The sequence below is a fragment of the Chiroxiphia lanceolata genome, chromosome 12 (genome assembly GCF_009829145.1).
Source record: "Chiroxiphia lanceolata isolate bChiLan1 chromosome 12, bChiLan1.pri, whole genome shotgun sequence".
Classification (NCBI taxonomy): domain Eukaryota; kingdom Metazoa; phylum Chordata; class Aves; order Passeriformes; family Pipridae; genus Chiroxiphia; species Chiroxiphia lanceolata.
Window position 1 is genome coordinate 4,968,077 of NC_045648.1, and position 144,179 is coordinate 5,112,255.

Sequence of the window (144,179 nt, forward strand, 5' to 3'; positions counted from 1 at the left end):
GTCTCTTGTGTGCATATTGAATTGCAGGTGACTGGGCGGAATGTTATTTCACTCGAGTCTCTCATTTTTACATTTACGCACACACAAAAAAACCTCCTCAACAACAACAACAAAACCCCACGACCCAGCGCCACCCCCCCGGCCGCAGATAAGGTGTATTGTGAATATCGATAGAAAGGCGATAGTCGCGATCCATGGGTTACCAGGCAGCCGTCACGCATCACGATCAACCCCACGGCCAGCCCGCTACTTCACTTAATATAATTAAGATTAAAACTGAAGTGGTGGCGGAGGGAGCGGGTGTCACTGGGTCGCCAGGACAGCAGCGGGATCTGCTGCCCCGGCTCAGGCGCGCAGAGGTCACTTACATATATAGTGATTTCCACCTTATATCCTATATACAGGTCCTTAGGTGCGGGCTACGCATATGCGGAGTGGTGCGCGTAGGTTCCGCTCTGGCAATGGGAAGAAAGCTCACCCAGATGACTTTTTTTTTTTTTTTTTTTTTTCTCTCTTAAAAGCAGAGAAAGATGATCTCCACGCCGTTATTTACAGGCACGTAATTAAGTCAATATGATGGTTTCGAATCAGAATCCCAGTCCCACTCGCGGTGGAGCGAGAGGGGCTGAAGCCCAGTTTATTGTCTATCATTTCAAGGGATGGGGGGGTAATTTAAGTGCTGTTACTATTATTTCTCTGCGTCCGAGGCCACGAGTAAAGCATGAACCGAGGTGCTGGGTGTTTATTCCAGGCGATGTGACAGTCTGGATACGAGGCAAGGAGGGACTGTGGGAGAGTTCAGGCGAGGGCTGAACCAGCCTCGCAAGCAGGGCTGAAACCGATGTTTTCTTTTTCTTCCAGGCTTACATGAGGGCTTATCATTCGTTTCTTTTTCTTTACTGATTTTTTTTCTCTGATTTTTTTTTTTTTTTAACAAACAGATACGCTTTGTTCATTTTTATTTCCCGACACCATATTCAGCCTCTGCGCCTTAAAGTCCTTTAAGCGATAGGTCCGCGTTTACCTCCTCTGGAGCAAATGCAAAACACAGTTCAGCTTAAGGGTTGGAGAGAAATCTTCTCCGCAAGCAGAAGCTCTGCTGAGCAGCCTGGTGCTGCTGATTATACAGCGCAACTTGAAATGATCTCAGCCGGTGGAATATTAATCAAATCAATCAGGGTTGACAAATGAGAAATATTTGAGGGAAGGTGGTAATTTACAACTTTGTTATTAGTTAAGAATCTCCCGCCTTGTAAGAGTAATTAATAACTCTTGGATGGGAACAATTTGGAGACGGAAGGAAGACAGCGTCTTGAAATAAAACAGGATAAAGAGAGGGGTTGAGAAGTGAACTGCGCCTCCGTGAAAGAGAAATTGCAAATGATTTTTTAAAAGATGTCTACAGGGGCAATATATATATAATATGTATATAATATATAAACAAGTATAAATATGGCATAATCAGGCGAGAGAGGGAGGGAGACTAGACAGGAAATAAATACTGAAAAAATAAATCAAAACATTGATTCTTGTGGTCACATCTCCCATCCAAAGATTAGACGCAACGCTGAATTTCAAAGTACTTCAAAGAAATGATCCCCAGTATGCAAAAGTGCAAGTCAGAAACCAAAGGAGTGAGTCCAAACTGATTTCAGAAATGTGTTTTCCCCCTGCCTTTCGTTCACCCACACCCCTCCCTCTTCAATGCCTGATAAAAGTGAAGACCCCTTTTCTCCCCAACTCCCGCTCAGATGGGAAAACTCAATTGTCTGCAATGTTTATAGTGTTAACCCTACTTATCTACAGAACCCTCCCCTCCCCACCCCTCCCTTTTCACTTTCCATAGACACACATTGATTATTAGACTGTATGGACCCCCCTCCTTTTCCACAACCCCACCCTCGACAACTGACCAAAATAATGACTTGTTGGAAAACTATAAATCATTTTCGTGTTTCAATCCCTGAAGACTCTATTTAAGTAAATAGGCTTACTGTGAAACAATGCATAGATCCAAGTCCTTCTCCGGATTGCTTCCAAACGCTGCCATCTCCAAAACTTTTATTTACAAGAGAAGAAGAGGAAGAAGAAGAAGGGGGAGGATAAAAAAAAAAAAAAAAAAGGCAACCCAAACTTTGGCAAACTTTATCTCTTCTTTATTATAAGCTTCAGCCTTGCCTTGGTAAGCCCCAGCCTGTTCTACAAAAGGTGGCTAGAGATTGAGATTTATTGGTTTCCAAATGAAAAGATTCATTCGATATAAGAGGTTAACTCAAAGTTCCTTAAACCGTGACTAGCATTGGCAAGGAGCTTTGCCTAGTCAGCACAAAGGCAGTTCAAAGAAACCTTTAAAAATACACACAGATATACATACACACAAACACACTCTCACACTTTAGCCTCAACTGCAATTTTCTTTTCATTTTTGTTTCTTTCTGCCATTACAAAGCCCTGAGCCCCTTTGTAGGTAGCTGGTGGTTTTTTTTTTTTTTTTCTCCAAGCTGAACTTTGCCATTTTGGTGTTGACCAACCCCCTTTTCTTTTGCAACCAGTGAATGAAAAGACTCGAGGAAAAAAAAAAAAAGATTAAGAAGTAAACGGGGTGAGCAAAAGAAAAAAAAATCCTTCTAATTTATAGCGAGCAGAACAACGTTTAAAAAATAATACAGCCGCAAAGAAAACCCCAAATCCGTACAAAGAGTGGGGGGGGGAGGGGGTCAGGCGGGGTGACACGGGAGAGAAAGGCAGCGAACGCGCCCCACGGTGCTGGGGGTGCTCGGAGCGGGGTGCTCGGGTTTGGGGTGCTGTCACGACACATGTCTGTGTGTCCGTCTGTCCGTGTGTGTGTCCGTGTGCGCGCCCTGAGCCGCACACAGCGGCTGCGGGGCTGGAGGGCTCCGTCCTGTGTGTGGAGCCTGAGCTATGGAAATGGTAATGAGGGAAAATTAACCCGGCCGTTTGTTACATTGCAGAGAGATCAATGCCTGACCCGGGGCTGAGGGATAGCTTACTGCTGGAGGAAAGATATGAGATAATCGCTCTGAAACACACTGGTGGCGGGGACAAACAGGCACCCATTTGAATATCGATGATGGTGATAATAATAATAATAATAATGATAATATTAATAATAATAATAATATCAACAACATTAATGCTCTCGCCAGAGAGTGCGAGCAGATACAGAGCGGAAGGTGCTGACAGCAGCCTGGCGGGGTGCGGGGGCTGCGGTCCGGGGTGTCCCGGGGGAGGATGCGGACCCCTCACCCCGGCCGCCCTGCGCCCCGGCCCCGCCGCTGCCCGGGGGCTCCCAAATCCCGCAGTCCCGCTCGTGACGGGACTACGGACAGAACCTCGGGGCTGCCGGAGGGTTGCGGGGATATTAGAGCCAGGAAAGGTTGATCTTTCTGGGATTTAATGGTTTTTGGGGGTTTTTTTTTGGTTTGGTTTTTTTTTTTTTTTTTGGTAAGACCTCGAAATAAAACATGAGAAGATGAAGGGATTCGACAAATTCAGCTGGAGGAGAGAGAGCGAGCTGCTGTCTTAAAAGCAGCCAGCGCAGGCTAATGAGACCTTTGGGGTAGGAAAAGTGTACTTTTTTTTTTTTTTTTTGTTTTTAAAGTAAGACATCAGTAAACCCACAAAACTGGAAATAGTGACAGTGCAAAATGAATCATCCTCCTATAAAGAGACTAGGAAATAGAAAACACGAGCGGGAAGGGGGTGTCTATCAGGCGTGGAGCACAGCAAAAATAATTTTTTAAAAAGGCAGCTGAAGGAGGTGGTAGGGTTCTCCCCATGTTTCAGAAGACAATATGGGCAGTGTGATGTGCTCTGACCTGCCTCCTATTGTACAAGTTCGCCATTGGCTTCAGCGAGGGAAAGATCGAGTTTTATCTGAATAAAGTCCAGCAAACTTTGCTGGATGGTAGCCCTTCCTCTCCCTCCTCCTTTGAGCCTCATTCAGTGTCAATGTAAAAACTAGGCTGGATGTCAAATATCTCATTTAAGGCTTTTCCCTCAAGATATATTGCATATGCTTCTGTCAGAGTAGTTATTATTATTATTGTTATTATTATTATTATTATTATTAACTTTCGTGAGATTCATTTTTTTTTTAGCTTCTTTTTAAGGCTCTGTGAAACTGTCCACCCAGAGGATGAAATTTTAGGTCGCTGTACAGTTAATTTCCGGGGGTCGTTCACTAGTAATGTTACAGGAGTTAAGGAAAAAGTTGTTGGCTGAGATCAGATTCTGTAGGAAGGAAAACCTGCGAGTGGAGTCCTTTACATCTGCAGCCGGGGACGACTTTCTTGTTCAGAAAAATAAACGTTGCAAAGAATAGGGAGAGACAATGATCTCCAAGGAAGAAGCAGAGGGCGGTGGGATGATTTGGGATGCCCGGAGCTGAGCCCCAGCCGCTGCGGCCCCAACGCCAGAGCTCTGCAGCGAGTGGGGAGCAGCCCCATTCCCACGGCGAACCTCAGCCAGGAGAAATGTGGTCTGGAAAAGGGTCTGGCTCAAGGAAAATAAAAAAAAATTGGAGAAGGATGGGAAGATATCACTTAAGATGACTAAACAGTTTGTGATCAAGGGAAGAGAGCGGCTGGTGAAGCCGCTTTCAAAATTGGGATTATCCTTAAACCTGGGAATTAAGAGTGGCTGAATCTGGCTTTGCCTGTGGCGCGGTAGTTTGTGGGTAGAGAAGGATAAAGTTTTAACCCTAGTACCTGACAAATAGAAATAATCACAGGAATGGTTAAAAAGACACTGGGAAGTATCCAAAGGGGGGAAAAAAAACCCAGACAAAGCAACACCAAATCGCGAAACTGCCCGGAAAGCTCGAAAGAGAACGAAAGGGGGACCGGACTAGGAGGAAAAAAAAAAAAAAAAAAAAAAAAAGAGGGGAGAGAAAAATGATTCTGGGATGCCTGGATATTCTGACAGGAATAAATGAAAAATGAGAAATCGGAGAAGCGAGTCTGTGCAGCCTGTCTGGTCTATATAGCAGGGGCTTAAATATTACATCTGGAGCAGAGCTGTCCTTGGCTGGTCGTTCTTGCTCTTTGGTATTTTGTATATATATACAATTTTTCTTTTTTGCAACAAGTATCCAAGGATCTTAACTAATTGATTCTGGAGTTTCTTGGAATTTGTCCAAAGAGCGATATAATTTTAATTGTATGTTGCTTAAAACTCCATTTCTCGAACAGTGTGAAACAAGTCATAAAAGTCATAAAGCGTATCACTGTTTTTTCCACCACACATAAATACTCGTTTGACACTCGTAATTCTCTCCTGATACTCCTAAGGGGTGCAAAAATAATTTCGAAGACATGTAACTACACCATAACATAAACTTGCAAACTGTTAATCCATTTTAACTGAATTAGAAGGCACTTCTAATTCTAACTTTTAGTGGAACAAGAAAAGAAAAAAAAATTAAGACACCTTCCCAACTATTTCTACTTACCCACGAGCAAGAAAGATGTTGAAATCTAATTTTAAACCTCAATACAAATGTTCCAGTTGGGCTAATGGGGTAGAACTGGGTTACTGTGTAAAGTATTGGGGTGGCGATAAAAAGGCCTTTAAAGTTTATATACATTTCTGTTTTCCTCATCCCTCACTTGGAAACACAGCCAGCAGCATCCCCAGCTAATCAGCCAGAACCAACCTCAGCAAGAGAACTTTTTTTTCAATTAACAACACTATATTTTCAGCATTAGAGGCCATGGCTATAAATATCTGACTATTTCTCTTAAAAAAAAAAAAAATTACGACAGCAGAGTGACTGCCTCCCCCCCCCCCCCCTTTTCCCTGCACACCCACACTTTTCGTGTCTAAAATTAGCAGGAAAACTATGCACTGGAGAGAAAGTGCGATGTAGCTAAAGGCAGGGAGGCTTCATTAGTCCCTGCAAAGGCTTGGGTTGGAGCTGGGGCCGGAGAGCCAGCCATCAAAGGAAGCCAACTGCATCTTTGCAGATCATTTTGGCGCTTCAGAGAGCGATTCAGGCTGGAAATCTGTAAAATCCACGCAAACCTTTCTCCTCTCGCTACTAGGCACCCTTTGACACAGTTGTATTGAAGTTGGGGCTGGAAGGTCCTTGGAGGTCTCCGAGTGTGACAGTACTTAGAATAGCGGGTAGATGGCACAATTTTCTAACATTTAGAGAGAAGAACCCACGCTGGGAGCAATAAGTCCATTTAAAAGCCCTTTATTTAAAAGGAACAAAGATAACTGACAAACAAAGTACAGAGACATCTCAATGAAATTTCTGGGGAAGAATAAAAAACTCTCTGCAAAGGAAAACACAAGTTCTCGGGTTTATTTATTGTTGTTTTAAGTACAATACCGAAATTAAATTAAATTAAAATATAGATGTATCTAACAAGCTCCTAGGACTGCGGATGTTTAAATCGGGGATCCAGGATAGAAAGATACGAGCAGCTATTTGAAAGGAAGGAAATTCAGAAAATAGGGTTAATGTTTCAGAGTGAATACAGCCTTCGCATGCCCGTTGTTTAAAGGGCTCCATCACATCAGCACATGCAATTTTTTTTCCAAGGCGAATCCGAGAAAGCTGTGGTCAAGGAGGAAGGGGGGGTGAGGGGAGAATAAAACCAGGGAAGGGGGGTGGGGGAGAAATCTGAGGTTAGGAGCTACTTTCTAGGAAAGGGAAATAATCTTAAGGGCGCTATGTGGCTGCATTTCAGTGATTTTTTTTTTTACAGTGCTTGAATTCAACAGTGAATGGTGGTTCTTTCTGCGTTCATTCCTTTTATTCGCATACAGGCTAATGGGTAGGGTTCAAAGCAAGGGCCAAGAAAAAGGAGAGAGAAATTTCAGCAGAGGTAGGTAGCATCTCTCCGAGGCGGTGTGGCTCCTAAGAGCCGCTCACAAGCATTTAGGAAGCGACACACAGATAATTCGGGGACAAATTCCCCCCTTTTATTATCCGTCTTGGACTCCGAAACTCGACGAGCCTTGATACCGAATACACATATCGTCGATATTTTGGGGCTGAAGGAAAACAAATACTTGGGGGGGGGGGGGGAGAGAGGGGGGAAGAAGAGAGATGGTGATGCCGAGAAATTAGGCATTGATTCGGGTTTGATTTAGTCTGGGAGCTTCCACTAGCAATAAGCAGGCAAATACTCCCAAAACAGAGACAGGCACATGCTCCCAGCTCCTCTGATTATGTTAAAAAGGGGGGAAATAAAAGGAGGACGGTGGGAAAAAAAGGAAAAGCGTAGAGGAAAAAAAAAAGGCAATAAGCTGTATGTTCCCTCGAATCTGTGGTGCTGTAAAGAAATCAGTTTCCGTATAAATGATTGTATTTGGGTGGGTGCTTTTCCGACTTATTTGTTGAGTAAATCTTTCTCACCGCGCTGAAGGCGAATCCCTGTTGATAAATCCATCATTACCGTTTGGATACAGGGAGACAGCAGCGCCACTAAATTTATCTTACATTTGTAGCGCTTTAATAGACATTTATTAAATGCTTTCAGAGAGAGACATGGGGCGCCTGATTACATCCTAGTTATAGACAGAACATAAAGACACACGTTAACAGCAATTTACAAGAAGGGGGGGGGGAAGGAATAAAGAAAAGAAAACAAAAGAAAAGGCAAAGTTTGGGAGTGAAGCTGCTGGGAACCAGGCAGTGTGCGCCTCTCCGTATGGCCGCTAAATACCAGCTTTTCCTCACGCATTTCTCAGAATATTAATCGTGGCCTATGTATGTGTGTGCATGTAGACATATAGAGTATGTGCCATGCACCCGCACACAGGCAGATGCGCGCCTGTGGATCAAACAAGGCGACGCAGATTTCTGTTCCGTTCCCCAACACGTAAGAATACAGGAGAGCATTTACAATAGATTCATCACCCTCTTCCACACTCGCCCTCCACCCCTTTGCCCCCCCGCCACCCCCACTCCCCCCCCCCCCCGCCAGCTTTTAACTCTAATTTCAATCTTCTTCAACTGAAGAACCTCCAGGGACATGGGTAAACTTGTGTAAAATAGTTAAACCAAGCGTGTTTCAAAGAGGATTGCTGAGTTCCTCTTCCTGCCTTAATAAACCGAAAGGCCCAGTTCAAAGAAAACACGCTGGAATCAAAATTCAAAATATCTCACGACTCGCACGGATGGAGCAGGCTCCGAGAGATGGATGCGGCTTCATGCGTTGGTGGGCACGTAGTGACAAACATTTCGCCCTCCTTTTTTTTTTGTGCGTGGAAATCCTTCCTTTGGGTTTTTCTCCCTTTCCTTTTATATATAAATACATATGCATACTTTAAACCTTTCTATTTTCTTTAAAACTCCTTTCTTCCACCGTCTCTCAGGTACGCGTTTAAAACCACATCTTGATTTTATAAAGTTAACCCGTTCCTGCAGAGATCTGATCAAATTCGGGTTCACGCCGCTCACCGACCTCCGCACTGCTCTGCTCCGCACGGCAGCGAGCCCGCACCGCGGAGCCTCTGCCTTAGGACCAATGATTTCTATATCTCTCTCTCTCTCTCCCCTTTTTTTTTTTTTCCGAGTGTCTTGCGAGGGATCACCTCCGCGTTACCTTCCCACCACGCGAGTCATGCCCAGGGCAGCATCGCCCGGATAACACATGCAGCTCGGAGCTTCTCCTCCTCTAACAACCCGTGGGTCGCCTTTCACCGGGGACGGGGACACACACACAGACACATCCGCACAAGCACAGAGCTGATCCCTGCACCTCCGGGAAAATAAATAAATAAATAGCCACCACGCGAAACCTTTCCTCCACCTCTGCCCTTTTGCGAGAACACTTCTTCTATCTAAAAGTTTCCAAAAGAAAATAAATACAAGTGACACTGTGCTGGGGGAAAGCTCATTAGTTCGTTGTCCAAGTCTAATAAAAGAACAGAAGTGCAAATTATAGAGTTCAGCTTCAACACACGCTCTGTCAACTAAAATCAACCGAGTGCAGCCTTGATTCAAATAGCTGCGAAGTTGGTCCGCAATTCAAAACCACCTTCCCCCTCCTCCTTTCCCCTGCCCACCTCCACCCTCCGCCCAGCCGCAGGGACATTTGGCTGGAAAAATATTGTTCCAAGGAAGGTAATGATAAAGCTTAACATTAGGAAGAGGAGTGCGCAAACTCATTTCCCCGTCGGTAATCCCAATAAAAGGAGCGTGGTGCTTCTCTGGGAAGGGCTGGGACAGGGGCTGCGTGTGTGTGGATGAGGAGCGGGGGGAGGAGGGACAGGACTCCTGAAATAACATCTTCTTTCCAGCAAGGTAGAAGAAGAAACGGCCCCTTTGTTTTGATAATTAGCTAAGCCCAAACTAGGAAAGCAGATGTGTTTGCTTAGCTAATCATAAGACAAGTTTCTTTCAAAGAACTTCATTGAGCGATGGCAATTCTGAAGGAGGGAGAAGGATTTCATTTTCCTCTCCCTTGCCTCCCACCCCCCTCTATTTTTATTATTATTTTTCCCTATACTTCTAATACGATAGAAAGGCTTCCGATTACCTAGATGGGAAGAAGGCAAACCCTCTTCATCATAGCACCGGGCTCGCCCCCGGAGCAGCGCAGCCACCTCGGGCTCTCCCTGCTGCACGTTACCAGCCAGATCTGTTGACATTTTACTTGGGGGGGGGGGGGGGGATGGGTAGAGAGAGGGGGGGAAAAAAGAGAAGTGGGAAAAATAAAGTTTTAATGACATGTATGACATATTAAATTAGGCAGTTTTACAATTGGGTTTGAATGCGATGCTAACTGATTACAACTGTGTTATCAAAAGGGTGATAAGATTTATAACTTCGTGAGCACAAGCCTCTCCTCTTAATGACAATAGATGTTCAATAGCAGAAATCTGGTTTCTATTTCCCAAGAAGAGACGCTGTGTGTCTCCGTTGCCCCTTTATTACCGCAGGATTCAAGATCCTCTCTAAAACAGCTTGGCACTTGGAAATCCACAGGCCAGGAATACCTTTATGGTCCCTATTAACTACTGTGTTATTTACACTTTCGCTGGTGCTTCTCACTCAATACCCGTATCACATACGAGGGATAACACAGCCTCTCTCCTTGCCTTTCGCTGGTTGTTTTGGGTTTATATTTTGCATTTCTTTGCTTTACAAAAGGAAAAAAAGAGGGGAAGGGGAAAGGAAAAATCCCCCACAGCTCTGTCCCTTACACCCCTCTCCTCCCCAGCTCCCTAAACCAACACATTAAGCAAACTTTAAAAACTGGGTTCCTATTACAAAGCAGCGCCCAGGACTAACTGCTTTAAAATTACTGCATAATTAGATTTAGTTGAATTTCACCATTAATTAGGCAGCCGCACTGCGGGGAGCCCTTGAAATCTGAGAAAATGGGAAAAATCATCTGAAGCACGTTTTTTAAACCCAACTTCAATAAATCCTGACAAGGCCTGCATTTCTCCGTGTATCTCTTTCCATTCTACAAAGCAAAGCGAAGCGAGTGCGATCCCCAGGACCCACTAAAGTTTTAATTAAAAAAAAAAAAAAAAAAAGAAGGGAGAGAGAGAGAGAAAGAAATAAAAATAAAACCCATCTCCATCCCCACACACACATCCCGCTCGTTATCAAGCGGCGGCTACGAAACATCCCGTTTTCTCATTCCCTTTCTCCTCGCTGTGCCTCCCTTTCCCCCCTTTTCCCCCCCATTTTAAATTTTTTTTTTTTTTTTTTTTTTTTTTTTTTTTTTAGCTCCACAGGCGCATCCCCGGGACGCCGCGGAGATCCCCCGCTATCCCGACCCGCGGGGGTCGGTGTGACCCCGCCGCACCGCACGGGGGGGAGATGCTTCCACAGGTCATTGACATGCGGATGGGGATACGGGATACGGGATACGGGCTGCGGGGGTGAAGCGCCGCCCGCGGCCCCGTCCCCATCGCCGTCCCCGTCCCCAGGCCGGCCGCGCTCCCCGCCCGGCGCCCCCCGAGCGCTGCCCCCGGCGCGGAGCGGGGCCGCGGGGCCCCCCCGGCGGCGCGGGGCGGGCGGCGGGGCCGGGGCCGCCATGTTGTTGGCTGAGCTCATCCCGGACCCGCCGCCGCCGCGGACTCTTTTTTTTTTTTTTTTTTTTTTTTTTTTCTCCCTTTTTTCCCACGCGTCGCCCCCGCGGCCCGCGCAGCGCTGCGCGCCCCCCCGCTCCTCCTCCTCCTCCTCCTCCTCCTCCTCTTCCTCCTCCTCCTGCTGCTGCTGCTCCTGCTGCTGAACCTCCCACCGCCCCCCGCCCCGCCGCGGCCGCCGGCGGAGCGGCCCCACGGGCGAGCCCCCGGCGCGGGCTGCGGCGCTGCCCGGCCCCGCACACACACACACACACACACACCCCCCACACACGCACATGCACACATATAGACACACATATACACACACAGCGCACACACGCGGGGCTGGCACCGCCCGCCCGGCGCCTCCTCCAGCCCCCGCTTTTGTCTGAACTTGGGGGAGCCGCCTCCTCCCGCGCCCCCTCCGCGCCCCGCGGGGCCGCCGCCCCCCCCGGCGGGGCCGGGGGAGGTTTTGGGATCGCGGCGGCGGGGAGGGGAGAGGAGCGGAGGAGGAGGAGGAAGGGGAAAGGGGGGGGGTGAAGAAGAACCTTTCCCGAGCTGTGGGTTGCACCGCGGGCGGCTCCGCAGCTCTCGCTGTCGTTCCGGGTCGCCTTTGGGTCTTTCCCCCGCCAGTCCCGGTGGCAAGGGTTGGGGGGGGGAAGGAACAGAGCGAGCTAAGATCAGATTAAAGCAGAAAATATAATAAAAGGGAGGGTTGGCAAGGGGGGAACCGCAAGGAAAAAAAATAAATTAGAGACTTAAAGGGAAAGAGTCGCCATGTTTAACAGCTCTTTTTTTTTTCCTTTTCTAAAAAAAAAAAAAAAAAAAAAAAAGGATCTCCTCAATTCCACATAGAACAAGCTTCTCGATCCCAACCCTCCTCTTTTGTCCAATTCAATCTTTGGATAGATCTTTTGTTCTAACTCAGCATGAAAAGAAAAACTTTCTTTAAATGCTATAAACTTAAAACTAACTGAAGTCCCTAAACAAATCCTCCTCTGAGCATTCCAAACATATATACATGGGGCTTGTGTGTGTGTGTGTGCGTGTGTGTGTGTGTGTGTGTGTGTTTTTATTTAACCCTGGTGCATTTTCTGTTTACTATTATTCTCTGTGAACCAAAGCTCGCTGCAAGAAACTTATAAATACAGAGATAGCTTACAGGCTTTAAAACATAAAAAGCAGAGAATGTTTTGGATTTGAAAATCATAAATTATAATTTAATGCCAATAACAATTTACAACAAATGGTTGTTTACAATAAACTAACACAAAACAAACAAGTCAAGATCCTGTGTTCTTAGTAAGCATAAAAACTTCACACACACACACTCACATGGATAGCACTTGCAATAGAAAAAGCTAAATCTAGAGGTCAGCAATCCCCTGCAATAATAGTATATTTATATATTTATATATATTTATATATTTATAGAAAAGGAGCCATGATTCAGATGTAAAACTCTGCTCAAATTCACAGTCATACGCCCCTCAGCCCCCAGTACAGATGTGCCTAACTGGAACACACTAAAGATCAGGGTTTAATCGACTTTACAGAATGATCTCTCTCCCTCCCTCTCTCTCTTTTTGTGAAACCACAACATGGTGTAGTTACGTGTGGTAAAAAGGGAGAGGGGGAAGCCTCAGACAAGAACAAAATTGCAAGCTTTCACATACAAAGCATCTGCTATAGACCAAGGGGAGGGCGGGCGGGGGGAGAGAGAAAGAAAAGAAAAAAAAAATAAATGACACGCACACACACAAAACAAAATATCAACCCCTTGCAAAACCACATCATCTTGCCTTCCTTCAGATTTGGGGTTTTGGGTGGGTTTTTTGTTTGTTTGTTTGTTTGTTTGTTGTTTTTTTGCCTGCACGGGATAGCACTCAATTCCCCAGTGGTGTGTCCCGTCCTGTGCCACCCGCCCAGGCAGGTCCCACTCCCGGTGGGAGCTGTGCCTGTGCCAGGGCTGCAGGACAGGGCCCTGTGCCTACACAGGGAAGATGCATGTACGCCCACGCGTGTATGGATGCCAGGATACACACAGACATGTAGCCCATATGTAAAATAGAGAGATGACCTGTGGTCATGCTTTCACAGTCTAAGGTAAAAAAAAAAAACAAAAAAAAAGGAAAAAAAAAAATCAAATCCACTTGAGAGTATATATACATTAAAAACCGACTCCTCAGTGCTAGAAGCTAAAGCCACTCCATTTGAAGACCTTTCAATGACAACGATAGATGGCAACTACGGAGTATTATAAAAAATCACACATACTTAAAGAAAACTCATTGCAAACAACTGACCTATATTTACAATACTGCTATTACCTTGCTTGAATGATCTTGTGCGCGTATGTCAGACATTTACAAAAGATTTTTCGCCCCATTCTGATCATAAAATAGATACTGATCTCCAGATTTCTAATACTTTTTCACAACAATACCTTTCCTACGCAGGCACTTAAGTGTGACAAAAATAAGGGCCTTTTTTTTTTTTTTTCCAGAAAATCCATTTTTAAATAACAGGAGGATTAGATGAATGGGGGTTGATGGTTTACCATTTCAGCATAGTACTTCCTAAAACCAGAGATAAACCAAGAACTTAAGTCCTCCACCCCCATCCCGGAATTAAACAGGTAAATACACTACAATACATCTGCTACAAACTTACTGTGACAAGTAAACAAATCAATCGCCTATGGACTTAAATGACTGCAAACTATAGAGAAGTAAGGTGGTTTCTGAAAGACATTTATGACAGCCAAACAAGTTTCAGATATCAAATAATATTTTAATTTCTGAATACTTTCAATTTTCCTTGGAATATAACACACAAAGACTCGACCAAACAGTTCAGTTATTATAACTTTTACAGTATACAGAAATGTTGCACTTAAAAAAAAAAAACCTTCAGTTTTTTTAAACACAAAACTGTAAACTCTAAGATACTGAATCAATCACGTTATCTATAAGTGCCAACAGTGTTATTTTGTCATGCTGATTTCAATGGTATTTTTTAAAAAGGGAAAATATCAACAATTATTATAATACAAAGGGCTTGCAAATATACAAACAGATAGAGGAGTTTAATAACAATTCATGATGAACTATGTGGAACCCAATTCAAATTACAAAAGTTCACTTTGCTTGTTTGCTTGTTTTTTTTTTTTTTAAATCAAAACCGTAGTGTGTCTTGGACACAAAATCCTTCTACCTATAATAAGTCCCCACAGTTCATTTTCTGTCCGAAATATCAAAAAAAACCTAGATTTGGGGGGAGTTATGTGACACGTGTGGTTCATTCGGGTCTATATAATTATAGCTCTCTCAGCTTCAAGCTAGATTTTGGGTCACCACCTTAAGTGCGCTTCCATCATTGTGTTGTTGAGGGTTCTTTTTTCTCTTTTCCTTTCTTCCTATGATACTTTCGTGGACTCAGTTTTAATTCTTTCAGAACATATATTTTAAGGATACACAGTTTATTTTTTTTTTTTTTAAAGAAGCCAAGGTTATATCAAAAATTATTATAGAACCACAGAATAAACTGGTTTGAAACCAGAAAAATACAAAAAAGAACAGCTATAGGTACATAGACACATAGGACAATTAATAATTTGGAAAAAAAAGACTTACTTTCTTCCGTTCTGCTAATTTTCTCCAAATTTCCTTTAAATGCACTTTAAGCGAGATTTTTTTAAAAAGTTTACCCCAAAAAAAGAAAAAAAAAGAAGAAAAAAAAAAAAAAAGAAAAAGCCCACCATCGTTTCTTTTCTTCTTCTTTCTTTTTTTCTTTCCCTCTTTTTTTATTTTTTACAAAAAAAATGATAAGTAGCAAGTTTTTTTTCTGAACGACACGGGAGTTTTTAATGCATTCTGTAAAAGTTCATTTGACAGTCTCTTTTTTTAATTCACAGTCCATTAATTTTTTCCTGTCTTCTCTTAGCAAACTTGTAACATCCTTTTACATCCTTTCTTAGCAGAAGGAAATTTAAGAAACAACCAGAACCCAAATGTCATTTGCTTTCCTTTCACTCTCATCTCCCTTCTCAAATTTTTAATTTTTTTTTTTTTTTTAAGATTCTTTTTTTTTTTTCTCTCTCTCTCTCTCTCTCTCTCGAATGTTTTATTGAATGGACATGTAAGGCCAGTTAAAACTGCTGCCAGACAGTAACATATCCCTGATTAGGGTTTCTATGGGGGTTTTACCTACCAAACGGACGAAAAACAATTGCTCTATGACAGAAGAGGAGACAGTGCGAAGGGAGGGGAGACGTAGTAATAGCTTCCCGAATCGTGTTGGCTGGTTGGGATACTGGCTCCTAACATACTCTTCCAAAGCACACTGTGACTTCTCCTGTAAACTTTCAACATGGGCTACATCAGAGAGACCACAGGCATCTAGAAGAAAGTGTATTAAAAAAAAAAAAAAAAAAAAAAAGAAAGAAAAGAAAAAAAAAAAAAGAAAGCAATCATCAGATTAAAAAGGTTTTGTTTTTGTTCTTTTTTTTTTAAATTTTTTAAATTTGATTTTCTTCTTAATTCCTAGAATTAAGTGTCGATCGTGTGCCATCACCTCGCCCCCCAGAGTTTAAGTGGGTTTTACCAAAAGGGACAATCTCTCTGTGCATGTGTATGTGTTTGTATTTCTCTCTCTTCTGGAGGGTCTCCTTTAGGATTGAGCACAGCTCCCAGAGTCGAGATTTCTAATGGCACAACAGACCTGAGGGGTTGGCAAGGAGGTGCTGGCCAAGCTTAATTTTGTATATCTATATTTTTCGGGGGAAAGGCTGGGGGGGCGGGGAAGGCTTTGAGTCGAAAGGGGGGAAAGGGAGCCACTATTTCTCCACACCCCCCCTCCTTGGAAAATAATTGGGGAGAGCCTAACCCTGCAATGAGAAGCGGTACTACTCATAGTGATAGAAATCATAATAATAATAAAAAACTGGCCCAGCCAAAGATAATGGCGCCCCGGATCCAGCAACAGATTCTCCCCCAAAGAAGACAACGCGTTTTTCTTCAGTCTTTGAAACTGATTTAAGTGGCCCTTTAAAACTGATCTTGTCAGTTTAGCCTATTCAGAGGCAGCCATGCAAACTGTGATCTCTCTGTTCATTTGAGCTGTTTCTTTTCCCCCCTCTTTTCTTTTCTCTTTCTTTCTTCCCCCCCCTCCACTCCCCCCTCTTTTTTTTTTTTTTCCCTCTTCTTCTTCTTTTTAAACCTAAAGGCCCTTACAAGAAGAAAACTCCCTGATAGGGTCTGGACATTTTTTTTTCTCTTTTTTTTTTTTTTTCCTGATACGCTAAAATACAATAAGTTCCCTTTAAATCAGAGACGTCTGTGCTGAAAGAGCACAGGTTGTGACCTGACCTCCCTGTGGCTTTCCTAGGCACAGGGCTAACACATGCATATTCTGCGAGTCATTAGAACCCAGATTTTTTTACCCCCCCTCTTAAAAGAGGCTGCAGCAAACATTATATGCATCTATGTGTGTCTGCTTTACATCAGGGGAGGTTATTGGGGTGCTGCAGAAGCTGCAAGCATCACCCTATATTTTTTTGCATGCGACTATCTTCCCCAGAATCAGATAACAAGAAATGTTTATCTAGTTGGGAGGCAATTTACACGCCAGGCCTCACATTTTGAAAATAGTCATAAATTAAACAGTTACGACAGGATCGGACGATTGTTTTCTCAGAAGGCTAAAAAAAAAAAAAAAAAAAAAAGGAAAAAAAAAAAAAGTGATTTGGGAGAAAAGGCAGGATTGGAAATAAACTCCTCGGTGTGGGTGTGAGCCGGGCAAGGGCTGGGGAGGGATGTGAGCGTGTGTGGGATCCTCGCTGAGCGAGGGAGAGGAAAATGCATCCTAGAAAAATGATAGAAAAATAAAAGAAGCACCCCACGGACACCCCTTCCCACTCGGGATCCCTGTCTCCCTGTGGCTAGATGCGCCCTGCTCATTGATCACCTAAGGATTTAGCACGAGTAATTTGGGGGGGAGGGAAAAAAAAAAAAAAGGAGAAGTTTTTTATGTGTAAAGCAATAATATATAAAAGGAAGTTTAGGTCACGACCCAGAACCTGGACAAAGTCCAGAAAATGACTTCGTTCCCCAGACCCCCTTTAACACAACAAGGAACGGATTGTGAGCCCTTCTTTTCCCACATAAACTACATTTTTTTCCTGTTTCCTGATATCAGGCTTTAAAAAACTCCGATGAGTAATTATTTTACAGGTCCTGCTTCCATTCATATGTTTATCGCGTGGCCACTTTCCCAAGCGTCCAAATGAGTTACAGACGAAATATATGTATTTTTAAACTTAATCCCCAAACTTTGAAGGCTCCAGCACACTGGGTTGCCGATTCAGCCTTAAAGTTAGCGATCTGAGATAACGTAGTGCACAAATTAGCGAGTAGATTTTTTTTTTTCCCCTCAGAAGAAAAAAAAAAAAAAATTTAGCCTCCAGAGTTAATATCAGGATTATTACTCACCCAGGTTAAACTCTAGTGCAAGCTAATTAGATTTCACAACGCACTCAATTATTGCTTTATAACTCATGCACTATTTCTAGGCAGCAAAAGTTGACACATATTTCCCCCCCCCTCCCCTCTTTGATTATCTAAGAAACACCTCGAGGTCTTTTCCTCGGGAGAGGTATGGCTGTGCCACCCCGGAATTACACTGCGGAGCGGCAGCTTCAGCCTCCTCTTACTTTTCCATACTATCCCTGTCTACTTATGGTAATGATCTTTTCGCACCCGCTACTCGCTTTGGACTATGCAGTTCCTGCTGGGTACAAATGCAAACTTTTCCCCTTAGCTTAAATGACACAGAACTGCTCACTGCCACATTCTGTTTAAATCAGAGACAGCTCTTTGGAAAGTTGATTTATTTTATTTTATGGAATGGCAGGGAACATATTTTAAACTCAGCTTTGTGCATTTCACTTTTTTTTTTTTTTTTAATTCAATTTTTAATCCTGCAGGGCTTTTTTCCCTTCCTGGCTGCCCATAAAATGATCCTCTTTTTAAAGTGGTTTCACTGATAGGATGACTTGTATTTAACAACATCAAACAGATTTTGCTGCTGTTCAGATGCGTGTCATTAAATGCAACAACCCAGAGCTATACTGTTAAATAAAATATTATTTTCAATGGGAAGAGCGCAGTCTCTCGTGGCGAATGGGTGCCTCTTCCCGGGCCCCTTCTTTCCCAGTCTCCAGCATTATTCAGCTAGGGTTGGGGTGCATTTTTGTATTTTGGTTGTCCTTTTTTTTTTTTTTTTTTTTTAAGTTTTTTGTGTGTGTGTATTTTCTTTTTATTTTATTTTTTTTTTCTAATTTGCACTCCCTGGAAGACGGGATGCTCGGATCCGAGGCCCTGAAGGGGAGACCACAGGGCACTGCTTCCTAAAAGGAAAGAGACCGCGCTGGTTTCTCGGGGGGCCAGGGAAGCAGTGATGGGGTGCAGGCAATAACACTTTGCAAGAGCAAACAGTTCTCAAGGGGGGCCCGGGGAAGGAAAAAAAAAAGGAGCAAAGAAATGCCGCCTACCTGAGGTGAAGAGGACTATGGCCTTTAAACAGCTATATTCTGCAGAGTCGACATGCAATGCTTTCAGTTTTTCTACTTGCTCTTGGAAGATTCGTATGTGGTCCATAAAGGCGACCACTCGGTCAGCAGACATTGGCGAAGCGTGGAGGCCAGCAGCTGCCAGGAGCGGAGCTACGTGGAGGGGCATGGAGCACTGGGCAGCGTTGAGGACAAACAACTCGCTCCAGGTCAGCCTCAGGAGGGCCACCTGGTCTGTGATCTGGAGGTCTGGGAAGAAGGGGATATTCCTGGCCCACTCCACCGCGCTGAAGAGCATCCTAGCTGCCAGTTCACAAATGTTCTCGATGCCCATGATGTTGTTGGGTTGCATGCACTGACTGCCAAAGCGGGAGGTGGGGTAGGGCTCTGCTCTCAGAAGAAGGGAGATATATCCGGATAGGTAGGAATGGCAGTTGAGAGGGTCCCCATTTGTCAAGGCGAACTGACCATGAGTTGGCTGTGTGGGTGGCATTCTGCCCCTCTGGACCGCTGCAGTAAATAGAGAAGAAACTACAGCTATTAATATCTGAATTGCAACCATCGGTTCAAATACAGCCTGCTTTGTGTGCTTCTGCGTGCCTGTGTGACCCCGGACCCGGCCAGCTTCAGGGGGAACATGCATTTTCCCAGCCAGAGTTCAGCCCCAGCCCCGGTTAAATGCTCCGCAGTTCTCGGGTCAAGTCAAAGCAACAATAAAAGCTGAGGAACGCTGTGAGCTCGGCCAGGGCTGCTGCGGGAGCCCAGCTTCTCACTTCCCAAAACACACCACAATCCAGTTATTTCCCCCCTCCCCTCCACCGCCACCCCCTCCTTCAAGAGATGCAGGATACGTCTTTGTGTGCCCGGGTGTTTTTTCTTCATTACACCTAAAACAGCCCATTGATTTGAGGCTGGGGGAGCGGGATGGGGAGGGAGGAGGGGAGAAGGAAGAAACACTTCAGTTCGAAATCCCCGGCTCTGGTCCCACACGCGTTTCTCGCCCACTGAATACATTGTTGCTGCTGTTATTATGTATCCCCCCCGCTCATAAAAAATACCAAAGGAGGCGAAATCACCCCACAACATCCCCGGCAGGTCCCCTGGTGAGGCTGAGGGCATTATCCAAAGGCACCTTCCCCCGCTGCCCATGGAAAGTGGGCCTTTCATTTTGTTAATAAATTTACACGGTGACAGCGAGAGAAAAAGGAGAGAGAAAAAGGGCTCAGAGGCAGAGAGACGACAAGAAGGGAGAACGCCTAAAAATGTGCTTGATTTATATTTGTTATCGCCCGTATTCCAAGGTTAGTTACTCTTGCAGAAACACAAAGAGAGGAGCCCAGCGAGTCCCAAGCCCCCTCACCCTTAACCTACATAGCAGCGTCCAGACACAGAGCACGCACTGGAAAACTGCAGGCTCACATTTCCCGTCTAATTTTATATCACAAAGACTCCACTTGCAGAGACCCGAGCACCCCACACTTACTTCTGGGCTGCTCCTTCCCCCCCACCCCATCCCTTCTACCCCCTCCTGCCTCTCCCGGAGGAACAAGAAAATAAGAGGAAGAAGAGAAAAGTGAGGTAATAACAACCACCAGGAAAGGCAGGCACACGGCAGTATGTATATACACACACACACACGCGGAGATGTGTGTGTATATATATTTTTAAAGGAGGAAAAATCCGGCTGGGAATCCACAGTGGAGTGCTGTAGAGCCTCGGTAGGGTGAGTCCCATTGTAATAGTAATTTGAACCGCCTGTGTAAAATTGCAATCTAAGGCAGGGTGCTGGAGGATATATATATATGTGTGTGTGTGTGCATCTCGGGAGGCTCCGTGTGTGTGTACGTACACACATGGACAGACACACACACAGAGCTGCTCGGGGGACAGGGGCTAAGGCTGAGCATGCAGGAGGAAACACGAAGGAAAAGTAACCACACGTCAGAATCATCATCTCGCTCCTAAGCAGCGTGAAACTAAAAATCCACTTTCAATAAACCTCCATCAGCAAAATCAAAACAAACACAAATCAATTACGAGTGCAGGAGAAAGCATGCGAGAGCCCCTGACTCCCTGCCCACCCTCCCCAACACCGCTTTCTTTCATTACGAGAAAGTTTCTGGCTGGTTTATTCGAGGGGGGTGGGTAAGGGGGAGGAAAGGTTCTGGTTGGGTTTGGGGTTTGGGTAGGGAGGTTAAAAATAATAATAATAATAATTATATATATTATTAAAAAAATTTTAAAAAAAAGAAAAAGCAAACAAACCCCAAAACGCAGCGAGTGAAAAAAAATTTGCAAAACAAATGAAATCCCAATACCTTCCCGTCTCATGCCAACTTTGAGGCATTTTTTGAGGCGGCAGTACTGACACTGATTGCGGTGGTGCTGGTCAATGGGACAGTTCCTGTTGGCACGACAAGTGTAGCTGAGATTCCTCCTTACACTCCGCTTGAAGAAACTCTTGCAACCCTCGCAGGTAAACTGGCCATAATGTTTGCCACTAGACTTGTCCCCACAAACCACACATTCAATGTGCTGCTGCTGCTGCTGCTTGTCTCCTTGGTTCTGCTGGCTCGGCGGGTTGGTCTGGGCTGGCGTACTGGGAGGGCCCCCGGGCCCCGGGGTCTGTGGGGTGTGCGGGGTCCCGGCCGGGGGTCCCTGCACCGGCGGGGCTTGCGAAGGCTGCGTTCCCTGAGCTCCGGGCACATCGTCCTGGGGGTCTCGCCACGCACCGACTACCATTGCCATATCTATTGGACACCGTTGCCAAACTTCCTGTTCCCCCTTTATTTTCAAAGTTTGTTTGCTTTGCTTTTCAGATCAGCTTTGCAGCAGTCTTTTTATTTTTTGTCCTCCCCTCTCTCTCTCTCTCTCTTTCCCCCTCTCTCTTTTGTTGTTTTGCCTCTTTTTTTTTTTTTTTTTTTTTCAGGAGGGTCGGGGTGGGGGGATCTCCCGGTACCGGCGAAGGTGTAGAAGCACGGGGCGATGGAGGTGTGTGTGCGGGGGGGCGAGGTGCGAGTCGATTGTCTGGGCTCCAGGAGAGCAAAGTAAAGGGGTGGTGGGGGTGGGGGAGAGAGGGGGAGAGAGAGAGAGAGAGAGAGGAGAAAAAAAAAAATCTCTTCAAAGATCTCCCTCTCTCTCTCTTAGAGCTGATCTGCAGCAGAGTAGTTGAAGGAGGAGAGGCGGGTGTCTGGGGGCCAGGTCCAGGGAAGCTCGCAGTCAGCCATTCAGGAAAGCCATCAAAATAAGAATGAATAAAAGGTTAAAGATTACACACACAGCGGAAAAAAACACGCACAGCGGAGGAGACTCTTCTCGGCGCGGAGAGCGGTCGGTCTCGCCGTAGTTTTTGGAAGTCCAGCTTGCAGCAGCAACATCAACTGCGATCGCTTTGTTTTTGTGGGCTTTTTTTTTCCTCCTCCTCCTCCTCTTTCCTCCTCTCTCTCTCTCTCTGCTCTGTCTCTCCTCCCTCCTTCGCTCGCTTTAATTCTTCCTCTCCGCCGCTCCGCCCGGCCGCTGCGCTCTTGCTCTCTCTCGCTCCCTCTTTTGGGCTCGGGGGTGTGGGGGGGGCTGTTGGTCTTTTTTTTTTTTTTTTTTTTTTTCCTCCCCGCTTTTTTTTTTAATATAAAAAAAATTCTTATTCTCGCAATAATAATAATTATTATTATTATGAATTATTATTATTATTATTATGATTGTTTATTTGTTCCTCCTCGCCGCTCCCGCCGCCGCTCCCGCCGCCGCCGCTCCGCTCTGCCCCGCTCCGCCGGTTCGCCGCTCCCGCCGCGCCGCGTCCCCGCCGCCGCTCCCGCTCCCGCCGCCGCTCGGGTGCTGCCGCCGCCGCCGCCGCTCCCGCCGCCGCCGCTCCCGCCGCCGCTGCCGCCGCCGCGCTGCCTTATGCTGCTTCTGCCGCCTCGCAAGTGGGCTCTCGCCTCCGCGCCGCCGGTGCTCACGGCGCGGGCAGGGGGAGGGGGGCCGCGGGGCGGGGGGGAGGGAAGGAGTCAACTCGCCAGCGCAGCAGCGCCCAGCCAGCCAGGATGATAAAAGAGGGGAGCGGGAGGAGGAGGAGGAGGAGGAGGAGGAGGAGAGGAGGAGGAGGAGGAGGAGGAGGAGGGAGAGAGAGAGAGAGAGAGGGAAGGATCATAACCCAGCGCGCAGCATCGCTCCTCAGCCGGGCGAGGGGGGGGGGGAGGCGAAAAAACACCACCACGGGGAGAGCGCGCCAGCGCTTCTCCCCCCCACCCAAAAAAAAAAAAAAAAATTTAAAAAAAATAATAAAAAAAAAAAAAAAGAAGCGGGGGCTCCCCCCCGCTCCCCTCCCCTCGCTGTCGGCGGGGAAGGGGCGGGGCGGGGCGGGGCGGGCGGGCGGTGCGGGCGGCGTGTGGGCCGAGTGAGCGGCGGGCGCGCTCCCCGCCGGCCGCTCGCCCCGCTGGCGGGAGAGTGAACTTTGACACGGCTGCTGCAACTCGGCGCGCGTCGCCATGGCGACCGCGCGCCTTATAAGGCAACCGGGCCGGCGCCTGACTGGCCCCGCGCGCGCGCCCCGCCCACCGCCCCTCATTGGCCACCGCCGCCGCCGCTCCGAGCCCGCCATGGCCGCCGAGCGCCGGCCCTGCCGCCGGGTCCTAAAGCCCGCCCGGCCAGACCCTCCGCGCCCCGCACCGCGCCCCGCACCGCCCCGCCGGGGCACGGGGGTGACGGCGAGCCCGCCGCACCCGCCTCACTCCGCCTCACCCGCCTCACCCGCCTCACCTCACCTGGGGCTGCCCTCCCCGGGGGTCGGAGGGGGCGGCGGGGTGGGAAGCGGAAAGCGGGCGCTAAAGCGAGGTGAAACTCCACGGAATAAAGTAAAGCGGAGGGGCGGCCGCCGGTCCCTGGAAAGGGGTCGGGGAGCGCAGTTCGGGTTCACGCCCCGCGGCGCGGGGGAGCCCCGGCCCCGCGGTCGCGCTGCGGGCACGGGGGCGGCGGCACCTGCGCTCGCCGAGCCCCGCGCTGAGCTGAGCCCCGTCCGCCCGCGGAGCCGAGCCGAGATGAGCCGAGCCGAGTTAAGCCGAGCCCGGCCGGGCGTGCTCGGGGCGCTCCGGCACCGGCCGCTCGCACAGCCCCGACCCCGGCGGGGCGCGGGGGATCCGCCGCTCCGCCCGCTCGCTCCTCATCCCCGCGGCTCCGCTCAAGGCACCATCGCGGCCGCTCCGGTGCGCGGCATCCCCGTATTCCCCGCTCGGCATCGCTGCTGCGGGGCTCGCCCCGACCCCTTTAACTTCATTTTGTGGATCTGGGAGTTTTATGACCACACGTACCCTGACACCGCAACACAAGCTCCGTGCTGCACCGCGAGCAGGCAACCGATCTAAGCGCGGGGACGCGGGTTTATCTCCCGCTGAATGGAACTACCGGGACTCCCAGTCAGTCTCCCGGTGCAAATGGCCAAAAGACACGCCAACAAGAGAAGGGACGGAGAGATAAAATAGGAAACATGTTAAAACAGACAGATAAACGCCCGAGAGGATCGTTCCTCCTCTGCGAACACACGCTTGTATGTGCGCTCACATGTGAGCCGGTCACCAAGCACGGCCGCGGGGACACAGACCTGGGCACAACTCTGCGAGGGATTAATTGCTCCTCACCTCCTCACATACACTTTTTCATGTTGCCACATGCCCACCCACTCCTGCCGCAGAAATAATAGATGTGGCTAAAGCCGCAGGTGTGGAGGTGATTGGAAAGTTGTAAAAAGCACCTCGACTTGACAGTGTCCTGCCTGGAAACCTGGTGTGTTCAGACCCCACGGACGAAGATGTTTTGCGGCTCAGTTTTAAAGACAAGGCTGCAGCGTTCCCATTGATCCTCACGGAGCGAAAAAATAACCTTTACCCGAAACAGGGACCAGGAGGGACTAGGAAGACAGAAGGGGAAAAGGATTCTTTCCCCTGTTAAAATGTGGGGAACTGTCTTATGATTTCCAAATAAACCAGAGCCGAGGAGGTCACCTTTCGGGGAGGGTGGGAGAAGATGGGGGTTCAAAATACAGAATAGTCACAGACTGTTGCTGATGTTGAGCTTCCTGAGGGGGGGAAAGAAAACCAACAAAAACCCAAACCACAACCCAACACCAACCTTTCCTGTCTCGAATCTGACAAAGTAAACAGGATTAATTCACCATATGAAAAAGCATTAACGCCGTCCTAACAAATGCAGAAATCATAAGAGAAAGCGGTTTTAACAGGACGCACAATATTACTAGTTTGAACGTATGATCGTAAAAATGAAAAGCCATTGATATAAGCTTAAAAGCCGCCGTATATGCTGATTGCTCAAGCATTAATGAAGAATGCCCCAGATTAACTATTTGCTCTTCGAGGGATGCAGCGATATAACTACCTATTAGCACCATTAGATGCTTTGCTATTTATTTGAAAACACCCCTGCGAGTGGGTTGAGACAGAACAGATGAATGTAAAAATGAACTGCAGCTAATTTCGCTAAATAATCCTCGAAACCTGAGCGCCTCGCAAGGAAGGGGGAGATTCTCCTCTGTCCTTCTCCGACGCTAATGACAATAGAAATGCTCTGGTTTAAAAGTGAGACCGTGTTGGTTTTCCAAATAAACAAACGCATCCCTCCTGCCATTTTACTGCAGATGTAAATTTATTTTAATGAGAGGGAGTGGAAGGATTTATTTTGCTAAAATAGAGTTGAGGATAGAGCCGGTGTAAATCTTTAGGTTTCAAAAAGAGAGGAGGAAGGAGGGGGAAGCTGCTTTCCTGGCAGAAAGCTGCCTAACAGTCCTCTAATTCTTTCTAGATTAAATCGCAATATGAATACAGCATCGAACAAATACCGAGTTTCGCTCTGAACTCAGTGGAAAGCAGTTACGTCTAACAGAATTCAATGAATTCCTCTTCTCCCTCAATGTAGTATGTGTGTGTTTTTCTCTTCCACCACACTGAAGTTCCATGAATAGGGAAAGTGGCTCCTATTGTGTGCCTCTGAACTTCCAAGTCAATGCAATTTTTAACCACTGGCTTGTGGTACTTTGAAAATCACCAGGGGCTGTCAGAGTTGGGTCCTCTGAAAAATTTACAGTGCTAAATCAGAGCATATGCTGTGAGAGAGGAAAAAAAATTGCTTAAGATTGGAGCAAGTACAGTATCTGGCTGCCCCCTAGTGTAAGTCTCTTATCTGCCTAAAATTCAACTTTAAAAGAAAAGGATCTCTTAAAGGGAAACGACTTTTGGCTCACGTATGCATACGAGAATGAAACTTCTGTACATTTTAATCTGATTAATTCCTAAGGATTTAAAATTAATTGGCTTGGGCACTCCTAGACCGGACTATAAGATTTCTGCATCAGGGTTTCTGCGAGAACTATACCGAATAGGTATTTTTAAGGGATAGTGGTAAGGGATTGGGGGGGGGGGGAGATCCTGTTTTGTGATTTTTTTTTTTTTTAACGAGGAACCGTGCCTCTCTTGCTGTTGTCAGAGCAAAACACTTTTGCTGCTTAAAGTCAGATCTACGTCTTTTGCAATAATACTTTAAAAAAAAAAAAAAAGGATAAATAATTGCCTTAAAGCCTCAGCCGATCTACCAACCGCACCTTCGGATGGTGAGTATATTCCAGCTTCTTTCCATTGTACTTGCTTAGCCAGGGAAGGGATCGGAGGGGGAGAGGGGATCTCGGCTCTATACCTTCACCACCGACCTTTTATTTTTTTTTTTTTTTTAATTTTTTTTTTTACCCCCAAATAAACGCTGCCAGCTGCACACGGCGACACGATCCCGGGCAGTTTAATACCTATCACTTAAGTTAAGAGCCTTGTCCTGCCCTCCCACCCTCCGGAGCAGGTCGGTCCGCGCTCCCCCCCGAGCAGCCCCGGCGCCGGGCAGGGGCGGCAGCGCCCGGGCGCTGCTCCTGGGGAAATGACTTGGAGGCGCTTTGCCTCGGACCTGGAAGCCGAGTCCGGTCGTTGGGTTTGTTCGCTTGTTTGTTTGTTTGCTGCTTTGCTTTATTTAGCTAAAGGACGTGCTAGCTGATGGTGCTGCAATTACACATACTTGGGTCTGCCCCCCTCCCCTCTTCCCCTCCTTAGAGCAACCCACGTAACCTTAGAAACGATCGTTTAAGACGCACGTTAGCTAACATTTGCTTTTTTGGATTTTTTGTTTTCCTTAAAAGAGAAACACAAGAATCACAACACATTGCCCGAAAAAAGTGTCAAAGAAGAAGAAAAAAAACTATAAGTAAACATACCAAAACCATATTTGCCTTGTTCAAGGTCCCAAATCGCTTGCATCTTCCTTTTTCTACCTCTCCTTTAGTTTGGCAGGTGAAAGAAACAAACAAACAAAAAAAAAATCAGACCGCTGTTTGCCCCCCAGAAAGATGTGCGTTGGGTAATTAAAGAGAAGTCTCCTTCTTGGTGTTTATCTAAGCGATTGTGCAAACTGATTAAAAAAAAAAAAAGAGAGAGAGAAAAAAAAAAAGTAAAGTTACAGCCTTCAGGGGGGAAAAAAAGGAGGCAAGGTGAAGGGAATAGATTTCCCACAACCTAAAGGGAAGTGCTTTCGATGTATTATTAGCGATCAGCCTTGGGAGAGAGAGGAAAAAAAAAAAAAAACCTGAACACACTCTAACTTTACACAGACAAGATTTCAGGGGGGGCTTTGTACACAGCTGCTTAGGAATGTGCGCCTTGCCTTTAAGAAAAAATCCCCAAGCCCAAGGTAGGAGATGTCTTTGAGTGATCCTTGTCTCATTTCATTCCTTAGAAGGAAGAGCGTCTCGCTACACCTTGTTTGGAGCTGGAAAGGCGAGACTTAGGGGAAAAAAAAAAAAAAAAGAAAAATATTCACAACCCACCCTTCCAATTGGGGAGAAAAAAAATAAGAGAGGGAAATCTCCTAAGTTAATGACTGTGGGGGTAGGATGGATGCGACCGATTTCAGCCCCCCCTCCCCCCCTTTTCCACCTCCCCCCTCCCCGGCAGGAAAAAAAAAAAAGGAAAAGGAAAAAAAAAAAAGCCAACCGCAAACAACTACAGGCTGAACTATCAACACATGCACCGAAGGGGAAAAAATATATAGTGTCCTGTGTAGGGTCGGCAGGGAACGCAAGCACACGCTAAAGCAAGTTGGGAAAGAATCCGAGCTAATCAGCAACCTCTTTCTCTCTCTCTCCTTCTCTCCCTCTCCCCCTCTCTCTCTCTCTCACTGCCCCTGAGATCCCGGCTCGAAAGAGGTACTCCACATTTTTTCATTACCAAAAATCCGTTGCAATAATCATTTGTTGCTAATTGAAACCCTTGGAGACATTTTTCCCCACCCCCTTCACAAACATGGCAACTTTTAGACATGGGAAGCACGTTTAGTTTTATTTTATTAAAAAAAAATACGGTTAGGAAAAGGCTAAATCTTTCGCCCACGAGAAATATCAGCGCGTCAGCCTCTTTCCCCTGGGTGGGGGGGGGAGGAGTGGGGGCAACGGGACCCCAGTACAGTGAGGGCTTGGGAAAATTTGGAATACATTATACCGCCTTTGGCAGGAGAATACTCTCCAACTAATGGATTCCTGCTCCTTTTTGTGTGTGTGTGTATCAGTGTGGGGGGTTTCTGGAAAGAGGGGTGGTGGTCGTGGTGGTGGGGAGCCGAGCTTTTATTTTAAGAAACTGTTAGGGTAGGGAGTGTGTCATACTTGACAAATGGAACAAACGCTCTTCCATTTCTTGCTTGTCCTTGCCTTAAAACAGGAATTAAGTTAACCACAGTGCTGCATGTTAATTGCATGTTTACTGGGCTAATGAAAATTACAAAAGGGTTTTGCCACCTCGATCGGTGATGAAAAAGTATGAAGGCGATTGTCATTGCAGCCTTCGGGGAGGGCCCGGGGGGTGGGGGGGAAGGACCGGGCACGAACAATATTGATCAGAAGAAGGATAAATCTTTTAACTGCTTGTTAATACCATAAATATGGTCTACACAAGTTTCCACTCTTGTTAAGTCTAATCAGTACATGGAAGATGGAGACATAGTCCACTTGAATGAATTTTTATTATTGCCAGAGGGGTACTTGCATCTGTGGGCTCCCTCCCCTCCTCACTTTGAGCCTCCCCCCCCCCCTTTCCAAAATCCTTCCTTGCAGAGGAGGATCATGAAGGTGTGCAGAAAGAACAGGAGACAAATCCAAGCTTTTCGTCCTTTCTTCATTTTTCCAAACTCTCCTTTTTTTGTGAAGCTGAACGGGTCATGGTGGAGAAAGTCTGAAGGGGGGAGCTCTCCCCGACACCCCCCCTCCTTTATTCTTGAGATCTGTGGATGAAAGACTGACCCAGTAATTTAGTTTGATGATAACCATTTTCATGCTTGAAAACAATCTGCCAAATTAAACCTAAATGGAAAGAGCAGTGGAAAAGGTAGTGAGAGCAGGGCATTTTGAAATCCCCCCCACCTCTCCGAAAGGGATTGTTTGGCCAAATGAGGAGGGAAAGGTAATTAAATAGACTAAAGATGATTTAAATCCCAACCAAAAATAATTCCAGGGAGAAGTTCCCCCCCTCCGGTGTTGCCCAGCCCTGGATTTGAAAACTTTGGCCCAACTTATGGCAATAGCTACAACTTTGCTCCGCAGGGGTCAGAGGTGAGGGCTATTTTAACCCTAAAAGCCTGCGAGTGACCAAGGTTGCGGTTGGGCTCGCAGCACTAATAGCCATAATTACCTCCTCCCCTTCCAGGGACATTCCTCGCAGCAGCAGTGTTAGACGCCGAATTGAAGAAAATCCTGGAGTTGAACATATCTTGAGGGGTAAATAACAGCAATATGAAGGAATTTCAGAGCTCTCCCTTTTGCTTGGGGGGATTGAAGCTTTTTTTCCTTTTTTTTTTTCCCCTTTTTTTTCCTCCTCCTCCCCCCCCACCCCCTTGCCAGCATTCCCAAGGCGCTGGGTCTTTGTCTTAGAAGGAATGGAGTGTCTGAATGGTGTGAAAGGGACAGAGAGGGTTGCTTCAAATCGATTTTACTTGTCCTCTCTGTCTTTTCGGATCAACGCCCTTCAATGGACACATAGGTGCTCTTTCAACCAAAAACTTGTGCAACATTTTCTGCCTGTATTGGTGCTAAATACAATAAATGCTGGGCAGATTTTTTTTCTCTTTCTTTCCAAAGCAGAAAGCACCCTAATTAAATTGTTTTATATGGACAGTCAAGACAGACCAATTAAGTATGCATTAGTATAAAGATATATTCGAGAGATAAGCGCTCTATAGGAGCCCTGTCTAGGCAAGGTGTGGAAAGTGTCCTCTCGAAGAGAGGCTATGAGCAAGGTTTCATATGGATTTTTCCCCTCCATTGCCTCCTATACTCGAGTAACGGGCTGAGTAAGTTAGCGAAAAGCCATTAGTGAAAGTGGTTTCTAAACAAAGTTAACAGGTGGATGTAGCTGGTTTTAGATTTGAATAACAGTCGCACATCTGTAATACACAGCCATGGATTTATGCAGCGCCTGTGCAGGCAATGTCCATTTACAGAGATAAACGCCTTCGACCTATAACTGAGGTGCAAACGCACAAACATGGGAATGAAATAAATATCTGGGCACCTCTGTGGGCTGCAGGACATGATGTGAGTGAGCACACACAGACGATACAGATATAACTGTGTAGCCATTGTGTACAGGCACCCAGCCTGCATCAAAGGCAGGCACCCGCACACCAGGCAGAGCTGTCTCAGACATCTCACCGGGCACAGCACAGTCCTGGGGTAATTACAAGGGGAAATATTTCCTATTCCAGCCATGGACTTCCCCAGGAGTGAAATAGCAGATCAAGATGAAACATACACATACACACGCGAACTTCTCTTTCTGCCCATTTTATCACCCTGGGAAAGCTCTCGTTATGGTTAACCACAGGAAACGGGCTTTAAGCTCTTCTCCATTTCCATTATTATTATTTTTTCCTCTTCACTGCAGATTTTCCATCTCGTTCAGAAAAAAAAAAAAACCAAAAACAAACCAAAAAACCAACCAAACCCTAAACAGACAAACAAACAAAAAAGCGCTCTGCCCCCAGCCCTGCCTCAGCCTGGTCCTGGGGCAGGCAGAGCTGCGGGATGCGATGAGGAGGAGGAGGGAGGTGGGCTGGAAGTTGCTGGGGCACCCTCCGTCCCTGGACACTTCGTTCCATCAGAGACTGTGGGAGCGTGCCCCGTGCCCGGAGATGCTGCAGGGTGCGACCGGGGTATCGCCCCTTTATCGTGACATTGCACCGCAGAGACAGGACGGGGTTTTGCTGGAGGGGTCGGGGAGAGGGAATGGAGGGGTTCTGGGATGCGGGGCAACAGTGCGGCGGCCGCCTGCTTTGATACCCATTTCCCAGCAGCGTTCTGGATGTGTCAGCCCATCCCAGGGATACGGGAGACGGGGGTGAATAAGCCATTCCTTGCTTAGGTGCTTTAATGGCACGGTAAACAGGTTAGAAACAGACGTTTTTAAAGACTCAATTTCTCTTTATTGGTTACCTTCGAAGATAAATCATAACAGACCGTATGGGGGGCAAAGAATTCATCTAAAGGAGATCTCAGCAAGTCACTACCCGGACAATAGTCCACCTCCTGTTGGGTTGCGTATTGATCAGGAGAGGAGCTGAGGATGTCGCCACACTAAATATTTACTGATCACACACAAATAGCCGCGACTCGAACGATTTTCTCCTGTGAGGAGAGCAGAGAGAGAAGGGTAAATCATTTTATTAGTGTGTATAAAGCAAAGAGCACACTCTGGCTTGGAGTGTTTTAAGATGTGTCTTCAGCTGGATGAAAAGAGTTAGGGAAATCGATATGGAGTGATTAGACGAGCCAGTCGTGTCAAAGAGAGAGGCTGTGAATTTCATGGATTTGGTTATACCGGGAGGGGGAAAATATACCGAGAGATTAAAGGGAGGAACCCATTGTAGCAGAGCCAATGAAAAAATAATATCTAATCAGACCCGGCAAAGGTAGGGACGGGATAAGACCCACATTTCTAAAGAATCACATCAGCTGGAGAGGGATCAGGGACACACATGAAAGAGGCAAACGGGGGGAGAGCTGGAGCGTAGGAGCCCAGAAATGCTACAGAGCAAATCCAGGAGTAGCAGAGAAAAGTCGCCTCTATGGAGCAAAACTGAGACACCACGAAAATGGGGACAAAAGACTCAGGAGCGAGGGAAAGGACAGGAGGGCTGGAGTAACCGGGTGCCTGCCTTGGAGATGATGTTGAGGGGTCCCCAGCCCCGTGTACCCACCAGGCAGGGAGGGCTCTAACAGGAGAAGCGAGGGCACATCCACCTCACATCCGAGAGGTTTAAATCCTTCTCCTACAAGTTTGTCGTCCCCTCTCCTTCTCCCCCTCTCCCCACAAGCAAATGTGGTGAGTAAAATGGATTTTAGCTTTTAACCACCTCATTTTAGCCACGTAATCACAAGGCTCGTAATATGTAATCTACAGATTACTGCCATTCGAGGGTGACCACAAGTGGCATAAGAAAAAATTTGAAAACCCCCAGCATTTCTGCAAATGACAAAATGGTTAAAACGAACCCCTACTTTAAGTATTGAAGTTGGGGAGTTGCTGCTGCAGGATTTTATCTGTCGTAGGGAGCAATTCAGCCGTGGATTAGGTACAGCCCTGGGGTGTCTCGGCAGATTAAAGAAAACTTCTCTGGAGACGAGCAAATGTCCGAGTGCCAAAGGGCAGAATGCTGGAAGTAGGGCAGGGCTCTGCCAAGCGACCTTAAAACACGTTCTGTAGGGATGCTGGGGATTATTATTATTTTTTTTTGCCTCGAATCCGTGATGTTTGGGCCGTGTTCACACATTACCTTCTCTCCGCGTGTTTTTCATAGCAGAAAATGGGATGCGACTGCAGAGAACCAAGTCACAGGAGCGACAGAAAGTTTGAGCCGCACTTTAAATGATGATGAATGCTGTGAGGGAGGAAAGGCATCTCAAACTAGGAACCGAGGAGTAAAACTGATGTGAAAACAGCTTTTCACTTCTTCTCCAAGTGCTAATTTTGCTACTGTAAACAAACACTGAAGTTAGAAACAGCTGCAAATAGCCTACCGGGCACCCAGGGCTCAGGGACTGGCAGGGGTGACTTTTGTTCATCCCTCGGGCTGAATTTCCCCCCAGCTTTGCTTTTTTTCCCCGAGGTCAGGGGCTGATGCTGATTTTGGTCGTGGAGAAGGGACAAAAAATATAGGCATATTAAGAGCATTTCATGTGAGCCTATAGAGTGCAGGCAGCTCGGCTGGATCACTAATGCAACAGGAAACCTCGGGACAGACTCAGCCTAATTAACAGTTTTCCATAGCTGAAGCGATTTTTAAGAATCCCAGTGGATTAGCCCAATATGTTCAGGTGTGAGGCTACGAGGGCCTATAACTCCTTTCACTATAATCTTATAACCTCCTTACCTAATTCCTTAGATTGCAGATAGGAAGAGTCTGACCCTGGAGGTCGTAAAGAGCTGGGTTTCATTAACCCTTCCCTCCCCGGCGCCGCTCCAAGGTTAACTGCGCCGGGCTGTGTGCTCGGGGGAGCGAGGGAGGGCGGGCAGGAGAAAGGGATTTGCGAGAGGGGTCGATCAGACGGGAGGGCCAAGCTTAAAATGATTTCTGCTCCCTTCTTTCCCTCCCTTGAGCCAAAGGAAAAATGGAAATAGGGAACTTTTCTCTTTCCCATGCGTCGGGAGGTGCATAATTGTGCGGATGTTTGTGAGACAATTCGTCCCCTTTAAACCATTTCATTATTGTTTATTGTTTTTAAATTTATATTTTTTTCCCAACCTCTGGGAAATGAAACATTCTAGAACCATCAGCAAAAAGCAAAGCAATCTCCATCTTTAGGACCAGTACCAATCGCTTGAGCTTCTTGTCCACAGTAGAGCTGTAATCTTTAAAGAAAAAAAAAAAATCTAGAAAAGCTTCTCAGACTGTATTTGCCTGGGAACACACCTGGTTTATATTTTAATAGGTAGTTACATTGTATTGATTCAGGGTACATCATTGATGTTGAAAGTTAATAACTCTCAAATTATATCTATCTGCCTACATACATAATTGCATACACAGTATAACACTGGAGGAATTTGCATTTTGCAGCACATTCTTTGTTCTTAAATCTTTTAACACATTGAATTGTTCCTTTGAAGAAAGTGTTATTGAACCACATGTTTAAGGAAAAGATGCTTCTAAACTATATGTTTAAGCAATGAAATTGTTGAGTGAAATATGGATTTCTTTGTATCTCACACAAACCCTGCCACACGCCAATCTTAACCTATACATCGAACTGCCTTTTTTTTTTTTCCCTCCCAGTCAGAAGGCAGAAATATGTGAACTGCTGAGAGAGGTGGGTACTTTTTGGTAAGTATGTTTAGATATGATCTTCAGATACATTTATTGTACTTTCAAATTCTTGGGATACTAATTGAGCTAGCAAACAATATTCCAGCTGAATGTCTCAGCTTCTTCCCTATTTAACAAGCTTTAATGCAGAAGTATATTGTAGCCATCCTTCTACTAAACAATATAGCTGAGGAGTCAGCAAAAAATGAAAAAAACATGTTAAAACCAAATTATAATTGCTGCCTTATATCTGACTCTTCTGCCTTTCTGCAGTCCTAATGAACCCTTTAAAGTTTTATTTATTTATTTTTTTTTATTTCTGAGTGACAGATCAAAAATAATTAGCAGAATCAGAAGCAGCCGGGAAGCTTGAAATAACGTGTCTAAATATTTCATATTGCTACTTATAATACCAACCCATCAGTTGTAAAAAAGAACCGTTCCCTGTTTATTCCTTGGTAGTTTATAAATGCAGAAAGATAGATTCCTTTTTTTCCCAGGGCCTGCTTCAGCAATGCCATAAATAGAGATTGAGCTATCAGGAAAAAACCCAAACCAGAATAAAATAAAAACAAAAGCCTGTGCAGGAATAGAGGCAGACAGATAAATGTATAACTGCATCTGAACGGTGTTACATAGCACATTCGGAGATGGTTAAAAAAAATTAAATCGATCGCATATTTATAACCTCATAATTAAAATACAGTCTTATCTCTCTCCTCTGAAAGGTTGCAGCTTTCTTGGAAGTATTTTGAGTGCATATTTTAAACTCCATGTCCCGAACTGAATTAAGATGAGCTGTTTTGCCCAAGAGTGAAACCCTTGTTTACAATTTAAGGTTTAAGTTTCAGCTGCCTACTCATCGCCATATCATTTTCTTTACATCTCACGTCCTTACATTTACAGGCTTTATCTAAATTTATGTTAGTTTATACCAAATTCTAATTTCTGTTTCTAAGAAATTAGTTGATATAATCCAAAACAGTCCCCCTTGCTTGATAGAGGTAAACTGGAAGAGAATCTTTCACATTCAAAGGGTTAAAGCTAAACCGAAAACTTTAAATTAGAGAGATACCAGCAAACGGTGAAAAATGACACGTTTGCTCTCTCTTGACAAGCTTGCACTATATCACATGTAAGGAAGCCCAAATTTTTGAATCTAAGACCAGTTTTAGTTTTTAATAGGAAATAATTACATGGAACTTTATTTCCAGAGAGAATGTCCCTTCCAGCTACAGTGTTTTGCTTTGATCTAAGCATTAACTGGTAATAAAATAACCATATTTTGGATCCTAAGCATATTGATGCTTAGAGGAATGTTATGCTTTCAATCAAATTTTAACTTTAGATTATCCAAAGGTATTCATCCTTCTTTTGTCCGAAACCAATTTGCTCTCTTACTCCTACAGCTACTCACATGCGGTTCAGTATACTTTGTTATTTTATAGCGGAATTTGCACTATTGAGGTGGAAAACTCTTAGATGGAGTGAGATCATGTTCCAATCTGGCAATTTGGGCTGTTTCTCATACAGGTCCCCAGTCCAGCCCTTCTTTACACTTGCTGTACACCACCACCATCGCTCACCTCCAAGGGCGACTACTGTGTCAGTATTTTGTTTTAAATATTCAGATTTTTTTATTTAATTTTTTTTTTTTAACCTGGAGAATCAATCATTTGGACCCATCCTGAACAATTAACCTCCCCTTTATATTACAGCCCCAAGTGCAGTACTTCATAAAGACATGAAAAGGACACCCAAGTCAGCAGGACCTGAGCCCAGGCTTGTCACAGATTATAAAAGGAGAGAGAAGGGGAGTTTTTATCTCTTTGCCCCACCAATTCTTAATAGCTCTAAGTTTCAGTGTGACAATAAAACAGTTTTGATAACATAGCTCATGGCTTTCTCTGCCACATAAAGTTTTCTTAATAATAAAAAAGAAGAAACTTTATCCCTGCTAAATTAAAATAGGGCAGATGTTGGATATGGTTCATATTAGCCAGCCTTTCACCCCTTTGCCCCTGGCACTAAAGTTCTGACTTTTTCTTTCTACTATGTCTGTTTCTAACTGAAAGGTATTATTCCTGCCCTCGCTCTCTTCTTCTATTTATTTTTTCAGTGTCTAAAATTAAACCTATTCATTTAGTAATATACATTCTATTTCACATTGCTAAACCTGGCCAGAGAGGGGAAACGTTTTCCAAAAAAGTGATGCACCACTGACCTTAAAAGAAAACATGGAGCAGGGAAAGCTGTTCTTAAAGGGTTTATTTCTAGAGAATTTTGTAGCTCTATTGACATTATAGGGATAATGGCTGTATTGCAATGGGCTTTCAAGGCCCAAGAGGTTTATGTTTTCTTCTGACCATAAGCCTAATAAAATTTTAAAGGTGCACCAAGTCTCATCACTTCAGATATTTAAAACTAGTTTGAAAAATCTCTTGGGAAACATATATTATAGTGGATAGCCCCACTGAGAAAGCGGGGGATAGGCAAAAAAAATACCCCAAGCCCAAATCCAAATAAACCCCCCCCCCCAGTTTTTTTCATCCTAGCTCTATGAAAATCCTGGCTATTAAACTCCCAAGGATAGTACAGCTCTTTTCTCCAGGGCTGTGAAGATAGAATTTATTGTCCATTTGGAATGATCAAGTTTAGGCTAATAAAAGGCCCTCTGTAAGCAGAAATGCCCAAGTTGACGTTTGGCAGAGTTTTCAGTGGTGGAGTTTATACAGGATGGGGGCTCTGCACTATTTGAAATTACTCATATCTCAGCAGCCGAAGATGATCTGACACACACGAGTAAACGTTCGTGGGGAATGGCTGGGGGTTAATCAGCGTTTCTTTCCCGAGCTGGGTGCTTGAAAGCAGGAAAAAGTGAAAGCTGCTCTCTCAGCCCTTCCCTTTGCTAAGGTGCTGCTAACTTTTATGATTTTTTTTTTCTTCCCCTTCCTCTTTTACTGTCTGTCTTTGTGCCTGAGGGCCAGTGAAAGAACACTGCAGATTCTAGATTGCTTTCAGAGTTTCCCTTTGCTGATGATGGATTACCATGTCAATTTAAACGGCATAGGATTAATTTGTTTCAATGATTTCTCTTTAGGCTGAATGCCAGTCTTTTTTTCTATCTCTCTCCTTGCTCTTCAGAAAAAAAATAATAACAATAATAATAACAAATCCTTAAAACCCCCAAACACTTTTGATATCCCACATCAAAAAGACAATAATAGAAATAGACAAGTTAGGTGTAATGTTGCAACGCAGTTGTAGGTTTGAGCGTTTTTATCTCATTCTAAGGGGCTGCAGCATACAGTCAGTCACATTAAAATGAAATTGGATCCAACGTTTATTCAATAAATACTTGTCTTGTAGGTAATCCAGAGCAGAGTGCTTTTGACACATAAGGACTTAATTTGTCTTGGATAACAAGTTATTAATATGGCACATTTAAACTTGCCACCTACAATAAGGTCATTTAGATCTATAATACGACTCACGAGAGAACTTCATAAAGCCAGAAACAAAGTTTGAAGCTGCCTCCGAGTCGCGGAGCAGACGCACGGCTCACGGTTTGCTCTTTTCAGAAGAAAGTTCAGAGCAAGTAGGAGCCACCCAAACCCAAATGGTGTGCATCTGCTCCGCTTTGAGAGGCGAACGTAAACGGAGTAAGGAGGGGAGGGGAAAAGGAAAAAAAAAAAAAAAAAAAGAGAACCCAAACACACATTTTTGAATGAGTAAGCTTTAAAGCTGCGCTGCGTCTGCTCGCAAACTCATCGCAGCTTTGAAAGTGAAAAAACAACATTTGGTTCCGAGTGCAAATTCGCCTGCATTTGCACCCTACCTCTTCCATGTGCTCCGCAATCGACTCGCTTTTAATAATAAGCGAGGAAGTTGGAGCATAATCCACCCATAAATGTTATTGCTGTAATTTGACTGCTCTGTGTTTGTTCATGCATTAAGCTGTACGTGTAAAGCGGAGTGGCGATGTATGGTGGGGATCCCCGTGCCGAGTGAACAAACAGAGGTGTTTTGGGTTTCAACGCCCAAGCGCTGTGCGGTTGTTTTGAATTTTTGGGGTGTTTGGTTTCAGACCTGCCCTAACTGAACGGTGCCTGCAAGAGGTGCATCAGGAGGGGAATATGATGGGAATGCTACGCAGGAGGTGTTTGGTGGATGGCGATTCCGTCTCCACGCTCTGTCAGTGAGCTTTATTATTCTGCTTTTACGTATTAAGATCTTGGTTGCTCTTGCCCTGGCAGATTCTGTCTCTTTAAGTAACTAAATCTCATTTTTAAGCTCTTCCTGGGAAAAGGATGTTACACATGAGTAGAAAAATGCAGGCAAGAAAGGCTAATTGAATGAAAAGAGAGAATTAGGTTAAAAATAGAGTACAATCTAGTATCACATTTTCACTGGTGTAACCTGAAATGAAGGTGTCTCCAAGTCCCCAGTGATGCCAGAGTGTTTAGATGTTGGGCACAGATGGAGACACCTATTGAAATGTGTCTGAAGAAGATTAATAGGACTTGTCAGTGTTGGGAAAGCACTGCTTTGCTGTAAATTTCTACTAGCACAAGATGAATTACCGATGAATGCTCAGTTATCAACCCCATCACTATCATTGGACACTAAATCAAATTGAGCAGTTATCTACAATCAGAAAATTTCTTTTAAAAATAGGCATACACCTTTAGGCTTAAACTCTTTAATAAGACAATATCCTCGATGGTATGTGTGTGTTCACGAAGGGATACGATTAAAAGTTTCTGTACAAAAAGCTTCTGTTCGGAAATGAACTCTAAGTTCAGTGTGAAATCAGGGTTGTCAAACAATAGAAGATATTCAGAAAATACTGGTTATATAACACAGTGTTCTGCTGGGGGCCTGATCCAAAATGGATTTTCATGCATGTCATTAGATTTTGGATCCATCCCTATTTATGAGAGGATTTTTAAATCTCTTCTCTCCCCTTATTTATGGTGATGATATAAACCCCATTCTCTCTACCCTAAAGACCGAGAATCCAAATCATGCATTCATGCAAAATAGCTATCAAGACTCAGGATGTATGTATAACAATAATACCACCCCACAACATATTTAGGAAATTACAGCTTAATATAATGAACTGTGTGAAGAAAGAATCAGTGAATAATATTTTAACTGAGAATATTTCTTTCTCTCCTTTATAAAAGGGGAAACTGCCACAAGGAAAGGTACCACAAGGGTTTACCAGCCCACTGCTGAAGCATATTACCTGTGTTTACCATCTGATGCTGCTAATAGCAATGATATTAAATAAGCATTTTATACTTTTAGTTTCTAGGATTTCTTTCCCTCTCACCCAGGCAGTGCACTATTTTATCCAAGGAGTTTTATCATGGTGTGTTTTCCAAAGTCAATTTTTCCCTTTTATTAGAGACAAGGGCAGTCATTTGTGTTTAGGGAGGGAGACAGGTACAGAGCCTTTATCTGATCTGTGTCCCCAGCCACCACTACCTTCTTAATCGATGTCAAATTCCCACTCTGGAGGATCAGGCCCTATCTGGGTTACTCCTTAGCCAAGGAATGTATCCTTCCCTTCATCTCCAGACTTCTCACCTGTGAGGTATGTTACTTTTTGTATGCTACTTTTTGTGAAGGGAATAATGTGCTGTTTACCACAAAGCCTTCGTGCGTTTCTCATCTCCTGCCAAAGCTTATTATTTACCACCTAAAAAATTTACCAGGGTAAGGGATAGCAGCAGTTGTTTTCTTCATTTTTACACCCTAATTTTCACGCAGCAAATGCCCTGCATTAGGACCAGATTCCACTCAGATGGAAGTTATTAACTTTGAGCAGAGTGGGCCGATTCCAGCCAGCCACAGCCTGCGCCCTTCGAACGCAGTCGCTTTACAGCATCACCATGTTTATTTTTTTTCTTTGGAGGGCATGATTCTTTAAACATATTTGTTTTACACAGAGCAGCAGTTGAATCCTAACTTCTTTTTTCCCCCCACGAACATGTAAAGAGAATATTAATAGGGAATATTAACAGAGGCGAGTGCAGCATGATGCTAGTTAGATTGTAGTAGCTGAGAAATATGAACTAGTGAACATAATCCATAAACTCCATTTGGTTACTATAATACTCCAATCTGTATTTATTACAACCCCACTCTGATGCTTATACAACTGCAATTGCTAGATTTATACACTCTAATGGTTTCACAATAGGAAAAACCTGTGTTCTTTATCTTTCTTTTCCTGTCCAAAATAACCCCTTCCACATATACTTCAGGCTTCTCTGGACCTTGTCTGGGTTTAATCACAGGCTCTGGGACAAAATGTGCATTATTAAGAAATATAAATATTTTCAGAAGCAATCAAAGGGTTGAAAGATTGATTCGGCATGTAGATTGGATTTAATTCGAAGCAGCTTTGTTCTAATGAGGACTACTGGGATACAAAGACGGCAGCCGCTTATGGCCACCAGTTGGGAACCTCGACTCGCTGCAGCAACCTGTCAAGAATTCCAAGAAACTGCCAGGTATTAAAGAGGGAAGTTGTGGGGAGGATGGTGGTCTATTGTTTGCAGCCTCCTTCCGAGGCTGGATTAGGATTTCTTAAGCCCCTGTTTTACCAAAATGAGTTTCTTGCTGCTCACGGGGCCAAATCCCGCAGTCCCTCACTCAGGGAAAACCCCTATGGGCTTTGTGGGCAGATTTGCCTAAGGGAAAGGTAGCAAAGCTTGGCTGAGCCTCCACTCTAGAAAATTTGGGAGCCCTGTAGCAATTTGTTCCGATTCCAGACCTGATTGTTTTCGCGGTGACTTTTTCCTTTAAATTTCGCTATCTGTGCTTCTAGGTGTGATGGGACCTTTTTGCACAGGGAGATGTTTTTCCCTATGGAGAAATACAGCTCTGTGATGGCTTGGAAACTCTTGTGTCCTTGTTGGGTGACCCAGAAGAACTGCTGGACCCGGCCTGTTTCCTGCCTGCAACAAAATATCCTCGGGATGATGCTGAACCGAAGGGGACCTTTGATTGCTTTCCCCTCAGACTGAAAAAACACCCAACAGTAAAATTTCAGTGTGGGCCGTGGGGGGGGCGTGTGTCACGTCACAGGTACTTGGGGAGCACACGTCCCTGGGAGCTTTCCTAAACACCGGGCGTACAGTCAGAATCACAGGATATACAGGATCAAACACTGACTAGTTTTGCTCTCCCCTTAGCCCCCCCTTGCCTACTTGTGTCCATAAAAGCAATAGAAAGAGAGAAAGCTTGAATTTTCTGAACTGTTTCACCCATCCACAGCTGGAATTCCAAAGCGAAATGAAAATGCCTTTAAAATCAACCCTACATGGGAGCCTGAGAGAACAAGTTTTCCTTTGTTGTAGGGTATAGTATTATTTGCTGTAGGTTTTTGATATACATTCTAAATTAGGCCTGCAAAGGAATGCTTCATCTTTAATTCATCACTCTCAGCTGAAAGAGATTAGCAATGTCTAGCACGCACCCTTCGTATGGTGCTGACCTCATCAAGTATGGCCTGAAATTAATTAGCCTCATTCATTCCAAATGGAAAAGGATAATGGAGCTGCATTTTAGAGATGACCATCACAAATTGTATGCAGCACATTTAAAATCCCTCCCCCCTCGCTCCCCTCCCCTTTAAAAAAAAAAAAACCTATGTAGATTAAAATTCTTTCCAGAACTTGCAATATGTCAGAGTTATCGAGGTATTAGGAGCAGAAACCACTCCGTTTTTATTTGTGGAACTGGGAGCCACATTTTGTATGTGTGGCTGTAAAAGCAGCAAGCCTGTCTTAATGGTAGAACACCTGGAATTAATTTGATATTTCCAGGTGCTCTGGCAAACTGGGACATCAAGCACTTGATGTTTAAACATTCTTCCACTGGCCTGCCTAAATCAATATGAAAGTGGTGTCCCTTTGTCATTCATACATGCAAAGTGCTAGCACAAACTCCAGCTTGGCTTCAGAGTCCTACATCACTCATAATCTAATTAGAAATCAGAGCAGAGCTGAAGCAGCATTCTTTGTGGATTCTTGGGCGGCAAATAGGGATACTTGTCTTTTGTTTCCCTCCTCGATTGCATCGTTCACAAGCTTTCACACCACATCTCTAAAGGTGGTTAGGTGCCTCAAGATGTTGACAGGCATGAAGGACAAGATTATTTAGGTGCCTAACCAGGGGTGATTTCAAATGGAATTAAGCAACTGGATGTTACTGGGTATGGGGGGGGGGAGCGGGTATGGGGAAGGGAAAAAAAAAGCTTCCAGTGCATATTAAATGCTCTAATTTGTTGTCCTAAACTCTAGCAACGTGTGTGATGTTTTTCCAGGGTAAAACTGCCTGCGGGGTAAATTTCCTGAAGCCTGCTAATTTTCCCTGAGGTCAGCGGGCACTTGGCTTTGGGCAGCACAGCCCTCCCTGGCTGGGCACGGGGGTGACGTGTGCTCCAGTTCCTTCCCAAGAGACAGGAGAAGTAATGAAGGATGCGGGATTTCCCACAGGAATTTGGAAGATGCCCATATCTAAGACAATGGTGAGGACTGGGCCAAAATGCAGATCCAGCCTCGATTCATCCATCGGATCCACCCTGTCTTGACCTACAGCTGCTGATGCATCGCAGCGACGTGGACCCTCCTCTCTCCACACTCCCCAGCATCAGAACACCAAGACGACCTGAGAGTACTGTGAGTAAGAGGTATGTTTTTTCTCACACCAAATAATTCATTGTGAAACTTCAGATTTTGAAATTACAAGGTCATAATGGTCCATGTTTGCAACCCCAGGGCTTGAGGAACATTCCTGCAGTTTGTATACCCAGGGCTGGATACATAGGGAAAATATTTTGTGATATGTGCTACAAGCACCTCATATCCCCTAAAATGGAGAATTGATTATTTCTCTTTAACACAAACAAACGTTTGTCTTCCAAAGACTCCATTCATTAAGACTGCCATTGAATCAAAGATTGAACCCATTGTTATTAATCCTAAATGAATTCAAGTTTGTCTACCATGAACAAAGCTGCTTGCCATCTGATAATCCAAATTTGCTCAGGAAAAAAGAATGAGCAAATGTTAGAAGCAGCAGGTGAAATCATACCACAGTTATTAAGCCTTCTTTCAGGGGAAGCACAGGATAGATTAAATTGTTATGTTAGGCCATGTTGTGAGTCCACGTCAATTTTGTCCGAGATCTTATCTTAGCTCAGAACTGTTTCCTCCTAAATTAAACTAAACGCTGAAGACATGAGAAGCATATTGACCCAAAGATTCAAAACTTTGGACTCAGCAGACTTCTGATCTTTTGTCCACAGAGTATCGAGTTGTAAAGCTGTGGAATATTAAATAATCATGATTATCTTCAACTTGCCTAAGTTCATTTGTCATGCTGGAGCACTAGCACGGATTTTCCTTGCTGGGTTTTTTCAGAGTCAGACATTAATTTTGCCTGCAAGCTGGTAATATTTTCCTCTGACCTTACAGACTCTGGTCCCATACTAAGTCTCGTGCACCAACTGTGTTCTGTAATTCTGTTTCTGGTGCTCTTAATCTTTCTTTTGTAAACACCATTGTCCAATAAAGCAGCAAACAAATATGTTGCAATTAAAATGACCAAACCATGCTGGTACTTTGATCAGCTGTTATCAGGCACAAGCACTTCTTGAGATTCAGAAATGCAGTGTAATTCACCTGGGATAAGAAATCAAATTTAAAAATGAGCTGAACAGACATTTTAAGGAATAAGTAAGTTTCTAAATAAACCGGCTTTTTAATTCCACATTTTCTATATTAGAACTGTAAATCAATATTGTCTGCACTTGGAGAAACCAGATGAGTTTTCATTGTCATAATTAAATATCATCCTGCTTCTTGCAGCACAGCCAAACAAGGACTTTTCCTCCTGAAACAAGAGTATTCTCAAGTAGGGACAATTTACCAACCTAACAGAGCAATGATTTAAGCTCCAAGTGGCTCCATCATTTTTTAGAAAACAAGTCTTCCAAAACATGTAGCACGACTCATCCCTGGAGCCAGAGACGGAGTAATAGAGGAAATAACGTAGTTTAGATGCTTTTAAATACAAATATAATGATGATACATTAAATAATGTGATCTACTCAGCCGGACTTCCAATTATCTACATGCAAAGCTCATGTTCATTCATCACTTCTTTCACTTCAGCTGTAATGTTGGTTTGTGGCAGACACCAACACTGAGCCATAAGTTTGAATGGGAAGAAAAACAAGGACGATCCAAGGCTGTAGATTAAATGTCATTGCTGGCCTGAATTTGTTGATGACACCAGGCATTAAACAAATAAATCTTTAGCCACTGAAGCACAAGTTCACTGACTTTCAGCAATGACACTCAGGAGGTAGATTTACACCAGTGAGTACCTGTGGCCACTTAGCCCTGACAGCAAAATAACAAGTCAAAATGGAGATTTACCTTTCCCCTGAAAGCAAAGGGCTTTTTTTTTCCTTATTTTGGTCTCATTTCAAATGTGCAAGAGTCTGGGTTTGATCTTTTCTACGATGGAGAAGGACTTCTGTCTATGAAGCGCTGAGCTCATGGAGTCACGTGGTCAATCTCCATTCTCACCCAGCAAAGACTATGGAGATGTTCAATGGCTACAAAAAGTCATCAGCTCCCAACTTGGGTTTGTGTGTGAGGCTGTGCCTTTCTGTGGGATGTGTTTTGTTTCCATTTGTACCAGACATTGGTGACCTATAGTGGTTTCATCTAAATCACTGGACATTTCAGGTCCGCACACACACAGGTGACCCCATGTGCTGAAAACAGGAGTGTGTTCAATAGCCATCAGTGTCCATCTTTGTCCCAGCTAAACTATTTGGCTCCCCTTCTGCAGTGTTTTCCTTCCACACATCCTAATTCTACCATCCCTTTCCCCTAATAACAACATAAACGAGTACTCTACCGGTGTAATTATGGTAATAGTTCTATTACTGCAAATACTAGAAGCCTGTAACCTGTAATTCGCTTTTTCTGATACTCTCCTATTTTAACACTAGACATGTTATTTTAAAATGTCTAGGACCTGAAAGCTAAATTTATAGTGATAGATAATAGCAATGGAAACTAAGCCTCCTCCTCAGCTGAGGCTTTAGAGCTATGTTGTATCTCTTGGCCAATTGTTGCCTTGTTCACCCATAAATATCATAATGATTCCAATATCAGAGTTAAACAGCAGGAAGCAAAAAAATCTCCATTTGTTTATTTTAAGGTAAGAACCTATGAAAACCCAAGACATATTAACTTGCAATGTCTTTGCTTGCATTAGTCCATGGCAAATTCAGGGGCAATTATGGTGAATCTGCCATATCTCTGGTAACACGATCTACCCTTCTTTTCTAGGGATGAACCATTACAAGACCATGATTGGAAAGGGTGGGGACCAAGCACACAGAGAAGTGGCTGATGCAGCTTGTTCCCTGTCTGTTTTTGGGTCATGGCACAAGACACCAGCGGCCAGAGAAACATCATGTGGACTGTTTCTGTCTTGGCTACTCCTCATCAGTGCTTTGAGCTGCAGGAAGTCATGAGAACCAAGGCAACACAGGTGCATCACCAGGGACTTGCTCTTCTCCTGGTCTACTGAAGCACAGCACAAAGTTTCATCCTTTGCTTCTGCAGGTAGGAGCCCATTCTAATTTACAGATTTAGTGCTAGTGATAAGCAAGACAATAATGCTAAAATAACTCGTGTGAACCTTTACCCTCTTCTAGAACTGACATTGTTTCATCATTTTCTCTTCATTTTGTGGATGAAGCAGCCAGCAAGGGGAGGGCATGCTGGCACACATCCCGCTTGATAGCTGAAAAGAACAAACTGACAAACATTTTTAATATGCTGCAGCTTATCAACATCCCAGTGAATAAAGGGCGAATGATATTTTCTATCGGTTATTCACAGATCTCATGGATGTGCCGATAAACTGCCATTTAGTCCCGAGGCTGGACAGAAATAAATCACCAGATAAAATACAATATTCCTAGTGAAAACCCTTATGGAATGCGTTCTTGCCCCTAACTCCTCCTGGAATAGGCACAGCAATGCTCCCTGAGACCTGGCAGCCCTTCTAAGTGAGCATATGGTCTGCTCAGCTCCTGCGGTACCAGTGCACGGTGAGTAAACACGCCGTAATGTCAGAGCAAACAGGGGGCTGCTTAACAGCATGAAATTCTGTGGCTACTTCAAAACTTCATCAGTACTTCAGAAATGGATTTCCCTTCTCTGCTGGAGCATGCACTGTTAGCAGGACAGGCAGGAAAACAGTGAGACAGTCCCCTTGGAGGCTGATGGTGTCTGTAACCATCTCCCATAAAGCTGATGCTGCTGTGGAAGGCTCCTGGCACATCAGAAGTTGCATTTTCTGGTGATGCTACATTGCCTTCTTTGTTTTTCTGTGATGTCCCCTGATGCCAGGCAACTTGCACAGCAATTGGAATAGAAAGAGGGACCTGAAGGTAAAAATCCCAATGTTAATCAGGGCTGCCAAAGGGCAAAACATTAGCTGCAGTAATTGTTTTTTTGAGGGAGTCACCAAGGCGGGCTCGTCAGCACTAGTAAACAGATCCAGTCCTGCCTTTGTGCTCCTTGCACTGGCAGAGCATTGCCCTGAAATCACTGGAGCAGGGATCGGGCCAGGAATGAGCAGCTAAGTTGCAAAGCAAATTAATTCCTGCCAAAAAAGTTCAGCTATGCTCAGAAGTATGTAAAGTGTCTGATTTGAGAAGTGTCAAGTAGCATTTGTGACCAATTATCCAAGATGAAGGGGGCAGAGCTATGTTTACATGTACTAATCTTCAGCCAAAGTTTGAAAACTCCAATTCATGGACACGCATCAAATTTCCTTTCCAGGCTTGGCATTTGCCTGTACGCACGCAGGCACATTGCTCGGGGATGACAGGAAAACATGATTATGACTTGCAAATAATACAAATAGAAAAAAGGAAAAGCGAGAGGAGCTGCCATGCAGCAGCAGCGTGGTAATTAAACTTATACTGTGATATGCAAAAAGAATAGTGGACCACTGCATGAGTAAAATAGCTTTATCAGCTGTGCTGAAATACGACGTGTTGTGTGTCTGTATTGTTGTTTTTCCACAACCTGTGAAGCCCTTGGAAATGCTCTATGTAAAAGAGCAAGAAGTAAAAGGTGCCTCTGCCATCTTCTGTTTAATTAACATAGATATACCAATTTAATGCAATTAATCAAGATAGGAGAGATTAAACAGTAACTCTCAGTTGACAATGACAATGTTGTCATTGTTGTGGCATAAGAAGGGCTACAAAATGATAGTGGTGACTGGGAACACTGTGAGTAAGAACAGGCTGGCTGGAGTCTTGGGAGGTTTATGTAGATGTATTGAAATTTAGGGACAGCTGATTTTTCATGTGGCCAAGTGTTTATCTGCCCCTGCCCTTCCCTTTACCCTCTCAGACCTTCCAGGGTAATCCCCAGAGTGGTAACAACTTTTAAAGCGATTCCTCTTTCTTCTAACAGGTTCCTGATGCCAAAGGTCTGACCTTAAAATGAGCAGTGCATAGGGCAAGAATGGGTACTGTAGAGAGCTTCTGGCCTCCAACCCTTCCAAATACAGCTATTTTGGTAACCAGAACAGTGTATTCATGATGAGTAAGGGAACAGAGCCTTCCAGTAAAGGGTTTCTCGGCACATTAACTCTATCAGTGCTGGATACTGTGTCCCAATTCAGGTTGCCTGTGACTATTTAAGACCATAAATGCAGATTTGCAGAAGTCTGTGGCATTGTGTAAGTTCATGGCTGTGCTTCAGTGCCTGCTGCCCCTGAAAACTGAACCAAATCCCATGGATTTCCGTGTAGATCTGGGAAAAATTGCAATCATGTGCCGCTCTGAGTAGTTCAGACTTGGATTTCTTATTGGCAGGAGAGGCACAGCCTGGTTTGCTACAATGCAACTGTCCTCATTAATGTTCTTCAAGCCCTGATGTCCTGGGACCGCCATGGTTGGGTCAGAAGATGGCTGAGTTTTCCAGGCTCATTCTCTTGTCTTCAGAATGTTAAATTGGGTGATAATGAGTAGTAACTGTGTCCCTTTTTATGGTGAAGTTGACACTTGCCTTCTAGTAAACAGACACAGAGATGACCCTCCTCATTTCGCACAGGTCACCAAACAGCCCTGGGATGGTAAGGGTTATTGGCCATTTACCAAACTCTGTTTGACTTGGGTTCATGGGTGAGAGATGAAAGGCTCTGTATTGCATTACCAGTCCCTGGGGCCAGCCGGTCTCCCTAAAGAGGCATTTCATTTAGCAAGGCAACTGCTGGCCCATGGGAATTGGAGAGCTGGGAAAAAGAGGACGCAGTTTCAATTGCGAATGTTTCCTTAGGGCAGATGTCTTAAAGCCACACAGGAACTCGCTGCTTCACTGTCACAATAGTTGCTCCAGGACACTTAATGACCATCAGGCTTTTCCCATTAATTAATCTCCTCTTTTTTTCCCAACAAAACATCCATTAAGTTACTTGGGTTGTTTCTGCTTCTGCCCTGCTCTGTTTTTCTCCATCTTCCTGAGGCAAGACCAATGCAGCAGTTATGAACTGATACCTTTTCCAAGAGCTCCAGATTTGAAATGGGTGAAACAAGGAGCCTGGTATCACAGTAAGAGCTGTTGGCTGCTTGGGAGGAGTTCTCCTGGACTACCCAAATATTTTCATTATTGTAGAGCAGAGATGCTGACTAATTTTCCTGGCTATAGTGGAGTGGTCCTTGGTATCGGGGTAGTCCAAGTGCTGACTTTTTACAGATGATAGATGAAGTGCTTGATGCTACAATGGCTACGGGAAGGAGAATACCTGTGATCAAGGATTCAACTCAGACCTGTCCTGAATTTCTTATGATCTGAAAATCCAGTGTTGTTCCAAATTCATTATCACTGGTCAAAATCCTCCTTCAGTTTCCTCACTTGCTGTTTGTGATGCGAATCCTGAGACATTCAGAAGTCGTATCTGTTGTTTGATAGTTCTACATCATGGCTGTAATAGTGCATCTGCCAAGTCAGCAGCTTTTTTCTGTGTTTGTTTATTTATTTACTACTCCATTTCCAGCAAGTTCTTGTTACCCAGTTCCCACTGACAATGAGGGAAGAGGCACAAGTCAGCTCAGAAAATGAACGACTAGAAGGTAAGTGAAAAGAATAGTAAATGCAGGCCATTCATGTGACAGGATTCGATTCATTTTTATGCCAGGGAGGTTTTTTAAATGGGACTTCTCCCGGTGGAGAGCTCACAATGCCCAAGGCCTGTTTCCCTATAAAGACAACACATAATTATTCTGAGCTTATTATTATTATTATTTTTTATCACTCATTTTCTAGTGGCAGGGAGTGAGGACAGAGGTGAGATCAGGACCCAGTTTATTGCCATACACTGTACAGACCCTACAGCACATGGGAGTGTAAGAGCCCCATAAACAGTGCTTACTATCTGCTTTATGGAGGCAGGTAAATGCACCCAGGCTGAGGGTTGAAGTGACTGGTCTAAGAGGGCAGAACCCATCAGCAGCAAAAAGGGGGGCTCAGCCCAAGACCCTCAATCCCTGGGTCCTTCTGCTTGTTATTTTCAGTATCTTTTCTTTTAACAATTATTTTGGATCACCAAAACTGAATGAATGAATGAGAATTGTTCTCTCAGGCTAGTGGAAATTAAGTGTGATAAACTCATCAGGAAAAAATGTAGGTTGGGTGTGACGGAGAAGCTCATGTTTTATACCGCGGTGACATCTTGATTTCTGTTTTTGGCATGACAGACTGCGTGGTCTCAGTGATACTGCACCATCCCGGTTCCTGCCTTCAGGCTGGAGTCACAAGTCGGACTTGGAAGAAGCAACTTTCGGGCAGAGATGTAACTGCAGAGTGAACACTATGCCAGGGTAAGAGAAATTTTGTTTAATTTGGGTTTTATGCAATGTATAAAGTCCATACAAAGTCAGTTGTTCATTCCAGCCTAGCAAAACTGCATTTGTTCCTCATTTGTTGAACTATTTGTCCAACCCAATAAAACCGATGTGGGTACTACAACAACACGTGCTCTGTTTATATATTCCAATATTATTTTACCAGGTCAGCTCTTTAGGACTTAGCATTTCATTCATAAAGGATTCTATAAAATACACCCAGTTGTGTTCTCTTTCTGCTTTCTAATTATTTGGGTAATTTCCTTAAGCCAATTTATACTTTAATTAGTTATAACACTTTACTTTCTTATTTGAACAACTGATACTTTGAAAAAATAAAAGCTAAAAACTAACTCTCAAAGACTGAGTGGATACTCATAATTTTCTCTTTAGTATTTGCAGGTCTTGGGTTATCTCATGCATCCTTTCTGTGTTGACTGCTCTGTGTTAGTTTTGCTCAGACAGAAGGTAGAGATAATCGATAATTTCTTTATGGATGAAAGCAACAGAGTTTCCTGACATCTAGTAACTACTCAATACCAGCAACTTACACATCCCTCTGTGCTACTACTATTGCTTTGAAGCAATTTATTTAATCACTTGGACTTTAACTACTCAGATGCATTCCTTCCTGCTGCAACAGCAGGGATACAGGAAGGGGTGTTTGAAGCCACGCGGTGATTTCCACCCTGGATTTCATGAGGGGTTATTCTTGTCTCAGAGATGACGCATTCAAATATCCTTCTACAGATTCCAGGTGAGTTAGTCACATTTAGATGCTTCCAAGTAATACACAGAAAGGTGCTGAGAAAATGACGAGTCCCTGCCTAGTCAGAAAAAAAAGCTCAGCAAAAGTAGATCAGAGCAAATTACATGGACCAGCCCTCAAATTTTTCTCAGAAAACCTGGGACCAAAGGGCTTTTATATTCAAAAATGTGTGGCCAACAGGGATGCACGGTATTTACTTTACTGACTGACCCATGAGCTGCTCTCTGTCCCCAGAAACAGTTCAGGAAATGACTGGAAGTATCTGAAGACATAAAAAGGATAATTAAGTTTCATTGTGGAAATAAGAGGGTAATCTGTCCAGACAAATCTAGGACCTAGTACTGAAAGCTATAGTATCTGAATATAAAAAATGAGTAATTTTGAATAAAGATGTCTATCAGGACTGTAAATTCAGAGAGTAAAAAAGTAGCTTTGCTTAATAGACCATCTCTCTCTCCATCTCCCTCTAACTCATTTTCTTATTCTCTTTCTTCCTTTTGTGTTATTGCAAAAAATGCGTGTAAAATCTGATATTGAGAATGCTTTAGCTTCATTTCAATCTTCTCAAAATGTTTAGTTCCACTGGGAAGATTCTCCCTGTGAGATAACCTCAGCCGTGACCACGCGAGGCTTGTGGGGTGATTTATTTGCAGAGGAACAACTGTATTTTGAGGTGTCTCTGAGGCAGCCAGGTCCCCCACTTTTCTGAGACTCTCAAAGATGTTTCTGAGCTGGCATGAGAAATCACCTGGGACTCTGAGCAGACCACAAGTGCTTAGGACAGTGTTTTCTCTGCACCTTTTTTAACCGAGCAGAATTGCAGCACTATAAACAAATGTGAGTTTTACCTCATTCTTAGGTGCTGTGAGTTATGAAAGCCCACTCCAGATGTAATGAATGTATAGATCATTTTGACCAGATCATAATCCATTAGTAAATAATGCTCCCTGAAAAGGTGTGGGTGAAATAAAGAACTTCTTGCTACTATTGCTGTATTGGTATCAAGGATTACCAAGGAGGCCAACACGATCCTGAAGCTTTGTGCTACTGATGTTTAAATACAATGCAGAATTAACTGCAGGGTTTGGTTAGCAAATTCCTTCCTGGATTAGGATATCCAGGATTTATACTGCTGGAAACAGAACCCAAAACTATACAAAGCTTACCTATCCCTTGGCTTTACCACAAGCCCCAACTTCAGCTCACCGACAGTCTCGTGTAGCATTTAAAAAACTTTCCCATTTGGTTCCCCTGATTTTGGTAGTGATATTAATAAGCAAATCAAACAGAAATTTTCAGAATGAGTTGATCCTGATAGAGCAAACCCCTATAACACCTGTGACTTTTCTTCACTGTCCCTGGAGGAACCCCAAGGATACCAGACTAAGACCTGAGGCCAATTGTCAGCACAGTCTATGGGCCATGGGAAGGTTAGGTTTAAAGATGACACTTAAGGGAAATCTATGTGACACATACTGTGGTGTCCAGAGATTGGAGACTATGTATTGTGCTCTAAATCTAGAGAGGAAGTCACTAGGAGGAAAAAAAAAAAAGAAAGAAGCACGGGGGAATAAAAGTACTTTTGAAAGAGAAGAAATCTACATTTCAATGAAAATCCTTTCAAGGCATTTCAAATAAGAGTCTGAGAGAAATAATTACAAAGTTTGGAGAGAAAGAATGTTAGCTTTGATATCTTTTTCTTCTATGAAGCAATTAAAATAAGCAATTTTTCAAATACTAAGCAGAAAATTACTAATGGCTGAACCCAAAAGCTTTCATTTCCTTTTTGGGGCCTTTATTCTTCTAAAAAAAGACAAAAAAAATGTGAAGGTGGTTTTCCAGATAGATTAATGCATAAAGCAGTCGCTAGTTGGATGTCATAAAAACTACAGCAGCATAGAATAGCTGAGATTAAGAGCTAGATTTAAATCATGCAACAGTCCAGTTAATATCAATGTCTAATTAAGAAATGCATAAGAAGTCTGTAATGTTGATTTGATGGAGAAAAACTCTAATAGGGTTTCTTTTGGAATTTTCCATTTCAATTGCTGTGTAGACTTTTAATGGATGTTCTATCCAGTCTTTGGTATTAGCAGGAATCATCCTCAAATTAAAACCAAGGCCTAAAATGGAACACAGGTAGACAAATTAGCTGGTCTGGGAAGCAGTCTGGGTACAATGACAATGTGAGCTCAAGCCGAAACTTTAGTACAAATAAAAGAGAACTAACGTCTCAAATCTGGTGTGGAAACCCTCTCTACTTATCGTTTTAAGCAATTTAAAACCCTGTAATTTGAAACAATGCAATGTTAACCCATTTCCCCACCTCCCTAAGCCTGCAGAAATCCAATTCATACTTAGGCATCCAGACCACTTGGCATTATTAATTAGTCTTTTTTTATTTAAAAGACTTCCCATAGTTATGCATATAAGTAATATGTAGAGGTGGGTTCCTCTTTGCATGCAATGGGATTCAGAGCTCACAGGTCCCTGTCATTACCAAAGAACACCATTAATCTCCCACCCCTCTATGGGTAACTAAAGCTCTTAAACCCTTTCAGCAAAACTAAACCTTCAGCATCCTCTGTGTCCCATGGATCATCCAGGACATTTGGGCTCTGGATATGAAAGAGGAACTGGTTTTGTGATGAACGTCACTAATACCCTAAAGTTGCTAAATTAGGAGCAGTGTAACTCTTGGTATACACAAATCCACTTTGCAAAGAGGGGGAAAGCACAGTGCTGGATTAAAGTAGAAGTGTATTTGTTATCAGTACTTTGTTGTTGACCCAACAAATCCAGAGGGAACTGTCTCAAGAATCCAGGAAGATGGCAAACTCAAAACAACCCCTCTGAACCAGGCAGCAAGCACACTGGGGAGTAATTGTTAAGTTCATTAGAACACATTAAAATACAGTACATTGGCCATGATAAAGAGAGCCATGTGATTCCACCTCTCTCCATGTTTCTTTCCAGTAGTAAATCCATCCAGAGACCTTTCAGAATTATATCATTAAGTCTTATCACTTCCACAGAGAGTGGAAAAGACCAGAGGTAAAAATCAGAGTAACAGTGAAATTTTGGCACTCCTGAGCCACTTCTTTTTTTTAGGTCATTGCCTGAAATGTCACGGTCCAAATTCATGCCTGACATTGCTCCATTGATCCGTGAGGCACAAATATGTCATGTTAAGCAGTGATACTGTGGCCCTAGGGGATGCCCCAAAGATTTTTCTCCTTGAAAGACATGGGAACTAGGATGTTCCCAGTGAGGCATCTGCCTTCTGAATGATAGAGAAAGTCTAATGTGAGGACATTCAGGTCATCACAAGAGTCTGATTTTTTACCCTGCTCCTGACTTTGTGACTGGGGAGGTACTGTGGGTAGGGATGCTGATAGATGATTGTTCAGGTGGAGCACTGCTCTAGCAGGATGATTTGTCTGCAACCTTTGTTAGATTTATGCAATACTTAAGAAAAGAACAAAAGTATGAAGCAGATTGGCTTTTGCAAAGGAATGCAACAGAAAAACAAGCAAACCTTAACTTGTCCAACACACTTGAGAACCACAAATTCTGTTACAGTTTTTCTAAATGAGAGGAATATTTCTCCTTTCCTCCGTAAAACCATCCTTTTAGACATTACTGCAGTTATGACCTCACTGCAGTTCCTGGATTCTTTCTGAAAAGGTTGAAATGAACTAATACACCAGTGATCTCATCACGGTGTAAAGGACATCTTACACAGGGGAAAAAATAATCAGGAGAACTTCAGTGCTTTGTTTGCAGCAAGAATAGAAAAAGCACTATAATATCACTGTGGAAAACACTAAAGATACAATGCCAGAGAGGCATTTTTCCATCTTCTTGTAAACCATTTGGATTTGTCCTACCTGATCCTGCCTGTCACACCTGTCATCCTTTTAGCTGTCTCCACATCAATCATCTTTCCTTTTTTCCTGCCTTAATCTAGACCTTCCCATGTCTTCTCTGTGCCCTTCCTACCTGTTTTACTGTACCTAATAACTCTGAATTGTATGTACTACTAGTCTCAACTGCTTCCAAAATGCATTTTGCAGGGTACACACATGCAGTCACGTTACACCAAAGCATCTACACATACTTAATCTGTAACCTGTGTTGTTCTGGGGAAGAACACCTTTCCTATGTGTACACACAGTTCTCAGGCCAAGGGGTCATGGTTGATGGCAGATCTCATCTGCTTTGGAGCTGTTGAATCTTCTAACAGAAATCAGAAAGATGAGTAGGGTCAGATGCTTTGCTTTCTTTGGTAGGAAAACCTATAAATTAATATTCCTGTAACTGAGAACCCTTCCACATTTTTAATATATCACATTTTGAGGTTGGAAACTAGAATATCCTCAGAACACGATGAGTATAGTCTCAATAATGTCATCTTATCTTATCTAGCCCACAGGTGCTCCTCAGCTCTGCCTTGGGATGACACCATGAAGCAATGAGGTGACAAACCGGTTTCCTTTCTCAAGCCAAATGTCACGTAACTGCCCAGGGACCTGTTTTGTTGGGGTTGCACCCCCTGACTTTTCAAGGAGAGATGTGCTGCTGTGACCCATCCCCACCCTGTACACCTTGCTGAAGGAGATAAAACTGCTCACTTCCACCTCTGACATTTCTCAGCCAGGAAGAAAGGCAGGAGGCATCAGGCTGTAGGGAGATATCCGAGCAGACACCTGACATGCTGACAAAGAAACCTCCAAAACCCATCAAGTGGAGATGAGTTCCCAGGGCTAGAGCAAGCTGATATAAAGGATGTTGGTACCCTTATACCCACCCAAAAAAGTTACTACTCCTAAACGGGGCAGCAGACAAATCTGTCCAACCCCAAATGCTCTGCAGTTGATAGATCTGCTTTAGTGAGGAGAGCCCCAGCCAGTGATGAGTGTTGTAGGAGAATGCATGCTGCAGCATCAGTAAAGTCCAAAAAGCCCAAGGAGCAGTGCAGAACATCTGTTGCCAACAAGAAAATAGTATGTGAAAAGCTGTTGTAATTCCTGGCCCCAGCAGCCTAACTGGAGGCACAGACTTCCCAAGGCAAAGAGGACTTGGAGAACTCGGGATGTTCAATGAGATCTCTCCCCGCTCCTGCAGATTTACCAGGTCAGCTCAGTCCAGGCCAAAGTTGCCGGGAAAGGTCCTGGGCTCTACTCCAAGTTCATTGCTCTATTGATTGTGAAGAGGTATTTATTGTAGATCAGGATCTTGAGCCAAGGCAGCTGAAGCCGCACGGACTAAATCGTCTATTCCCCACCTACAGATAAAACAAATGGCCAGTTTTGGCCTAATCATCACTTCTGCCAGAGGAAAGAGAAACTCTTTGAGGTAAGTTCTCTCGGACATAATTCTTTCTTTCTAGGCTAAAGGGCTGGAGCTAATATATATCCCGAATCGTAATGTGGATTTGCACCTTTCCTGTTAAATATAGCTGGTTTGTGTCCAAAGCATCGCTCCTATCCCTAATGCTCACTTATATTGTTACAACTTCTACATTAGTTGCAGGTGTGAAATGCCAACTGATCCACACTTCTCGTGCTGTCAGCAGGGGAGTAATGTATGTCAAAGGCCTGATCCTCAGAGGGGAGGTCACCTGGATCTCCATTTGCACATCTGCTTTGCTAAACACAAAACTCTGGAGGTTTGAAAAGCTCCAGTATTCACAAAATGGGATGAGTTCACTGGGGGCCATACATAAGAAACTGTTTGTGCTTGTCATTTAGTAGGCAGGTCACAGAATTTTCCCTCTGTACAAAATACTTGCTGTTTTACAACAGGCAATGTTTCACTAGTCCTCATATGTGGATACTTGTACGTTCTATATTAATAAGGAAAAAAGCTACATTTCTCCATGTTATAGGATATAAGAGAAGTCAGGATACCAACAGGATACCTACAGGCTAAAATAGAACCACATATATTAAACAGCTCCAGAAAGATGCTAATATTCAGCATGTTCCTGCTTGGAGTGTGCAGACATGAAGATCAGGAAACTGCCTGATCAGAGATCCTGGAGGGACAATGTCGCTCGAGCTTGTCTTAAAAGACATCCTGGTTTAGTTCTGAGGGTTTCAAGAGAAGCTTACAAATATTTCTATTTCTTCCTGCTATTGGGGGATTTTTTTCATACCTTGGAATAAATCTTCCAAAGGTAATGTGTTTGCACTGGATGCCTAGATAATGGTTCTTGCTCAGGGGACCTCTAATACACAGTAGTGCCTTCTACACTTTTTATAAGATCAAAGACTAAACCTACATATAGGCTTAACTCTTTCTTGATTTCTGCTAATCTAGAATATCCTTCAATATCTGCAATAAGGATTCCCACAAATAATCCATACAGAAGATCTTTTTGTCTTCACATTTTTGGCCTTTTAATGTCATCTGTTCATGACATCATGATTCTGGTTGCTCTGGACATATGGGAGATTTTAAATATATGCATGCAAGCATCATTCACCACTATGCACTATGTTTTTTCTCCCTCAGCTGACTACTTCTAAATATTTTGGATAGTAGAACCAAAATTGATCTTACTATCCAAAATGAGAAAATAGGGAATTAGTCATCAGCTTTATGTTTTGTTACGTGGAATTTAGACTTAACATCCCCATAGTGACTTAGCTGGAATTGAAAACAAGCTCAAAGTATATTGGGGAAAGCCATGAACTGAACACAGAGGTCAGAGCATGTTCCATGAACACCTCAAATTCCAACCCCGAGGAATTGTTCAAATATGTCACTTGAAAAGGACATCTCCTCAAGGAAGCTGTTAAAAATAATTTTCACAAGAATCAGGAGAGGTTCACTTTTAATATCAAGGAAGGGAAGCACTTGCTTTTTAAAGAAAAGTTTGATTCTGAAAAAATCTCATTGCATTGGTAAGTTAAAGGAGCTGTGCTGTAGCAGACAGAGTGGCTTGTTTGGCTCTTCATGGAAGTGGCTGTTGAATTCCCAGGTGGCCTTTCCCCCTGAAATTTACACCAGAAATTCAGGGCAAAAATTTCTTGTTTGATCAGAATGACTTCATTACCTTCCTGACTAATAGGATTTGCATATGTTTCCCTGGGCTGTAGATTGCAAAACTAATAGACCCATGAAAAGAAATGGAGAAAGAAATACTGATTTTCTTGGCATGAAATACAGAAAAATTGGGCCTGAAAAACGTTTGAGTATAATATGCTGAAAGTTTAAAGAAGCATTTTTAAAGAAACATTTTCCAAGAGCATGCCTGTTAGTTTTATCTCCATTTTTGCCACGTATAATTATGAGAAACACAGACAACTCATAAGATTTTTAGTTTCTGTTGAGAATTGTCTTTTCCAAGATAATTCTGTACACTATTACTTTAGCCCACCGGGTATCATGTAGGCAAGGTATAAGATTATGCACATGAATATTTCTGTCTACCACTTATGTGTGCTGAGACAATATCAACTTATACTTTCTCCTGTCATTGGTCCTTATTCCATAGAGGATATTCTTAATTACCAGCAAGACAATTTGGTAATATCATGTAAAGTGTAACAGCATAATTTCTGTGATGATTTACACCTGCTCAGGATCTGAACATTGGATTTTAAAACATATTTTAAGTTCAGAAGATCGAGGGTATTTTTTTCTATGAGCCACTTCTTCTATTTTTAATAGAAATACTCTCATTTATTTAATTTATTAGCATGGTTCTTCTAAGTGAAATGGAGCTTTTGTACACAAAGACACCATTTTTACACATTTGCACTGCCCTGAAAAATTTAGAGCACACTTCTGTACTGGGTTAAATCAACTCAAGCCTAAATGCCTAAACACTATTTTTGACAGCAGTGCATGAGGGACATACCTGTACAGGGATTCTAAAGAACAAAAACCCTAAAAATATCTCAGTTGCAAAGAAACTGTATTCCTTTTTCCACTTTGTAATTGTGGTTATATATATTCTTTTTAACCCTTGCGGGTTTATTCCTAAATCTGTTAGAAATGATTGAAATTATTCCATTAACTCCAACAGACTCTGCTTCCTGCTGGATTAAAGGAGACATTTGTGTATCAGATTTGCTGGTGATGTCCCACTAATGAAATGGGGAATTTTATAAACAGGTCAGGGAGGGTAAGTGCCCAATAAAAAGATGTCAGATAGAGATCCACAAATTACAGTCTATTTGTAACAGAAATAAAACAAGGAATGCTTACTAAAGAGTCATGAATTTCTTTATAATTGCTTCCACATTTGGGCCAACTTCTTCCTAAATCGTCTACAGAAACCCTGCAATTCATGGGACTTTTGATAGTGGTTATGATCACAACAATACATCTCATTTATGATAAAAATTACTTACTTTGGAAAGGATTGTTTTTTTCCTCAAATTGCTTTTCTCAGTCTTTATTTCAATCTCCAGCTATTTTCTTATCCTCCTCCTCATTTTCTATTTCTAATATAAAAACTGGAGTTCTTATCAATTTAGAAAAGAAATAAAACTAAAGAAAATTCAGAACTGTAAAGCATGGTCTATTTTAAAGTTCCAGCTCAGATAATAAGACTGTGGTTTGTGCTGTACCTCACTCATGAACTCAGTTTTCCATAGCGCATTCAGTGTTGTAATAATGCAAATCAAATACAATTTTAATAACTCCTTCCATTAAAATGATCTATTAATGTTTTAAGACTGCAACACTTATGAGCATGATTCTAATTGCATGATTTTGCTGCAGGCAAGTTTCATAGATCTGCCTGATCTTTGGATATTTGCACTGTTTGGATAATTTTAAATAATTAATTTTTGGAAGCGTTTCAGTCTCTGTAACAAGAGTTGGGTTTGATAGTGGTTGTCTTGTCAGTAATTGTATGTATCTGCTTCCATTCAAAGGAAAATGAGACAAATTTAGAACTCTTTGAAAGGAGATGACTGAGGTGTATACTGTGACAAACATTATGAAGAACACTCTAAAGAGGGGAATATTTATAGACTATGTTAATACAAGGAGCAAAAGAGGTTTAAAGTGAATAAAATTTTTTGTCATGCAGCATAATTAAATTGCAGGATTTTCTGCCACAGAATACCAAAAATATAATCAGGCTAGAATACCATTAAACATTCTTGGTTTATGCAACTTCAGTCTGTAATGCACTGAGTGATAGGAACAAGGTGAATACCTTATGAGAAGAATTAGTTTTGACTTCTGACATTTTTCCATGTATGTGCCGGGGTTTCTGCCAAGGAGATCATAGAGTCATAGAATCATGAAGGTTGGAAAACACCTCTAAGATCATCAAGTTTAACCATTAACCCAACATTCTAGGTCTGCCACTAAACCATGTTCCTAAGCACCACATCTACTTATTTTTTTAACACTTTCAGGGATGTTGACTGCACTACTTCACTGGGCAGCCTGTTCCAATGCTTGACCACCCTTTCAGTGATGAAATTTTCCCTAACATCCAACCTAAACCTCCCCTGGCGTGACTTGAAGCTGCTTCTTTTCGTCCTATTTCTTGCTACTTGGAAGAAGAGACCGACACACACCTCACTGCAAACTTGTCTCAGGGAGTTGTAGAGAGTGACAAGGTGCCCCCTGATCCTCCTTTCCTCCAAACACTCCCAGTTCCCTCAGCTGCTCCTCATAGGAGATGGTGAGGGGATTGCAGGACCTTTGGTCAAACACAGCTGCTCCTTCTAGGCAAGATAACCCTCTCTCCAGAAACGTGCAAAAACCCTCAGGTTTTCCTGTCGTTCTGCAAGGTGGGATGAGGAAAACGACCGCGGGAAGAAGGTAAGCAGGGCAGCAAGAGTCAGGAAGAAAACATTTCCTGAGTGGCTGGTGAGGGCCCTCACCTTGACACTGTCCCCAGGGTTTATCTCTAGTGGCAGGCTCTTGGCTCCCCTCCTTGTACGTGCTGTTCTTCCCCTTGAGCATCACTTGAGATCTACAGCAGAAGGTTCCCTCCTTCAAGACGAACAGAAACATCAACACAATCTTGCGCTCTTGATTCAACATTTCTTCCGCAGAGAATTTACTCCAACTTTTGCTCATGACAAAATCCTTACACGAGGCTTGAACAACTTAGCATTAAAAGTAGCAAGTGGTAATTTACTTTGGGGGTTAAAAACAGCTATGTACTAAAAGTTGCTAATTGTATGTTTAGAAGTGATCTATTGTCAGCAAAAAATAATGTGTTTTTTAGTAAATGGGGTTGAACCCACCCCAGTAGTGCAAGTTCTTCTGTCTATTTAGTGAATTCTGTGTCTGGCATGACAGAATACGAGGACATTTAAACTGAAATATCAAGTGTGCACTTTCCTTGCAGGACAAAGTTCTAACAGACTTGCTATGGAGTTCACACAGTGGCAAAAAGAAATAGTGTACAAGTTGTGCAAAAGCCATGATAAATTTTTACTTCAGCAGAAACACTTTAGATCAATTTTATTTGAGAGGAATGAAGGGGGCCACAGGCCCTAAGAAATGCAGGCTTTTCCATAAATGGATACTCAGAAGCATGAATAATTTCAGCAATATTTGAGAATTTCAGTACTGGATCAACTCAGAATGAAATTCTCAATTATTCCTCCTCAGAAGTCATCCCAAACAAGAACACCCTAATATACTGAATTGATCATAAAAGTGGATTATGTCTAGGGTTTTTCCTGAAAAATTTGTGCTGAAAAATGCCAGACAGGCAAAAAGATTTGGATTAAATAACGCAGCTTTCGTGAAGCTTCTCAACTGAAAAGAAGATGTTAAAGACTTTTCAAAATAATTGCAAGTGTCCAGATACATGTTTTTCTAAGTGAACATTTATTTGCTTTGAAATATATTTTAATTTTAATTTTTAATTTATAAGTGAAAGCAAAAAAAATTGAAATATTTTGAAACTACAGAAGCAAATGGATCAGTTATATTTTTTTACATTTTAGCAGCTTATTGGTTAGCCAAAGAATTAGCTGAAAAAAAATGAAATCTTGAAAACTCCCAAAGGACAGAAAAAAGCACTTCCCTGTCAGCTGTAAAATGAGAGAAAATTATAATGACATTTTCATTTAGCACAAAGATTTACTAAAACACCCACATTTTCATAGAAGTTGCAAAGACTTGAACTTGGATGCACTTTGGGTTTCTCCCCAGGTGTGATGCTTACTTATGGTAAATGATAAAGTTTTTGCTAGACCTGGTCACTCTCAGATAAACAGCTGGGGATATTCCAGCCTCTACAAGGGTAATAGCCTCTGTTTCACATGCTGGTACAAGAACGGGGGCAGGAAGCATGAGCAGGAAATGTCACGATCTTAGTCCAAATTAATGCTTTTAAATAGAAAATTATAATTCTTAAATAATTTAGAAGTGAGCTGTCCAAGGAGAAAGAGCCTTGGGTGCCAGGAAGGGTTAAGCTTTGTAGGGGAGAGAGAGAAGGCCAGTATAGCTTCACTGTGCTGGTGGTGTAGGGCAAGAACCTTCTGAGATGCCTGCTCAATTTGTCAGGAATTTATCTTCTGAACCATTACCTCCAGCTTTCCCCAGAACACCCTCCTCAGCCCTTTTATCTGCGAGCTATCTCCAAGTTAACTGTCTGCCTATTGCCTTGGCTGAACCACACTAATAGTCAGCTAATTACATATGAACACTCTAATTTGCTTTGTCTTTCTCAAAAAAACCCACTCCTGTGCGGGCATGCACGTGAGTGCACTTCTGCTCATGCCATGAAGTTGCACCAGCTGCAGCACGATAAAATTCGTTGCATGTTTGCTGCCCCCTCTGATGCTGCTTCCCCCCACCAGGCCACCACCAGTGCTTGTCATTCCTGATTTGCAACATCACCTGTTGCTCCAACACCAGGCTTCTGTAGAGCAGAAAACTGGAGCAAAGAAGAGAAATACGTGTTTGTCATTGAACTGAGCTGAGAAGGAAGAGGAGAATGATAAGATCATAGCCTGCAGCACTTTGTTTATGAGAACATCCTTCCAGTGATATATGTCTGCACCAGGTGAAAGTATTGTGTCACCCCTAACATATTTTAAATGCCAGGGCTGTCATGCAAGAAGACAATGATGAACAAGTTTAAACAGAATATGTTTTTGTAGCCATGTACAGAGTTACCCTTTGAAGGTTTGCACTGGTAGTGCTTCTCAGCAAAATGTTTCCAAGCTCTGTTATGTTCCCCTTCAGAACCTCTCTCACGCAGAATTTATACTAAATGGAAATATTTCTATTGCAGATAAACTGATGGGGTTATACAGAAAGCAGTGTGTTTCCTCAGGCAGGATTTTCAGGCCATTTCACATGTCCTCCTATCCGAGTTTCTTACAATTCCTTGGGTAGGAACCCTGCTCTGCTTAGCAAATAGGCAAATAAAGGTATGTTTACGCTGTGCACTGGAAATCAGGGACTGGCCCCAGGTTACTGCATGTCAGAGGTTTACTCAGACCAGTCCTAGCATGCTCCAGTGGACTGAATCCCCGTTAGCTGCTGGAGCTCCCAGACCACATCACCTGGTTTGATTTCACACAAAAGAATTCCGTTTGCGTGTTCCGAGGCTGCCTGGCCTGGTGGGACGGGGTAAGCAGGGTCATTTGGAGGGTTCACTTCAAAAGTGCACTCCTGGGCCAAAGTGAAAGGCTAATGTAGAAGCACCCTTCCTCGCAAAGCAGATATGCCCAGAGCTATCATCACATGGCAGTTTTCTTCCCAGATATTTATCTCGAGCTCAACTGCACGAACGCCGTCCCCGTGTTATAACACTATTGCACAACATGACTCATTTGCTCAGACTGACAGCTCAAATTGAGCCTTGGGAAAGCCAACATCCAACACATGATATTGAATATGGGCATGACCATATCCACCTTGGATTTAGGTGAAAGAGCTTTAGCCATGGATGTCACATGGGAATGAAGACAACTGTGACACTGCGGAGCTGTATGTCTTTGAGGTGAGTTAAGGTCAGAGGCACTGCATGACCCATACAGGACAGCATTAATAACTCTTTACAAGAGAGAGGAATGGGAGCTTCTCATTATCTGAAAAAACACTCAAGGAGGTAGGATTTCTTGAGCACTTTTTAAGGTCCTGTGTGGGCTTGTGTAACGTGTTCAGCGTCTCCCGCTCAGATTTCCTTTCTGTAAAATGGAGATTCTTTTTTTTCTCACAAGGTTATTAGGAGGATTTTCCGATTCAGGTTCATCAGAAACGAAAGTATCCTGCAAACATTATTTAATCACCTGACTAAAAATTGTCTCCAACTTCTTTGGGCAGAACATCAGTTTTTATAGGGACTAGTCACAGTGTCCAGCTTAACATAAGGCTATGAGATCACATGCTGCATCTTTAAGACAGAGTTTACTTCTGAATCAGTAAATGTACTAGACAAAGCAGCTATTATTTATGCATTCCTGCATACATGGCAAGGTGAAAATAATAGAATAAACATCATATACTTCATTATGATATCGGTTTACACTTCCAGGGTACACAAAAAGAGGCCATTTCATCAAGCTAATTGCCTGAAAGTAAAAGAGAGAGAACTTTAGCTATTAGTCTATTATGGGGCTTTTTTCTTAATCACAAATAGGGGCCGTGTGTCCCCAGGGGGATGTGTATTCTAATTTACAATTGAACTACAGATCAGAGCAATCAATCTTGTGCAGCACTTTTACAGTGTAATTGCTGCAACATAACAAATAAAAAAAAAAAAAAAGCAGCCTAAGTCGAGTTTCAGCTTGAGGTGGAGATATTTACCAGGCATTGGTTCGGGGTGGGAGGGAGGCAGAGAGAGGAGAGAGGCGCCAAATCCATGAATATGCAATGAGGGCTCATTAGTGCCCCAGTGTTGCCATGACGAATGGCATTATCCCCAGACTGGTGCAGCCTAAACATGAATTTTATAACGACCCATTTATCATGACTTGTCATGGGTTTCTTTACTGTACTTTCTACTGACTCTCACACCTTCCACCATTAGCACCTCAGAATCCCTTCCTTTTGTTCTTTTATCTTATTCCAGCTTAGTTTTTGGTAACGATTCTCCACCGATAAGGGGAGGAGGACTGCAAGCAGCAATATGCTGCTGTTCGAGTTTAGAGATTCCCAGGCTTAGGACCCACCGCCAAACATGTTGGTGGTCTTCAGTCCACTTACTAGTGGATAAGTGTCCTTCTTGTCACAAATATCTGCAATCTTGTCAGTTGACTCAGCAGAAAGGTCTCCGATTGACCGAGCATAGAGACAACTATCTTTCCATTCTGGCAGATGTGATGGATGAATCTGTTTTGTTGACCTAGGCCTGTCTAAAAGTGCTCTTCCTCAGCCCACTCCAGCTACATGCACAGTATAACAATCCACCCCTCATCTTCGCATTGAAAAAGGATAAATAAACAAAATCTGCTTTCTCCCCGGTTTCACTTACATTAAAAAAATTGTAGTAGGTGTAAAATCTAAGTGATAGGAAAAGCATTTACCTTGAAGGAGCAAGATATACTAGTCAACTCTACAGGAAAACAAAATTACTGTGAAGTAATTAGTGTCTGGCTTTAGCTCATTTTTTGTCACTGCACGTTGTCTCTCTCTTTCTGCTGTCCCTTTGGCCTACTGGATCCCACATTTAATATACCACTGCTTATAAAGAAATCCCTGTGGCTCAGAAGGCTGAATTGCCACTGCTGGGCTAGGGCCTGCTCTCTAGTATGTAGAGGCTTTCATTTCCCAAGTTATGAATCTGACATCTCATGGCCAAATCCATGCCAGTTAATTTCTGAGAGGTCTGTCCTCATTATTTACCCCAAATAGTTTCACTGTCAGTCTGTCTTTTTTTTCCCCACTGTGAAGTGACTGGAGTATCTGAAAGTATCAAGCCTCTCTTTGTTGGATTTTACACTTTTGCTATTACAAGAATTTGTCTTTGGGGATAGAAAAATCAAGCAACTTATTTCCAGCTATTACTCGGATAGGACTTCATGTTCTTAAACAAGTTGTGAGCTCCCATGATCTCTGAAAACAACTCTCCCGAGGTCTTACATCAGGGTAGTCCTACAGTTCTTTCATTACTCTACTGGATGTTTGAAAATATTAAAAGGCATCCAACATCCCAGTCCAGCAATTTATAGACTCGGAGTCTGGTGCCAGAGCCCTCAAAGCCTCTATTTCTTCCACAAAATCCGCACTTTGCTGTTATTGTCGCCAAGACAGGCACGTGTTTCACTAGGAGTAGTTTGTCAAAGCAAACAGTCCATTATCCAAAGATTCATCACAGGTTCCCACTTCAGCACACGATGGAAGAGAGAGGCTGGATGTCAGAAAGGGAGGTGAAAGGAAGGTTTCCTCTCAAAAAGGTGCATCTGGGAAATGACACACCTTCATTAAGCAGAGCATAGCTGATTAGGCCAGCAAATGCTGATGTGTTCTTGCCATTTCTTTTTTCAAACCCCTCTGTGTTCCTTTGGGATATATATATATATATATGTATACATGTGTATGTATATCTATGTACTTTTTAAAGTCCCAGACAGCATCTTGCACAAGTCCCTGACCTTTGATGGAGAATTCCAGCTCCCACTACAATACAAACGATGTTCTGTGAATTATCAGGAGACAAAAGAAGAATAAAAATCTCTTTTAAAGAAGCAAACCAGAGATGACTTCTAAAATTGCAGAAAATGTCCACTGCCTTCACAGGGACTTGGGACACAGCAATATTATCATTGTTCCTAAGAATAAATGTTTGCTCTATGACCCAGGTGATCTGATCATCTACTGAGTGGGCAGAATGGTGAGTTGTCACAAGCAACACGATATAACTAAATTATTTTCATTTAACTCCTATTAGGAGTATTAAAACTTACTGTAGTCAGTTTATAAAGTCAGATTGATACACCTGATTGCCATCTGTAGTTTATATGATAAAATAAGCAGATTCCTGTTTGAGTTGATTGTAGTAATGCACAGGTCCCATCTATGGAGCTTATTCCAGTATTTTATACCAATACTTTCTGGTTCTTTCGGGGAACAAGTTTATCATTCTTCCACTCACCCCATCAAAGACATGAACATTGAAACAAGGAATGTTAAGGGCCAGCTGATGCAGATGATATTGAGCTTGATGTCACTTTAATGTCCAGTATCACAGCAGTCATGAAATCACATCAGAGATTTCTAGTTTGAGATCAACAACCATATGGAAGGCAGCTGCCTAAGGCAGGAAAACGTTCGCTATTCCTCCGTCAATCCACAAATGGCAACTATTAAAATAAAATAATTGCAATCTTTAAAATATTAAGTCCTTGGTTCTAAACCAACAGGCCTCTAATGATAGGAAACACACAAATTTCAGGAAGAAAAAGACAGCTTTCATTGCTGTATGAATCCAGCTTCCAATAAAAATATCAGATGTGAGATTGTTTCATAGAGAAATTAAAAAATAAAAGCAGGATTTTCAAGAGGAGTAAAAATTCATGAGGTGGGACCAGTTGTTTATCCCAAATTCAGGGGAAGTTTAGTGACTGACTGCTCTAGGATCAGAAGTAGCCTGTCAGCAGACTCACACGAAAATTTTGCTTCAGGTATATATTTTAAAGTAATAAAATTCTGTCCAAATTGTAAAAATCTGCAAAATTATGTGCAGTAGTTTTCTATATTTACAAGTAGAATTCACAAACTCAGGATGAAAAAGAACCCGGAAAAAAACCACATCAGGTGTGATTACTATTTAGTGCTTTTCAATATCTGTTCAATTGCCATATTTACCAGAAAATGTAAAAAAACCCGAAGAGATTCTATTTCCCTTTGTAAAGAGACACACTTTTAAAGACACAGTAAAATGTTAACCCTGAACACAAAACTTATTCTGAGTGAATACTGAAGTGTCTGAAGACTGAGGGAGTGCCAGGGAGATCTCCTTCTGTGCTTGAGGGCTACTGATTGTGCTGCATAAACCTAACCAGATTTTCTGGCTATTTCATTTTGTTGTTTCTTTTCTGTGGAGAAATTCATCCCTCCTTCCTCAGTTGTGTTTCAAATATGGCCTAATATTTTTTCTCCCTTCAAAGCTTGGCTTCAGTCATCCTAATGAGCTAACAATCTTTTCCTCTGGATATCCTTCAGCATTGCCTTAAAGATTCCCCACCTTTCTCCAAGTGGAGCCAACGGCTTGCTGCTCCCCACTTTTAAACAAACAAACAAAATGTCCTTCTCCCCCCTCCCTCCCACTTTCTTTAATGACATCTTCAGTCATTAATGAGTTAATAAAAATCTCAAAGTCATCTGGGAATAGATAAGGGGGAAGAAAGAAGAGTATTGTACACATAATGACAGGCTCCCTGCTGGCCCTAAGATGTCATGGGTCAGCCATGTCAAGAATGTGTGTGCCCAATCATCTCCTGATTTTTATCAGCAAGGCCTGAAGCAGAATCTGACACGCCAGTTTGGGAGTTACAATGAATAAACAATGACTTCTTGGATTGTTGGCGGCTGTATGATAGAGTGAGAGGGTTTATATATACTAAAACATGATGACATTAGCAATCAATATACCAATTACTGGACAAGTTATTGGACGAAGAATGCACATGTCTTGAGCTTTGTGCACTTTGAGCATGCTACCAGCCACGGAGACCACAGAAATAATGTTATTTAACCCTTTCCAGACTGGGTATGCTAATACCTAATGATGCCTTAAAGTTTCTGAGAGCAGGAGATACAGGAAAACCTGGTCTGATACAGCACATTAGGCCTTTCAGACAGAAGGCGTAAGACTGACAAATTTATTTTTCATTACGACTTGAGGAAGAAAGGAATAGATTTTTTCAAGTGAGCAATTGATTCTAACAGATTTAAATTGTTCTCTATAAAATTTCACCCAAACACCCCCCAGCATATTACAGAAACTTCATCACTGAGAAATTACAACATATCTTTTATAGGTTGGTTAAGGAAATATCTCAACAGCTCTCACCTGCCTGTTCTTCAGTGGAGAAAAGAAGATAAAATTCTAAACTACTTTTCTTATTCCTGTGTGACTGGAAACACATTTCTGCATCTGATCAATGATCAGCCTCTTACATTCTTTATTCAGCTCAAAATATTCAGTGTTTATGAGTTTGTTCTCAGTTATTCTGGAAGTGATTGTGAAGATTCAATGCCAGTGTTTTAATTGAAGCCAGAATATAATGGGATTATATAAACCACCTAATTTCAAAGTACAATTTAGAAAACAAGTATGGTGGAGATCAACGCAGCAGGCAGATCTATTGGATCTGTGGGTACAGCAGAAATGTTGTCTGGGTTGAAGTTAAATGGTGTCAACTCTCCATTAAGATGGATAAGTCAATGATGTAATGTAAAGCTCATGGGTTTTGCCCTGAAAAGCATCGTTAAAATGATGTGGAAAGACAGGTTTTATGATGGTTCCCCATCCTTTTCTGTGTAGTCTCTGAATGACAACTTTTACTGCCATCTGGGAAGCAGCAGTGCCACATACCCTTTGACTTCTGCTCAGGTGGGAGCAAACAAGGCAGGGTGTAAATATAAGATTTAAGTTTGTCTGCCAGGGCATCACCCAACACAGTAGAAATTGTGCAAAAGTAGGGAGGAGAAGAGTTCAGACATCAGAGTGGCCCTGTGTATGTGCTGTGTATAAGGGGCTGAATAAAATCTGAAGATACATCTCTTACAGATCATTTTTGTGATGTAAGGGCTAAAGTGTTACTCTAAATTACAGTCAAATCTACTCCTGTTTCTCAGAGCACCAAGCACTTCTCAGAGTTGTGTTGAATGGTGATGGCAGAGGGACCAGTCTCAGACAAAGGGGGAAAATAGATGAGGCTGCATCTGGTTTTAACTGCAGCGCTTATGGAGTGTTCAGCTGGATCCTTTCAAATGGCTCTTCCCTTCCCACTGAGTAAGTTCTTGAAAAGTTTAAAAGTGAATTTGTCCAGTATGTGTGATAGGAATAACGAAATGCTTTTAAATGTAAATGTTTCATAAAATAACACCATTACCATACATTACAGTGAATACAGTTAAAAAAACAACTCAATAATCCCTCCTCTGTAATTTACAATTAACTTTTCGCCTCAAGGTAACAGCTACATTCACAAAAATAATGGTAATAGATTGACCTTGTTATGAATGGATAACAAGCTGGAAACAATATAGTTTGTCACAGAGCATTAACTGTTACTGTTGAAATTGTAAATAATGTGTATAGAACTTACAATGTAAATGGCTCCCCTTAAAAATATTAATTATGTCAATTAAACACTTGATGCATAATGGATTATTCTGAAACCTATTTAAGTCCATGTCAGACTGAGTACACCATTTTCTAAGATTCCATTCCCAGACTACTGGAAAATCTGTGGCTGTGCTTTGATTGCTCAAGGTGGACGAAGGAATATCGCCTTAAATTAAGGATATATGGCTGCTTCTTTTATTTGGATAGCTTGCATGCTTTCTCACTGAGTATATAGCATCAGCAGATCAGACTGTCTGCAGATACAAGGCTCTTCTGAGATGCTTTTAGGCTGCTTTGGAGATTAATGAAAAGCAAACCTCATCCAACAGAGCTGGTCATCACTTGAGGATGTCCATGGGATACAGAGCACGCCACTGGGTTTTATGCTAATTTGTAATCACTGATGATGGGACAGGGGAATAAAGATCAGTTCTGCTGGTTTCTCACACCAGAGTGATGTAACTCATCACTCACAGGCTGGTGGAAGCTGAGGGCTGATCTCCTTCTCCTTGTGTGTCCTTTGGAGCCCAGGCTGTGCTCATCCAGGAGGAGGAGATTGCTATCACATGGCTTTAGGGAGTGATCCAAACCTCGTACATAACACATGGAATATTAAAAATTAGAGATTTCTCCCATGCCTGAGGACCAGTAACTCATGAACAAGAGACTAAACCACATTTTTTGTGCTTCCCAGACACAATTAGTGCTCCTCAGCTGTGGCTCAAGACTGGACTTAACAGCACAATACTTCAGTGTTCTGGCCAATTACCATGTGTAGACTGTTGCCTTATAAAGGAGGGATTCCCACCAGATTATCTACACAGAGAAAGTGATACTAAAATGACAAGCCACCAAGAGGTCAAATAACCAGTTGCCAGAAGTTAAAATAACTAGACTGTGGAGCAGCAATATCTGAGGAGCTGGCATGTATCCCAGGATTGGTTGTCACACAAATGAAAAAAAAGACAGCTGGAATCTTTTTGGATTGACTGTGAATAGAATGGAAATCTACCACTTTGGTTTTTCAACCAAATGCCTGAACTGGGAGTTGAGGAACTGATTCAGTAAAATATAAGGTCTCTTTATACCTCGTTTTTCCATGTGTGAGCTTCAACTACTGTGTTTAGCTTTATCCTTTGGGATCAAGGACTGTTCAGACAGTCTAAGCATAAAGAGTCTGATTACAGTGCTTCTGTAATCCAAGCTAATACATTACATCCTCTCTTGCCAAAAGGTGTGTTCTCCCATCTGGGCAGAAATAAAGGCACTGCACATGTAAAACCGAGCAGGCACCTCTACCCCCACGATGGGGTCAAAATCCCAGCACGAGGCTGGGTAAGCAACACTCGGATTTCCCTCCTCCCACTGCTTTTCTCTGGGCAGCTCTTGTTTCACCTTCAGTTAAAGTTTAGCTCTTTGCTACACATTCAGTGCCATCTCTTTAAAGATGTACATCTGAATGGGCAAGAAAGTTAGGGATTAGCAATAGACAGAGGTCAAGTCCGTCAAGACTTTAAGCATGTTGCTGGTTGTAAAAAAGATTACATTACTGGCAGCCCTTTGCCAGATCAGTACATCGATGCCGAATGTTAATCCTTGCTGGGGACAAGATGGCTTGTAAATGTTACGGGAGAACATGGCTTTTCCTGTAGAAAACAGGCATTTATGGTTAAAACACAGATTGTTTTCTCATGCTTATGTTTGCATTTCATGCCAATTCACTCTTGCTAGCCATGAGCCTCGCTTCAGTACTTATATTTAATCACTTAAGATCTTTATTTGTATAGCTAAGGAGAGTATGGTTGAGTTCTTGAAGCACTGGGGAGCAGAAGAGCCAGAGCTCAGCCTCAGTCTTTGCCAGAAGAAAACTCTAAAACTGGGCAAAGCCTGTGTGCTTGCTGAACCTTAGTTTTCTCATCTGTAAAATGGAGCTCCATTTAAAAAGGATCCTGTAAAATTGTATTTATGACAGTCAGAAGTACAGTGTTTATTGGATTTATAAAGCAATCTACCTATTTTACTGTGGCTAACTATATATCTGTTACTAAGTAATGTCCTTTCCTACAGTCATAGAATCACTGAATGTTTTGAGTGGAAGGAACCTTCAAGATCATCCTATTCCAACTCCTTTGCTCTGGACAGGGAACCTTCCACCAGACCAAGCAGGATCCACCACTAGGGATGGGGCATCCACAGCTGGACAGTTTTGGGTGAGCTCAAGTTTCCAGGTCAGATGTTTGCACAAGGACAGCCAAGGCATAAGCCAATACTGGATTTTAAAATAACAGAAGACTCAGTTGGCCCAAAGTTTATTCTGCTGTGGACTGAGATCCTAACTGGATGTAAGCAGCAGCTGTTATTAAATCTGTGCAGGACACTGGATATGACTGAACACAGTCAAGAAAATTAATGTTGTACAGTAGATCTCCAGCAGCTGACAATGCTCATACAGCTATTCCAGTGACCAAACTCTAGTAAATCCTTTGGCTGTCTCACCTGAAAGGGAAAGAAACAGGTTTGGGTGCAAACTACTCTCACACCTGTTTTTGGCATCTAGAGATTCTCAGTGTCTCTTTGCCTCAGTTTTTCATCCTATTTTGGGAGGCAATGAAACTCTATGCTAAGGCAAAATCAATAAAGCTTCACTTTAAAGGGTCTGATGAGGTCAAGAAAACACTAGTGCCTAGTGCAAGTGAGTTCAACAGTAAAGGGAACCATGTAAGTTCCCAGGTAGATTTGATAACAGAGTTCATAAAATAAGAAAAGCAAATTCAATCTGGGGAAACCTGAGCTTCTAGGTTTCATGCCACGTACATTTAGTAGCTATAAAATTAGAATACTCTGGTGGAAGGGGATTCAACATTTTTTCTGGCAAGAAGTAAAAAATGATATGCAGCATACTAAGTATTAAATTGTGTTAGTTCAGTTTTGTTATGCAGATGGATTTTTTTCCCTTCTTCTCTACTCTTTAAAATGTTTTGAATTAAAATAGCTTACTCAAGGTCACCGAAGGCATATGGTCCTGCTCAAAACTTTAAACAAAACATTAGTTTTTACAACCTTTTGTAATTTGGTATTGTATACAACATGGTTATAGACGGAGTTTCTGTAATCTTTGCAGTGGGTGACAGAAATATGAGAGCCAAATTTATAAGCCATTTAGTGAAGCATTTAATCAATTTCATGCATAGGAAATAACTCCGATTGCTTTGCTTTATCAATCTTGCTTTCTCAGAGACCTGCAGTCACCCCAACCTCAAAACACTCCAGTGCGTGTGGGGGGAACCATATGCAAAACTCTAATGCTGGACACAGTGTCAGGGACTTCTGAGGACTGATTAAACTTGCCAGCATCAATAATCCCTCTTGAGGCTGTTCATATATATTTCAGAAGGAAGGCAGAAAGCCTAATATTTATAGGAAATTGCAAGGCCTCTTTTTACAGAGTTTTTTCATTAAACACTCTCTGTCTGGAATGAGTCTTTGACACTGTGTAGAGTTATGCAGATTGAGCTTGCCTCTAATACTGAAGTGTTTGTGAATGTTGCCTTTAATCACTTAGAAACACTTAAGCACCCTCACAAGTCCCTGTTTCCATAAACTATGACTAGCATATCATTTGACAAATTCAGAGACACTGCTTGAGATGAGGCTGCTCACTGTGGCCACAGTAAGAGAGACACAAGGTCTAGACTGTCTTGAAGCCCACATAAATGTCAGACCCACGACTGTAACTGTGGGATTTATGAGACACAGTTGAAGGATTGAAAGAGTTTTTCTTTTTCTGGTCTTCAACCCATGGCTCTGCATGGACCACCTGACCACTGGCACTGGACAAGAAGTTGGGAACAATGCTCCTCACCCCTTCCACAGGGCAACTGGTGGAACTGGAAGTTCCTGAGCTCTGTGCTGTATCTGGGTGTGTCTGTACTCACAAGGAGATGGGACAGGTCTGGTCATCCCAGCAAGAATTACTACTCTTTCTACAGAAGGCAAAGGAAAACATTGTTCAAACTAACCTCATTCCCTTCTCCTGTATCTAAAATCCCTGCCTGGAGTAAGAGATAAGGCTTAAGAGACTGTTTCAGAGCACACTTTCTTCTCATGTACTACAACAGCTTGTACAATACCCTAAGCAGAGTACTACTCAGTGACTTTTCTTCCTCAGTGAAAAATTCCTGAAGGAGCAAAAAGCCAATCTCTCTGATAATCATCAGCTGCTCAACTATATTAAATTTAGACAAGGCTACAATAGTGCCAGAGTTGTCCCCTGCCCTCTAAAATTAGAACTGAAAGAATGGTGGGCATAGTGCTAAATATATAACTCATTTAAAAATAATGTGCTCTCAGGCTTTCGTAATGCTTGAAAAACTGATCATCATAAATCCCTAAAGATCTGTTTGCACAGCCAGCCTGCCTCCACCAGCCCCAAACATGTTTCAGTAGGATATGTCCTTTCCAGAACATCCACTTTTCTTCGTGGTATATAGGAAAAAAAGCAGAAAAGTTTTGCTGCAGTTAAACAACAGTCAAACAATACACCTCCCAGTTATCTTTGAGGACAGAGGCTTAACCTGGCCTCTGCTTTCTCTGCAGAAGCAGAAAAATGCTCATAAGCACTAGTCCTGGAAGAGTTGATAGGGACCATCCATTTGAAGTGATCACAAGTGTGAGTTTTAGCCCTTCGAGTTGCAGAAAAACCTCAACAATCCTCTACATAATAAAAAAAGACCCCCAACAGATTAAGAAACCTCGTTTTTCTCCTTCTGTTTCTCAGCTCTAGCAAAACCTTGTGCTAACAATTTCAGTATCAATAAAATAAGTAAGGTGGATTAGGAACATTTTTTTCATAGAAAAGAGGGCATGGAAAACCTACATCTTTCCCAGTTTCAGGCTTAGAACAACTTCTACCTAGAAAAATCCCTCTCATTTCCTTTCCAGCTCCCTTCTAACAGCACACAGGATCCCTCAAGGGGAGGGGTTGCATTGAGGGGAGCAGCCCTGGGGCTGCACTGAATTTATAGCAAGTGGGGACCTGGCTGCAAATGGGACCAAAGGAATTCTGAGACCTTGCAGGATCTCCATCTCATGAGACAAAGGATGTCTTGGAAAATTTAGGCTTTTATTTCCCAGCTGTTTCTCTTTTTGTTTATTTGAATTATCAGAGCAACACATTGTGAGCCTTTGAGATAACAGGAAGGGATGGGAAATATTTGTTTGGGAGTACTGAAAGTACCAAAAAACCCACTCCTCTGCTTAGTGCAATTCCTCCTTGAGGTGGGAAGAACAAGTCTTGGCTTTATAAAAAGAGAAACCAAACTTAGCTGGAAAAATTAGAGATGGGGATTGTGTGTGAAGTTGGGGGCTGTGGTTAAAGGAGATAATGCTGCTTCACCACAAAATCTGGCTAAAAAGTAGTGATGTGGCGTTTTTCCTTCCACTTGAGCTACTCTACCCCCCCTCTGTGCTTATGGGATGCTGCAGAGAGCTTAGGTCTGTGCTCATGGTTTCTTGTAGGGCTGTGAGAGGTGCCTGGGCCACGAGAACTGGGTCTGGACTTGATCTGCTGCAAACATAAATGCTTGTTAGGGAAGCAAACAGGTCATATTACACTATTCTTGTACCTTAAATAAATCAAGAAAGGTGTAAATGTGCTAGTCATGAACTTATTTCTCCCCTGGGCTACTTTCATGAGATGTTTCTTTCTCTTCCTTCCCGCCCTCATTCTACCTTTGCTCTTTTGAATGCCATCAGCTTATTGGAGGGGTTTGCTGAAAATAGAAATATTAAAAAGGCATGTTTTCTGTTTGCTCATCTGGAACATTCTGGGGAGGATTAACTCTTTGAATTCTTCACCCCATAAATTTGGGGATCCCTTTCTAGTTTTGCCTTGCAGAAATACTAAGGCAATAGAAGTAAAAGTAACTGGAGGGGTTTTTTTTCCTACATAGATATACCTTTTGCAACCTTAATCACTGTTTGATTTCCTTTCTTTTCTTTCTTTTTAGATAGCAACTTGGATAAAAAATACTATACTCTTCTGCTGAAGGAAGTCAGATTCTTCCTGGAAAAGTTTATCACAATATGAATGCAGGTTTTTGTGGGGAGAAAAATAGTATCAGAAGTCAAGGTTAATTTTTTATTTTTATTTTTAAAAGGCACATAGTGATTAACAAGCAGGTGTCAATGGGCTGTTTGTGATGAAACTGGCATTTTTGATGACCTGAAAATTATCATTGTGCCACTACTGGGAACTATTTGCTACTCTGTAGAATTCTCTGAACTTGGTCTAGAGCTGCTCAGTGTTTCCTAATGAAAGTAAATGAGAATTAAAGAAATGCTCCTACCTGCTCAGTCACCAAAGGTGGTTTTCTTGAAGCAGAATAGGCACAATTTGAAAAGCTCAATCAAGTTTTTTTACTGTTTAAAAAACACAGTATTTTATGGATGTAATTTATAAGCAGAAAAGTAGAGGGCTATTCCCAATATTATCTTTATCTTCTAGACATAAATAACAAACAACTCCAGTAATCAAAATTTACTGCAATTGTAATAGGTTTTGGCATCGTTTATGTATTGCAGGGAATGTTAACATAATGTTGACTTTCAGGACTGAGGCCAATTTTTTTGGTTTTCCTCTCCCTCTTTTTTTTTTTTTTTTTTTTAGGCTAGGTTCATTATACATATATATATAAAACCCCAGTATATTTGTGACTTTTATGGCATTTGGGAGATTAATTCTCATAAATAACACTGTTTATATCTCCTAATCAGAAAGTTGAAATTATCTGTGACAATGTGAACACTAAAAAGTTGTATACTATGAAAGTATTTCAATAATTAATGCATGCACTATCTAGAGCAATTGACAGTGAGGTCATAAACATAATGGGCCATCTGTGTTTGATTTGTATCCGAAAATACTTAAAGGGAAAGGCAGGTAATTCAGGCTTCTCTTGCAAATGTAAACAGGTAAGATTTTTCATCTTCTCAAAAGGTTGTTGAACCATTTCATTACTTTAAAGAAGAAGGGTAAAAAAGGTTTTTCCAGGCTAAAGCCTTTTAACATACTTGCATTTTGCTCCTGTATTCTCTGACAGCAGCGCGCACCAGTGGGGCTTTTAGTTTTCTTTTAGAGTACACAGAGGGTTGTCATTCTCCTTTATTTACTTTATATTGTTTGCTCTATGAAAAAATGCCACTTCAGGCTCCTGAGCAATCCCACCAGCTCACTTTGCATTCTGGGACCTGGGTTTAAATAGTTTCCTTTGGACCTTTCCAAGTTCAAATCTGCGCTGGGCTGTTGAAAGACAGCAGAAGGTATACGCAGGGGTCTGGCTCGTTGTGCCTTTATGACCCTTCTCTGGATTTGTCCCAGCTTGTCTCATGAACCTTTTCTCCCTCGTGAAAGTCGAGGTTCAGGTTACCTGCATATCTGGGCTTGGATTTAATTTAGCCCTGGGTTTCTGTGCTGTAATGGGGGAGAAACGGATTGTCCTGCTATCATCAGGAATAACTCTTTATCTCTGAACTTATATGCATTGGCATAAAGCCAATATCGAGCTGGAATGACTCAATAAATAAACAACCAAATACCCCTCTTGTTTTCACTGGCTGATCCGATGACAGTCGGGCTCCTGCTCTTGGCACCGACTGAGGCTCTACTGAAGGAAATGCCATTATCTTCCCTGTGCCAGGCAGAGATTAATACATTCTTAGAAATTGAATCCAGACAGGACTTCTAAATGATTTCATGTGACCTCCTGTATATCAGGGCTATTAAATACTACAAATTACCTATGATAAGACCAGAGATTGCAACCTATTTAAAACTCTGTACATTTTTTTTCCCTTCTGCTCTGCCCTTTCTTGTTCCTCAAATATTAAGTGTAGGCACAGGGTGGGTCCAGCAAGGTAACACTAAAATCCAGAGAAACTGGCTGAAATACATCTGGGTAATCCCCAGAACTCCCTCACTGTCTCTGATAATCTGATCTGGGCTAATTTCCTCCTCAGATATGAAACTGGTGATCAGTGTGATCCTGAGCATGAAAAGGACACCAGCTACCACCTGTGAGATCTCTCCATTGCTCCCCACCCTGATTTTGATCATCTCTTCAACATTTCATATCTAGCAATGCAAAATCTTGATTGTAGCCAAGGGAAAAAGTACTGGAATGAAGCAAGGCCAGAAGCTGAGTTATATCACCAAGGTGTGAGAATTATTCTTGACATTGCAAGTACCTGTCTAAAGCTCAGAACTCTGAAGCATAAATATTTTTTTAATGTTGGACCACAAGGGTAATAAGAGGAGACAAAGCAAAGCCCCAGAGTGGTAAGAGAAAGACTCTGGTTTATGGATGTTGGACATATGCATTTCTCTCACCTGCTTAAGCATCCACCTTCTTTCCCTATATCCTCTCACATAAGAGTGTGTAGAAATTGCTGGGTGTTCCAAGTCAGACCATGAAGAAGATAAATTCTGTGTTTTCTCAACTGAAGTGGATAAACACCCTTCACCTCTGTTTACTCATGTTTATCTACTGTTGTATCCAGAGATTGAAGAATTTCTTCTAAGAGTTAAAGAAGAACCCTTTTTTTTTTTTCCTTTTTAAAGAGCAAATTTTACCTTAAACACTTCAAGCCCACCGGTCTCAAAGTTTAGCAGTTTGCAGCACTGGGAAACTGCATCTTACTTCAAAGCTTGGTTTCTGTAACTTCTGTTTCCATTTTTGCATCTTGTCATGTTGTTGGCAGTGAGGTCAAATGCCCCATGTTATCCAATATTCTCCCTGCGTACAGGTCCCACTGCTTAGAAATCAAGTCCTCTTCCTTCTTTTTGTTAAACTGAAGAGTCTGAGTCAATATGTTGCACAGAACCACTTGTTTCTAGCACCTAGATTATTTTATTCTCCTATGGTCTTACTTTAGTATGTCACCCTTTTGAAAATAGTGTTGGACCCAGCTGTCTAATGGTTTATATTACCAGTTGTTTTTGTCAGAACAAGACAGTTTCCTTGTTTCTACTTGAATCTCACCTTTTTTTTCATTCTAACTCTGGACTCCAGAGAGTTTTGACCTCGTTATGCCGTAGCACTGAGAGGAGGAGATTAAATCCTTCAGGTTCAACTGTTTTGAGATAGTTTCCTGCTCCATAAAAGTAGCCTTGTTCCCTGATTTTTGCTGTATTTACCTACATTGCAGTAAATACAGAATTGCTCTGTATCAGAATCTCATCCTTTACCACCACTTGCTGAAATAATAATTCTTCCTGTCATCTGGAGGTTTTATTAGCACAATTTTATGTACTTTGTGAAAATTTCATAATAAAGTTCATGATACTGTAAACTGTAAGTTGTGTCAAACCAAAGTAAAACCTGACCCAGCCATAGTCTGTCACAGATGCTTAGGGGAAGATTTTTAGAAGGAGAACTCTGAGCCTTCCTGATTTCATAATCAGCAGTTAAAAGACAGTCAAACCTGATGTTTAATATTACTCAGGAAAGTTTCATGTTTTTTAAAATCCACATATACTTTTGTTCTCTCTAGTATTTTTGAAAATGAGTTCCACCATTTAATTCACACTGAGGAGAGAAATACATAGCGGGTGCCCTACACTGTATTATGAAAAAGAGTGAATAATCATTTCCTACTTATCCTCTCTATTCCAGTTTTTATAGGTCAGGTATTGTGTCCTCTCTTTCTTTTTCAGGTATTCTGTACTTAAAAAAGGCAGGAAGGTGTTATAATTTTCTGCACCTATTTTGAGTCAGAATGACTAGAACCACCATGGTTTTATACATGGCATGAGGATATTTTCTTCATTTTCATTCTCTGCTCGTATTCTTGTATCTTATTTTCCCTTTTGTGGGGCATTGAATTGAGGCTTTACAGTGAATTATTCACAATCACTGAGATCTTTTTGGCATAGATGTGCCTACAGCCTGTGTGTGTGTCTGTATTGCACTTGTATTACTCTCCACCCAGTGACACTGAATTTATCCTGTTTTTCTAATACTCTGGCACTTAGTACAGTGAGACTTTTTAGCTTGGATAGTGTTGGATAATTCTTTATCATTTATCCATATATGACCAGCATAGTTGGTGACACAGACTCCTGGGAGGACCCTGCTCAATAACTGCCCCTAGTTTGAAAACTGGGTAATTTTTCTTGTAACCATCTCATTGTATAACAGCTCAGTTTAAGGCATTTTGCTGTGAAACCTCCTCAAAGCCTTTCTAAATATCTGTGTGCCCTTACTGGAGTGAAATTACTGATTCCTTCAATAGAACTTTATTATTGTGCAGAGCAAGGAAAGATTCTGAATATCACTTGGCATTAAAAACTGTGGTGGTTTTGCTTGGTTAAATTTAAGATAATTTCAAAAGGAGAATGTGTTTTTCTACATAGGACTGTGATCTGGCATTTGGGATATACAGGTTGTACCCTTTCTCTGCCAAAAATCTGTCTTACTGAGCACGTTGTTTCGTTTTCCTACAGTGCAGTTGCTCAGAGGTGCAATCATTACTTATTTCTTCCACCTCCTCTATTTAGCTTCTAAGCTTTCCAGCATAGGGGCAGCATATTTATATCTAGAATTTTCTTCAAAACATTTTTTTGGTAACTCTGGATGATGTCATAAGCCAAGCTGATAATGCTTTTGTTAAGGTCAAATAGTCTGATAAGGGCATTAAATCATTGTTTTTAATCAAGCTCCATTTCACTCTTTCAATTAATACATATTTTTTTAATTTTGGTGATACATTTTCTCAATGGGAATATTTGTTTTGGCCGCTAAATCAACCAGCATGCTGAAATAAAACATTCTGTGCTATTTCAAGCAAAATTAATTTGCTTTTATTCTGCTGTTTTAAAGAAGCTGGTTGGACTCTAGCAGTAATAATATCAGCAAAAAAAAAAAAAAAGCTAGGTGCTTTTTTCATGAGATTTCACTTAGGTGTGAAAATTAAGAAATGGGAAGAGGACAAAAAAAATCACGGTGCCTCTGCACTGAAGATGTTGTGCCTTAAGAGTCTGAGTAATAACTGTTGGGTCAGTGACCATAAACCAGTCCTATAAATGCAGAATATAAGATCTGAAGGGGGGCATTTCCTCACAACGAGAATGCCACCAGCTAATGGTAATATCCAGGGGGTCACCCGTCCTTCCTCCCTCCCCATTTAAAGTGACACCATCCCTGTTTTCACTCTGCATTTATCATAAAGACACATTGATTTCCTTTCGGAGGAAAACACATATTTCTTCCCTCCTGCTAAGAAGATAAATCTGACAGATTTTAATCAAATGTAGTTGTTCACAACTATAGAAATGTTTCCAGTGTCACAGATGAAAACCTTTTCTTTTTTTTTTTTCTTTTTTTTTTTTTTTTGGAAAAAGGAGGGGGTGGTTCTGGACGTCAAGTTTATTTGGAGAGTGCACCTGTGCTAAAAATCTTACTATATGCACCAGCAGTTAACATTTGGGAATGCCCTATGGGCAGGTTTAACTTTACTGCCCTCCAACATAATGCCTGTCTTGTAGTGGTAACCATGAATACTGCGACAGTTAAGGGTCTGTCAGTGGTTCTGTCATAAACTCCCCTGTTTCCAGGGTTTTTATAACTCAGTCATAAAAACTCTCTCCAAGCTAAAGCTTAGCTTACCAAGGCAGACCTGATTCTGATCTTGGAAAGGCAGATGATACATATCCCTCTCTCTCTTCTGAAATTAGCTATGATGCCCAAGGAAGGGCTCTCACAAACCATGGGTGCCACACATGTCCAGCAGTATATGATAGATGAAGGGAGAATTGTGTCTTAGAAAGGCTTTCATCCTCTTCAAATGGCAAATAAATTGGCCTTTTTGCTTTGAAGCAAGAGAAGTCAAACAACACAGTGCTTTCCAATTTAAATTGTATTTTTGCTTTAACCTTTTATTTCTTAAAGTAACTTTAGGAGTTCATTACTGCTTAGCCTGGGACGTAGGAAAATATCTGATGGCATTTAGAAATGTGGAAAATAATTCACTATTTAAGTATTAGCCTGGATTTAAATCAGTGGGAATGAATGTAGAAGTGGAAATCCTGAAGAAAATGATCACTCAAGTCTGAGTACAGCCAATGCTCAGAGCAACATAGGAACCATGGCTATTGTGACCCTGGAAGTGGTGTTAAAAATGTAAAATTACACTTTGAATTTCTGCTAATTTGTCTATAGACTTAACCCATCTTGTAGGCAAGGTTGGCTGCAACGAGCTCCAGAAGTAGAGCAAATATTGGTGCATAATAATAATATTCTGTAATGGCTGCTAGGGTAGATTTGTAAATAGGTTATTCATTCCTCAGTAAAATTAGAATGTGATAGATAGATGCTAACTGTACTACAGTTCTGATGCTATGTTAATGCCCACCAATTAAAAAAAGTGCTGCAAAATTTTGGATACTGGATATATTTGGGTTGTGTGTTTTTCTTTTCTCTTGGCAGCAAGAAGAAGTGTTAAACTCTGCCAGGGTATCCACAGGCTTTCCATTCTATGCTGGTAGTTATCTCCTGATGCTTGAGATGCTCCAATCCTCTTTATCCCATTCCTGAGTGCCCCAAACCTGAACACTCATTAAATCTTTTTGATTTGAACCTCTGTTTACATCTGATCAATGATGAAGAGAAAATAAAGGAAATACCTTGAATGTGACTATTTAAATCAAAGAACAGCAGGCCAGTGCTGAGTCCTGCTGAAGTGTTTGGCCAATATTGGCTAATAATCGACTAATAAAGCTCCACCCATGATCATTTTAAGCCTGTGCTCTATAATTTTAAGACAAGAGGTTCTTCAACATTCTGAATTTGGTGCAACAAGTCTTTCCACTCCTGAGTCTGATTTCAATCGCAGTCTCCAGCTGGGTAGTAGCCAGTGGGCTCAATGGCTGAGTTTGATGGGGGCAAGAGTTGCATTAGGCAACCTGCTACAAGAACTGGCACCTTCGCACACTTATTCCTAGTGCCAGCTTTTATCTCCAGTATTTGACATTTTTACTACATTAGAATTTGGGCTCCCAGGAGCAGGAAGATAATGACTCAAATCGTCGCCTCTCCTACAATGTTGTTATTTCTGGGTGCCACACGAGGCGTGTGGTGTCTAGGAAGGAGGGAAGTTTTACCTCAGATATTAGGAAGAAATTCTTTGCTGTGAGGGTGGTGAGGCTCTGGTACAGGTTGCCCGGAGAGGCTGTGGACTCCCCACACCTAGAGGTGTTCAAAACCAGGCTGGATGGGGCTCTGAGTAAACTGGTCTAGTGGAAGGTGTCCCTGCCCATGGCAGGGGGTTGGAATGAGACAAGCTTTAAGGTCCCTTCCAACCCAAACCATTCCAAGATGATTCCATTGCTACTCCTGTGCCTAAGTGAAGAATATTTTCTTTACCCCATCCTCTGGTTTTCATTTTGGTGAAGACCATTTGGCTTGACTGGTGGAATAATGTGGGCCATGACATGAGCTGGGAAAGGGGGAGAACAATGATTCAAAGTGTGGTTTGGTTCCTGTTCCTCCCATGTTCGGCTCCTGGGACAGTCAATCTGCTTGGTGCCTCTGACTGCTTCATGCTCCAACCCAGAGGGGCAAAGGAGAGGCAGGAAAATGCCAACCCATCTCTTCCAAAGAGCAGTTTATAACAGTCTAAGGAAAAACTATGGAAAATGAAAACAAATTAAGTAGGAAGGGGAAAAGCGCCTTTTATTTGCTATTTTACGCTGATAATGGAACATTAATTTAAACCAGGATCCTTTTTGGAAATGAGTCAGAAGTAAGTCCTGGATAAAGCCATTCTTATTTTTAAAGAGTATTTCTGCTTCTGTGTGGTGGGGAACCTTCATGGCTCTTATCCCAAGTCTGATCATTCAAGCATTACCCTTGCTTAGATCTAAGCCAACAAGGTGATGTTTCGGTGACCAAGGTTTCCTCTAACATTTCTGCCTTTATGAATCTTCTCTCTTCAAGATATCAAGGAAGTTTCTCATTTTAAGGAGTCTGGTCTCCCAGTGATCTTGGGGTGGATTTGCACATTTAAGTCCCATCAAATGCTAATAGGAATTCCTTGGTCAATCTCTCCGCCCTGTCCCTCTTCATGCCTCACTGGGAGAAAAGAACCATTAGTGTGTTTAAAAGTAAATTTCAAGGTTTCCTTTTTGTGTGTTCCAATGGCTGAGGTTTATTCCTCTCGTCCTTTTTTATTTTATTGTGAGGCACCTTGAGTTATTTGCATGATAAGACACCCTGTAAATGGATTATATTGTAATGCATTGTGTAGGTTTAATGCTGACAACAGCTTGGTTTGGAAGTAAGATAGCAACTTAGATTTTTAGTTTCTGATGTGCCGTGCAGAGAAATGCCTTTTGAGAAGCATGAGGCGAAGCAGGAGGGATGAGGAGGAGGCAGCCAGAGTTAAGTTGTATGAATAACACGAGGGAAGGCTGGCGTTAAAGAAGAGCTGAATACATTAACTTCTCAGCCTCCAAACTGGAGAGAATCCACAGCACAAATGCGAGTGGCTCCCCCTTCTCTGATCTAACATTTAATGTGTTTTTCCCCTTCATTTTTTTCCAAGGGTAGCAAAGGGATGGTGATGTTTTTTGCTAACAACCTTTCACATGTGATGGGTGTACCTTTGCAGTCACTGTGCCTAGAATGTAATGTCATTATATACTACCTGCTTATGAGCTGAAGTTGGTCCCCTGGAGAAGCCTTATGTTTCAGAAAAAGTGGTGAAATGAACAAAAAGTCTGTTTTTGGGGGGAAGTAGATTGCCCTTAAGTCTCACTGGACCATGTAATGGGTGCTGGTGCAGGACTTTTGGTAGTCTGAGCATAAAGCATGGAAAACATACATCTCCCTGGAACAGCATGTTTAAATCCTGCAGAAAGAGCTTGGATTTTCCTTACAAGGCAAATATGCAGCTTTCATTGAGTGGGTCTTTTAGGTAGCACCATAAAACTATAAACTTGGTGTGGAGACTAAAGTGCTTACCATCTCTGCTGAATTCCTGTGCATGACTGCATTTCTTGTTGCGTGCCTGAGATAATCTGTGCAAGTGGTAGAAATATTCCTCTTTCTCCCTTTCATTTGCAACAATAAAACTTTGAAGTTTTTTAAACTTTTGTTCCATACAACTTGAAGCTTGAATAAAACAGCCATTAAACCAAAGGTGATGACTCTGATTCACTTGTATCTTGTTGGCTGAATTCTTTGTGGTACCCAGCACCCTTGCGCTGGTTTAAAGATCTCAGGTATCTCTTCAGCTTTTGGGATGCACATGGTATTATTTCACACTAATAGAACTATTCACATATTAAATTGCAGTTTGATAGGTAATGGTAAATATTTTAACTAACTGTTTATTACCTATAGTGGTTGAAGCTGAGCAGTCATGCAAAATTTATGCATCACTTAAATTAAAATGAAATGCTGCTTGGAATCACTTTAGGTTTCATTTTTTAGCTTGAAGTAGTCATGAATAACATTTTGAAAAGCACTTTGATCATTGCACTCTTAAAAAAACAACAGAGCAGAGAGGGGAATATCTTTTGGGAAGAAGCCTTTGAAATCATAAAGTGTAACTAAACTTAGTCAGCATACTGTGACCTGTCAGGAAAGAGCTGATCCTATTAAAGCTCCACTGCATGCAGCCAAAATACTTTAAAGAGAGTTCTGTAGATTTCTGTGTTTCCTGACGTCAGCATGGCACAGAGGGAAGATTGGCTGCTTGTGGGTTTCTTTTTTTTATTATTTTAAGTGAAAAAGGACTGCTTAGAAGTCCCACCAAAGCCTTCCTGATTTATGCCACTGTATTGGTGACAATGCAGTTTCTGGGACACACTGTCACTTGATTCAGCTTTCTGAATCTGTGACAGAAAAAAGGCAGATTTTGATTTACCAACCCATTCTTTTCAATTAAAATATATAGAGCTGTTTGTCTTCCCTGTAGTTTGGATAGACTCCATGGTTATGAGGAAAGAATCAGGCACTAACCCTCCCTTATGGATGAGTGGTGTGTAAATCTGGATTAATTTCAGCAATGTAAGGGAAGTAATGTAAGGATATGCCTCACTTCAGTGCATGGTCTTTATGCCATTGCACTCCTACACTGATAAAGAGATGCTGTACAGTTGTATATCCAACAGCAGGCTCAGGGCAAGAAACTTTTAATATTAGTTTAAATTAAAACAACTGGTGCTTTGAAGAGAGGAAGAGGTTCTTTGTGAAGTGCAAATAAATCCTCCATCTCTCTCTGTGAAGACGTCACTAACAACTCATTTAAAATCTTTTCATAAAAAGAAGTTTTGCAATCTGGAACAAAATGTTACTGATTGGGGAATTTGGATCTCAGCTGCTCCTGAATGACTCCAGATTGAATTCCATGCATGTCAGTGCTATTATTCCAGACTTGCATAAGGGCAATAGACCATTTGTTAGAGAAATCAATGTTGCTGAATTATTATTTGATTAAAAAAAAGAAAGTGGAACCTTCTGTTGTCCCCAGAAGCAGTAATTTGATGGCCTTTTGCAGATGAAAATGTCTGATGAAAGGTAGGTGCAAACAAAGCTGTGCAACTGGTATTGCATTCCACAAAAATATGTCTTGTCATGTGCAGTGTCCTTTCCTTCCATGGGTTCACCTGTTTTTGTGGCTTCTGCTCTATGCTGGGTGAGAGCACTGGGTCTGAGACACCTTAGGATGCAGTAAAATACTGTAAAATAAATCAGCCAGCATTTGAAATCCGAAAGAAATTTTGCTTTGTATACAGGGATACAAAGGCTGATAGAACACTACTGTTATCCAGAAGAAAAACAGAGTGATCAAAATTGGTAATAAGTCTTCCATTAAGTGACAGATAAAACTTTAATTAAGACAGCCTTCTCGAAGCTCAGGATGCTTCATGTGTGACTAATTCTGACTGGCAAAAATATTAATTTTAACAAACATTAATTAACAAGTTCTTGTCTGTGGCTGAGGAGACAGTTGTTGCATGCCAGTGTACGTGCATGGGTACGTCCGGGCGTGCACGTTGGAGCGCGGGACACGCAGGGAAAAAGAGTGAGGGTTCTCACATGGCCCCCAGTATTTAATCCAAGGCTGTTTGGTGTCTAAGCAACGTGTCTAAAGACATGCACACATGAATTTATCTGTACAATAAGGTACATTTAGCAGTGGCCAACACTGGCTGTTTGCACATGGGGCTGCATCAGCACTTTCCTGTGGTTCATCAGGTGGGCACTGATTCGGGATTTCTTTATTTTCATGTGACTCAGCTGAGATAAACTGGGTGAACTCTTGTGAGACCTCAGCAGGAGTAGTGCCTCCAGAATATGAAGGTTGTGGACCTGTTGGAGCAAGTCCAGAGTTGTCCACGAAGATGATCCAAGATTTGGAACAGCTTTACTATGGAGACAGGCTGAGAGAATTAGGGTCATTCAGGTCTGGAGAAGAGACGGCTCTGGGGGCACCTTACAGCATCTTCCAGTGCCTAAAGGGGCTCCAAGAGAGCTGAGAGGGACTTTTGACAATGACATGTAGTTATAGGACAAGACACAATGGCTTTAAACTGAAAGAGGGCAGGTTTAATTTATACTTATGGAAAAAATTCTTTACTGTCAGGGTGGAACAGGTCGCTGGAAGTGTTCAAGACTAGGCTGGATGGGGCTTGGAGTGTCCAGGTCTAGTGGAAGGTGTCCTTGCTCATGGCAGGGGATGGAACGAGGTGATCTTTAAGGTCCCTTCCAACCCAAACCAGTCTATGAAGCTATGAAAGCCTGGCCCCACTGGTTCAGGCTCCTGGAAGCCATAGGGAGAGGTTACAGCTCTGACTTTCTCCTTCAGCTGAGGCCTCTGGGTCTGTTTTCATCTTCCAGACCCCTAGAGCTTCCCCATGGCTTGTGACCTCAAGGGACTGCACAGCTGCTTGTCCTCGAGCCTGATCAGACTGAGGTCAATGGCATAACTCGCCCTCCAATTTTTGGGGACTAAGGTTACACCACTGATGTTACAGGAGAAGTGCTAAATGGCAGAATCAGCTGGATGGAGTGGCTACTTTAGAGTAGTTTAGCCTTGTGGCTTGAGCATTTGGGTTATATTTTAGCAAGTGAGATGACCATTCTTTACAGATATTAAGAATGCAGAGCCTTGTGAATAGCGGAAAATCCAACATTTCATGGATATCACAACTCATGCTCTTTTTTCCGTAATACTAGTGTGTTGTAATTCTCTTTTGCCCTCTATTATCCTTTTACACTGCCACAGAATGTACTTTCATCTTTTGGAAATGACCCTTTAATGCAGTGGCTAAAATTTAATTTAGGATGTTTTGTTTTAAAAACTGTGCATTTTGTCGCACAGGAATAACAATGGAGCTTCCATGGTTTTTATTGGGACTGTTAGAGAAAATATGCATTTTTAAAATAAATTTATGAGGTTTTTTTCCTGACTGCTCAATCTGCAAACTGCGCAGCCTTTTAGACCAGGCTGTGTTCCTGCTGAGGTGTGAGCTCTTGCTCCCAACATGAATTCCGATATCACATCCTTCCAGTGATGGCTTTTTTTTCCTCCTTCATGCTAAAAGAAGCATAAAGTAATTAAAACTTAATTTTTTTTATAAGATATGAAAAGAAACATGATTTTAAAGTACCTTGTGATTTTTTTTGGAGAACCAAACATCTTTTTTGAATAGAATTGTTTCATTTTCCCCAGTGTAAAGCAGAACTTTGAATTTTGAATGAAGTTCCCCATCCTGTGTGGGCCCTAATATGAAAGTTGTTACCCACTCTCAACTCTTGGAAGCTTTCAAACGATGTTTAACTGGAACATCAGAGACAGTCCCTTCAGCTGGCCAGAATAATTTCAGTTCCAAATCTCTTTATAAAGAAATGAAAGAGCAGATGTTTGTATCTTTTTATTGTCCTGGTGCCTAATTTATTCAACTGCAGTAGCTACAGAGGGCCTTTTCCAGTATCACTGTAACTTTTAAAATTTTTTCTGTGTGGTTATCAAAGTTTTCTTCCATTCCAGCTACTGATTTTATTGCCTAATGCTGGCAATACTCCGTTATCTTTATCTCATCTTGATCTACGCTTTTTATTTGAGTTGCAAAAAGACCACAGCCACAATTCAGCCTAAGAAGATAAACTAAAGTAATTCAGGCCCAGTGAATGGTCTTATTCTCTTGTGTTCGTACTTTCATAACTTACTACTTGTCTGATCCATTTTCAGCTGTAATGTACATATAATCAACCTTTTCAGACTCCTCACAAGAAAAGCTTTTGTTCACTGGGCAGTAATCAGTATTAAAGGCCTTTAAAATGGGGAAAGTCAATGACACTGGCTCATTGTCCAGATACATTGTTGTTGATGAAGAGAACTGATATTACTGTGAAAGACCAATTTCATCTCAAAGTTTCTTCATCTGCCGTGATCACAACATTTTTCACATATTGTTCTTCACAATCATCTAAGTTGGTGTCCACCTCTGATATTTCATTCTGGCTTGGGTAATTTTTTCCCCAGAATAACTACAGAATGATTTGATAGCTTGGAATAAAGCATTGAATGGTCTCAGTCCATTAATGGAGCCTCTACAGACACCATTATATATGAGCTATATATATTACAGCATTTGAATCAGTGAAGAAAAAAATCTTACAGCAAGAAGACACTTGATCACAAATACAGTTGTGTCATTAGTAGATTTTAAACGTAAAAGAGCATCTCTTTAAAAAAAGAATAAGAGGAGTGAAACCATCAAATTTTTTCTGGGGGGGAACACTGTACTATAGGTCTAATTATAAACCTAAAACTGGTACCAGAGTTTTCAAATCCTTTAACATTAAGCTTGTGATTAGATGCATTGATGTTTGCAATTTTTTGGGAGATAATCAAGTATTCTTCTCTCAATTTTTAAATGTTTATTTTTGACCCATTACAAACCAGATTTCTACGGTGTCAGGGAGAAACACGGTCCTTTAAATTTTACAGTCAGCAGTTAAATGTGCAGTTTGTGATGGTCTCCACTGCTTTACATCCTGTTGACTCCAATTACAGTCAAGATTTGGATCTAACACAAAGGTGGGGAACTCCCTCATGTCACTCAGACCTGTCTCACGGAGGAAAAAAACACTCAGTGGAGTTTCTGGCTCTGATTGCTTTCTGTTTGCCTCAGGGTGTCCAGCTGCTGAAGTACAAGTTCTTATTTTTAGTTTTACAAGTCTGTGAAGCAGCTTCGAAGGTAGTTGATTTTGGAACACCTTTTTGACTGGAAGTCCTTCCAGGAGCTGACCTTCAAAATTAACTGTATCAGACACAGGTTTATACCTTGATGCTGCCCTAAATAATATTTAGATGCAAACATTACTATTTTTTAAACTAAACCAAAGGCTGTTAGGGGTGATGGCTTTTGTTAGATCCCATAGTAAAGCTGGAAAAACTACTGGACATTAGAAGCCTTCGTTACATCTGAAACACAGCAGCAGACTTGGCTAAATACAGTTGAAAATAGTTGCCACATGTTCAACTGTATTAGTCAATTAGACAGTTGCTGACAGGGGAATGGTTGGCATCCACAAGAAAAGAATAAAACAAAAGCTTCTTTTCAGATTTTCCTATTTCTGTCTTTTATTTGAAACAAATATTAAACACCTATTTCCCCATTTGCCCTTTTTTTTTTTTTCCCTCTAAGAGGATAACTAGTAGTTTGGATTTTCCCCTTTTTTTCTTTCCCCTCCTTTTGCACTCCTCATCCTTTTTCTCCCTATTTTTCTTATTTTCAAACTAACTCTTACAAATCTTGAATTCTGGAGAAGTTACAGAAGAGAACAAAGGAAAATTGAAACTCTCTAAAGTGGTTAAACTAGTTTCATTTTTCTTTCTGCTGTTATAACTTTTCCAAACCAAACTGAAATTTTGGATATCGTTCACTTATTCAACTAAAGTAACAAAAAGGAAAAATGAAAGGAAATGGACAGGGAACAAAAATAATCCCAGTGCTTACAAAAATATCATGTAAACAGTAGGAAAAAAAAATTATTACGTTTCGTACCTTGTCAAGGGGAAAACAATGGAACTTTGAATTTTTTAAAGGAAAGGTTCTTCCATTTTTCAGCTGTTCTGAGAAATCCAAAGACCTCAGCTGATTTCATCACTGGTGTTACTGCATTTCTACTTGTCTTGGATCTTGCTTTTACAAGATGCTATCACAGCTATGCTGTGTCTCTTCTGAATTAACTGAGCTTTTCAGCTGCATATTTTAAGTCTACATGAGTCAAATGTTCATTGGACTCATCAGTCATCAGCTCCATATATCACTAATGCCAACTTTGATACTAAGATGACTCATGTCCTAATTATTTTGAATAACAAGTGTGCTCTTGTGGTAGGACAATATGATTTTGCTTGCTACAAAATGGATCAGCAGAAAGTGGCCACATAACGCAGGCTTGCAAAACCATCATGAAACTACACGTTGGTACAAAATTGTTCACTCTTCTTTATTTTCACAAGGATGATTTTTACCCCCAATGGGTCTGTGAAGCAATTCAACAGGTAAAGTCTAATCTTGACAACACAGTTCATTATTTTAAGTTACTTTTATGCTGTAAAATTATTTCATCTGTAAAGTACCATGGAAAATACCTTGGCAAACGATCCACCAAAGAGGCTGTTGCTATGTTATGTTTTGGTGATTATAATTTCCTTTTTGATTGTTCAACCTCTGTAATTCAATAGAACACTGGCAGTACCACTGTATGCCCCCTGCACCTTCTATACCTGTTAACAAAAACGAGGAAAAGAAACCTCAGACAATCCTGGCAAGATGGAGAATATTAAGCCATCAACACTTATCATGCAGGAGAAATGTGGAGCCTGGGGGCACTGCTGAACTATGCTGGGCTGTGGATCATGGTGACTCCAGTGGTGGCACATCCTGTTCAGAGAGTGGCACAGAATGATGAGTGGAATGAAATGCTTTGGACTGTAGCAGCTTTCCCTGTCCCTGTTTAACGTAACACCTCAAAAATTTTCCAAGAAATAGGTGGTGCTGATCTTTGGTCTCCTTCAGTCTCATACCAATACCTGAGCAAGCTACTTTAGAGTCTCTCTCTCTCTGCTGTTCTTTGGTTCACTGAAGACCTTATCTGTACTTACAACATCAAACACAGGAAGCCATCTCTTATTTGCAATCTTTAGATGTTATCAAAGTGGTTGTTATGTTACAACAACGTCTTTCACATTCATTTGACCAGGAAGGCCGTTTTGCAGTTGTTACCCCCACCTCTGTATCCTGTAGCTACATGTTAATAGGTGGAATTATTCAGCAGTTTTACAACTGTTTTTACCATCGATTATATTACTACTTCAATGAGCAAAGTTTTACTTCCGAGTTAGTGTCTTTGGAAGTTTTTCTTTCGTTCTTTGAGATGTGAGGTTGTCCAGACTGCCCACGTTGTAGGCGGGAAACAACAAAACGCTTGGCAAAGTTATGCCCCAAATCCCCATCAGCTGAAAAAAAATTATTTCTGAGATGAAGTTGCCTATTTCAGCTCAGATGAAAAACTGGAGAAGGTAAAACGTAGAGGACCATGTGGACCACACAAAATGTAAACAGGCAGCTGATCTTTGGCCTGATCCAAACAAATGCTGTTGAAATAATTGAAAATATGCCAGTTGACTTCTGTGGGATTTGCAGCAGGTTCTAAGCTGGCAACTACCCTTTCTAGCAAACAAATCTTGTCTACTTTTAGGTTTCAGGCTTATAGTTAATCAAGTTACTGAGACAAAAATGTCTTTGGCACGAACATGTTTCTCTGTTTCTTTTCCCTGCAACTAATAATGTTTCTCCAGGAATTGCTTCCAAAAAACTCAAAGGCCAGTATTTAGATAAGCAATATCAAAATGCTTCAGCATTAAGCTGCGGTAAGTATTTCCTCCTGTTTGTTGTAATAAAGAAGGTTTTACACAAGCCATGTAGTCTTAACTTTCACCAAGTTAAATAAAGGTTTAGTAAAAGGATTTTGTGCCCTTTTAACCCCCAATAACCAGAGTGCATCCTGTGTGACCATTCATTACATATGAAATGGCTGTAATTTATACCAAATGGGGTAGGTGAATTCAAACAGAAAGATACCATCGATGATAAAAAGATAACACTTCTCTGTAACAGATGCTTCATTTTATGAGGGAAATGGGGAAGCTGAATGCTGCAGGTGCCGGGCTGACACTAGGCCTGTGGAGAATCATTAGAGCCTCCTCAGAGATCTAGGTTTACTCTGTGTTTAATCAGCCACAGTCAGAAGAAATGGCTTCATTTCAGCTTGATGAGAGCCAGATTACAAAAGGAAGATAGATGGCCAATAAGGTTCATCACTATAAGCATATTGTCTTAATTTGAAGAAACAAGCTGGCATTCTGTGCTGAGGAAAAGTGAAGTGCAATATGGCTAGTATCAAACCCTAGTTATTTCAAGTCTCTATGCTCCCCACAATGGAAATATTCTGGCTGCTCTTCCTTTGACTAAAATATTAAAAAAAATATTGCAAACACTGCAAATGACCACATTTACTCGTGATAGCACTGCTTTGGGTTCTGAAGCACTGAAACCTCTTGAAGTAGTTCTGCTCATCTTAACAATTCTCCAGCCACTTATTTATACATACATATGCTATAATCATAAATATATTTGAGTGTATCCATGAGTGAAAATGTTTGAATTGACTATTGATCAAAAAAGGTCTCTGAGTATAATATGAACACACAACTCCTAAAAGGGTCGTGGTTTAGCCATCTATCATGACTTCCCACGACAGCCATGGGGACAATGAGGCTGTCAGCTGGGGTGTGATGGGGGATGGGACTTTCAAAAAAAGATAGGAACCCAGGCCAGGGAACTTGTCCACACAAAAGATAAACAAAACTGGAGCTCTCTGCTTTCTGAATGAAATATATGATTCATTGCTGTTGCTTACCTTATCCTTAGTGCTGGCTTTTTTCCCCTTGTGCGCAGACAGAGTTTTTGAATAAGCTATTTCTTCAGGGCTCTCCAGAAGAAAGAGTGCTCCTTCAAACCAGGGAGTTCTCAGAATAAGAGTATGGGAGCCTAACATTAGGATGGGAACAGAATCCAGATGATTTTATTGAAGTCAGAACCATTCAGTATCAGGAAATCTTCGATATCCAAACTGACTTTTCAACTCATTTTGAACTGTGAATCCACAGGATTTTTGTGTTCTATGGCACATTTAAGCACTCTAACAAACAGGTTTACATATCTAAATTGCCTCCCACAGATCTCTTAAAGGGTGTTCTCTGCCACAAGACTAAACAGATCATTCATGCAGAACTTGAGATGCAAAACTGCTCAGTGTTATAGCTAAGGTAAATTTGGAATGGCTGCAAATGGATCCCTGCCCCAAAAGAAATTGTTAATTTGTGGAGTTTGAGACGTTTTGAAACTGCAACTGCTTGAGGGAGGTGTGTAGAGTCAGGTTTGATTGATTTGGGACAAAAACAGCTGAGAAGAGGGATATGGGGGATCTAACTTGTAAATATCTTGGTTTAAAACAAGAATTTTGTGCCTTAATGGAGTGGATGAAGAGGAAGCACTGATGGAAAAATATGAAGCAAAGGCATGATAAAGTCAGAAGAATTGGGCCAGAAGTCGGTCTTAAATAATATTTTAACAAAGTCCCAGAAGATATTATGCTTTGTGTGAGGCATGCACAGCCCAGAAGAGTCACCACAGCAGAGGAAATGGAAAAAAGATGAGCAGAGGACTTTTCAGATGCCAGAACCTGAATAAGTATTCTGAGATAAAGAGTATGTTATGCAGAATAGTAGTGTTCTTTTGCTTTTGTCCCTTACACCAAGAACATTACTGTTTCTTTTGGTCTTCCTTAAACTAACTTTATACAAAAAGCTTATTTATTTTTTTCCACCTTCCTTTGTTCTAACTTCACCCATCTTTGCATGTTAAGATGAAAGCGAAGCAACTCCCACTGACTTTACAGGTCTGAAGGGAATCAGGAATTTGACTCATCAAAATTATCTCTCCTCCCACGCTTTTTCCCCCCTGAAACACTGAAGGAACACACTCCTTTGTCCCTCACACATTTTCCTAATGTCTATTTGGACTCAAAGCAGAGAGCTCACAAGGAGGGAGACACTTTTAAAGCTCAGACCCGGCACATCTGTGTTTCTGCAGGACCTGCTACGCTGCCAGCCCGAGACAGCTTGAACGGCCGCCTCATTTTATGGTTGCACTGACACAACCCTGCAGTGAACCAGGCGACCCCTGAAGTGTTTAGAAAGGTGCATTTGTGTAAGGGAGACTTTTTTTCTCTGGAGTAAATCAGAGTCTCCAAGATAATCTGCACAAACGCATTATTGACTCGTCCCTTTTCCCCAAGCAAGGAAAGCTGCGTTTTTCAGAAACCGATCCGCTGAAGCATTTGCAAAGTGGAGACTTAGGAAGCTTAACAATTGGTAGAAATATTATCATCAGCTATCAGGGTAACATTATCCAGCCATTCCCACCCACAGATACACTCACACACGCTGGATTTCGGCTTAGAAAGCCCTGCAAATAACACACTGTAGGTGTGTGGTCCTCAAAGTGTTTAAATGTTTGAAGATGAAGTGAGCAGGAACATCTTGCGTGCACCAGCTGAAAGAGGGTTGGGAGGAGTGGGGGGTGGATTTCCCTGGACAGATGATAATTCTCCATCCTTCTATGTGCTGCCAAACTACCTCAACTGGTGGGGGTTTATAAAGTTTTTTCTGGTCTCTGAAGAGCAGCTCTTCTAGTGTTTTTTGGAACACATCAAATGCAGTACAATTAAACAGGAGAAAAAAAATATTCCCAGGGCCCTTCATTCCCTTCCTTTCCCCTGTCAAGATATTACTTAATTTAAATGCTGCCAAAGTTAATAATGAAAGACGACATCCTCCAGTGTGTCAGAGCTCAGTGCCCAAGCAGAAAAGCAAGAGTGCCTTTCTGCACTCCTGTCTTTGCTAAATTCAACCTGGAAAAAAACTAGAGCAAATTCAGGGATACTGTAATTAGCAGGATTTAAAATGGTCTCTGCAGGTCACTTTTCTTGGCCCAGAATTGCCCAAGAACTCAACACCCGAACCAAATATCTGATGTGCCTGTGCCATCACATGGTGCCTGCAGTGTAAGGCTGGAGGTGCCACCAGGTGTGTGTCACCCACAGGTACCCCATAAAAACAAACTGCCTCAGAACAACAGCTTTCCCTTACAAAAATGATGGAAAGTGGGCAGAGCACAGGTCAGAGACACATATCAGGATTTAGTGAATAAAACCACAGGGTTTTTTGAGGAGGAGGAAGAAAGGGAACTGGCTCTCTCTGAGGACCTGGGAGGCTTTGGGGTGAGGGAGATGACAGGAGTGAAGGTACCATCTATGTTTTCTCCCTCCTCCACTGTCTCACAAACCTAATACACCTCTGAGGTGATGAACAAGGCAGATGAACAGTCCCAAAGCTCACCTCACTGCTTTTTTTTTTTTTTTAAAGAGGAAACTTTTTCCCTTTTCTAAAAATAATTTGTATGTGAATCAAAGGGGGAAAAGAAAGGTAATGCACAAAGATACAGAGCAGCTTGTTAATTAGTGTGAGGTGCTCTCAGTGCTCCTGTATATATGGAAGGGCTAAAAACATAAGGTACTGAGGTGACATTTTTGCTGCTGCTGGGCCTGTGGAGCATTACTGTGACGTGCAGAGCTCCTTTGCCTGGGTAACTCCCTCCCAGGTCATCCCAGTTGGGGTCTTGAGAGTTGCACAGTAAGATTTGAGATTTTGATACTGAGGCTGGGGATTGGGATTTGTGCTGGATTTGTGCAAGAACGAATATTCTCCCACAGCATATCCACTCTGTGGAGGTGACATTTGGTGGGTTTGCACTCTCCTGTCCCTGTCCTTGGCAAAACCCTAAGCCAAAGCCTTCTTGTGAGGAATACTTCATGCTCTCTATCGTACAGCTTTCAGAGGTTTGTTGGTACAAAATGAAGGACCTCCCTAAGGTGGTCCCTCTTCTCTCTGATCTCTAACAAGGCCATCACAATCCCTACACCGGAGAGCAAAGTAGGAGTGTTTCAAACCATGGTATTCACCTGTTAAAGGTCAAGGTTAGAGCCTGCCTGGCTGTAGACCAGCATACCTTAATCACAGCAGCTTAATGGCCTGGTTCTGCAGCCAATGGAGCAGAACATCATGTGATGTCTATCACTGACTTCCCAGCTACCACCTACAGCTCAGTCATAGCTCTAAAGCAAAGCTTACACTCCTCCCTCTGGGTCTGCAAGAAGATGCTGTAACCACCTAGATCTTGTGTCTCTGAGATCAAAAAGTGGAGCAAGGAGTCCCTGCAACACCTTAAACTGAAAGGAGGAGGGAATTCACTTTAGCAACACCCAAAGGGAACTGCAGCAGTGTTTAAACCCATTGACTGTTCTGCAGGAGATGATGCTTGTGGGAATGGATATTCCTCTCCTACAGCTATGGCTGGAATTTCTGTCCTTTCATCTTTAGCTATGGAAGCTTACACTTTAAAAGAAAAAAAGCACGATAATAACCTAAGTTGTTAATCAAATTAACTGGGGGGTACTGCATATATATGATGAAACAAAAAAGTTGCCTTTGTCCTGCACAAGTAGCAAGAGTAGATTAAACTTCTCTCTTCAGTGAAGTAAATGACATTATATTTAGGATAGTACAACTTCTATCTGTACCCTTTCTTCCCTAAATAGCTACTGTTTATCAGCTACAGGTTTTGGGGAGTTAGTTGGTTGGTTAGATGAGAGATCATGACCAGTATGGTACCAAAGGGGACCAAACCAAAGGGAAAATTATTACAAGTTTTGAATGATTTGAGAAACTAGTTACTCCCTTAATACAATTAAATTGTGCACAGCTTCTAGAAAGCAATGAATGGCTGTGGCTGGATCCATCACCCAAATGCCATGTACCTGCTTTCCTGCTGTATGTCCCCTCATTTCCTTGCTAGGTAGAGGGAAGAAAAAAGGCTGGTAATTTATGACCCCTGTTAATACCGTAGGCTGGATGTGTTGACAATATATCAATAATTATTTCTGGCAAGACCTGAACAGCATAGTATGGGTCTCTGCAGGATGACTCATTTTACCAGAAGACAGATATGTGTGACCTGAGTTTTATGACAGATGTCAAATATATCGAAATGTGGTGTGAGGAAGATCATCTTATTGGCAAAGTAATGAGAAGCCAGTGGGAAGATTAATGTTAAAACCGAATTGTGTCGTGCCTCCTTCACTCTGTGATTTTGATAAGTGATGTTGAAGCAGAAGGGAAGGGGTTATCCTCAGCCCTGTGTGGGCCAGGAGTGGGAAAAGTTTGGAGGAGCAATAATATTAACCAATGTGATACCTTAACTTCCATGGGGAGATCAAAACCAAACAGCTTTTTGAAGGGAAATTGTTGGGAGGGTTGATAAATGTGGCGGTGAGGGGGGGCCAACCAGCAAACCAGACAGCGTGGCCTAAATCTTTCAAGGTGACTGCTGTCGTGACAACTTAAATGGGTCTTATTTTCAGCAAGTGTTAAACCTCCCACCTTCTGAAAATCAAGCCCTCGTGTTTCACACTGGCTGCCACCGAGTGGAGATCAGCTGCCACCTTGGGAAGTGTAGGCTCAGGAGCCTCTTCTCCAGCAAAGCCAGCACAGTGAGGATTCCTTTGTAGAACTGGGCTCTTTGCTGCTATATGAGAGGTCCCTGTCTCAGGCTCCCCCATAGATGCACATCTGTGATGCCTTTGGAGCCTTGGTATGGGCTCCTTCCAACCTCCCCGTCATGGGCAGAGATGCTACCCGTTAGTCCATGTTGCTCAAAGCTCCATCCAACCTGGCCTTGAACACTTCTAGGCATGGGGCATCCATAGCTTCTCTGGGCAACCTGTGCCAGTGCCTCACCATCCTCACAGTAAGGAATTTTTTCCTAATATCTAGTCTAAATCTACCCTCCTACAGCTTAAATCCATTACCCCTTGTCCTATCAAATTATTATGCCTCCATCCTTGCTCCTGATGGAAAGACAGTGGAGAGCTGTCTCCTTTGGCAGTGAGGAAAAAAGTTGGATTCATAGTGGAGGCAGGAAGAGAGACCCACTCTGTGACTTGATCATATTTGATTGTGCAGAATCATTCTATCACTCTTTGGGGAGGGAGTATTCTGTTTACCAAAACTGCCACGTTATCCAGGGAAAAAGGTTTTGGGGAAATCCTGTATTGTGATACGCAGATACTTTTTTCTTGTTTGTGCAAGAAGGCCCCTTTCAAGTGGCACGGGTGCTTCAATGTAATAACAAGGTCAAGCTTGAAAAAAAATTATATACTTTGAATAATTGAGCTGTATTTTTAGCCCTCATTTTGTGATCTGTGTCACATATATATATATATGTGTGTGTGTGTGTGTCTCATTTCCCTGTTCACCAGAGACACTTTTGCCATATTCAGGTTTGCTACCTAGAGAAGAGGCACATGGGCACTTGGTGAGCTAAAGGCACCTCTTGACTTCTTTCAACACAAAAAAGTGTTGCAGGACTTTTCTTGCTTTTTCTTTTTCTTGGAAAGGTCATGATTATAATTTCACTACAAATAGGACAACTTTCTTTCATTCAGCTCTAATAGTGGCACAAATTTAAATATATTGTGCTAGCAGGCACTGATATATTAATTAAAATATAGACTAATTATTTACCCTAGTTAGTTCATACAAATCTCAGTAGTGTAATCAGTGGACTCCCTTAAGGATTTTTGTCATATTCAGCAATAGAAATGGTTTCTCTTTTTTACTCTACTCAGGAACAGTTAGTTTGGGGTTTTTACTTTCAGGTTGGTGGTTCAGTGGCTGCCATGGACTTGGTCCCTGCAGAGGGATTTTGCAGCCACAGCCAGACTGATTGGTGCTAATAGGTGGATAAAACCTATCAAAAAGTTACTGTAGGAACTATGGCATTGAGGTGAAATGACTCTTCCCAGCCCAAACTCTGAGGAAATTCCTGACCTCGCTCTGGTTGCTCTGCGGTACATTTGGTCACACATAGCCAGAATGGTTTCTGGGAAATGGTGCTCTGATGTCCTTCAGCATGAACAGATGTGGAACAATGTTTACACAGGGAAAATGTTCAGCCTGCTTCGTAAGGAAGAGAAAGGAATGCCTCCTGGCAAAACAGAGGCAGAGCTCCAAGACAATAGGGATCTGAGCATTTGTTAAAAGGACAAGAGACGCTGACAGTCTGGAGCTGCAACACAACTTGGGATGCCCAACTTGTGTATACTTAGGGCTTATTTGCTGTCAGGTGTTTATTTTAAACACAGGTGCTATGAAAGTTGCAGATGGCCTTGTTGAAAGGGAAGAAAAAAAACGTTCAAAGCAAAGAGGTGCAGGAGAGGAAGTATGAGGTGAGGCTGAGGAGGACTGAGACTGACCCAACCTTTAACTTCCAACCCTGGCAATCTCATAAACACCTTTTGTTCCTCCAGCATATAGCCATCATCTTCAAATCCTGTCTCCAGAGCATGCAAAACTGAAAAGAGTAGGTCAAGATTTCCTAGTTTTTTTCTCTTTATGCTTTTCTTTCGGTGCCAATCCCTACTGTCTCATTTTCCCTTCACTTTTCTCTTTTTTTCAACAAGAAGAGTGACCAGCATTGAAGAGAAGAAAATGCATCATCTAAGCTGCTGGAAGAAACAGTGATGAAGGTCTGTACAGCCCTTCATGCATGCACTGTAATTAAAAAGTGTGTCCTTCCCCCTGTTGAAGAGAGGGGCTTGACAGATACAATTTGGGGTTTCCAATACTAAACCCAAGTTGAACTGTTGGTATCAGTAGCGTGGGTAGCACCTGGGAACCAAGTTCTCTGCAACAATGGGAACTACAGCCTTCTTTAAATATATATTTCCTGGAAAGAGGCAGTAAAAAGATCAATCAGAAATTAACAGATAGGCTGAAAATGAGACTTTCCCAGTGAGACAGTGCAAGACTATATAAAAACCTGCCTTAAACAGCAGAGTCATCAGTGTTCCTGGTAGTGCAGCCTGAGCAACTTTGAAAATCAGGTACCCTTTAAGCACATTTTCATCACAATATAACCAATATACATATTATTATGTTTCCTTTCCCTGTTCTACTTCTGGTTTAACCATCTGTGAACCAAGTTAACATGATTAGACACCTTGTTTTTCACCACTCATTTCTGTTTGCAGTCTTCCATAAAATGCTTGAAGTGAATTTTAATATGTTGATGGTACTTACCGGAGAGATTAATATTCATAATAAATACCCCTTAGAAATAATCTTCAGCAAATCCTTTTGACAGAGGAGTCAGGGCTGCTAATGACAATAACTACTACAAAATGCAATTTGGTCAATTACTTTAATTAAATTTCACTCTGTAATGTCTTCTCATTTATATAGTAAACTAATAGGGGAAAAGTACATCATCCTTATTTGCCTCCCCTTAAATGCCCAAAACTGTTTCCTTACGTTTTGTTTTACCATTTGCAGCTCTCTCAGCTTCTCGGAACATTTGAGATAATTATGGGTTTTACAAATAAAGCTTATTCTTCACCCAGAAAAGTTGAGACTTTCTTTTGAGTATGCTTTCCTAGAATAAAAACCTTGGCTGCACAGATCCTAATCTGGTATTTACAGACTGGCTGATTTTGGATGGTGCCAGCATTCCAGTGTAAATGGTAAAAGTGTCTACATTTCATCAAATGCTTTTTTAATTATATTGTTTGAAACTGGAGTAAAAAGGAACACAGCTGTCTGGAGATTTCGGTAGGATACAGGTTATAATGAACTCATGAGAAATAACATAGCTGTCTTTTTAATGCACTTCACTGCACTGAACAAGGAATTTTACACTGTGGGCAACATTCTCAGCTGGAGTAAATTGCCATATCTCTGATTTCCTCACTGTACAATGGCCTAGTTCTGAGCCCCTAGCTTAAAGAAATGTAACTCTTATTTTCAACAGTTCATATAACAGGAGAGGATTTGGCTTGGGTTTATTATGGTGCAATTGTGTGTAAATATTAAGGTCATCTGTTATCTGGAAAAATGCATGAATTAAGTTAAAATCAGTAACTCTGAGCCCACACTGTATCAGTAAAATCAATAAAGCTGTTTCTGTGAGCACTGTGAATATTCATGTCAACAATCATAATAAGGCTTACGGGAATGTAAAGCATGCACGTATGACAATTTAGTGATAATTTTAGGGGCAGCATTGTTTTGGGGAGCTGGTGCTGCAATTCCTCTGCTACAGCATTAGCAGCAAGTAAAGCTTCAAGAGGGAGAAACAACTCATTTTTATTACAGGGTGAACTGAGGAGGGGCAGCAGAGGGAACCCCTCTTAGACGCTGAAGTAGAAACCACAGTTTTTTCCCCTGTGGCTTCACAGAACTCCTGTAAACTGCAGCAGTTCCTTCAGTGGGCTTCCAATTTCTCTGCCCATGCTATAAATTTTGTTGGGAAGATGAAGTCCTACAGCGCAATTAACTCCAAAAGTGGTACAAAGCAACGGCGCGCAGATACCGGGCTGCAGTACTTAGCACTTAACTCTGAAATTCTGATAAGCCCTATCAACTCAGGGTTGTGTTTAATGTTCACTCCTGCTTATATACTGAAGATACAACCTAGCGGTCACAGTGTTAACACTCCCCAATATCTATTACAATTAGTTTTTGATTAAGAAGCCTAGCATGGCTTTTGAAGCCTTTTATGTTGTGTCAAATGGCTAGTGATGGAGTGAGATGCACAGACACCTCCCAGTAACAAAGCATCTTGTAAAAGGTTTCAAGTGAACTATTTTATCATCCTAATGGAAACCAGATGACTCTAACTCCCCCTTTAATTTCAACTATTTACTGAAGAGTCCTTGTTTTGAATTACTTAAAGATTTATTCCAAACCACTATCTCATGCATTAAGAATCACTAATAACAAAGCCATTCCGAGCGGAGCAAAGCTTTTAAAGAATGTGACTATGCCATTGCATTTATTCTTAAGTTTAAACCTCATTTTTTAATGGCTTTCACATTTTTATATCTCAGTTTATTTTTTTTTCTTCATTTTATTTTTATTTTTTTTCCTTGAAATTCCAAACACATTTTTCTCCATTCATTTCCAGCCTGTGCTGCAGTTTCCTACCCTGCTGACAGAGATCGCAGGCTGGAGCTTGGATGGTGGAACTGAACCTGTGCACGTGCTCCTTCCTCCCATCCTCTGGAGAGCCTCTATTTTGGGTCTCCTGGGTGAGTTTAGAACAGGAAGGAGTGCCAAATTAAGGCTCTGGGGGGGAAATTGTGTCCACCCTGCACAGCTTTGTGATTTCTGCTGAGCAGTAAAATTTTCAGGGGACAAAAGTGTCGCTTCACATTAAATGTTGTGGCCTGATGGCTGGATACGCCCCAGCTTGGCCACTCTCCCTTGGAAAAACAGGAGGACCAGGGGGAAATCTGCTGCTTTGCCCTTGCCCACTATCTCTGCCAGGCTCATCCCTTCCTCCCAGCCACATCTCTCCCTGCATTGCTGTAGAAGGAACCCTGAAATCACCGGGATTAACTGGATTAGCGGTGCAAAGCGAGTCTCCTTTCTCTGCTGCTGCAGTATCTGCTGCCTGGGGTACAGACCTCCCCATTTCCGTGGAGCCTTGCAGAGACACAGAAATTGCTCTTAATGAGCACAGCCATGAGCTGGTTTTCATCCCAAAATGTGACACTGTTATTTACATCTGCCAGTATTTCACTGAGCTCTCCTGCTCCCTGTGGACATTGTCTTCTAAGATGTTTCAGGCGACGCAGCTGCAATGCTCTTTTGCCAAAATGCCCTTTTGACTCAGACTGTAAAGTTTTTCAGAATATATTTTAGTGGTATTAAAAGGATTAAAGAATGGCATAGTTAATTAAAGATAGATTTTTTTTTTTCTAGTAAATTTATGAGAAAAATGTTAAGGAAGAGGAAGGTGGAGAAATACAGCTGTCCAAAAATAAGAATAGTCTGTATAATAAAGTGTAGCCATTAAGTGTCTTGAGAATCTTAGCTGTATTGAATAAGGAATTTGGACAAATAGAAGATGGCCTATTTTAAAAACATTAAACAGGCTTTTGTTGCAATGAACATCAATAACTATTGACCTTTTATGATCATGAGTCTTCTGAGCCCCCAAAACAGTTAACAAATCAGACACCCACTCCAAATGGAGAGCTTTTTTATCCTTCACAGAGATTTCTACTGTGTGAACATGTATTTTCAAATCTAGATCGAATCTAGAGGTCTTTAGTACCAGCTTTGCATGTGCTGGTCTTTGGACAGAACTAGAGTTCTTGGGATGAGGAGAGGGAGGGAGTGAAGTGCTTTAGGTGGGGTTGAACCTCAGGTCATACAAGGGCATGCAGTGATAGGACAAAGGGGAATGGGTTTAAACTCGGACAGGACAGGTTTAGATTAGATATTAGGAAGCAATTCTTCACTATGAGAGTGGTGAGGCCCTGGCACAGATTGCCCAGAGAGGCTGTAAACAATCCATCCCTGGAAATGTTGGACGGGGCTTAGAGCAACTTGGTTTAGTGGAAGGTGTCCTTGCCCATGTCAGTGGGGTTGGAACCAGATAATCTTTAAGATCCCTTCTAACCCAAACCAATCTATTATTCTATGATACCAAACAGGATGCTGAAAGGCGAGGCATATCTGACATATAATTGTCTGAATCCTAAAAACATCAAGGACAAGGATGTATCTACAGCTTGTCTACCTCTTATTCTACCCTAACAAAAAAATTTTTACAGTGGTGGATAAAACAGGTATTAGTTAATAACTCACTAACATTAACTAGATTTCAGAATAACAAAGTATATTTCATTTGAGGAACAGGGAACAGGAACCACAAAATAAAATGGTCATATGTTGATGAGATGATAGAAAAGTTGTTAATTCTCAGTTCTTCAGCCAAGTTATTAGGCTGAGTTGCATTGTAAAACTGAGACTGCCTATAAACTGTATGAACACATAAATACTTCTGTGTTTGTAAAATCTGTATGCTGGCACACAGAGATGGTGACTTCTGCATATCATTAAGAACACTTTAATAAATTATACTTTGATAGAAGTCAGGGAGAAAGCCTCTTGTCCTCCCAGCATAGTATGAATTTTGTGTTATGTCTGCAGGCCCACAGTGGACTCCTGGTTCTCCAAGTCCATCATCAGAAACCCTTTCCCATGAAGTATTCCATCAATTTTCTTTGGCAGGCCTGAAATGTCCTCTGCTTTCTGACTGTACCTTTTAGATGTTTCTGCAGTTTTACTCAATGTTCAGATAACATTGTTTTACTTAATATTCAAAAGCAGCATTGTTTGTAAATACTAGAGAAATGTAATATTTATCCATAGAAATATTTTTCTACAGTTCCTCATAGTGTGAGTACTGTGATGATTATTGTTGAAGAACTGGAAATTCCACTACTTTCTAACATACAGTTCTATATGCTTTGAATAATTTTTAGTTAAAATAATAGTTAAAAGTAAGAAGCCAATCGATTTGTGTCCACTGAAGTTTGCATGATGAAAACATGACAGGAGAGATGCAATTAGTCTCAGACCTGGCTGCCTTTATTTCCCAGCCTGAACAACCAGGGACCTGTTTACAGCCAAGTTAACTAGGACTAATTGTGGACCTAAAAGCAAGGCCTGGCTTCATGGTAATTTTGGTATTGGTCTGGGATAAAGAGATAGGGCTGCACAGGGAAGCTGCTGCTGAACTGACAAGCCAAAAAGAATTGAGAAAAAAAAACCCTTAGTTTTTAGGATGTGGGAGAGAAATGCCAAGGATTTATATTTCAGGAAAAAAAAATGTTGGGAAAACTTTTACCTTTGGCAATTTAAACAGCTCTAGTGATTGCTGATGGAATATTTAATCCAAATATTCATATGTTTTAATGTCTTTCCATAATGAACAAAAGCAATGTATTTGAGGATGAAACCAATTCTTTAAATATTTCATTTTCTACAGGGTTGTCAACAGGACAGCATCAGTCTGAGAATCAATTGCAGGATGAACAGCTGTGCAATACTTTTTTCAGTGATTCAAATAAATTTGATCTCCATGAATTAAAAAATAGTTTGTTCATAAATTGAGAGAGAGAAGAAAAAATGAGAAACGAATGTCTTAAAATTCAGGCTCCTCTGGGTTTAATTTTTAGATGATTTTAAAATATTGGTCCTTGCCCTTTCCAAAGTTATTTCTATTAGCTATTTTCCTAAGCTTGCTATAAACTGCCAGTTTTCTTCTCTGTTAATTATTAATATGACCTGTTTATGTACCAGTTATCCAGCTAACCATTAATGTCTGTTTACTCATTGATGACCTTTGCAACTACATGCCAGGCACTTGGCTAGTAAATGTCAACATTTTTTAATAACCTAAAAAATACTCTTCATAGCTTATCTACCTAAAATTTTTTGACATGAAAAACAAAAATTAAACACTACTTACAATACACAGGCATTCATATAAGGCTCTTTCAGCCAAATGGCACAGTAAATGTAAAAGAAAAAAGAAATTACTGATATTCTCTGCTTATGGTTTTGTTTTAAAATACATAACAACAGGAAAAAGTATAGGTACAGCATGCAAGCATAATAAAATGCTTTTCAAAAAGAATTACTGCAGGTAAATCTTCATTTTTTTTTCCTCAGAATTTCAGTATTAACCTGAACACAAGTAGAATATCTCTTCCATGTGTTCTGGTAATAGCCAAAGGCTACACTGAGGACACAATTGCATTAAACCTGAAAGTGGTGACACTAATTTTTACCCATGATAACAACAAATTCTATCTATACTTTTGCTCACTAAATGTACCTAATTTAAAAAGACAAGCAGTAGCCCAGGATGAAAAAGAACATAAGGGCACTTCCCACCCAAATTGATGTGTAGGATGGCCTCATCCAATCTGCAATGGAGATAAGTGGAACAGGCAGGTTTCTTTTTCCTTGGTCCACTAACACCCTTTTCTCACAAAAAGCCTTGAAATATTGTCTCTGTGATTACAATTTGCAGGTTAAAAATTGGCTTCCTATTGAAATATTTTCAAATATTAGCATCATCCCAACCATAAGTAATGGCGATGGCATTTACAGAGATTGCAGCTTTGATATATACATAGGTATATGTTCACATTTTCTCGTTCATTGGAGTTCTAACTTCAGTAAAAATTAGGTTTCTTTTTTTCTTTTAGTTACAGCCTTGAACACTTGCTGTGACTGTCACTTTATGTTGAATTTATTGTTCAGCATGTAAGTTGTGAGGCTGAGGAGCAATCTGTCATAAGCCATTGTATCAATAATCTCTGAAAGGGTTTGTTTTGGTCTGGGGTGGGAGGTAAGCTTTCTAGATTTGTACCCTCAGTTACAGAGACAATTTGGGCTCAATAGTATTGTTTCAAAGGGATTTGTCTGGGCTGTAACACATTTACTTAAGCACTGTGCTTCTGTACAGGATGGTTATACAGTACTTCAAGCATATAAATGCCTTTCAGGTTTTCTGTACTGAATGATAACTCACCTTGTCTTTCTCGGTGAGGTAGGTAATAAATAGAAATCTGGACTGTAACTGAGACATTCTGACTTAGTTAGATCTTCTGGTGTCCTGAAAAAGACAAGTAGACTCAATTACCATGCCAGAAACTACATAAAGATTGTCAAATTAAATCCAAAAACCTATGTTTAAATAACCGTATGACAAAACCTGAAAAAAGACAAGAATATCAAGCTCTTCTGACATTTTGACCTGAAGTTACAGCACTGTGGAAACAAAGAAAAATATTCTTTAAAATGTGCATTATTGGCTTGAAAGACTGAGGGGCAGGACTTGGTCAAATCCATCTTAAGCCTAGAGATATGGACAAGTGGAGCTGCAGCCATTAATCCATGCTGTGTTGCTGCTTTTTGTTGTGATAATCCCATGGTTTGTTTGTTAAGCATGTAAAATACAGAACTAAAAGGGAAAAATGATGCTATGCTGCACTTTCTCGAGAGTGTTTTCCACCAGCACCTTGATTAAGTCACCAAAAGCCTTGTGAGTTGGATAAGTGTTATACTGAATTAGCGTCACCCGCGGCTGGTGGGGAGTCATCCCCAGGTTCAGGTACAACAGCTGTCTAATGGTGTACAGTGACACCACACACCAGGGTGGAAACTGAGGAAGCAATCCACATCCGATTGGAACTGCGGGGAGACCTGGGAGAGAATTCAATTATTTCTGTTGGAACTTCTTCAGAACATTGGCTCGGCACCCCAGCCTTGCAGAGCGCGGCGCGGAGGCTTTAATGAGCTGCAGTTGTGGAGGGGAGGCTTTCTTTTAGATACCATTGAAAGACAACAACTCAGCACACCTCAGCACCAAGCTGGAAAATGAATCCAGTGCTGACTCAGAGGACAGTGCACGAACCAGAATTGTCAGCACTGTTCCTTGCAATAGTGTGGGCTTCCTTGGAGGTGTCTCATCCAAGGCTGACCTAACTTGACGCATTTTAGCTCGTGAGACAAGGGACAAGGCTCAAATGCAATATTCCTCTGGGGAGTGGTGCTCTCCGTTCATCTGCTTTATGCAAAATGCAATGACGTATTTAATCAGGGCTTCCACCTCCCCACACTAAGATGCTTATTATTTATAAGGAGCTGCTTAAATTTTCCAGATAAATATGTATTCAGAGTCTTTCCAAACTATATAATGTGCTCTATAGATCATAGCAACTCCATTTGAAATTGTTTTTTAAAAACACGAGTTATAATTTGATAGACTGGAACAGCTCTATTGGTTTCAGAGATAGCTGGGCATTTATTTTCCACTATAAAGATCATAATATTTACCCAATGGACCAGAACAGCTCCTTCTTAGCCTTTACTCCCTCTATTATGCCACAATTATTTAAATACAGATTCTGCTTGCATTAGTTATTTTGTACCCAAGTGGATGAGGATCACCTGGGTGAGTGAGTAAAAGAGGCAGGGGTTGTCTCATACAACCCATCATCTTCTGAAACACTGGCTGCAGATCTAGAGATAATAGGAAGAGATTAAGAACCAATTGCTGTTTTTATTTATAATGCATCGTTCGATTCTCCATCCAGTTCAGTGTGAGAGCAGGTTATTCAGCCATGAGTTCTGTGCATTGCAGGTGGGAGATATTTTAAATGCCTACATGCTGACAAGGTGAGTGGTTGGGTCATGATTTTGTTATATACATATAAGTGTGTGTATATACGAAAGCACAAGAATAATTTCTTATTATTATTACTTTCCTGCTTTATTTTTGTATGACCTCAGAAGGCAGGAGCATAAATCCATACTGCAGGCATATGCACTATTTTGTTATTTATTTTTGGAGAGCCAGCAGAGTGCTTGATACCATAAGGACTTCAGCAGAGGAGATACATGTTCAGAAGCACTTCCCAATGGTATAACTAGAAGGACTTCCAAGTGGTATAAAGTAGATGTTACTGCTGCAGTGGTTTCCTCATGTGTGGGCAGTGCTACCTTAGACTTTCAAAAACCTGCGGATTGATTTACCCACCAAGGAAAATTAGCAGCTGTCAGTGTCATCTGTGGGCATTGGCCTGGGGTTCCCTGATGTTAAACAATGGCCATTTACATACATTTTACATGTCCTTTTATATCACTTAATTTATGTCCTTAATTCCCATATTTAAAAGAAACATTTTGTCTGCATCATATTCCCTTATTTTTCATCAGGCCTTATTCTTCCTCTCATTCCTTTTCACATTTTTGTTTCATAATGAATTAATACAGAGAGTCAAATGTAGTTATTATGGAACTCAGAACAATACATATCCAAGCCATTTTAACTTGTGCTGAAAGATATGATCCATCAGGGAACACCCTTCTCTAATTTATTTTTCCAGACTTTGTGTCTCCCTAGGCCAGTATGTCCTCACAGCTCTCAATATATAGCCAGAGAAGCAGAGGTAGACACCATATTTGGTGTGTATGGTTTTCTTTGTTTAAGAGGTTCACCAAAGGTGGTGCACGTTATGATTGTATTTTCACCTACACACGATGATGGCTGAATTGCAGGATGACTAAACTGTTGAATTTCTTTTTTTTTTTCCACATTTTATGTTTTATCCAGCTCTGTGATTCCTTTCTCTCACTGTCCCTTTCTTCAAAGAAAATGTCCTGTCAGCAAGTTCTCAGTCCTCTGTCATGTTCTGCTCATGCCTCCCCATAGTCAGCTGGTTCAGTTCCAGCTCCACTACAGGCCTCCAAAAACACAAAATATTTTCTTTCTTCCAGAAAGCTAATTCTGATTTATATCCCAGATGAGCAATTCAAAATGCATATGAACAGTGAAACATAGTTTGGGTTTTGGAAGTTATGCTGAGTTACAAGAACTGAAATCTCCTGAAGTTCTGTGACTGTCTAGTGTGGGGTTTGAGCCAAAGGTGTTCTCTGAACTAAACTACTTAAACAAAATTTTTTTCTGATTGAAAAGGGAATGGATGAACGTCAAATGTCTGAGCTGCAGAGGTGTGCAGATAGTTACAGGGTGGTTACATGGTTAATCTGTCCATAGGCTGCTCATAAAAGGCAGTTCTGGCCTTAGTTACATACTCTTGCAATTTAATTCATATTTACAACCGGCATCTGGCCAGGTTAACCTGACTGAGAGCTACTGTCTTTTCTACCCCTCAGTAAGGTTAGTTTTCAGATTGTTCAGTGACCCGGCCCTGCTGGGTGTGCATTCACACAACTGCCAGCACCCGGACAATGGGGATTTCAGGGACATGCAGCCCACAGTGAAGATGAAGATGAGACTGGCAGTAGCTTGGGCACCAGCAAAAAGCCTCTGTCTGGGCTGTTTTGACCAGGACAGCACTACAGCCATGGAAGTTAGGCCCATCCATTAACGTCTGTCTAAACAGGGTCATTGCAGGGTCTGTTGGAGGGATCTAATTAGAGGTCTGTTTTTTCTTTAAAAGTCCTTGCCTAGTATTTCCCTTACTTTTCCAAACACCCTGAAGTAGACAATACATCACAATGAGGTCAAAGCAGAGGAAAGGGGAAAAAAATGATTCCCAGCAGCCTCAGAACAATGACAGTTTTCATTTATTATCTAGAAGTCATGTGAGTTTTAAAGTCACCAATCATCATCAAGAAAAGAATGGAGGTAGATGCTTGACAAGGAAGATGCTGTCTGCAGCAGCATAATATTCAATTTACTGCCAAGGCTGCTGACTTCTGAAGCAATAGGAGGATAAGTGAAATAATTGATTTCTTACCTCAAAGGTAACATGGCATAGAATTACTCTAGCTATGTTCATTCTCTTTTGTTTTAAGCAACTTTCCAGATTGTATTTTAGTCCTTGAGAAAGTAGAAATTCTTAAGGCTGTCTTGGAGCCATACCATGGAAAAAAATCTTTCTTAGTATGTCAAGGTGCAAAGAAAAACCTGAAATACATGCCTACCAAAACCCAGGTTATGTTGTCTGCCTGACAATGCAAACAGCCTGCAACAAAATCTAAACTGCCCCTTTGCCATTAATCGTATTCTGCCCTGAGAGCAGCGTGTTCTTGTTGAAGCTTTGGGTGGAGGCTCTTGCAGAATGAGCTGAGGGCATCGGATTTCCTTAACATGACCCTGCCCCATTCCTATGCCTATATATTGTCTATTTAGGGAAACATTCCACTGTCCTTGCTCATACTGAGCAGCCCCGTAGATATAAATCATCCTGCTGTGGAAGCAGGCACAATTCAGCGTGACTAACGGGCCCTTCTGTGCTGATGAACATTAATGGATGTGGCATCATACATCCTTGTAGAGCTGAAATCAGTGGGACTGCTCACAGAGTAAAGTGTTACTCACTGTGAGTAAATGCAGCAACAAGTCACCTATGGATAAGTAAACTATTTGGGATAGGAATCTGCCAAATGATAGAAAAGCACTTTACTGAGCTTAATTAAGTCTTAACTTAGATGTTTCTGTCAGTAATCATGCTTCGCTGTTGGAAAGAGCTGTAAGAATGGTAAGCCAACAAAATACATAGGTACAATTGTATAATCTTACAGTGTGGGACTGTGTCTCTTGAAGTAATTCTCAAACATGTTCAATAAGGGGTAGTTTTTAATGCTCAGCAAGTGGTTAAATTTGACAAACTTAAATATTTTCCAAAACAATTTATATTTATTAATGGCTACTACAAAATCCATTTACCCATAATCAAGTGAAACTTGAAGGTGCTGCCTTTCTTAAGTGCCAACAGTCAACAATATTAAAGCAAATAGTGGAGGACATTCCAAGATAGTATTAACATAATTGATTTATTGATGATTGCACAATGGGAGGTTATCTTTTGTTAATTGACTCTGTAAATAAGCTCATAGACGTCTCAAGCGAAGAAAAAAAATCTATTGCTACCAGAAAGTCAACAGGGTGAGTTGCCTGTGCCACTCCATAAAGTGTCTGCTCTGCTGTAAAACTCCGTGTGTCTGGGTAGTGGCTGAGAGGCATTTCTGGCAACAAAACCCAGCAGGTGCTCGTGCAGACATGGTAAGGGACACTCAAAATGTTGTTAGCTTGGACCATCCTGGCTGTGAAGAAGACAAGCATGGAAAAAGGAGGGACTATCCTGGAGCTCACAGATATATTTGCAATCAGATGTCCAGATCTGATCTTACTTGTACCACTTGATTTTTCCAGGTGGTATATGGAGAGTCTGTTTCTTCACTCTGACCCATCTCTATCCCCTCAGACCTAAGGCCAAATCACTGCTGGATCATCGAAGCTTTGCTGTTAGATACCTCTCCATAAAATGCTTTACACATGCTTAGGTCTTATTATTGCTTCCCTTTATAGTTCCTGATCTCCACCATATTCTCTTCTGGTTTGAGCAGGGCATTGCCCAAGTTGTGTAACATATTTGCCATCTCCTTTTTGCTGTTTCTTGCTTCTGTACATTTAAAGTGAATAGTAGGGACACCACTTCCCTAGTGGCTGTGGACTATCTTGTTCGGTAATGTCTCGTCTTCTTGCCCCAGCAGCCCAGTGGAGACTTTTGGTAGGACTAAGTAGCCTGATTTTTCTAACTTTTGTTTTCATTTTCCCCCAACAATATTTCTTTCTCTCTTTTTAATCCCTCTCTGTTCTTGTTCCCTCTAGTAATCTCATTCTCATCCTGCTCTGACCCCATCTTGATACTGGGAAAGAGCCACAATCAGTCTGAATCTCCTACTTCACTTGGCATAAAACCCAAGCAGAAAAGTCCTTTGCTCCTAATTTAACAGCCCTGAAATGTGAGCAAACATAATTTGTACTTTTGGCAGACAACAGCAGTACATGGGTGGAACAGGAGCTCTGTGGTCACAGAGCTACTGTGCAGGGACAACCCAGTAGAATATTTTTATTCCTGATTTGTGAATTGTCATGAGATTTCAAAGAAACTGGCTTGTAGTCAGCGACCCTTATGAATCACCTGCACTGAGTCATGTTCCTTTCCCTGTCCTATCAACAACCTCAATATACAAAAACCAAACAACCTCTGCCACTTCTCCAGAAGAGCACCCAGGCTGTAGGAACAAAGGCCCTGCTGTTTCCTAATCTCAGAAACAATTAAGACATCAGATTAATAGAATCTTTAAATGCTTTGGCGGATGCAGGTGGAAAGCTCTCTATTTGCAGGACTATAAACCCTATCAGTTCCCTTAGCACTAAAGGGCACAAGGGAACATAAAGTATCAGGCTTGCTACAAGACCAAGCATGAAGTCTTGCACTAAAAAAATAAAAAGAGAATAAAAAAAAATAACATGTGTCAGTTCTTGTACATCTTGCTTCTGAAACTTCTAGACGTCACCGAAGCCCAAAATTTACCTCTGAGAGGACAGGGAATTCCCTTCCCTCATGAGATGTACTTTCCTTTTTTATCTCCTTCCCCTTGTTCCTCAACACAAAATTGCATTCAGTGCTTCACTTAATGACTGTAATGCCCTTGGTTAATAGGATTTCACTTCAATTCCTATCCTTCAGCTTGACACTGGAGCTTGGTGTGCATCTAGTCTTAGCTGAGTATTTTAAAGTGCTATCTGCATGGAAACAGCATGACAGTCGATTCTCCCAATATTCTGAGCAGTAATCCTTGGAATTACCCTGGATCAGGCAGAAGTGAAGATTTCATCTAGAGGACTCAGATTTCTCTGCTGGGATTGCAGCTCATGCAAAGATTAAAGGCCATAACCACAAAGATATTTAGGCACTTCAGTAGGAGTGAGATGCCTGGATACCTCTTGTGGGACTGGCCTTAGCCCCATTTAGCACACCTGCCTGACATCCAGGAGTCAGAGCACTGACCCCCAAAACTGGTGGGAAATGTTCACTGATACCCTTTAAAACAGCTGCAGGATTTTTTGTGGGGACTTGAATATTCTGGACAGAAGCCCTGACTAAAGGGAAGCCATTTTGGATCATTCAGTTAGGAAGAGAGAGGTGAACTTTCTTTCCCACCTCTCCCTCCCCATTTTTACAGTTCAGGAGAAGATGAATTTCTTATTTTTCTTTTCAATCATCTGATCTGTTGTGACCCCTCCTGTGCACTTTGTGACACCAAAGCGCTTTTCCATTCTTCATTCCATTGCTTTGGGATCTATAAAAAGAGCGACAGTGTTGAGGGATTTCTGAACAGACTGTTTCGTTCCTGTCACTGTCCCAGGAGGATCAGAGTTGTGGAAGCTTAGAGTTAGGCTCATACTTCCCTCTATCCAAATACCTGGCTCAGAGATAATGGCCTTTGTTTAGGAGGTCTTAATATTCCTGAGGCAGTACCAGAGATGATGTGTTTTCCCATTGCCTCTCTCCCTCAAACTGTTTGATACACCCTTGCTCGTATGGATTCAGTAATCCAAGCCATTCTCTGGAAGCATCAGTGACTCCCATTTACGTCTTTGCCACCTTTTCTAAGAATGTGTTCATTTCATTGATCCCATGTTTCAACGCAGCAGTTGTCCCTGCCATTATCCTTGACCTAATCATAGCATTTCAGGATCTGCCTGTCTCATGGTCACAGATGAGCACATGGACAGAAACTGCCTTACAGACCTACCCATATAGCTCGCTTTAGATCCACGGGAATGGCGTGCGAAATTCCTGCCAGGTCCAGTTTCTTCTGAGCAGCGAGGGCCAAGATAGTTGTACTTCATAATCTGCTGGAATGCTTCTTAGCTGGCTTGGCATAGCCAGTCCCACAGAGGGAAGAGGGGGGAGAGGATGTGCTCCAGCCCTAAGATCAGATGTCGGGCACAGGTGCTGGCAGCGGAGCAGCGCCGCAGCCCCCGGTATGAAATCGCAAGCTGGCCTCGTTCTACGGACCTTCAGAAAGCAGCCCAAGATTGTGTATCATGAGTTATGATGGCAATATAAAACGGAAAGCTTGACTGCATCTGTTAGTTAAAAATTGCTGTGAGAGCTTGGGAGGCTGCAAGCTCAGTATATTAGTGAAATCTCAAACAGGGTGGCTGCACTTTACCATCCTAATTAAACTCCCTCTTAGTTTTTGTTGCCCAGGTTAATTTTTATTTCCCCTTTTTCTCGCAAGCTGACTCAGATTAGCACCGTTGATGGAGACATCTATTCACCATGTAAGCTTTGAATCTGGATTTGTATCTTACTCTCTTCTTCAACTGTTGTAATGTCCTTTGACATGGAGCTGCTGTTTGCTGTCCCAGGGGCCACATGTCTGGGGAAGAGATCTCCTCTCACAGTGAACAAAGTTTTAGTTGAATAGAGACGTGTTGAAGAAAAGTTGGTGCTTTATTCTCAAATGGGCCAAGAGCATATGTAAATACTGGACCAGCAAATCCAGTTTTGCACTTTTCAAGCCAAGAAGGAGTTTTGCAGACTGATACAGAGCACGTGCAATCTTTTACACCTTCCTTTTTATAGATGTATATGATTTTTTTTTCTAGGGGTCATAGAGGTTCTGCTGTGTGTTATTTTCTCATCTTGTATCACAAGTGAATTATCTGGTCCTGTTCCCATGCAAATGAATGTTAGACATCTCCTTGGCTTCCAAAGGGCAATGTCAAACCTAAATGAGGGAGAGGTAGGACAGTGCTGGCACAAGGCACTCCTAAAAGCCTCTTGAGTGATCCAGGAAGCAGCATTCATAAGTGCTCCTCTTTCCTTTAAGACACTAATGAGTCTGTCCTTAATCACAAACGGCCTATGCAGAGCACTACCCTCCTGACACAAGGGCAAGCTTCACCTCTGCAGACCTTTAAAATGAGCCCTCTAGGCTTTCCTTCTTTTACAGGAGATAGCTGACCCCAGTGACCTTGCTCCTCTCCAAATCATGAGCTCATCCTATAGATGCGAGGGTATATAGTACTCCTTTCACTTCCTGTCTTAAACCCTGGTCTTAGCCTTAGCACAGGCTGCCCAGGAGATGGCCGTGTGCCCCATCCCTCTCCCAGCACTGGTAATGCTCCTGTCATGGGTGAAACAATACTTCTACATAGGTTGTACATAATTTTTTTGGGGGTGTGAAGCACTGTGGGTCATTTTGATATAAAGGGGACTATATGAATGGAAGTCCTTATTGTTAAATCAATAAATAATATCAAAGTTAGCTCCTTGCTGTTGGACATGCTAATTTTCACCTTGGTTGCCACAAGCACATCACGGCATGATTTTTCCATTGCCTTTATGCCCGTGATGGCTGAACAAACTATCAAAAACGATTCTTGTAGAGATTTTTATGTTGGACAAATGTTTTCGGTGCAAGAGGGGCCTTGCAGAGTTGAAAAGGGAAACTTGCCTTCCTAATAACTCGTGGCTGTTGTGGCTACTATGCAAATCTCTTTATCCAATCAATCAGACATGAAATAAAATACACTGACCTGATGCTTGGCTAGCATGTAAATTCCAAGTCACATGAGGCTTGGGGAGTTACAGTGCAGAAGAAGGAGTTTTCATTCCCCATTTGTAAGATGATATCTACTGGGCTCATTAAGCGAAAATATTTTGGGGCCTGTGTCTTGCAAGGTAAACTTGCTCTATTGTGCAGAAGAACATTCACTGAAATAGCTAACATGGATCATCTGATGACATTAGCTTCGTAAGTAATTTCCATGATGTCAAGGGTACACTGGAGATTAAAGGCGGATTAAGGCCTACTTGCACAGTCAAAGCAGCACAGTAAATTGACTTGACTTGGCAGGCTGCACCTAAAAGTTGGCAAGTTTTCACTGACTAATCATATAAAATCCAGGTTTGTGGTGTTAGTTGGACTACACTTTCACAGCGGCCAGGAAACGTTAAGCTTTCAAGGTGGGAGGTTTCAGGAGGAAAAAGGAGGGGAGACTGATGAGGAGACTTTTGCAATGTCAAGGTGCCAAAAGGTGCTAAGTAAAATAATGACCCAGTTTTACTGGAGAAGCCTCTGCCTTTCAGGAGCAAGCTGGTTGGATTTCTACCCAAAGGGCTTTTCCTCCAGCAACATTTATTTTTTCCCTCCCACTTGCTGTCACAAAATGCAATCTCCTCTTAAAGGATCAGACCCTGCACAGGAACTTCACTGAATAAAGATGAGTTTATATTTTAAAAAGGAAACAGCTGGATTGCAAGAGCAAGGGAGGTAGGCAGCTCTAGTTTCATTAGCTAAGGGAAACTCAGGGCCCCAGAGGAGAACAACTGGGAGAGCAGCCATGACAGAGAAAAAAAAAAAAAAAGGAAACAGAAGATCATAAAGAACTAATAATGAAAAATGGAAAGTGAGAATGAGCCAAGAAAAACACACAATAAATAGATTTAAAAAAAATAAAAAGTTGTGGAGGGAATAGAAATGTAAAGCGATGAAACAGGAAAAGAGCAGGGCAGAGAGTATGGATTTTCTGGAAATAAAATAAATAATTCTGAGAATTCTCAAGAACTTGATGAAAACCTGGAAGTGTCTCACGACTGATCTTTTGGTCTCCAAACTGGTGGCCCCTTCAATATGAAAAAGAAGGAGGAGCACCACATAAAATTGCCCAGCAATTTGTTTGCTGTTTCCGCTGGGAAAAACAGAGTGAATTTGGCTGGGCAAGAGAGTCCAGTCTCCATCCATGCTGATGAATTAGGGTCCTCTAAGAGCAGCTTATAAAAAAATGTATCTCATGATTGTTTAGAAGGATCCAGTCAACTGTTTATCTGTGCAGTAATCACTGGATGATGAGTTGGAGGTAACCTGGGTGTGGGACTGTGCACAGTGGGAGCCTCTGAATGGTTTCAGATGAAGAAAGAGTAGAGACTGAAGGAAGAGGGGGCTAAGAAATAAAACAGATACTAGTCTGTCCTTCGTCTTGAAATCTGTTCATTGTGATAAAATATATAAACATGGCCAGGACTTCATAGTCCAAGAGAGAACAGATTTTTTTTTCAGCTGCCCTTCAATTAGATCCATAATAATCCCGCAGCTTTATATGGTTTACAGACGACACTTTGCCCAACAGAAATGGTGCTATTCTTTAAATTGTGCTGTGCTCATTAGGTTTTAATAGGAGCAGTTGTTTAAGGGGTGGGTGGGGGCGGGAGGGGGAATGCACTTGGTGATGCATAGTGGAATGTACATTAATCTTGTTAATGACAACACAGTTAATGGCTGGCAAAACATTACTTTTGAATTAACCTTTCTCTTGTGCAGGCTATACTTGAGAAACAGAGCCAGGACACTGAAGATACAAGGAAAGTGCATGAAGACAGGGATACAGGATTTCCTATGATTTTATGTTGTTCTTAATTAGGAAGCATATTGGCAGCAAATGCTAACATGTGTTGGGATGTTTAGCTGTAGCCAAATAAATGTTTTCTATTACAACTCTGAATTCTTTGCCTAGCCAGAGCCCATGCTGTTCTGTTCATGTCTTACAAAATCCCTTTATAAGTCATTTTGGGGGCCAATTTTCTGTTGGCTTATGCAGCACAGTTACTTTGAACATATGTACTCAGACTCCAGAAGGGTCGTTGTCCTCACTTTTTTTTTTTTTTTTTAAATTCTAATATTTTTTTGAGTGATAAATGGGGAAACCCTTCTTATGAAATGCTTCTGTAACCCAACTAAAACAATAGCCTAATCCGAGCATGCTCATTTAAAGCAAAAAAACTAGGGAATGGATATAGCTGGTTTTCTCTGGTCACATGTTCACACATAGACTGAATGAAAAATCCATAATGAATTGTTTATCTGACATTTAATCTCTTTCTCCTGTTTATGAATGGTCTGCAAATACTCTGCTGGGTTTTTGGTTTAGGTTTTTTTTTGGTTCTGTTTATAATTTCAAGTTATTAGTTAAATAATTTCTGATCCGGCTTGTAGGTTATTTGAGAACACTTTGCTATGAATATTCACAATTTATAACTCTAGTTATTTCACTGAAGTAAACAGAACACCAGAGTCTGACTCAAGCGGTGCAAGTCATTTTTGTGCAAATGGAAATTTAGAGGTTTTCCTTTGCAAGTGTACTGCTACATTTACTTTAATTATTATGTGATTTTTTTCTTAGTTGATCTCTAGGTAGGAAATCTGATTCATGCCTCCCACCTCTGTGTTTCAGTCTTGTATGGTCAACTTATTCTGGTTGTGGTAGAAAATTTCTGAAACCCCTTGTTGCTAGAGGGGGAAAGAAGGTGCTTGGGGACTGCCTGTATTCTGGCATGTATGAAAGACAATGAACAATGGAGCTAAAAATATCTCCCAGCCATATAAGTATAGCAGTTGTTCTGTGCTGCTGCAAATATCAATTTATGGTGAAAAAGAAGGAAGAAAAGCTGCAGGATTTAATTACTTGTGAATGTGATTAGTTGCTTGAAAACTTAAGGGCCATATCATATCAATATCCCTTAGCATAAAAAGAAACTTACTCTTAAATTTCTTCTCAAATTGGACCCCATTAATCACTGTAAAAGTTTCAAGACCACTTGGCTGAAGAACTGGGATAACAGGAGGTTTTCAGGAGGTCATACTCTCTGACTGGCATTCCTGACCCTCTGTTGTCTCAGTTTCCCATCTTCTGTCTTCACCCTGTCTGTGGTAACCTGGCTGTCTCTGGGCTGGGTTGCTGTTACCAGTTTGAAATCCTCCCTGGGCTCATGTTCAATTGGACTGGGATGCTCAGGAGAGCATGGAGGAGAGCGAAGTGGCACCAGCAGCTCAGCCCTGCCTTAGAGCTCAGCTTCAAAGAGAGGAAGGGCTGCTGCAGCGGGCTGGTTGTGAACCAGCAGAGATTATAACTAGACCTTTGGAGTCCAGGCTGACATTTAAAGGCTTGAGGCCTGATGTAGAGCAAAGTAATGTCAATCTTTAAAAGAGCGGCCTGGGCTGGTTAGTGGGAAGGAATGTCAAAAGACAGTTTATACGAGTCTCTTAAAGTTGAAGTAAATGTATTTCTTTCCTTTGATACGAGCACGTTTCTTCTTAACTTACCTGTAAACCAACGTCACAAGAGCTAGAGCTGGTTAACAGATGCTTGGAATGACAGGGAGGGAAGCACAGAGGCTGGGAGGCTGGTTAACATTAGACTGAGGGCACATAACATGTAAGCCTGCCTTATACTGGAGTTAAATCATCCCATCTGATGTGCTGGGAGCTGGATCTCCACGCTCGTTCTTGTGGCTCAGAGAACCATTGAGTGGTTATTCACACCTAACCCTTTTTAGGATCACCCATTACTCTTATTAACAGCAGCGAGCGCCACCAAGAAGGAAAAAAATAATATTCTTTCCACAAAAAGGTAAAAACATAATAGTGAATTAAAGTTCTAAATGATAGGACTGTTAACATAATGCCTTTTGTCTAGAATGAACTATAAAACACACATATATACAACGAAGAAAACCCTGTAAATGTGTAATGGACAAAAAAATATATATATAATAAAACTGTTGAAAGAATGCATTTTCTCAGCACCAAGGCTATCCATAAAATTTTTACAGTTTTTCACTATATAACATTATCCTTCATAAAAAATGATATTTTAAAGCAAAAAGGTTGGCAAAAGAAACAATTGGTAGTTAACGGAAGGACGGGATTACAGCACTATGCCTTTGCTGTGAACGGTGGAATAGAAAATGAAAAACATTTGGGGCATTATATGAAGCCCAGCAGTCATGCTCCATATGGTTTGAAGAGTTGAGCAATGCTTGACAAAGATTTTATGACTTCATTTTCTTAACATTGAATATTATTTCTTCAATCTAGTCCTCCTACCCCATCCCTTGCCTTAAATTTCTCCTGTTTTTCAGACAAAGAAATCTGTTTTATTAGTATGTATCATTTATATTGAGTTTAATCACATCTGGTTTAATACAGTGTTTTGTTGCCAGCAAGGCCTTTCTGAGGAATGCTCTGTAATGAAGGTATTGAGGCAAAATTGAGGTAATCTGGTCCCCAGACCCTCTAACAACTTCTTATGTGACTTGATGTAAGTAATTTTATCACTTTCTATTTCAGTTGCCCACCTGTAGATTGGAAAAATAGTACTTCAGTAGTGTAGTAAACAGACAATATTGTGATAAGTTTTAGGATAAATAGCCAGATTCATCTGTATAAGAGGACAGGTCAACATTTCTGGATAATTAGTTTCAGGGCACAGAACTTCCTGTCTCCAAAACCTGTGCTCAGACAGATCAGACTACAGTTTTATACCTGTTAGCCCATATAATTACTTTCAAAAACAAATATTGCTCCCCTCTGTCATGAAAAACATAAAAAAATTAGTCATTCTTCAGTCTACGATCTACTGCCATGTGTGCTGCCATTGGTGGAAGGAAGTCCATAACCTTTCCCAGGAATACCTTTGGATTATCCTTATTTTGGTTTGACATTTAAATCATTAGGCACAGCTGGGGATTGGGCCAAGTTGTGCATTTGCAATCGTAAAATGAGAATTCCTGCTGCCAAATGCACACTGTAAAAGAAAGGATATTTGTGTCTTGCCTTCAAAAAAATCTTAGGAGATTCGTGGAGATCTCAACATTAGTACACAATCCTCTATGTAAGAGAGAAGCAGCATGTTTACTGCTACTACAGATGACCTAAGCTGAAGAATTCAAACCTAGAACCAAACTTTGTGGAAGTCTGGGTATTTGGATCTGCAGTCTTAGCCTGGAAGAATCTTTAAAACAGAATTACTGTTATCATTTATTACATCAATTCAAAAACTGTGCTATACAAAATAGATCTTTCCTGAAACATCACTTTTCATTTCATTTCATTTCTTTTACTTCACAGTGAAAGGCAGCACTCCCCTAACCCTTCTCCTGCTGCAGCTGAGTGCGTGCCCTCACATGTGGATCACACATGCAGTGGTATTTTGGATGGCATGTTGTGAATTAGGTGGATAGAGTATCACTGGTGGTATGTTTTATCCCACAGACTCAGTCCACTGGAGAGCACTCAGCTGGTTAATATTTCATATGGATTCTTTGCTCTTTTCTTTCCAACCATCTATGTAAACTTTAAGACAGCCGGTCTGGTTTTAGGAGGTGATTTCCTCGCTGTGGATTAAGGATCCATTTGTGAGTCACTCTTCAGGCACTTCAGAAGAGTAGATTTCAGACCTGAAAGAATGTATTGTAAACAGAATAATGTGCTTTCAAAATTAGCTCCCGTACCAAATTATGTATTTACTTAATACACCTTAATGGCTTTTGAAGAAGCCATTAGGCTTGATTGCGTAAATAGTACATATACCAAAATATGTATTTAACCTAGATAGGGCAGTTTCCCATTGTTGGTTTTCCTTCCTTCTTTACAAAGTTTTATCTTCATGGCCTTTTGAAAGTCTATTATTCTTGAAGAATTTATCCTCCAGGAGGTTGTTTCAGACAGTGGCAGCTGAGGGGGCAGGGAAGAGAGAGCGTTCCTGAGTCTTAAGGTGTAGGAAGGAGGAATAGCTGTCAGAGGGGCTGCAGGACCTTCCACACTTTGGGGTGAGGAAGGGAGAAATTCAAGTATTATTGGGCAAACCAATTCTCTTTAAAGGCAGAATCCTAGAGATCTCTGTGTCCTGAGCCCAAATAAGGGAATAGGAGTGAGTTTATGCATCAGTCAACTTCATGTTTTTGCATTGGTCTGGAAGCAAACAGCCCTACAACTCCATGAAAAAGATGGGTAGAAAAGAAAGGCCCTCTTCTCTTTTCCCGCCTGTGAGATGCAGGACCTGCCCATGCTGGAGGCACCCTGCCATGGTGGGACCCTCAGAGGGCTCCCTGGGAAGCTCTTTGGGGATGCCTTAGGGTCAGGACACTGTTTGACACAGCCAGCCTGGTATTTCAAAGTGCCTTATATGCTGGGAATTCAGACAAAGAACCTAAGATTTCTATTTGGTTCTCCATCTGTATATAAATATGAAGAACTGGGATAATGATCCTTGACAGTGGCTTTTTAAGGATAACTTAATGGAATGGAATTCATTTTGAGAATATTAAATGTGAGAGGACCACTACACCTGTTGGGACTGGTGGAAAATAAGTGGGGAAATAAGTACAAACAAGCTAAACCTGCTGTGTTTCACTGTTTAACTGCTACCTCCTGTAACTGGCACAGCAAGTAAACCATATATCTGCTAATGCTGCAGGTGTACTCTCAGCCAGCTCATAATGGAAAAAATATCTGTAAATAACTGCTCAGTTACAGCAAATGCCAAAAATTACACTCCCTGCTATCCACAGGTGATTCCACCAATCCTAGCCACGTTCATCAGTTTAGAAATAATAACAATCTCACATGAAAACTCCAGAAAAAGATGTTATCTTGCTCTGAAAATGTGATGAGAACCAGCAGCTAGGTGCTAAAAATAGAAGTGTTGTATGAGGCCTTGTAACTTTGGCACATAGTCATGAAATGCAGAGTGAGAGAGGGCAGGGAAGGCATTGCCAGTGCTGGGTAAGAAAGCAATGAATGATGGACACACAGGGGTAACGAGTATAAGGGGAGAGAAGAAAAGTTTCTCAAGTTTTAATGGAATTTGCTATAGACTTGTGTGTTTTTGTGGGCTCTGGAAAGTTCCTGTCTATATTAATCAGTCTATTAAACAAATACTTCTGCAAACAGTCTGTGCAAACTTCTCAAGTTGGTTCACCTGGGTCAACTTGTAGGATGGAAGGTGGTAAGGAGACTTATTGGTTCTCTTAAGAAATTAGTTAACTACAAGTATAATCAACATCATGAAAATGAATTCAGTGTTATGAATCTCTGACATAAATGGCTCTCCTGTTAAAAAATCCTGTTTTTAACAATCCTCTTGCCTATGTAACTTCAGACAGGTATCTCCAGTTAAAGTGGATTTTGGATATGCTTTAAATTTCCCTAGCTTTATTTCTAAAAAAAAGCTAAATTAATTCCAAATTTAAATGAGGAAAGATAATAAAATAATAATAATAATAATAATCATGAAGAACTGGACTGTTGCTAGTAAATCCATTAAAGATGAAGTTTTTCATCATTAACTCGAGTGCAAGCGTGACCGGAGAAGTATACCAGAAATAATTTTGTGCAAATATATTCAAGCAATGTTATCAACTGCAGGCCAAAAATGCACTTGGAGCTGTATTGTTCTTTTTCATTGACTTTTTGTTGACCACAGGAAAAACAGGTTTTAAAGTACAACACAGTAACACAGTCTAAAGGAGTGAAAAACTTGTAGAGCCAGTTTGTAAAGGTGTGCTAACTTGTGACCCAGACAGGATGGTGTTTTTAAAATAAAATTAAAACAAAGGAGTTCTGTTGTGCTTTTTCTGTATTCCCTGTAGGAAATCATACTCTGTCTCCTCCGCTCCTGTCCCCCAGACCTTCTTCCTATCTCTCTTCTCATTTACTGTGCCCTGCTTTCTCCTCTCGTATCTATGATCTTTGTACTTTGTTGCTTCCCTGGCCATCCCATCCCTCCTGAAATACCTCAGGCTGTTTATTTTTTCCCGTTTAATTTATTCTTACTCTGTTTATTAAAAATCCTAATTTTTTTCCTCCTCAGTTTTTTACTTTAATAAATATTTTGGATTTTTTTTTTGTGCCAAATGACTTCTTTTTCTTGGTGAAAGAGTGAAAAACTGCCCTATAGAAGACTAATTGTACATACATATAATGTTTTCTGATTTATATGGTTATTATCCTGAAAGATTTTTAGATATATTTCTTGATGATATAAGGTTTCTAAATAACCTTATGTTGTAAGATTTTTTTTGAAAAGTGAAGTTAAAAATGTTTCCTAAAGTTATTTTTTAAAGTTTGATTGGAACTTAAAATATGGCTCTACCCCTTTGTCCCCTGTGAAATGGTATTTTTATTTTCAGTGTTGAGGGAAGAAAGAGAAAACTGAGCTGCTCCATGGTTTACATGAAACACTATTTATAGGGTAGAATTTTGGTACTTCCTAAATTGTCCATCACAATGACACACTTATCTTTATTAATCTGTAGCTATTCCCTTAAAAACAGGCACTTTGCCCCTCTTCTTCTTTTTTTTTTTTTTCCTCAGGTACTGGGAAATTGTTCATTCCTGGTGTTTCATCAGGCATGTCAAAGACAAATATTTCTATGTGCATCTGTATTTGGGCCACCCATCCTGAATCTGTAGCTGAGCTTTTCATGCCAAAAGTCTCCTGCATTAAATTTCATGCTGCGTTTTCTCTGGGTTACTTACAGGTGCTATTTTTCTTGTTTTCATTAAAAAGCTCAAACTGAACTGTATTCTTAATCTAAAGCATTTTTTTTATGACCTGTTGGCCAGTCTAAGTCCATCATGTGAGAGAAATGCAGTTTTACCTTCACTGAAGGATTGTGGCTTCAATTGTAAGAAACTTGCCTACAGAGCTTCTAGCAGTTTATTGATTGATAACTGGACATATATTTGTGTGTTTACAGGTTTCTACAATTCTGCTCACATGAGCATTTAGAGACATCATCAAAGACCTCTTTTCATACATGTTCAAAGACATTAGCTGGCTTCCAATCCTATGCATGTGAATATGCATAATTTAAGAAAAAACTGAGTACTGTTTGTAAGTATTGTTCCTCAAAAATTCATAAAGATGTCCTGAAATGCTTAGACTGTATAACTTTAATTGAAAGTATTTATCCAGCTCTGATTTCAACAGATGCCTGAACAACAGGGGAAAAATAACCCCCACCCTATAACAAAACATCAGTCTGCTTCCAGATTTCCCATGCTAAATTTTTTATGGCGGTCATTGGTAACACAAGTGTATTTTTCTCTCATGCTTTTATTAAAACTTCTCACCTTTTTTTAAAAGACTTCTTTTTCCCTTGTGCAGAGATACCCTCTCTGTACTGTCTGATTTTCAGTTGAAGGTTGAAGACCTTTTCACACCAAGGACAGGTGTTTTTGAACTCCCATTTTTAGGAGATATGGGGAAAAAAATGCAGTGAAACATTTGGATCCATCTGGATAGATGTGGGAATGTTATGATGGTCTGAACATCTGGATGAGATGGTAACCATCGTCAAGCAGTTTGGCAAATAGTAGATTTGCTCCTGCTCTAGCTTTCTCTGCATGGTCCAGAGGGGTTTTTTGCCTAATTATATGTTTGGTCATCCTTCTCCAGTTCTTTCTGACCCCATTCTTCATCATCACCATATTCCTCTCCTCCAGCCACAGAAACTCCTCCGCTGCTGTCACTGCCCTCCAGGCTCTCCTCAAACACTGTTTTTCCATAGGATATGAACAACTCCTGTTGTTTTACATCATATTGTCGCTGCAGCCACAGGCATGTGCCTGCACTTGTCCCTGAGCAAGAGGGAGAAATGTGTTTCCTCGTGCCTGTGCTTGTAGCATGTGCAATCCAGCCTCTCCCAGCACTCATCCTGCCTGCTGGGATTCAAACCTCAGCAGTCAGTGTGCAGAGGAGATGGGATTGTGCAACTGGGGAGCTGAGCCTCCCCGGGGGGATCCAAGAGTTACTGGGTGTTAAACTTTGCCTCTTCATCCACATTGATGCTGCTTTTGAGCTGAGCATGGCCTGATGTGCAAATATTCCCTTAGCAAAGGGACTGAGCTGTCTCTGTGGCCACTGGTGTTGAAAACACTACGTATTAGGTCTATAACAAAAATATTGCCTTAGGCTCCATTTCCCAGTCAAAACTTATTTAGTAGAGCATGGAGAGCATCCCATGGCCAGATGAAGGAAGGTACCAAAGCTGTGGTTGGTGTATTGTGCCCCATGTCTGCTGGGCAATACCTGGAAACCTGCTCAGTGCCACTGTGTCATTTGATGCTCCAGTGCCTGTATCTGGCCCATAAGCACATGCTGAAATTCCTGAGCATGTGCGTAAAGTTAAGTACTTAAATGCTTTGCTGAATAGGAATTGACTGAACATGTGCTTAAGTATCCTGCTGAATTACAGCATTAATCATTTTTACAGCTGACAAAATCACTGCCCCAGAAAAATATTCTCCAATTAGAATGAGCAGGATTATTTCTTTCGTTTGTGTGGAATAAGTGTGTTCCCAGTTGTACTGAACGTGTTCTGTTTTCTGTGATATTAGAAATCTTTTTCCATAAGATTTCATATTACTCAAGAGAAAACTTGAGAAACTTTGGAGTTGATCAGGTCCCTGGATTTGGATTTATATTAAGAAAACATTGTAAGAAAAGACATAATGGGCCAAAAATATGCACTTACTTCTTTTCATTGACTTCACCTAAGGGCACAAATCGGGCCAGTGTGTGTGTTCATTAATTCTCTCTTGTGGAAGCTACTTTTTCCATATGTGATTTTAATTTGTTTGTAGATGCTGAATGCAGCTTTTCTATGGTAGAGTGCTCCTTTTTTCCCCCTTATTTCCTTCACAGTCTTTTCATAATAGAGTTCAAAATCAGAAAAAACCCAACAACAAACCAAACCCAAATCAACAAACCAAACTCCTTTGTGTGTGCAGCCAGTTAAATAGATAATAATGGTAATTTTTCTGCTCTGCTAATGATGATAATATTGATATTTATCAATAACAAATAGCATGCAAGTGCCTCGGTGAATAAAGTATTTTGCACAGTGGGGTTTTATATCTATATATGAAACATGGAGCAGTGAAAGCTGCTACAGGCAGGTGAGGGAAGCTGAGCAGAGAATTGCCTCACAGCAGAGAGCCCAGGAACAGCAGAGGGGGAATTTAGTGCTGCCCAAGAGCAGAAATAATCCCTGTCGTAAAAAAGCTGCGGAATCTGTAATCTCAGTATCCAGCCCAACAAAGACCGTGGATCTTGGGGCTCAGCTAAGTGAGTTCTCACTGGAAACGGTGTGGGACTGACTCAGGGTAATTTGGGAGTGGGAAGGTCCAAGGAAAACCTGAAGGTTGGCAGAGCTAAGCCCGGACAGCCTGGATTTTTCCAACCTGCTGCTTAGACAGCTATGCTGTCCTTTTGGTGTTCAGCCTGTTTTGTTTTATTTTTTTAAGTCTGCAAAGGGGACTTTGAGAGGCATTATCTTCAAGAGATAAATTTACAGCTGCTTTGCTTCCTATATTGTGTTTACATTTTGAACCTGTGTGCCTGAATATTACCTGTTGGTAAAGCTGACTCTGTAATTATTGATTTTGAGGCTTATGATTGTTCGCTAGACAAGGGGAAGGGGGAGAGGGAAGGTTGATCACAGAACAACCAGCTGTTCCAAGACCTTCGGAGGTGACTCAAACAGAAGCAGCCCAAACACTCTGCTGGAGCCAAGTATTGTATCTTCTTGTTTACTGAGGCCAATTTAGGATGCGATCTTTGAGTTTTGTTGTAGCAAATGGCTCAAGGTATACCTAGAAATATTTTTAAGGTGTGTCATGTTCACTTTCAGAGGCCCTGGTTGGAATAGGGACCTGGTTGCGGGCTGATCATATGAACATTTTAGGTGCTAAATCTAGGCATGAGGGTGGCTAGAGAGAGCTTAGTTGCTTGCTGTCATTGCCCGTGGTTCTGACTCATAGCATGGCACCAAAACAATTGTAAGTATGGGCAAGTTCAGGGTTGTCCCTCCCTAGATGCCACATACATCCGCTGCTCTACTCACAGGATCACAGCCTGTTATGCTTATAGTCACTACCAGATCCAAAGGAGACAAGATTACCTTTTTAAACAAAACAATAAAGCAATAAACAAACCATAAACCCAACACTCCAGATGTCTTTCCTATGTTAGATAACACAAAACCAAAGAGCAGCCGCAAACACACACATTTTTCTATTTATTGTTTTAGTGTCAGCTAGAAAATGTTTCCATAGGAGCGTCCACACTAGAAAAATCCCAACTGTTTGAATCACAACCATGTGGATATTTTATTTTCTTAGGGCTGAATGTATTTCCTAAATAAGACAAAAAATTTTAAGTTTGCATTACTTTTTACTTGAGTTTTCAGCAGCAGCACCAACATGTGCAATCCCCTCCCTACTTGTCTCGCTTGACATGTTTCATGTTACAGAGTCTGTGTGAGAGACTTTGAGAGGTGTTATCTTTGATACAGGAATTTATGGCCATTTTCCTATCTACCGTATGTTTACATTTGGAATCTGTGTTGAACATTTGTTATACTCACTTGTTGTGTCTTGTCTTAAATGAGATCATAAACATTTTGAGGCAGGGATCATGTCTTCCTGTATATTGCTGCTCTATTTAGGCCTTACTGTTATGGATGTGGAACTGTTACAACAAAAATAATTCTGCTAGGAATTCTTTTGTCCCAATAAAGAAACGTGCAACTCTTCTTATCAGAACATATCAGAGAGCAGGGTGCTTAAAAGTGATTGTAGAGTAGTAATCACCTTTGCAAATGCTTTGAACCTTGGTGTTGAGAAAAGGGAAAGGACACGAGTTATATTTTGATTTATAGAGAGTCCTGACAAAAGCATCCCCAAAGTTGCCAATATCCAAATATTACCTACAGACTTGCACGTGCACCTAACAAAGGTTTTGAACAATTACCCCTAATTGCCCTCTTCTAATATTCTGGGGAACAGAAAAATCTTCATTATAAGAACACACGGCTTGTAAATGAAAGGGATGAAAGCTCATGAAAGGACGGAGGCAGACCATACGTCATCCCACACCTAGGCACAACGGGATGCATTAAGGAAGCATTTATGGAGAGGCATTCCATCAAGTCAAGGTGTCAGAGGACATATGGTCTCTTTCACCATTAACTCTGAATTTCCATACCTTTCCACTGGTCCGTATTAATCTCACTTTGTGACGCTCAGCTTTGTTTGATGCCGTTCGGGTTTTGCTCTGAAAATGCCCAACATGCCCACGCAAGATTTGTGAAAGATGATGACTGAAAAAAAAAATCGTCTTTTTGCAGGAAGAAAAATTAGAAAAAAAAAAAATTGGGTATAACAGAAAAATTTTCAGCAATCAAGACAGAAATTAGTAAATATAGGTGTGAAAACACAGGTTTATCAGTATAGAAACCTACTTGACCCTGTTTCCTGGCTAGAAAAAATTGTTAGTAGATGTCTTCGAAATAGAGTGTAGCATATTGATACCAATTTGTTTGGCATGTGAAGACCCATCTTAGTCACTAGTTGTGATCCCAAAGATATCACTGGGATGGTGGCAATTGCTGAGAAAATACACATGTGGGGATGCTTATGACAAATATTATGGCAGGAGATGGTGCTACCTCACCAGGAGGTAAAGGTAACAAAATGAAATCTTACTTTTACTCCTTCTTCTAAAACCATAATGTTACAGGATATCCTGAGTTGGTAGGGACCCACAAGGATCATCAAGTCCAACTCTTGATATGACTCCAACCAGACATGCTTCCATCTTTTAACTCCTCAGTTGGCTTTGGGGACCTGCTACAGAGGCTCCTCCTTTTTGAGGAGGCTTTTCTGCACTCTTCTGTGCAGATCTGTCTGTAGAATGTCTAAATTTAGGGAGAGGATTGTGTGCTAATCCTAAAAGCGAAGCTAAGTTTCCCTCTCTGTGGATCGATTGTCATCTCAGAAGATATCACACAGACATCTTCATCATCAAAAAGATGCTGAAAAATAGTTCCTACACATGTGATCAGACTAACTAGAAGTTTTCATTATTATTTTTTAAGATGGACTGTTTTTATTTTTGGCATTTCTACAGCTAAGCAATGATTGTAGCCCAAAATGTAATGACATCGTGTTTTTCTTGCAAATAATTGAAATAATGCTAAAAATTCCAAGAAGCCCTAATGCTGGGGAAGGGGGAGAAGGAAGGAATTTGTGAAAGTGCTAGGTGGGAATAAGAAAGCTTTTAAGACAATCATTATAATAATACCATCATAATAATGGCTTTATCTTGAGGAAAAAAAAAAGTAAAAAATCATCAACCAAGCAGCCACCACTGAACCTGGGACTAAAACAATCTCTCTGAATTTTCAATTGTCTTAAAGCACTGGTGTTTTGTAAGGTAAAAAAAAGAAAAAGATAATAAGAATACTTGTCTTGGTTTTATCATAACATCTTGTTTTTCGTGTTACCTTTCTTCTGTTCTTGAGACTTCACCCAGGATCCCTGAAAAGTCTCACTCCTCAGTCAAAGTGGGTTGAACACACATTTGGGTTGAGGAAAATGTTGCTGTGGTTAAGGAGTTTAAAATCAGAGGTCTTTTCATCAATATTTAGAAGCGCTGATATATACAGAAGAGTGGGAACACTCCCTGTGTACACCTATTCTCTTACATTTCCCTGGCAGAGAAAATGTTGGCATGTCATTCCCTGCATGCTCAGGTATAAATAACACTTACATGTTTAATACATGTAAAATTCCCAAAATATTTCTGCAAAGAATATTGTTATTCCCTGTACATTTTATCTGATGCTCACCAGGAAGAAAAAAACCAAAATAGTGGACTGAGATTTGGAATGAAAAGTCAAACGACTGTAGCTGCTTCACACAGCCTGATTCCTAATGACACATTGTCCAGTGGTTTAGAATATATGCATTCAGAGGATCAAGCTATTAGAGAAAAATTCTCCATCCTGAAAAACAGGCTTATCACTGAATCAAGAGTTACCAGTAATGTCTCCTCTGGGATGCTTGTTTTTAAATTGCCTTTTGGGAGGCTTTTATGGCTGCATCCACATGAGTGCTGTGATTCAGAGCAGTGATGCTGTTTTGAAGCACATCCCCCAGACTGTCCCGTTTACTGTGCAGTGGTTCACTTCCCAGAGTGGTTTTGCAGCACATAAGGTGGATTCTGTTTGGAGAAAACTAAACTGGAAGCTTTGATCCAGGCGTGTGCCAAATGTTCTCCAACTCCTATTACAGGAATAAGAGGCCAAACCAATGACTAGACCTCCAGAAAGCTTGGAATCACACTCTGGGATATTTCCATTCAGGGATTTGGGTTAAATCAAGTTTAAAGCAATCTTGTCTCTCTATCTCCCCCAGAGTGCAGATAAAGAACCCTCAGCACCAACTGCTCCAATCTATTGATCTGCTCCTGTGGCCACAGCTGCCTTGAGAAAGTAGATGTAGCCTATGACATCTTGAAAGTATTCCAGATTTTAGAAATGTTTTCCGTGTTATGTTAGTTGTTTTCCTCTTCTCTGTTCCTTGGATCTGGTGCAAATATTCTTAAATGAATTTTAAATGATCTGAGCTTGTGCCCATTTTTTTGTTGCAAAATTTAAGATCAACCTAGTTTTTTTTCCCCCTCAAAGATAATACTGCACTGTAAAGCATTTGGGTGATTTTTTTTTTCATTTTCATTGAAATTTCTCTTTATGAAGGCATTTAAGAAGATGATATATGTTTCTGCTTTCAAAAGGATGAAAGGAAATTGTGAGAACTCTAAGAAGCTTCTCACAACACTTTTGGCCTTGGATTTTCAAAACTGTCTAATATTGAAAAAAGTCAGCTCCCAAGTCTACATTATGCCAGTGGGCACCAAAGTTTATGAGAAGTATAAGCAACTTGTGATATTTCTATCTTTTGGTAGACCATGTTTGCATTACAGGTTACTTAAATTGCGATTTTTAATTTAGATATTCATCTCTTTTGTATGTTTTTCCTTATGTGCTCAGCCTCATTAACCCATCCTGTTGACCTGCATCATTCTCGTGTTGACAAAGATAGGTGGTATGAACCTTAGAATGTCATAAACACCTCTAAAATGTGACCCTACTTGCATGCAGTGGGGAAGGTTTGACAGCATTACACCAGTCATCTGATAAGCTCAGGTCAAAAGTCTCCCAATTGCTTGCCTTTTGTTTGGGTGTCAAGGAGGCAAAAGCTTTTCATGTTTTTAATAAGCAAATTAATGAAATACTTACAGTATGTTGCATACATTAACTCTTAGGTAGCTGGTTTTCTTCTGGGGCCATCGTCCCAAAGGTCAGAGGCCATAAATGGAGCCTCAGTTTTCCAGGAAACAAAGAGGACAGTATATTTCAGTAATCCTTTCCTGCATGTAGTTAAGATTCTCTTTTTTTTTTTTTTTTTCACTTTGGCTTACTTTCTAGAGGCACAGTAACACTTGCCAGCTAAGCCAGATGTAGCATTTCAACCAAAAAAATGCACCGGATGCACGTTCCAAGTTTGCCAATGGCTATGCATGAGGCTGGAATGTCAGAGCAGGAGCGGTGGATTAGGAAGATTGTGTTCATGTTACTCAAAGCAGAAGGAGCCCAGAAAACGTCTCTGGAAGTTCACTGCTCCAGTCACTTTTTCTTCTTAGATATAACACATTTGTTTGGTAACATTTTCGTGCTCCTTACAGTCACTCATTATGGAGTTGCTTACACTTTCAGGATATTAACCAATTAGACTCATATGTGTGCTCCACAGTAGTTTAGAAGGTCTGATTTTAATTTCTCTAATAAAAAGAAAATGAAGAGACTTTTGCCTGCCTAAAGTGACATTAAAACCATGACAAAATATCTTGACAATGTTTTCTGCTTTCCTCTCTCCTCCAGACAAATTTATGATTTCTTAATTTTTCCAAGCAAAAACTAATTTAATGCATAATCAGCATTAATAATGCACCTTTGGCTGGGATTTATCATCTACCTATTCCTTTTCTGTGGGGTCAAATGACCTGGTATAATTTAAGCCATTCTGTGGTGTCTACTATCTACCACTTCCCATTCTTCATCCTCAGTCACAAAACCATGGTGCACAAATGGGTGAGCACCTTCCAACTCCCTTTGTAGACAGAGAAACCAAAGAAAAAAGTTAACTGAAAAGCCAGGGGCATACAAATCCTGATGACAGCTTTAGCAGGGGGACTTCCACTGACTTCCAGACTAGACATAGACACCTGAACTTCTGTCTCCAAAGGCAATTCACAGTCTCTGTGCCAGCAGGACACCGGTAGATGTAGCATTTACTGGATGCCTTCCTCAATCAGGTAGTTTGAGTGGACAAACAAACCCTTGTCATTTTAAGTTCACATTTTTGCCTGTCTGAATATGTTTCTTAGATAGCCTCTGGTGCTTTAAATCTAGAATCAGATTGTTGCATGCTATAAATGCAGTTCAAGATGTGCTTCACTCAAATTCATTGGATGCTGCGAATTTCGATGAGGAAGGTTGATGGAAGTAATCAAAGCTACTGAAACAAATTGACTTCTCAGACCTGTGGTCGGGGTAGAAAATCAGCTCTTCTATTAAGTACCCTACTGACATGAGAAAAAGGGCCAAGTCAACAGAATATTCAAGGAGAAGAGGAAGGATACTCTTTCTTTCATGTAACTGAAAGTCTGTAAGCATCTTTAAGTGATGTTTATCATCTCATTTCATACAGATTTCACTCTTGACATCCAAACCAACAGCCACAGACTGTTTCTCTTGCAGACTTAAGTAACTAGTGTCTGGAACATTAAACATTCAGCAAAATCCCATAAAATGAGACAAGAAGCTGTAAAACACTGGCTAGAGTAAGCTCTCCCTGCAACAGGCCATGCAATCTGGGCTAAACCAAAGCCTGCATTTTGGGAAGCATCTTCCTTTATCCCAGGTCACGCTAAAGCACTTCATTCTCTATGGTTCCATCTACAGCTCCACGCACAAATGTTCCACAATTTACTACTGAACGGATATCTAAGTTACATAAAAGGCATAAGAGATACAACCATGAGATGATTTTATCCCCTCTGCACTGGTTGGACTGCTTTCATTCTAAAATGAAATAAAAAAAAACGAAGGGAAAACTGCCTTATTAACAAAAGCTATTAAAGTAATCTAAGCATCACATTAAGCTTTGCTTGCGCAGCAGTAGACACAATAAGAAAGACATATTACAGTCATTTAGATGCAAGATAATTTACTATTTTTAAGATCTTATAGCATCCTTCTCCCAAGTTTTTTTCTTTTACTCTTTGCTGTTCCTGAATATTTCACCCCTTCCCCAGCTCTGGTTGCCGAGGAGCACGACCACTTTTTAGCTGGAAAACCTTATCGGAGTACACGTCAATTCTTTGCTATCAAACTGGGTGGTCATGTCAGTAGGGATCTTATAAGGGTTTATCCTAAGCCTGGTTTGTTCAATATTCCCTAACCTCTAGGACTGTGCAACAGACCGTGCCCTTATCAAGTTTGCAGGTGGCACTGAGCTGCCAGGGTGTGAGTGCTTTTGGAGCAGGATTAGAATTCAGAATGATTCTATTAAATTGCAGAAGTGACCTGCAATAAGACAACTTGAAAGTACTACAATAAAAAGGGGGGAAATCAAAGATACTACTGGTGTTCTACAGAAGTGAATCGGGGGGGTTAGAGCTGGACCACAGACTGCAAGTCAACAGTAGGATGCCACTCCATCCCCGTGATGAAATAGGAGTACAGCATCTATTCCTGATCCTCTGGTGAGATTTTGGCTGCAATTTTGAGTCCAGAATTAGGCACCACACTTCAAGGTACAGACAAATCCGAGAGAGGCCACAGGACAGCAACCAAAATGATGAGAGGTTTAGAAAAAGTGACCTATGAGGAAAGGTTGAAAGAACTGGTTTGTTTAGTCTAGAAAAGAGAAGACTGAGGAGGTACATGATAACAGACTTCAAATATTTAAGCAGTTGTTATAAAGAGGAAGGGGATCAATTATTCATGTCCACTAAGAATTGGACAAGAAATTAGGAATGTCTTTAATTTGCAAGAGGACGATTCCAGTTAGAAAGCTGTCTGACGGTGCTAGAGCACATTAGCAATTTCCACAACCTCCCTGGGTATTAAAGGTTTATAAGAGTGGGTTGAACAAACTTGGTAAGGGATGATCTGCTTCTGCCTCAAAGCAGTGCTTAGGACAAACAACTTCTAAAAGCCTCTCCTGGCCTTATTCTTATAGTGTGCAATATAGATTTGTAATGTACACATCCCTGTTTAATTATACAAGTGCTAAACTAGTGTCTGAGAGCACACTCCTTCTTTACTTACTTCTCCTGGTATGTGATGTACTGATAGCGGGGAAATATCTGGACTCTGCTGTTTGCTGAAAGAGAATTGCTCAAGAGTTTTACAAAGCATTTCTCAAAATGCAACAGTGGAAAATCAGAACTCATGCCTGACCTCATCTGACAGCTGCTACAGCCCTTATAAAGGGATTAACAACCTGGACATAAAACAAAGGTTATTGCCAGTCATTAAGGTGTGATACTGCTCAGCACAATTAGGACATGTCACAAGTCTGCATGGGGCTATGCCTGAGTGGAGAATTACAGAGAAAAATGATGATTTACTGATCTCTGTGAATAAGCCCTGATGCTGTGATGAAGAGGAGACTGAGCAGGGCTTGGAAATGTCCTGAGAGAAGCTGGAGGCCACTGATGCTGTGCTATAAGACATTCACCTGACTCTATGCTTGCTTGTTTTTTTGTACTATCTACATTACATATATATATATATATGTATGTCCTCATGGGATCCTTTATGTCTGCAAAATGTGTCTGTAGGATGCCGTACAATGATCAATAAGAAAAGCTGAGTCCTGGCCCTGGCAGAGTTTCTGGCTCTGATTGTTTCAGACGACGCCTCCCAGCCCAGACAAAATCTGCTTCTCTGCTGAGTAAGGAGGTACTTTGGCAGCTTGATTCTCCAAATCTGTATTTAGCAACTTTCACTCCTCAGAGACACATGCAAAGATGATTATACTACATGATAGGTATAAAGAAATAAACCCATTGCAATATTATTGGTTATTTTTTGTAGCAATTTAGGGGTGAGCCCGTGTGTTTCAGTTATAAAAGAATAATTTAGCTTATAATATGCTAAGTTCTCTTTATTAGTTGATTAATTTTTCACTTAAATTCTGAAAAAATCATTATTTCTTCATGTTAAAGCTTTCACTTCTGCTGCCTTCTTTTGTAGCGCTTTTCTTAATTACCTGCGGTAATTTGCATCAGCAAGAAGCTGAGAATGCTTTGCATGTCTTTAGTGCCTTCCCTCCTCCTTAGCTCTTGATGTAGCTACATAGAGAGAGCTCAGCACTGTAGCATCTGGCATCTCGAATCACTATTATAAACATTAATTAAATAAACCTCTCAATACTTCTGGCAGGTGATGAGAGCTCCTGACCTCTGCTGAGAGCTCCGGTGCCCATTTTACAGGTCGAGAAACTAAGGGTATATTTGAATTGTGAGATTTGCAGATATTTCCCAGCATCCAGGGTCCAGGTGCATGCCCTGGCCATATCCCAAATCTGTGCTGGGGCAAAAGCCAGGCTGTTTCTCCCTGAGGATCTTGGTTTCCGTAGGAAGGAGACCTGAGTGCTCAGACGGGGAGGGCTCGCTAGCACGGCTGGGTGTTGTCAGGCTGTGGGCTGCACTGCAAAGCCTTATCCCCACAGTCTAGACACAACCAAGGCAATTTAATGGATTTGCAGGAGGCTCGTGGTGATTCTGCATTAAAGGTGGGAGCAGAGAAAAAAAAAAATTCTTGGCTTCCTCGTCATGCGCTTCCTCATGTTATTTAACTCTCAAGGTGACCACACTGGTTTTGCACATTTAACAAGTCCAATGCAAACAAAATTCTTTCCCCCGTTTTCATCAGCTTGGAGATGTTTTATTTTCAAGAGTCTGCAAACGCAAATGTAGAATTCAAATAAAACCACAGCAGTGACTGCACACAATAACAGCCTCACTTCATTTTGGAGCAGAGCTTGGCAAATGTGGATACAACCTAAACTAGTAGAAAGGTGCAGCACACTCTCTTCCTCTTCCTGGCTGCTTCAAGTAAAGGCCACAGGTAGCAGAATCTTTTCAAGTCCATTTACTCTAGGAATGAACTGGAAGACGGCTTGCAAAACAGCAGCATCTCAATGCTACCAGATGCATGTTCTTCCTTTAAAGCTTCCAGCATGTTTTAGCAATTAAATTCAGTTTTTCCTGGATTAAATATCAGTTTATCAGCCTGTGGACAATTACAATAGATAGTCATGGGGTACTGTACCAGTTAATGCACTTTAGACAGAATACAGGTGGCTTTGCCTTTCAAATTGGAAGTTATGTTGCCAGTAACATCCATTCTTTCTTTGACTGCACGCTTGCCTTTCCACGTTCCTATTTAACATTTTCTCCCATTTTTCCAGTACCATATTTTAGCACTGATCTATTGATTGAGTGGAGTGGTCAGACATGGCCCAGTGAAATCAAAGAGCATCATCTCACTGGCCTCTTCAGAAGTGCTGGATTAGCCCTGTTGTCTACAATTTAAGAACGGATCCCTATCCAGAAAAGCACTTTAACACGTGATAACAGTTAAGCGTGTGCTTAAGTGCTTTTCTGAATCAGGGCCCATATAAGGAAGCACTTCTACCAAACATTTCTAGCTAGTTCAAACAGTGTCCAACTTTTACAGGTATTAAATTTCCTTTGAAATATATAAGCAGAATTCCTTCCAATATTGAAAAGACTTACTGAATCCTTCCTTCCAAACAATTATTTGGAGGTTTGCTCTGTTATTGATATAAAGATTGATTCAAGTTGCAAAAGAAAAAAATGTGTTTATGCAAATATTAAGTGCCTGAAAACTACACCACAGCTGTTTAGTTTTGGATGAAAGTCTTGGTTTGTTGTATAAGATGCATCACCATCTATGAGATTTAGGGAACATCTTTTGTTACACGGTTATTTCAGTGGAAATACATTCTCCAAAACATTATCTCCCAGAACAAATTCACATTTCTCCGCATTTAACATTGTAAAAATATGAAAAGCTTCCTGGCATATGTATTCCTTGTCAAAATGAGTCAGAACGAGATAGTGACAAAGAAGAGCAAAAGTTTTGGGATAACTTATGCCCTTAAAATTTTGCAGCATGGGTTTGTGTTTTGCTGACAGGAAAGCTACATCCCAGTGAGAGGGTTCAATTTGCCCATAAGAGGTGGTCATCAAGTGCAACAAGTGGAACAGGATGATTTAATTTCATACGTAAACAATAGCGATAAGAAAGAGAAGCCTCCTACATTGCTTTTTGTCTTTTGTTGCGTTAACTCCAGACCATGCATCATCTCTAATGAGCTTGATAAAGCATAGCAAGGAAAATGGGCCATAATTCATCATGATTTCCATTTCAAAAGTGACAGCCAACTTCACAAAATAGTCCATTTTGCAACAAAAGAAAACCAGCAAATGATAATGGAAACAATATCCTCAAATGAAAACTTAAAGTCCCCTCAGATCCGACTTCCATTATGGAAAAGTGGGATAGGTTTTTTTAAGAGTACCCAGAGATTCTCTGTGGTTCATCTTGCAAACAGAATATTTGATTTTTCTATGTTGTTCACCTCAGAAGAAAGAGCACCCCAAAATTTTATTGAGTAATAAGAACTGATATATGGAGAAAAGCACGATCAGCATTTTAAATTGTTGGAAAATATAACATTAGATTTAATTCTTTCCCATAAAAAAGCTATGGCCCGTGCTGCAATGGAAGGTATAAATAAACTGCATTCAATAACAATAAAGTAGCAATCTCTATGTTTTGGGGAGCTTCTGAGGAATTTTTACTTCTTTGTGAAAATATCCAAACTATTTTATCTTTTTGTTTGTTTGTTTGTTTGTTTCTTTGTGGCTTTGTTTTGGTTTTGTGGCTGCAATCCTCTTTTAGAAATCAGTCTGTATTCTTTCTGGTGCCTCTGGGTGCTTTAGATATCACCAGCTTTACCGTCTACACAGCTTACCTTTAATCTTTAGACTTTCAAAAAATTGGGTTTCATAGGAGGGGTAAGGCTTGGGCTGGAAATGGTAGCTTGGGACATGAGGGAAAGGAGAGGTGGAGAGTGACAGAACAGGGCTCAGTACTGGAGCCCAGCACCCTGATTCCTTTGCTTCTCAAAGCCTCCTGAGTTCCCTAAAGACACTTCAGATTTGTCCAGTGGTGTCAGATCTACCATATATGATGTTGATAGATCCTAAATATTTTTATTTTTTTTTCGGTATGTGCCATCTTTCAGACATGTGATGGATGGAAAATATTATGCTGGAACTTGGAGGTGAATGATCACTGCCAGAACAGGGTGTGCTGGTTTCAGGTCATGGAAGAGAGAACCTTAGTGAGACAGAAGAGCGGTTAACAGCCTGTCCAGGATGGTCTCCTGAGCTGAGCTGTTGTATCCCAAATTGGAGGTGAAACTTGCCAAGGAATTGGGAGATGCTGCTCTTCAAAAAGGCAGGATGCCCCTCTTCTGGGGCACCATCTGCTAAGTGTCTGAGAAGTTCCACCCCACCTGAACTGGGCTCACAGGTCACATTTCTGTTCCTGTGCATGAGGCAGACAAGAAAAATTCTGGTCTCTGATATCTCTGCTGAAGACAGAAGCAGGCATCCATGTTCTGTGAATACTTGGAAATACTCAATTAAAATTAACTGTTTGGAAAACACTAGTTTTTTACTAGTTGATTGATGGACTGGGATATTGCTACAGAAACAGAAAAACCAGCAGTGACTGGTGTCAACGTTGAATTTATGTGAACCTTCTAAGAAAAAATTATCCAAAAATTATACTTAGGATCATTCTTTTATAGTAGTTAATTAACATGTGGAACTCACTGCCACAAAATACAGTATCTTTGAGGCATGAGTTTAGCGGGATTAAAGGGATTTATTAAACACTTATATGGATAATGAGACCATCCGCAGCTACATTACACAGGATGAAACCATACATTAGGGATATAAACAATTATGCTTCAGGACAGAAGCCAACTACTGACTAATAGAGTTAAGGAGGAAATTCACTCCATAATTATCCAGGATTTTATGCACCTTTTCTAGAAGTTCTCATACCAGTACTGTAATGAATGGGGTACTGCCTTACAGGAAATGTTTGAACACAAGAAATATAGGAAAAATAACTAAATTATTATTCCTTTTATGTTTAAAGAAATTTTCTTTTCTTTTTTTCCACCTTAATAGTAATGACTAGTCTTTTATTAAAAAAAAATTAGAGAATGAGAAAAAAAAATTAATCTAAGACTTATTGAGGCTTTTGAAGCAGACCCTCTCTCCTTTCATGTATGAACTGAATATCATCAGTTGTTCATATACTTTTTTTAAACTAGAAGAAGGAACTAAGGACATTGGTTTAGCTGATGTTACACCTATTTGCATAATGACATTATTACATGATCAGCACTAGTTTCTTAAGTTGATGTTTTGCATACCAGCATACTGCTGGTTTAAGGATACTGTGAGCATAAACTTCCATTGAGGTGCCCAAATATATGCTGATATCCACAAACCCAACTTTGTGAAGAATTTTAAAATATTCCCTGAAAAGGGCTTTGGGATGATTTGAATCTCTAGGCAGTAGTATTAATGCATCCAGTTAGGACTCAGTAGAGGCAAGATTCCATGTTTTCCATGCAGATACTTTGCTTACTTAAGGTAGCCCATAGAACATATTTCCCTGTGATCCTCTTTTCTGCTAAAGGCTGGACTTCAGCCTAGAGGAGTTGTACCCTTCTTTTCCCAGTTAAAGGGGAGGATATTCTAGCATCATTTAAGGTAGAGCACAGCCCACAGAAGTGGAAAGAATGCATCAGATGGGATTGAATGGCCCTTGACCTATTTCAGAAGCAAAATATTTTCAGTATCAAATTGTCTTAGAACAGAAAAGCAAATGAACAAACAATATTTGACTTTTTTTTTCCTATGCTACCAGTTCATCAGGAACATATGCATTAAGTCCTCTGAGCCCTCTATGGAGCTCTGGGTATGGCAGCAGGGAATGCATCATGTCCCTTCCTGAGCCTCCCTCTAAAAGGCTTCTTGCTGGAAAGGGGAAAAGAAGTCAATATGCTCTTACATTTTTGTCAGTGAATTTTTTTGCAAGCTTTAGCCTCTTGAGAAGCACTTGCTTTCACATTCCTGCACCCTTGCTGACAGAAGACCTGAGCACATGCATTAAATCTGATGCATCCATTCAAAGGATCTCAGATTTGCTGTGCACACACATGGCATCACTGTACACCACTTTGTACTGGCCATGGCTGTGACTGCCAGATGCTGGATAGCCGTGAAAGGTTTGAAAATCTTAAATAAATAAGCAAGGTTCTCAAATTCTGCCAAGCCGAAAGTTTCAAGTGGAAAAGAAGACATTTATGGTGAAACCCAGCCTCACAGTAACTCATTGCTACTTCTCAGTGGTTTCCTTCAGCATCTTTTGTTCCTCAAGGAGAGGATTCATGGGCTCTAGGTCGTTCCTGCTTGTGTTACAGGGGGAACTTTACTTTTGGTGCATACAGGCAGAGGGCTGTGCAAAAAATATATGGCTTTTTAAAAAAGCCTGTGCACCTATACCTCTGGGACCAGCATCAAAATCACTGAAGTCAGTGGAAAGACTCCAGAGAGCTCTTCTACCCATCAGAAAACACAACTATGACTTGAATTAAAGATAAAAACGCAGTAATAAATAGGAAAACAATGAGAGGAGCAGGTGTTCAGCATATTTGAAAGGCAGAAAAGCAAACTTTTATGTTCTAGCAGGGATGCTCTGCAATGAAGCTGAAGTCTGTCAACATCCAGATATGTTTCACACTGTATGTTTGGCATCACAACAGGTGGTTACTGCCAGATATACCAATGAAGAATATTCCAGATTTGTCAGCTATTGCACAAAGTCTTTCCACCAGATGAATTGGGTGTATTTGGCAGCAGTCAGTTGGTAAATAAAAAATGATCTGGAGTTCATAACTATTGTAGCTTTAAAAAGCCAGCTAAATAACATTGTTTTTCAGCAGTGACATTCCTCACCCAGAATGGAAGTCCCAGAGAAAACAGAAAAGGAAGAAAGCTCTGACAGTCAATAAATCTGGGCAATGTTGAATGAAATGGTTAAATAAGTAGGGGACTCATTATTAAAAATGTCCTTTAGCAGTCTCTTTACATTTAAAGAATAAGACTGAGAAATGAGGTAAAGCTTCTGTACAAAGATAAATTTGGTAAAACCTCCATGTTAATGTCCAGGGGACGGTGTGTGTGTACTCTAGGGCTGATTTTTTTTTGTACTCTGCTTGGTCTTTAACCTTCTGATTTTCCACTATGTTGCACAGCCCCAATGGACAACTTCAGGCTGTTTTTACCTACAGGCACAGCTTTGGCTTAGAACAAGGTTTCAAATTGTAGTCTGCTGGGATTTTATTTGTAAAGAAAATTCCTTATTCACTAGAAATTTGCTGACTGCTTGAAAATGGAAACTGTGTAAGGAACGATCAGTTTGGATGATTTTCCCACTTCGATAAGAATCTGGGAAGAAAAAAATTTGAAATTGCCAGCACATTCCTTTCTGCTGTTTTCAAAAGAAAAGCAGCCCAGCACTAGTACCTACACAAACAGTTCAAGATGGTCAAAACAGCTGTTTCAGTGGCTGGCTTCCTCTTAATCTCTTATTACAAACCCATGATTTGCTTTTTTTTTTTAGATTTGCAGTCCTATTTCCCTCCTAACAGCCTTACCTGTGTTTCTTAACCAAAATAAATGCTTTGTCCTATGCAACTTCAGGCTAATTTGCCTCATATTTTTGCCCTTGGATCAACTGTTGTGCTGCTTTTGACAAAGTGTTTAAATACACCAGGTTGAGCTAATGACTCTAATCTGATGGAAATTATTTATAAAGCAGTTATATGCCACTAAAAA

General features: G+C 41.5%; 1 protein-coding gene and 4 long non-coding RNA genes across 24 annotated transcripts; 3 read left to right on the forward strand and 2 right to left on the reverse strand.

Moving 5' to 3' along the window:
- Positions 1-12,895: 12,895 nt before the first annotated feature.
- Positions 12,896-27,809, reverse strand: NR2F2 (nuclear receptor subfamily 2 group F member 2). Of its 4 annotated transcripts, none has more exons than XM_032700597.1 (4): positions 27,795-27,809; positions 26,886-26,947; positions 18,614-19,141; positions 15,168-15,461 (listed from the first exon to the last, which is right to left on the reverse strand). In XM_032700597.1, exons 2-4 carry the CDS (start codon positions 26,926-26,928, stop codon positions 15,187-15,189), a joined length of 846 nt encoding a protein of 281 aa, XP_032556488.1. In that variant the 5' UTR covers positions 26,929-26,947; positions 27,795-27,809; the 3' UTR covers positions 15,168-15,186. The 4 variants fall into 4 exon arrangements, with proteins under 4 accessions (XP_032556485.1, XP_032556488.1, XP_032556487.1 ...); XM_032700596.1 differs by lacking the exon at positions 27,795-27,809 and adding an exon at positions 27,332-27,418; XM_032700594.1 differs by lacking the exons at positions 26,886-26,947; positions 27,795-27,809 and adding an exon at positions 20,950-22,129 and having other exon boundaries at positions 12,896-15,461.
- On the forward strand, positions 23,299-45,457 carry LOC116793046. Of its 5 annotated transcripts, none has more exons than XR_004359367.1 (4): positions 23,299-26,240; positions 33,986-40,542; positions 40,860-42,714; positions 45,406-45,457. It is a non-coding gene; the product is annotated as an uncharacterized LOC116793046 (long non-coding RNA). The 5 variants fall into 5 exon arrangements; XR_004359364.1 differs by having other exon boundaries at positions 23,299-26,012; positions 26,090-26,240; positions 33,986-42,714; XR_004359365.1 differs by having other exon boundaries at positions 23,299-26,012; positions 26,117-26,240; positions 33,986-42,714.
- Positions 45,458-45,512: 55 nt separating this feature from the next.
- On the forward strand, positions 45,513-72,997 carry LOC116793044. Of its 13 annotated transcripts, XR_004359361.1 has the most exons (6): positions 45,513-45,684; positions 45,964-49,217; positions 49,842-49,964; positions 50,391-56,115; positions 69,508-69,664; positions 72,068-72,997. It is a non-coding gene; the product is annotated as an uncharacterized LOC116793044 (long non-coding RNA). The 13 variants fall into 13 exon arrangements; XR_004359355.1 differs by lacking the exons at positions 69,508-69,664; positions 72,068-72,997 and adding an exon at positions 56,287-59,895; XR_004359362.1 differs by lacking the exons at positions 69,508-69,664; positions 72,068-72,997 and adding an exon at positions 58,796-59,895.
- A 15,471-nt stretch (positions 72,998-88,468) lies between these two features.
- On the reverse strand, positions 88,469-107,739 carry LOC116792916. The gene is made up of 4 exons (XR_004359317.1): positions 107,655-107,739; positions 94,000-94,130; positions 91,670-91,804; positions 88,469-88,600 (listed from the first exon to the last, which is right to left on the reverse strand). It is a non-coding gene; the product is annotated as an uncharacterized LOC116792916 (long non-coding RNA).
- Positions 107,740-115,343: 7,604 nt separating this feature from the next.
- LOC116792674 lies at positions 115,344-118,847 on the forward strand. The gene is made up of 3 exons (XR_004359226.1): positions 115,344-115,433; positions 115,694-115,736; positions 118,781-118,847. It is a non-coding gene; the product is annotated as an uncharacterized LOC116792674 (long non-coding RNA).
- Positions 118,848-144,179: the final 25,332 nt, after the last annotated feature.

Excerpts from the sequence above, each read along its gene's own strand:
- NR2F2 (XM_032700594.1), bottom strand. The coding sequence starts at position 21,379 with ATGGCAATGGTAGTCGGTGCGTGGCGAGACCCCCAGGACGATGTGCCC. Across the intron at positions 19,142-20,949 it reads AGTTGGCATGAGACGGGAAG|CGGTCCAGAGGGGCAGAATG; the intron begins GTATTGGGATTT and ends TATTTACTGCAG. Across the intron at positions 15,462-18,613 it reads CATAGTCCTCTTCACCTCAG|ATGCCTGTGGTCTCTCTGAT; the intron begins GTAGGCGGCATT and ends ACTTTCTTCTAG.